A 144,179-nucleotide genomic window follows, 5' to 3' on the forward strand; every position below is an offset into this window, starting at 1 on the left:
GCTATAGAAATGAGGGCTATAATTATCACAAATTTTGTTACATTTAATTTTTCCATATAGAAACCATTTATCCCAGATGCCTACTTTATTATGAAAAGATTTTATTTTGTTATGTATAATATACATATAATATATGTATATATGCATATATTACACAGATATCTTTGTTTTCTTTCCACTTGTATTCCCTTCATCATGTAACATAAGATATGCAATAAGTTCCCAACCTATGAATGAGTTCCATTCTAAGAGTGCATTTGTAAGTCCAATTTGTTCATAAGTCCAACAAAGTTAGCCAACAAATACCCAACTAACACAACCGGTTATATAGTACTGTACTGTAATAGGTTTGTAATACTTTTCACACAAATAATATATTTAAAAAAACACACAAAAAATAAAGAAAACAATTTTAATCTTACAGTACAGTACCTGGAAAAGTGCAACAGTACAGTACAACAATTGGCATCCAAGGACAGGCATCGAGTGAACAGGCAAGAAGAGTTACTGACGGGAGGAGGGAGAGGAGGTAGGAGATGGTAGAGCTGAACAGTCTTCAACCGTAGGAGCTGGACGGCAAGCTGCAATTTCACTCACACCTGACGTTGATGGCACAGCTTCTGGTTCCTTGCTGGCACCTGCACATTTGCATCTTTGAAAGTTCACAACTTGAAGGTTCATACGTAGAGGACTTACTGTATTAACTTTACATCAGTCAGTCAGTCAGTTCAGTCGCTCCCACTCTTTGTGACCCCATGAACCGCAGCACGCCAGGCCTCCCTGTCCATCACCAACTCCCGGAGTTTACTCAAACTCATCGCCATTGAGTCGATGATGCCATCCAATCATCTAATTCTCTGTCCCCTTCTCCTCCTGCCCTCAATCTTTCCCAGTATCAGGGTCTTTTCAAATGAGTCAGCGATTTGCATCAGGTGGCCAGTATTATTAATTTACATCACAGTATTTGAATCATAGGTTATCATGAGAAGAATAAACATCACTGAAGGATTTTATTTCCACTTCTGGGGAAGAAATGAGTGTGTTTTCAGTTGCACGTAGAATAGTTTTATCATGTTGGCAGATTTATGATCTCATTGTTTGTATTTAGAGATTAAATATAGTTTAAGGAGATGTATAGGGGTGTCAAGCTTACAAGGAGTGGACTTGTGATGGTCAATTTTATGTGTCAACTCTACTAGGATAAGGGATGCTCAGATAGCTGACCACATATTATTTCTGGATATGTCTGTGGGGGTGTCTCTGGAAGAGATTAGTATCTGAATCTGTAGATTGAGTAAAGAAGATCACCTTCATCAATGAGGGTTCCATCATCCAATTCAGTTAGGACTGGAAAGGAACAGAAAGGTGGAGAAAGGATGAATTCCCCATCTTCTTCTGCCTTTCTGACTGTTTTAGCTCTCCTGGTTCTCAGGCTTTAGCCTGGGATTTAAATTACACTATTGCCCCACTCCTTTCTTGGGCCTTTGGATTCAGAGTGAATTTCACCGCAGGCTTTCTTGGGTCACCAGCTTGCAGAGAGCAGATCCTGGTACTTCTGAGCCTCCATAATCATGTGAACCAATTCCCAAAATAAATCTCCTCTTATCTCTCCCCTCTCTCTTTCTCTCTCTCTCTATATATATATATAATTTTGGGGGGCTCTAAAATCACTGCAGATGGTGATTGCAGCCATGAAATTAAAAGATGCTTACTCCTTGGAAGGAAACTTATGACCAACCTAGATAGCATATTCAAAAGCAGAGACATTACTTTGCCAACAAAGGTCTGTCTAGTCAAGGCTATGGTTTTTCCAGTGGTCATGTATGGATGTGAGAGTTGGACTGTGAAGAAGGCTGAGCGCTGAACAATTGATGCTTTTGAACTGTGGTGCTGGAGAAAACTCTTGAGTCCCTTGGACTGCAAGGAGATCCAACCAGTCCATCCTAAAGGAGATCAGTCCTGGGTGGTCATTGGAAGGACTGATGCTGAAGCTGAAACTCCAATACTTTGGCCACCTCATGCGAAGAGTTGACTCAATGAAAAAGACTCTGATGGTGGGAGGGATTGGGGGCAGGAGGAGAAGGGGATGACAGAGGATGAGACAGCTGGATGGCATCATCGACTTGATGGACATGAGTTTGGGTAAACTCCAGGAGTTGGTGATGGACAGGGAGGCCTGGCGTGCCACAATTCATGGGGTCACAAAGAATCAGACATGACTGAGTGACTGAACTGATTGAACTGAACTGATATATATATATTTACTTATTTATTGCTATTTATATCCTATTGGTTCTGTTTCTCTGGAGAACCCTAATACAGATGGATTAAGGGTCTAACTCTTTTGCGGGTACAAAAGCATAAAAAAATACACAAAAATTATTCATTGTGGGGTTTTTCTTAAGCAAGACACAAAAGTAGAAGCCATAAAAGAATACATTGTGAGAGTTATCTAAAATTAAAAATAAAAAATTTAAATCAAGTAAAAGACATCATAAGCAAATTTAAATGACAAGGGATACAGTAAAAGAAAATATGTACAAGTCAACAAAAAAAAGGAAAATCACCCACTAGAAAAACAGGCCAAAGCTGTAAACTGAATGGTCAACAAATACCTATGAGATGATGCTCAGCCTCACTGGTAATGAGGGAAACCCAGAGTAAAGGAGTTATTTTTTCTTTCACCAGCCTGTCAAAAGCAAAACAGGACTTCCTTGATGGCACAGTGGATAAGAACTGGCCTGCCAGTGCAGGGGATACAGGTTTAATCCGTGATCGGGGGAGATTCCACGTGCCTCAGGGCAGCTCAGCCGGTGCACCACAAGTACTGAGCCTGCATGTTGCAACTACTGGGGCTCATGTGCCTTGAGACAGTGCTCCACAAGAGAAGCCACCGCAATGAGAAGCCCACATGGCACAAGGAAGAGTGGCACCTGCTCCCCGCAACTACAGAAAGCCATTGCAAAGTGACAAAGACCCAGGAAGCCAAAAAGAAACAAACTAATAAATAAATTATAAAAATTCTTTGTTGATCTTGAATAAACTCATTTAAAAAAAAAACTGACATATTGTGTTTTCTGTTTCATTTATGCTACTGGTGGAAGTATACCCTGATAAAGCCTTTTGGAGGGCAATTCAGTGGAATCTATCAACAATAAAAGGTAACTCTCCTTTAACTCAGCACATCCACTTCTGAGACTCTTCCCTTCCGAATATGTGCACAGAGTTGCACATAAAAGGATATATGGTCCATCACCAGAGCTACAAAATCTAGCATGGTCCATCGCATGCTAGATTGCATTCATGGATGGCATCACCAATGCAATGGACATGAACTTGGGCAAACTCCTGCAGATGGTGAGGGACACAGAGGCCTGGCATGCTGCAGCCCACGGGGTCACAAAGAATCAGACACAAATGGGCAACTGAACAACGACAACCACTGCAACTAAAATGCTTCTGTGTCCTGTCAAGCAAGCACCCTCAAGACCTCAGTCCATCTTGAGCAGGGAAAAAAGCAAATAGTGTCAACAATACTCCATTTCTGTAAAACTGAAAGAAATCACACACACATATAGTTGTGTGTCTAATATATGTAGCTAAGTGTCTAGAGAAAGGGCTCTAAGAACATACACCAAACTGGGAGGTGATGGAGAGAGGTGATGACTTTTGTGTCAAGGAGGATGTTCGTATTTCCCTCTGAGGACCTCAGTGCCACATGACTTACTCACACGGAAATGGAGGGAGAAGGTTTAAGAAGCCAACTGCTCCACAGTAGGACAGAGCAGCGCTCCCAGCTGCTGATGAGATGTATATACCACTTCCTTCTGTGTTGCTACCCTCTGAAGTTGTTTCTTCAGTTAGTTTGGGGTGGGGCGGAGGGATGAGCACTTTCCCTAGGTCCCAAATGGAAACTACTGGTTTAGGAACCACACTTTGACAACCACTAGCTTTTTCTTCCTTGCGCTGATGAAAATGTGTAATAAATGTTTATCATATTAGGTTGGTGCAAAAGTAATTGGGGTTTTGCATTGCTGAATTTGCCATTTGATACTGGAACACATTCTTAAATAAATGTGGGCTATGTGATACAACATTTTAATGTGCATTTCTCATTTTATGTTTTTTGCTAATGACATCACTTGCTGTTTATTTAATATTTATTTTAGATTATAAAAATGATGTTAAACAAAAAGCAAACTGGACTGCTTTTTTTCATTCAAGTGCAAAATGTGTCATAAGGCAGTGGAGACAACTCACAACATCAACAATGCATTTGGCCTAGGAACTGTTAATGAACTTACAGTACAGTGGTTCAGGAAGTTTTGCAAAGGAGACAAGAGCCTTGAGATTGACCAGCCATCCAAAGTTGACAAAGACTAATTGAGAGCCATCATGGAAGCTGATACTCTTACAACTACAAAGAAGTTGCTGAAAACTCAATGTCGACCATTCTATGGTTATTTGGCATTAGAAGCAAATTGGAAAGCTGAAAAAGCTCCATAAGTGGGTACCTCAGGAGCTGACCCCCTGCCCCCCCAAAAATCATTGTTTTGAAGTGTTGTTTTCTCTTATCCTATTCAACAACAATGAACCATTTCTCAGTTGGATTGTGATATGTGATGAAAAGTGGATTTTATATGACAACCAGTTATACCAGCTCAGTGGCTGGATTGAGACGAAGCTCCAGAGTACTTCCCAAAGCCTAATTTGCACTGAGAAAAGGTCATGGTCACTGTTTGGTGGTCTGCTGCCCATATCTGACCCACTACAGCTTTCTGAATCCTGGTGAAACCATTACATCTGAGAAATATGCCCAGCAAATCGATGTGATGTACCAAAAACTGCAATGCCTGCAACTGATATTGGTCAAAAGAAAGGGCCCAATTCTTTGCCAGGACAACACCCAACCACGTGTTGCACAGCCAACACTTCAAAAGTTGAACAAACTGGGCTGTGAAGTTTTGCCTCATCTGCCATATTCATCTGACCTCTTGTCATCTGACTACCACTTCTTAAAGAAACTCAGAAACTTTTTGCAGGAAAAATGCTTCCACAACCAGTATGAGGCAGAAAATGCTTTGCAAGAGTTCATCGAATCCTGAAGCACAGATTTTTTACACTGCTGCTGCTGCTGCTGCTAAATTGCTTCAGTCGTGTCCAACTCTGTGCGACCCCATAGACAGCAGCCCACCAGGCTCCCCCGTCCCTGGGATTCTCAAGGCAAGAACACTGGAGTGGGTTGCCATTTCAAGAGATCAAATTGCCAACATCCGATGGATCATCGAAAAAGCAAGAGAGTTTCAGAAAAACATCTATTTCTGCTTTATTGATTATGCCAAAGCCTTTGACTGTGTGGATCATAATAAACTGTGGAAAATTCTGAAAGCGATGGCCATACCAGACCACCTGACCTGCCTCTTGAGAAACCTGTATGCAGGTCAGGAAGCAACAGTTAGAACTGGACATGGTACAACAGAATGGTTCCAAATAGAAAAAGGAGTACATCAAGGTTGTATACTGTCACCCTACTTATTTAACTTATATGAAGAGTACATCATGAGAAACGCTGGGCTGGAGGAAGCACAAGCTGGAATCAAGATTGCCAGGAGAAATATCAATAACCTCAGATATGCAGATGACACCACCCTTATGGCAGAAAGTGAAGAAGAACTAAAGAGCCTCTTGATGAAAGTGAAAGAAGACAGTGAAAAAGTTGGCTTAAAGCTCAACATTCAGAAAATTAAGATCACGGCATCCAGTCCCATTACTTCATGGCACATAGATGGGGAAACAATGGAAACAGTGGCGGAATTTATTATTTTGGGCTCCAAAATCACTGCGGATGGTGATTGTAGTCATGAAGTTAAAAGATGCTTACTCCTTCGAAGGCAAGTTATGACCAACCTAGATAGCATATTGAAAAGCAGAGACATTACTTTGCCAACAAAGGTCCGTCTAGTCAAGGCTATGGTTTTTCCAGTGGTCATGTATGGATGTGAGAGTTGGACTATAAAGAAAGCTGAGTGCCAAAGAATTGATGCTTTTGAACTGTGGTGTTGGAGAAGACTCTTGAGAGTCCCTTGGACAGCAAGGAGATCCAACCAGTCCATCCTAAAGGAGATCAGTCCTGGGTGTTTGTTGGAAGGACTGATGCTGAAGCTGAAAGTCCACTACTTTGGCCACCTGATGGGAAGAGCTGACTCATTGGAAAAGACCCTGATGCTGAGAAAGATTGAGGGCAGGAGGAGAAGGGGACGACAGAGGATGAGATGGTTAGATGGCATCACTGACTAAATGGACATGGCTTTGAGTGAACTCTGGGAGTTGGTGATGGACAGGGAGGCCTGGCGTGCTTTGGTTCATGGGGTTGCAAAGAGTCGGACACAACTGACTGAACCGAACTGAACTGAGGAATAAAAAACTTATTTCTCATTGGCAATAATGTGTTGATTGTGATGGTTCCTGTTTTGATTAATAAAGCTATGCTTGAGTCTAGTAATAATGATTTAAAATTCACCATCCAAAACCACAACTACTTTTGCATCAGCCTAATACATCCTCAAGGAAGCTCCTTCTCACCCTGGTGTCCTAGGGCCAAGCGTGATGCCTGGCATTAATGTCTTGAACTTGGCTCTGGGGTAGGTGTGGTGTTACACTGAATGGTCTTGAGGATCCCTGGTTTGAATAGCTGAAGGTAACTGTTGATGAAACTTTCCAGGAAGTGGTCATTAGAGCAAAGAGATTAATTATAATAACACTAACAATGGATGTGACACCCACCGACTCCAGTGTCTGCTTAAGTGTTTTATTGACATCTTGGCCAATTAAATCGTGTAAAAGCCCTGTGAGTGTGGCATTATCACTTCTATTTTATGAATGAGGAAACCAGAGGCTCAGCGAATTTAAGTAATTTTCCCAAGGTCAAGTACCAGAATCCAACCAAGCCTGACTGCCAGAGAGTTCTGTGCTTTGTTTACATCACACCCTACCTCAAGAAGTCACTGATAAGAGGAGTCTGTTTTGAGAACTGGAGCTTCCTTACTTGGGGACTGTGAATCATTTTCAAAAATGCTGGGAAGACGCCATCCTTTAAGAAAACTTTGCCTATCTGATTTGAGAGCCTGTTCACACAAAACATTCCCAGCCCCAAACCATTCTTGACACAGCCCTGGTGCCTTAACAGGTAGCGGTGGCTGCCCCAAGAGAAGTATTTTTTCTGACCTTTGTGGCTTTATTGTTTCCTGGTGGAGCGCTCTTCCTCAACCCCCACCCTCTGCCCAGCCTCCTCGGGCACAGTATTCTGTGCTGGGGAGCTGAGGCTCGACAAATTGAGGCCACGCGTGTACGTGCGTGCTAAAGTCACTTGAGTGGTGCCCAACTCTGTGCGACTCCATGGACTGTAGCCTGCACAGCTCCTCTGTCCATGGGATTCTCCAGGAAAGAGTATTGGAGGGAGTTGCCATGCCCTCTTCCAGGGGACCTTCCCAACCCAGGAATTGAACCTATGTCTCTCCCATCTCCTGCATTGGTAGGTGGGTTCTTTACCACTAGGGCCATCTGGGAAACCCTTTATCAAGGCCAGTTTAATTGGAATCCATCCCTCTCCATAGAGAAGAATACCAAGTTCCAGGACTTCCCCCACCCTCCCCAGAGGATAAAAATAGCAGCTTCTCAGGGGTCACCACTGGTGCAGCAACTGCTCATTGAAGCTGGGCCTGGCAGGGAGCAGCTGTTTGTTAGGGGCACAGGCCTGGTGGGAAGCATGAGGGGTCAAGGCAGAGACCTGCCTACAAGGACTAGGTGACCCAGACCGGCATGTATGCTTGGAAGCCTCCAGAAGAGAGGCAGCATGTGGAGCAGATTTCACTGCGACATGTCAGTACATCACAAGGTGCACCAGCTCGCTGGATCGCCTTTAAAAAGAGACCAGGTGTATCTGTGATTCTTAACCTCTTTGAGGGACAGGGACTCCCTACAACAATTGAGATGTCCCTATCACTTCTGTGTATGCTCAAGTCTACACGCAGAACACACTTTTGCACACAATTTCATACGGGGCGGTGGGGGCGGGGGGGTGGGGGGGAGGCGGGCGGAGAGCTGTCAAAGTCCAGCATGGACCATATATTAACGACCCCAAATGCACGTTGATTATAGAGATGCAGAACGATTATAAAAAATAAAAATTTGTCACATGTAGAAATAAGGTTAAAAAGTTTGCTGAACAAGATCTCGGAAAATAAAAGTATATAGTATATACCCATGAAGACAGACACAGAAATGTTAATGTTGACCTCTGTTGGTAGGATAAAAGGTGATTTCTATTTGTCTCCATCTTCTCTCCAAACGAAAAGCATGTTTCTCTTTTGCAATTCGCGGCTGCATCCACGCAATTCCCTGGATTTGGGAGCCCGGTCTGCTGCAGGCGCGGCCTGGGCCTGCCTGCCACGACCCTCCATCCTGGGCGGGTGTGTGTGTGTTACAGACAATAGGCAAGCAAACATCAGGCTGGTAACAACGTGGGACGACGGCTGGCTCCTTTAGAGGGTGACCGGAGAGTCCTAGGCCAGCAATGCTACTCGAAAAGCAAAGGGCTCCTCGCGAGGTTCGGGGTCCGCACAGAGGAGGCGGTGCGTGCGTGCGCGCTCTCAGGGCGGCGGCGGCGGCGCGCGCGCGCGCTACCGCGACCCGCTCCCCGCAGCGGACGATGCCGCCGAGGAGGAGGCGGCGGCGGCGGCGGCGCGCTCCGGCGGTCTGAAGCGGCGGCCGGCTGCCACGGGCCGGCGGCGCGATGAGCTGGGCGGCCGCCCCCGGCTCGGGGCTGTGAGGGGCTCGGGGCCGGGGGTGGGCGGCGGCGGCGCAGCGGGCGGCCCACGCTTCTCTTCAGCGGCGGCGGCGGTGGCCATGCGCGGGACGGCGGGACCGGGGCCGCCGGGCCAGGGCCGCCTCCCGGGGACCCGCGGCCTGAAGGCCCCGCCGCCGCCGCTGCTGCTCCTGCTCGCGCTATTGCCGCTGCTGCCCACGCCTGGCGCCGCTGCCGCCCCGGCCTCGCGGCCCCCGGCGCTGCCGCCCGCGGCCGCGGGGCCCAGCGTGAGCCTCTACCTGAGCGAGGATGAGGTGCGCCGGCTCATCGGTGAGTGGGGACGCCTGCGCCAGGGCGGGCAGGTCGGCCCGGGCCCGGGTGCTTCCGGCCCAGTCCGCGCGCGCTGGACCGCCGGCGGGTCGGTCCCAGCTCCAGGGTCGCCTCCGGGCCCCGGCGTTTGCTTGCTGTGTTGGCCGGGAGGTGTGGTCCCTGCCCGCCTCCCCCCAACGCCGGGCCAGCCTTCCGGCCTACTCCCCAAGCCGCCTAAAGACCCGGGGACCCCTCGGCCGCCGGCGAGCTTCTCCATTCCGGCTTGCTTACAGCCTCTTCGGCCTTTCGCCTTATTCCCTAGGGGCACTCTTCCCCGCCGCTCCAAGTTTCTTTGACCCTTCCTCTATACGTGTCGCTCTAGGGCCCTGGACTTCGGGTACTCGAAATCCACGTTTTATTTAGGAACTGCAGTGAGTCTGATGCCCTGGTAGAGGCAACACTACTGCTATCATAGGTTTATATTTTCTTTAAATGAAAGAAGTTGGTTATAAGGGCGCTACGTGTTCGAGGCAGTCTCCAGATCAGGGACGATAAGCGTATTTTATAATAGTGAATGAATCTCCAGGTACCAGACCTTTTAGCTTCTTCAGTACCTTGGTTTTTGTCTTGGATATGTTGGAGTTTGGACTGGTCCGTATTTCAGGGCCCCTCTTCTACGTTGATACCTTCTAAGGAAAGGAGAACTTGGCTTGGGGTCAGCTGGTGGTTCTGTTCTACCTAATTAGTTTTGTTATTGGGGAATTAATTTGAAAAATAGGACTTTGTGGATTCTGGAAGTAACCCCTTAGAGGAAGGTCTAATTTCTATTAGAAGTGGCCCCAAATAGGAAGTCTTTGGTACTTGGAGATACCTAGACATTCGCTTTCTGTTGTGTATTATGGGCCAAAGAGCCACAGTTTGTTTTTCCGTCTTTATTTCATCTCAGATTTGTGGTACATCTGAGTGTTTGATGGGAAAAATTACTTTTATCTATCATTTTATCCTGTTCTTTAAAAGTCATAAGACTTTCTTGAAGCCTGTTGAAGTCGACTTAGTGTTAAAGCGGAATTGCTTTTAAGCAGACTATTTAGACATTGTTACATATATGGGCTTGTAGTTTTTAACCAAAGAAGAATGCTGTGTTTTTGTAATGTCCTGCCATTCTAAATCCTCTTTGCAGTCTAGCAGAATTAGCGGAATTTAGTTTAGCTGAATGAAAATTGCAAATTGGATTAGTGCTTGAAACAAGACTAAAGTTTAGGAAAAATATTGTTTATGAATTAACCCATCACATTAATTAAATAATATTTTAAAAATAGTAATTTACTCATTTTAAAAATACTATGTATTGTGCATGATTTTGTAAAGATTTTTTGGTTAAAAATGTGTATATAATTTGTGGCTTTGTTTATATGTAAGAAATCATCTCCAGGAGAAGGACAGGGAAGCTTGGCATGCTGCAGTCATGGGGACCCAAAGAGTTGGACTCGACTGAGCAACTGAACTGGATTGAGGGAAGGGACAGGGGACAACCAGAGGCTGACATGGAGTGCCTGCCATATACTTGCTCCTCCATGTTTTATACATGTTATTTTCTTTAATTTTCTTGTGACCCAGTGAGGTGAATATTATTATTCCCATTTTAAAGATGAAGAAAGTGAGACTTCTAAGTAACTTGTTCAAGGCTACACATTTAATAATCTTTTTTAAAAAATCAAACGTAGTGTTGACATAGACCACAAAGTTTCATTGAATGAAATGAAGATATTTATAATAGAAGTTTGATTATGGTGTGGTGGAAAAGAATAATTGCTATTTAATACTTGAAATGTTGTATTTGTTACCTGACTGATAAACATCCAATATATGCCCAGGAATGAGCCATTGGGAAGAAGGGAGAGAGAATTTCCTTGCTGATCAAAACCTCAGTCACCTCTGGGACAGGGGAGACCTGTAGTATTTTCTTTAATACAGAAAGAGTTGACCTGTTAGAGTGGGTCTCTTGACTCTCCATCCTGCACAGATCCAGGCCCTCTTCTTCCTTTATCTATTCTTCTAACTTGAAAGTATTCCTTGGCTACTCCTGGCTGGGAAAGAGCAAGTGGGTGGGGCTGATGTGTACCAGGCGTACTGGGTTCTCAGAATGCAGTTTCCCATAGGAACTCTTATTAAGACTGCTTGTGTCGTGTTTTTGTATCTTTATGGTTTTTTAAGTGCCTTCTAAAAGCTAATTTGAGAAACTAACCATCACTATAATATTTCTAAGACAACGAATTTGCATTGCCAAGTGCAAAACTTATAAGTGAAGTTGGTAGTGACTTCATAAATTGAACTAATTGTTTTTGACATGAGAATAATTTTTTTTAATGCAGTTCATACATGCACATATTTTTAAAAAATCAATAACGCTAAAAGACTTAAAAAGCAATAGTCTTCTGCTTTTGGCCTTTCATCTTCCAGGCCCTACTTTCCAGTGGAAGCTGCTTTCCCAAGCTAGCTCTTTTTTTCCTCCCTGTTTTTTAACTTTTCATATTTTGAAATCAGTGTAGATATCCTAGTATAATAACTGAGCAGTTGCCCTCTTCTCATGCCCAAACCCCCCTGTTTAGTTACATCATTTTTAGTAAAACCAGCAGTCTGTATTTACATTATTGTGCATATATTTATATTATAAATTTTTATTATACATTATTGTATGTATACAGACACACACATAAATATAAATTCACTTCTGAGTTAAATGGTGACCCATAAATGGTTATGTTTTCTTTTCCAAAACGCTTTTGTTTTTCCTGGAGCAAATAAGAGACTTAAACTTTTTGATAAGTCTATTCTGTATCTATGGCTACATTCTCTCATACACTCCAAGAAATATATTAAATGCCTTTTGATTTTTTTTTTCAAGTAACACATCAAATCATCTATCAGTTCCACTTGTTTTCCTCTTAGAGCCTCCTTGTTTTGGAGGGAGAAAACGGTAGGCTTGTTTTCTCTGCAGATTCTGTACCCTTCTCTTCTGTCTTCTGTCCCCTTTTCCTCTGATCCTGGATCTCCTGCCTTCTTTTTTTTGGTTTGCGTCATGTTACTGAAGTGTATCCTCAGTAGCCTCCTGAGAAGAGTTGCATGGGAGGTAAATTATTTCAGGCCTTGTATGTCTGGAGATGTCTATCCTATCCTCATGCTTTTAGGTGATTTGACAGAATTTACATATTAGAAAAAAATACATATATTTTTGCTACTTTTGGTGGCATTTTTCACAGTTACCTGGCTTTAAGGGTTTCTGATGAAAAATCCAAAGGCATTCTGATGCTTTTTTTCCTTGTTGTTTGAGCTTAAGGTCTTTGTCTTTAAGAAATCTGTAATTTTATAAGCTGCTCTGTGGCCCCTTCTCCTGTCTGTGGTTCCTCTTGTCTTAGTGAGGCCTTTCAATCTAGAGACTCATATCCTTCAGTTTTAAAGAACGCCTGTTACTTCTGATAATTTCCTGTCCATCACTTTTTGTTTGCTTCCAAAATGTCTATTGGTTTGGTTGTTGAATCTCCTGTAATTGATCTTCAGATACCCTTAACTTATGTTGCCTCTTATTTATATCTTCATATTTGGAGGTGGAAGGAGGGGGAAATTTTCTCAATTTTGTCTTCTAAGCTCTTGTATTTTTAAAATTTTAATGATTATTTTAAATTTTAGAACTCCTTCTGTTCCCTGTTTAAATTTCATTTTATTCTAATTTTATGGATATATTATCTTCATTTATCTTTCAGGCGTATGTTGTTTTAATTTTTTCTGTATGTTTAATATTTTAAAAATACTTCTTCTGCTTCCTTCAATGTGCCTGTTTATTTCAGAGTTCTTTTTCTGTTCATTTAAATTATATCTGTTGATCCTCCCGTGTCTGTAATTAATTAAGAATGAGATTCTGAAAAGTTGATTAGGGGAGAGCAAGCCTGTGTGTATGTGTGTGAGAGGTCTCCTGGCCTCGCGTGGGGTGCGAGTGGACTTTTCATTGGGAGCCTCCTCCCATATATCAGCGCCTTCACCTCTTCTTTAGGACTGGTCAGCATCTGTGGAGAAGACACCTCCACTCTGCTGCCTCAGATGTGCTTGGTGATACATCAGCTGCCTGGGTTTGAATTATCTGGTTGGGGAGAGATGCAGGGTGCCGTTATTCAGGCTGTAGACTTTGGCTTCTGTTTACAACTCTCTTGTTTTTGTGGTTCAGTTTCTTCAGAGAAAAACTTGGGGTTAACTGCCAGACCTGGGGGCCCAACAGCTCTGAATGCCCCTCACCAGTGGCTCCCCCTTTGGCAGGCTAGAGCCTCAGGCTGGTGGCTCTTGGTGCATCCAGGGCTGAGTCCCTCCAGGGGTCCTGAGAAGCACTGACCACTCCTTCAGCCGTGTCCCGTCTTGCATATAGAGTCACAAAGAGTTGGACACGACTAAGCACACACGAGCACATCATGCAAAAGTTTGTTGAAATATCTGATGTGTTGTTGTCTACTTTCCCTTTGTTTGTAGTTTAGTATCTTTGTGATTTCATTACTGTCATTTTAGAGGAGTCCTAGGAAGATGGGGTTAAAGGCTAGTGATCACTTCACAGTGTGTAAATGGCACACTGTAAAGTGGGTTGGGCTTTGACTGTTGAAGAGCTGGTGACGTGTAGTTTTTTGGTAATAACAATATTAGGAAGAGTAGTGGTGGTGGTCACAGTAATCGTTGACACTTTATAGAGTGCTGCTGACATGTTGCAATCTTTTCCCTATGTCAGGTACAAAATAATCCCTGTTTTGGGTGCATATTGTTATAGATTTGAAGGAAGTATGTAACCAGCTCCTTCCCTGGTAGTAGGGCATGCAGTCTTGATTTAAGTCTATTGGTATAGAGACTCCAAAAGCCTCAGAAGCTTTATGTGGAATCCGTTTGTTTGCTCCAGGCCCTGCTTAGGCTGCAGTGTTGGCATTCGATTCCCCATTTTACTAATGAGGACTCTGATTTGGGGCCCTTTGGGCAGTGAGTAGAGGGCCAGGTCTTAACTCAGTCCAGAATCCATATTGCCTCTATGTCAGCTCTGGGGGAGCTGTGATTAACTGAAATTCTTAAGGAGTAGAATTGACAAGCGTGCTGCCACATGTGCTCATCTGTCTTCACTATTATCCACGTTCTCTCCTGTTCACTGTCTAATTGGTAATTCTGATAGTTGAGTTCCCTGGAAGTCCAGAGCTGGTGAAAATTGTCTGTGGCTGGGGCAGAGCTAGGGTGTGGGGAAAAGTTGCTGATGGACGGTGGGTATGGTATGAACTGTTTATGATAGCAGAGTTGCTGGCGCTAGGGCATCTGTAGGAGTCTAGGGAACTTCCGAGAATAGACTCCGCCTCCCACCAATTAGGAATTCACTCTGGATAACCGCCTCTCCATTAAAACAAAGTACTCTCTGGAAGAGTTAAGCATTGTTAACATCTTATTTAAAATCAGTTTAACACTAGTTGAGATCATTGCTTCTCGAATTAGTCCAGTAAAAATTTTTGAAGCCCAACCAAGTACCACATACTGTGGTAGAAAATGGCAATTCAAAGTTACTAAAGTCCTTCTCTTAAGGAACTCAAAATTTCATAAGAGAGACTAACAGTTGTAGCTACAACTCTCACATTAAGATAAGAGTTATACTTATGATTGATGTAAGTTATCGTGGGAATGATTGCTTTTGACTGTAGAAGGGTGGAGAGTCTTGGGTTTAGGGAAGGTTTTTCTAGGAAAGGGGACATTTGAGTCTCATCTCCAAAGGTGAGCTTGAAAGACAGTAAAGAGGAGCGTTTCATGTTAGGCAAAATAAATAGTACAAAGCCATAGGCGTATGGAAGCAGGTATGTGTGAAATCAAGGAGTAGGAACAATGTAATGTGGCTAAGATGAGAAAATTTGGCAAAACCAGGGAGTGGCAGAATATAAAGCTGAGAGGTAGGTTGAAATTAGATTAGGAATTTGAATTTTATTTTATAGGTAATGCGAAACTGTTGAATTTAGGAAAGGAGAGTACACAGAGGGGTTATAGAGAAGACAGCTTCGGCTCCAGTGAAAGGGTGGCTTGCAGACTGGAAAGATGGATTGGGGAATGGAAGAGAGTTAGCCTTGTTGTGCTGTGCTTAGTCGCTCAGTCGTGTCTGACTCTGCCACCCCGTGGACTGTAGCCTGCCAGGCTCCTCAGTCCATGGGGATTCTCCAGGCAAGAATACTGGAGTGGGTTGCCATGCCCTCCTCCAGGGGATCTTCCCAACCTAGGGATTGAACCCAGGTTTCCCATGTTGGAGGCAAATTCTTTACCATCTCAGCCACTAGGGGATCAGCTAGGGCAGTTGAGGGTGTGGCATGGGTTTATGAGGAATTTGCAGGGAGTTTGGAGAAGACTTAGTGGGGAGAACCGAGGGCTAAAGAAAAGGGAGGAGGCAGAGAGGAATCAAAGTTTCAGATTTGAGCAGCTTTTTCTTATTGAAAATGGTTGAAGGAAAAGAAAAATGAGATGAGCCATTTTTCTCCCAGCACCTCTCTTCCTTTTCAACCTCAAGCCAAGTGTTTGGGGGTGGGGGAGCAGTGAGCGTGTTCTTTCTGCTGCTGCGGGGCCTGTCCTCCCGCTGCTCAGACTCTGAGGAGGTGGTGCTGGTGGAGGTGGGTTAGCACGCTGCAGCATGCTCCGAAGCCTGGATGTTTTGGGTGGGGTTGGTGGTATTGATACAATGTTAATTTGAATCCATGTGTTCTTCATTGAGAGAGCTAGACTGAGACATTGTGCAGTTGTGGGTTTTGAAATTTTTTTTTTTCCGGTCTTCATTCTACACACGTGGGAGAACTGTCCAGTTATGGCTAAACCTGTCTCCTATGAGTCACATCCTGAGTGACTCGTCTGTTCTGAAGGTGCTGCCTGAAATACTGTTTGGACTTTAAGGGTCACTTTAGAAACAAATGAAATGTGGGTTTTTTTTTTTTTTTTTTTTTTGAGCATCCTGAATTGAGAAATTCCACATGACTACTTTTGGGGTTTTAACACAATTATGCCAGTGTTCTGAAAAGACTTGCCAGCTATATATACTAAAACAAAACAAAAACTTGACATGAAATAGAGCCATTACCTACTCTGAAATTGTATTATGCTTAAAAGTATGTTTTTTCCTGTGTTATTGTTGATGTATATCAAGTATAATATTTTCTAATCAAGATGTTATTAAACAACTTTGATTTATGTAGGACCTCTAAAAATGTGATGTGCCAAAACAAATGTGTGTATTGCTGAATTACATAATAAACCATTTACTGAAAATTCTCAATTGTGTTCAGCAAGTAATAGTGCCGAGTGGCAGACTATTTTTGAAAAGAAATTTCAGACGTCCCATTCTTGTTCTTAAGACGAATATGTTGTATCTTGTTCATAAATAATGAACATGTTCTTTTATAAATATGTCTTGCTCTAGGTCATCAGTTTCACTTAATTTCTTTTATTTATCAACCGTTGGCAGTAGATGGCATTGGCATTTTTTAATAGATAAAGCTGAGACTCTGGGAAATTACACAGTTTGCTGGAGGTCACAGAGATGTCTGGGGCTGTATGACTCTAAAGTGCGTGCTTTCTCTACTGTGCTGCCTCTGAAAGTTAACAGTTTACATAGTCTTTATCTAACCAGAGTCATCTGAGGGGCTTAAACAAAATACAGATTCAAAGACCTACTCTGAGCAATTTGTTTAGGAGATCTGAGATGGGGTCCAGCCAATGGGGTTTTTGAACAGTATGTCTCATGAATTATCAGATGTAAGGCTTTTTCACATTTGAACATCTCTGAAATTGGAATCATTTTACAATCAGTGGTGAGTCATCAGGTAATTGACAGCCTTTTTTCTTTCTTAATGGCACAAGAAATAACGGTGCATTTAGACTAAATGAAATACAGTATTTTAACAAGATGAAATTGTAAAGGAGACTTAGACATAATTTGCCACCTTTCTTGTTTTTTGGGTATCTGTCACAACTTTCTTTCAGAATTGTAAAATTCACTGGTGATAACGTATTTGTGGTAATGGCTGTGTAGTAATGTCCTTGCAGGGAAGGCCAAAATGGCATTAGATTTAAAAACAATGGAAACGTGCTTTTTGGCTAGGAAGTTGCTGTCAAGAGAATTATCAGTGGTTCTCAACTTATTTTGTGAAAGCCTTAGAGCCTTTCCCTAGACAAGGGTATGGATCCCACATATACTAAGTTTTGTGTACTCTGATGGGGGTTCTTAGACTTTGAGGGTTTTGCAGGGTCTCTTGATGAAAGCTTATGGGTACATCTGAACCCCTTAAAAGCTGCTTCTGGAAGGGAGCATCTATTACATTCCGTATATCATCAGGTCAGATTCTCTGACCTCCTACGTGATTTTTTTTCTTCCAGTTTTATTCAGATATAATTGACATACAGCACTGTGTAAGTTTAACATGGCCAGCATAATGATTTGACTTACATACATCATGAAATAACTACCATAGTAGGTTTAGTGAACACTATTATCTCATGTAGATGCAATATTAAAGAAATAGAAAAAAAGTTCTTTTCCTTGTGGTGAGAATTCTTCGATTTACTCACTTAACAGCATTCATATATAGCATATAGCAGTGTTAATTATCGTGTTATACATTATACCCCTAGTACTTATTTGTCTTATAACTGCAAGTTTGTGCTTTTTGACTACCTTCATCAACTCCTCCTGCCCCCTGAATTTGTAAAAAGTTTGCAGACATTAAGGCTTATTCTGTTGTAATTACGTGGCTTTTGACAAATGCATCCACTGTAGTATCACACAGAATAATTTTGCAGCCCTGAAAATTCCCCTGTGAAGGGGGCATTTATGTTTATTAATACCATTACTTATATTTTAAGTAAGTTTGCTTTTAAAAAATGTATTTATTATGGAGAATTTCAAACATTCAGGAGTAGACAGACTAGTATAGTGAAATTCTATGTATCCATTATCCAGTTTCAACAGTTATCATCTCAGAGTCAGTTTTGTTTGGTCTGTACCTCTCCACTCGCAATCCACTCCCTTGTTATCACTTCCCCCCGTCTTCTGCTTGGATTATTTTGAAGCAAACTCAGAAAATTGCATAAAATATTTTTTGGTGTGTGTGTCTAAGAGATAAGGACTCTTAAAAATTTATAATAACCAAGATCACACCTAAGAAATTAACAGTGATTCATAAATATCATGTATCTAGGCTTCCGTCGTCCTGCTTTATAAATTAATGTTTATATGGAGACTCTTGCCTGCCACCTGTTTCTTCTCTTGTCGCTGCTCCCCACCACACCACCGTTTAGTTCCTTTGGTGCCAAGCTCTTCTCACCCTAGGGTCTGCAGTCAACTCTTGCTCTGCCTTATGTACTTATCGCAGATCTTTTCGGGGCTGGAGCCTTCTGTATCTCAGCTTAGTGTTCCTTCCTCAGAGAGCTTTGCCTCTCTAGGGCTGACCCTCAGTGCCACTCGGTTCTGTCACTTTGTTTTCTTTTAGGTGGGATTCTCTGGTGGCTCAGATGGTGAAGAGTCTGCTTGCAGTGCCAGAGACCTGGGTTGAATCCCTGGGTCAGGAAGATCCTCTAGAGAAGGGACTACCCATTCCAATATTCTTGCCTGGAGAATTCCATGGACAGAGGAGCCTGCGAGCTACAGCCCAGGGGGTCCCAAAGACTCAGACACGACTGAGAGGCTAACACTTTGACTTTTGTTGTTTCTATCTCCCTCTGTAGGAAACTTAATTCTGTTTGAATAGCTGCTGCTGCCTCTGCTGAGTCGCTTCAGTCGTATCCGACTCTGTGCGACCCCATAGACGGCAGCCCACCAGGCGACCCTTTTATACTGTTTTACTCTATATCCCCAGCACCTGAAACAGTACCTGGCACATAGTCAGGTACTGTTCAGTTAAAATTCAGTGAATGAGTTAGTGAATGAATCATACTTTTTTTTTTTACTTCACCATCTTGTGCCTTACTGGAGTTCTCATTCTTTTGATCATTTCCCTTTGCCCACTTAGTTATTATCCAAAAGGATATTGGAGTCAACTTGCAAATGGACGTTTAAATAAATTAGTTATAATGGCTTCCTTTGAAGTCGCCTAATTTTCCCAACTCTCTCCCCTGAACCCTGCTCCCTGGGTGAGATGTCCCCGTCTTGGCTTCCATAGCTCTATGCCATGTATAAACCATGTGGTCACTGTGCCCATCACATTCTCTAGTGCCCTGCTTCACTAAGGCTACCTTGTGGCTTGGCACGCAGCTGTCTCTCAGCAGACTGCTGGTCCACACTACAGCTGAAGGATATAAAATATTCAACAGAGATTCTGGCAAAATAATTAAAAGCTGGAAAACAGATTTCTAATCTTCTGAAATGCTAATCTGCTGTTAACCCTAGCCAGTGTATTTTTTCATCTCTAGAAATTTGATTTGGGTCTTTTCATGTCTTCCATGTCTCTTCTTGACTTTTTGTGGGGGCACAGTTACAGTCGTTTTCATGTCAGCTGATTCTAACATCTGCCAGTTCTGCGTTGGTTTCAGTTGATCTATTTTGCTTTTTTGCATGCCTGATAGTTTATGAATAGACACAGGCATTATGAATTTTATCCTGTTGGGTCCTGGATATTTTTATATTTCTGTAAATATTTTTAGGTTTTATTCTGGTACTCAGTTAAGTTACTTGGAAACAGTTTGATCTTTTCAGGTCTAGGTATTTAGACTTGTTAGATAGGACAGGAGCAGGCTCAGTGTAGGTCTAAGTATTTCTGAGTCAAGACCTTTCTTTGTACTTGCTCCTGTGACTCTGGCAGATGTGAGTAGGTGATATTCCAGAACCTGTGAAGTGTTACCCTCTGTTAACCTTTTATTTTTGCTCTGTTCTGTGTAGCTTCTTTATGCATGCTCTGAGCAGTACTCAGCCAAAGGCTGGAGGGGCAGCCCTCTGCAGATCTTGGAAGTTCTCTCTCCATGCAGCTCTCTCTTCTCTGGAAATTTGTCCTACATACTGTAGCTGTCTTTGCCTTTCTGAACTCATGTATTTTGTCTGGTTTTGGTTATTTCAGACAAGAGAGTTTATCTGGTCCTGTTACTTGGTCTCGCCCAGAAGTGGAAATGTCCGAGGATTATCTTTTTGATTGTTTGCGTTTTTTCAAAAATTGTTTAACTCCTTAGATTATTTGTTAAGATAATTCAGTCCAATTTCAAGAAAAATTCTAAAGTTTGTGTATGTGTGCATGTATGCACATGTGCAAAAATGTGGGTTTATAGTAGATAATATGGTGTGGGATAATATTGGATTTGAAATCTGCATATTTGAGTTTTAAATCTATCTCCTCCTTCTGTTATATGTGGGCAGGCAAGTAATTAATGTTTCTGAGTGTTGGTTTCCTCATATATGAGATGCTTTTCAGTGTATAACAGGATGTCTGTTGCATAGTTGCTGTATATGAAAGTGCCATATAATCCTCAGAATAATTTATTTTGGTTATTGGTGGGGGATTTGTATGTTTTTGGATAAAAACTCAAATCATAGAATGTTAAAGGGGTTATTTAGATATCACCTGCTTGATTGATTGCCTTCGGTAGCAACATTTATCACTCATTGAATAATTACTGAGTTTACACTAGACGTTATTTTAGAAGCTTGACATGTTTTGGTGAAATAAAACAGCTAAAGATCCCTGTCCTCATACAACTAACTTTTAGCAGAGAGACGAGTGACTTGCCTGGGGCAAAAAAAATTCAGGCAACTTTGGGACAGGGCTCCAAATTTGCACTTGGAGTTGCTTGCAGGGAGGAATAATGTTTGTGAATTCTCTGTTGTGTCTTTGATTTCCTGGCTGTAACAGCCAACTCTGAGCTACTAATGGCTGCACAGCTGACTGAAAGAGTGTGTGTGCTCCTGTTAGGGATTGGCTTGAAAGAGAGTGAAAGGTGGTTATGTCAAGACTGTGAGTGAATTACTTCACCTCTACTGTAGAGCTGTGCTCGCAATACATGCATGAGCTTGGTAAGATAATTTTCTTCTTTAAATAGTGCAGGAGTCAATGATAAATTGTTTTTCAGAGTATCATTTTACCAGATAGAACGTTCTGGCACTATGGCAGGGCATGCTTCGTATTTTATGTTACAGTGCTAGAGATTATGGGTTATGTTTTTGTTACTCACTATCCTTAGATAGGAGCTGAAGAAAAGATGCCCCTTTCCTACAGTGTAACATTGTAAATTCTCTTCTTATGATGTAGTTAAATATTAGGCCTCAGCTAATTTTCTAGGTATAATTTGACTATAGCTAGATTTATGAGCTTCTGGTGGACAAATTATTACTTTATTGTATCCATTTCAGTTTGTTAGTTTCCATAAACTGGGAAAATTTGAAACAAGAGCTCTGTATTTATTTAATTTGAACATTGATTAAAATACAGACTATTTAGTGGCTTCAGACATAGTAAACGATTTAGCCTTTTTTTCCTCTGGCTCGCATACCATACTGTCCTCAGAACCTAGAAGGGTATCTTGACTAAATTTTCAACTTTAGTTTGACTAACATTTGGAAACCATGGATGATATCATAGAATAATAGAGTTTTGGCTGACTTTTTGAAACCATCATGATATAATAGAATAATAGAATTTTGTGGCTGAGGAGGGACTTTAACTTTGTCTGGTTTAACTCCCTTGTTTTATAGTTGAGGAAATTGATGCCTGGAGAAGGTGGTTAAGTAATGGATTGCCAAAGGTCACTCAGCTACTCATTAGCAAAAACTCCACTTTAGTTCTGTTCCTACATTACTTTTGCTTTTTGCCTTAACTGATTCCTCATGTTCGTCTTTGATGTAGTTGATTTCTATCAATAGGCAGCCATTCATGCATCTAACATTTGAGTGCCTACAAGCACACTAACACTCCGGCCTTGCTTGAGAGGTGTGCGAGGTAGCAGGGAAGACAGATGGTTTGGTCACTGGCACTAATGTTCGACCATTGTTGTGGTCTTAGGAAACCAGTAGTTAACTTTTAAAATCATTTAGAATAATTTTTAAACTGTTATGTTATTTGAACTTAAGCTGCACAGGCCAGGTCATGTAGAACATAAGCCTTGAATTAAGCTTGAGCTTAAAATTGTTTAGGGGAAAGTGAATTTTCCTTGATGGATGTTGAGCGTTTTGCAGAAATAACTTTGGTTTTTCAGCTTGGAATTTGGGTTATCTAAAAATAACTTATGAATAAATGTCATATTTTCTAACAAGAGAGTAACATTCCTAGTGTGCTAGAATTGGCGGTGAGAAATTTAAGTCTGGTTATGATAGTTGAAGAACTGAAATGTTCTTCAGCTTAGAGGAGAACAGTCCTGTACATTTTAAGAATAGCATGCTCCCTGTTCAGTCCATGACTGTCCCCCCTTGTTCCTGTCAGCCTTCCGGCAGTCTCTTTCCACTTTCCATCTGCTTGTTGCCCTGCTCTGTCCTCTTTTCTGTTGGCCCTTTCATTTTTACCTTGTGGAACTCAAGTTTTGTTTTGAGGTCTCCTCTGACTCTTTCATAGTGCTGCTTTTTCTCTTCAGCCTAACTGAAACCTAATTGTGAGTGAAATTTTCCTCAGAATCCTTTCCAGTTGCTGGAAAACAGTTTTAGTACATTCCCTTTGCATTTATGGGGTAAGGGTCAGCTTTTTTTCTTTTCTTTTTTAAAAATAATAATTTATTGGGTGACGTTCACATGACATAAAATTCACCTTTGTAAAGTGAAGAAAGAATTCAGTGACATTTAGTTTATATGTCATATTGTGCAGCCACCAACCCTGTCTAGTTTCTAAACATTCCCATTGCTCCAGAGTAAAATTCCTTACCCATTAAGCAGTCTTTTCCCATCTTCCTCTCTCTTCAGCCTCTTGCAGCCACCAATTTGTGTTCCATTTATCTATGTGGATTTATCTATGCTGGGTGTTTCATATAAATGGACTAATAAAATACGAGGCATTTTCTCTCTGGCTTCTTTTTGGCACTGTGTTTTGGGAGTTCATTCACATTGTAGCATGTGTGAGTCCTTCATTCGTTTCCACGACCAAATAGTATCCCATTCTGTGTCTATACCAAAATTTGTTTATTCATTCATATTTTGATGGACATTTGGGCTGTCGCCACATCTTTACTTTTGTGAACAGTGCTGCTATGAACGTGTGTGTTAAGTACTTGATTATCTGTTTTCAATTTTGGGTGTATACCTGAGAGTGGGTCATGTGGTAATTCTGTTTTAACTTTTGGAAGAACCACCAAACTTTTTTTTTTTACAGTGACTGAGCCTTTTTGTGGTCCAATCACAGTGTACAAAAGTTCCAACTTCTCCATATCCTTGCTAACGCTTGCAGTTTTCTGTTTGTTTTGTAATTAAAGCTATCCTAGTGAGTGTAAAGGGATACCTCATTGTAGTTTTGATCTGTATTTCCCTCATGACAAATGATATTCATATGTTTGTTGGCTGTTTGTGTGTTTTCTTTGGAGAAATGTCTATTCAGGTCCTCTGCCCATTTAAAAAAAATATTTATTTATTTGGCTTCATGGAGTCTCAGTTGCAGCACACAGGATCTGTGTTGCGGGGCACGGGATCTTCGTTGTGGCATGCAGGCTTCTCTCTAGTTGTGGTGTGTGGGCTTAGTTGTCCCACCCCATGAATTGAAGTTGCTCAGTCGTGTCCGACTCTTTGCGACCCCGTGGACTGTAGCCTACCAGGCTTCTCAGTCTATGGGATTTTCCAGGCAAGAGTACTGGAGTGGGGTGCCATCTCCTTCTCCAGGGGATCTTCCCAACCCAGGGATTGAGCGTGGTTCTCCTGCATTGTAGGCAGACGCTTCACCCTCTGAGCCACCAGGGAAGCCTGTTCCACCCTATGTGGGATCTTAATTCACCGACTGGGAATCGACCCAGCGTCCTCTGGTTAGAAGGTGGATTCTCAACCACTGGACTACCAGGGAAGTCCCCCTTGCCCATTTTTAAATTGTCTTTTTGTTGTTGGGTTGTAAGAGTTCTTTATATATTGTGGACACTAGACCCTTATCAGATATATGATTTGCAACATTTTCCTCCATTTTCTAGGTTGTCTTCACCTTGATAATGGCTTTGGATGTACAGAGGGTTTTATGAAGTCCAATTTATCTATTTTTCTTCTGTTAGTCTTGCTTTTAGTGCCATATTTAAGAATCCATTGCTAAATCCAAGGTCATAAAATTTTATCCCTATATTTTTTTCTAAGAGTTTTATAGTTTTCAGTTCAGTTCAGTTCAGTCACTCAGTCATGTCCGAGACTCTTTGCGACCCCATGAATCACAGCACACCAGGCCTCCCTATCCATCACCAATTCCTGGAATTCACTCAGACTCACGTCCATCGAGTCTGTGGTGCCATCTAGCCATCTCATCCTCTGTCGTCCCCTTCTCCTCCTGCCCCCAATCCCTCCCAGCATCAGAGTCTTTTCCAGTGAGTCAACTCTTCACATGAGGTGGCCAAAGTACTGGAGTTTCAGCTTTAGCATCATTCCTTCCAAAGAAATCCCAGGGCTGATCTCCTTCAGAATGGACTGGTTGGATCTCCTTGCAGTCCAAGGGACTCTCAAGAGGCTTCTCCAACACCACAGTTCAAAAGCATCAATTCTTCGGCGCTCAGCCTTCTTCACAGTCCAACTCACATCCATACATGACCACAGGAAAAACCATAGCCTTCACTAGACGAACCTTTGTTGGCAAAGTAATGTGTCTGCTTTTGAATATGCTATCTAGGTTGGTCATAACTTTCCTTCCAAGGAGTAAGTGTCTTTTAATTTCATGGCTGCAGTCACCATCTGCAGTGATTTTGGAGCCCAGAAAAATAAAGTCTGACACTGTTTCCACTGTTTCCCCATCTATTTCCCATGAAGTGATGGGACCGGATGCCATGATCTTCTTTTTCTGAATGTTGAGCTTTAAGCCAACTTGTTCACTCTCCACTTTCACTTTCATCAAGAGGCTTTTGAGTTCCTCTTCACTTTCTGCCATAAGGGTGGTGTCATCTGCATATCTGAGGTTATTGATATTTCTCCTGGCAATCTTGATTCCAGCTTGTGCTTCTTCCAGTCCAGTGTTTCTCATGATGTACTCTGTATATAAGTTAAATAAGCAGGGTGACAGTATACAGCCTTGACGTACTCCTTTTCCTATTTGGAACCAGTCTGTTGTTCCATGTCCAGTTCTAACTGTTGCTTCCTGACCTGCATACAGACCTCAAGAGGCAGGTCAGGTGGTCTGGTAGTCCCATCTCTTGAAGAATTTTCCACAATTTATTGTGATCCACACAGTCAAAGGCTTTGGCATAGTCAATAAAGCAGAAATAGATGTTTTTCTGGAACTCTCTTGCTTTTTCCATGATCCAGCGGTTAGGTGTTATATTTAGGTTGTTGATTTATTTTGAGTTAGTCTTTATATATGGATGAGGTAATTTCATTCTTTTTGCATATGGATATCCAGTTGTCGCAGCAGCATCTGTTAAAGAGGCTCTTCTTTCCCCATTAAGTGGTCTTGGCACACTTAACAATAATCAGTAGGCTAGATGTCTACTTGGACATCAGGTGGATGTTGAGGTCATGAACAGCCTTGGCCTTGCAAGGTTTCCCAGGTCTGCCCTTGTGCCCCACTCCCTCCTGTCTGTTGTTTCTTTGCCATGCATCATAACACATCCTTTACCATATAGTTCCTGAGGAACTGAGTACCACTTTTGATGATGGTTAAAATAACTATGGGTTTTGTTCTGTTCTAGTACTAGCTAATGGAGCCAATGTTTATACATGATTGAAACACTGCGCCAAGAAACCTAAATTTACCCTACAGAACACATTTTCCCTTTTAAAAGTTGCATAGAGAAACATTGCCAATTTCATTGGAAGATATTTTTGTAGTTTGTTTAAAATTAGTGTTTTACTGGTTCCTTAAATTCTACATTAATTGGCTAAGTCTTTTATGCTGATTGGGAAGAAGCAATAACTGCTAAGTGACCGATATCTCTGGTTGCACAATATTTTGTATCAAAGGCCTGATTATACCTGCATCAATTGTGTAAAACTTTAAAACTTTATTTATTTATTTATTTTTTCTCCAACTACAATTTTATTTTATTTTTAAACTTTACAAAATTGTATTAGTTTTGCCAAATATCAAAATGAATCCGCCACAGGTATATATGTGTTCCCCATCCTGAACCCTCTTCCCTCCTCCCTCCCCATACCATCCCTCTGGGTCGTCCCAGTGCACTGGCCCCAAGCATCCAGTATCGTGCATTGAACCTGGACTGGAAACTCGTTTCATACATGATATTTTACATGTTTCAATGCCATTCTCCCAAATCTTCCCAGCCTCTCCCTCTCCCACAGACTCCATAAGACTGTTCTATACATCAGTGTCTCTTTTGCTGTCTCGTACACAGGGTTATTGTTACCATCTTTCTAAATTCCATACATATGCCTTAGTATACTGTTTTGGTGTTTTTCCTTCTGGCTCACTTCACTCTGTATAATAGGCTCCAGTTTCATCCACCTCATTAGAACTGATTCAAATGTATTCTTTTTAATGGCTGAGTAGTACTCCATTGTGTAAAACTTTAAACATTTTAACTATTGCACTTAAGCTGTGTAAAAATTAATCAAAAAGATAGATAAGCAACAAGGACCTACTGTATAGCACAGGGAATTCTACTCAATATTCTCAGATAATCTATATGAGAAAAGAATCTAAAAAAGAATGAATGTATAACTGAATTACTGCCATATACCTGAAACTAACAAAGCATTGTAAGTCAACTATAATCCATTAAAAAAAAAAAAAACTAAGGAAAAAAGTCAATTGGCTAGAAATATATAGGCTTATTTCTGGACTCTCAGTTTTCTTCCATCAGTCTAGATATCTGTCATTACGTTATTACCACACTGTTTAGGTTTCTCTGGCTTTGTTGTAAGTTTTGCAGTTGGAAAACGTAACTCAACTGTGTTCTTTTTCAAGACTCTTTTGGCTGTTTGAGGCCACTTACATTTCCATATTAATTTGAGAATCTGCTTTTCTGTTTTCTGCAAAAAGGGCAGTTACAACTTTGATAGGGATTGCACTGATATATCCCTTTGGGTAGTATTGCTACCTTAAAAATAGTAATAATAAGTCTTTCAGTGCATGAAGATGGGATGTCTTTCCATTTATTTAGGTCTTCTTTAATTTCAGTAGTTTTGTAGTTTTCAGTGTATAAAACTTTCATCTCCTAATTTAATTGATTGGAGTTGTTTTCTTAATTTCCTTTCTGGGTTGTTCATTAGGGGACCAGCTTTTATCATGCATTATATCCTTCATTTGTTACTTTGATTTTTGATTGTTTTGCCCTGGGACAGTGACTCAGCATCCTCTTCTCTTTTTATATCAATGAGATTTACTTATAGGACCTTTGACCCGTTAGGGTTGTTGGAGTCACTGAGTTGTAAGATGATCCTCAGTGACTTGTTTTCATTACTTCCCTCCCTTTATCCCAGAGGATATTAACATTACTATGATTTTTTTTTTCCCTCACTTATTACTTGTGACTGTGCTGGTGCTTTTCTAAATAGGCACTCATTGAAATGGCCAATTTGGACTTGGTTCTTTTCTCAGCCCTTGGAGCATCCTTGCTGTGATCAGGGTGTTGAAGGGATTGCTGTAGTCAATCCCTTCTACTGGAACCAAGCTGTTTCCTGGTCTCTTAAAGTTGCCCTTTCCCTGGCTTGTGCACAGCTGGCTGAGTAAAGCATCACTGAATAAATGGTTTCCTTCACTGCCTCTCTAACCATTCTTCACTGCCCACTTCTCTGCAGAACCTACAGCACCACTCCCAGATAATGATAAATCCTGCCATCTGCTGGCCCTGCTTTGAGACTGCATTTAATTGTTATGTCATACTTGAAACACTAGCGATTAGCAGTAGCAATTAGAAAGGAGTAGATTATCTAGATCCTGTCTTCAATTGTCTATTACTTTTCTCTTTCTTAAAAATTGTTTTGAGCATGATGGGGAAGGAAGGAATAAAGATTACATTCAGGAATACATGTATGATAGTCTTTACAGATTTCATCTTTTTCTAAAAATCAGTTTGTTTAAAATTCTTTTTATTTTTCTAACTATTGCCTGATTATCTGAATAAAAACATACGCCATTTGGAAAGTATACAGAACTATAAAAAAGAAGAAAAGTACACATTATTTAACTATGCATTGGGAGTCTTTGGTAAATATCTTTCCAGCATTTTTCCATGTTCTCATTTTTCTTTATGCAGTTGAAATCTTAGAATATAGGTAACTCTTTGAGATAGATGGTACATCAGAATCTATAATGTTATATTTTCCCTCCCTCTCTGTGTCCTTGCCTGTAGTCAGGTTGTGGACTATATGTTTTCTACTTTACAAACTGTGCTTTTCCTTATAGCTGATCACTTTTTTCTAAATCTCCTATGGTTGCTTTGGAAGAATTGAATTTCCTTTAAAAGTATGGTCTTGATGTGTCTATGTGTCCACTCCCCCATATTAATTGTGGATGGAGATACACATATCTACATGCTAAGATCAGTCATAGGCTGATAGTTTCGTAACATGATTAAACATATATTGGATTCTCCTCATATTTCTGTTATTTTGGGGAAATTGATTACATTGGGTTCTTTTTGAATTTCTAATATTTAGGGATTTTTTGGATTCTACATTTTGATTTAGAGCTATATTCATAATTATTATACTAGAATTATTACTCATGATAAACCTTTTCTCAGTATAAAATGATTATCTTATGTTAAAAATAAAAGTGTTATTAACTTTTCAGTATGTTTTGGAGTGACTTTTATGGAGAAGGATACGTAATTGGTATTTTTTTGAGAATCTGTTGTCTTTGCACATGATGAGAATTTCTCTGGGAATATAATTCTTGGCGCATTTCTGATTCCCCTGAAACCTATCATCTTGGGATTTCCTGGGTTACCCTTATTCAGACAGTGAGCCTGGGTGGTTCAAGGATTTTCTTCTCATTTCAGCCTCATTGTCACTGTTGAATGGTGAAATTCTGAGCTTTGATATTTTTCAGTTTGTAATGCTTTTCCAAATTTTACCTTTTGGTTGGGGCTTCGCTGGTGGCTCAATGGTAAAGAATCTGCCTGCCAATGCAGGAGATGTGGGTTTGATCCCTGAGTTGGGAGATCCCTTGGAGAAGGAAATGGCAACCCACTTCAGTATTCTTGCCTGGGAAATCCCATGGACAGGGGAGCCTGGTGGGCTACAGTCTATGGGTCACAAAGAGTTAGACACGACTTAGTGACTAAACAACAACAATGACAACCTTTTGGTTGGCTATTTTAAGGGAAAGTTGACGGAAAGGTGTTTTAGTCATTAGTAATTTGTTATTGGAGAAGGCAATGGCAACCCACTCCAGTACTCTTGCCTGGAGAATCCCATGGATGGAGGAGCCTGGTGGGCTGCAGTCCATGGGGTCATGAAGAGTGGGACATGACTGAGCGACTTCACTTTGACTTTTCACTTTCATGCATTGGAGAAGGAAATGGCAACCCACTCCAGTGTTCTTGCCTGGAGAATCCCAGGGACGGGGGAGCCTGGTGGGCTGCCGTCTCTGGGGTCGCACAGAGTCGGACACGACTGAAGTGACTTAGCAGCAGCAGCAGCAATTTGTTATTACTGTGTTAATCTTAATATATCAAAGATATTATCTCTACCAATGTGATTTTTTAATTGAATTTTGTCGTTTGAGGGCTTTTTCCTCTAGCTTTTACTGGCCTTCATATATTATTTTAGACAGTAATTGGGTTTTTGTTTAGTGAATTGCTGCAGCTGAATGAATATTTCTTTAAACCTGATTTTGAAAACTAATTTTTAATTTTCCCAGTTTAACTCTTATGAAAAATAAAAGAAAAAGGATAAAAGCATAACCCATAATTTACCATTTAAAATCAATTACTGTTCATATTTTTTGGTATTTATTTTCTTTTTTGAGAAAATGGAACACACATAATGGAGACCCATTATAAATGACAGACATATTTAAAATTTACTATGTATAGTAAATCATAGTCCTGTCCTTATTTAATGTGATTATAAGCAAAACTCAATTTGTTAAAATTTATTTATATAGTCTTATTGATGCCTTCATAGTCCTTTCCAGTAATTTTTTTAGTCGTTAAAACCTGTCTTCAAAGGGGAATTTCAGTATGTCTCGTGGGTGAGCAGGGAGAGATTTGACTAAAGGGTACTGTGGCTTGGAACACCATCTCTCTCCTCCAAAGAAAGAGAAATTGTTGAAAACTTGTTCTCTGTTAGGGATGGATTATAGTTTATTGATCATTGCTCTGTTAGTGGTAATTTATATTGTTACTTTTCTTCAGTTTTAAATATAATTTTGATTAATATATGTGCATAAATGTTTGTGTCTATATTTGGTCTTCTAAGGATGAGTTTTTAGAATTGGATTTACTGGGTTAAAGTATAAACATTTATAAATCATTGATAAATGTTCACAAATTGCTTGCTTGCACACCCTATCTAACATTCAGTATTGTATTGAAAGAATATAAGCATTTCTCTTCCAACATCAAATGCATTCCTAACAAACAAACAAAAACCTTTAAGATTTTGAAATCATTAAAAATAACAGGAATTATGGGAAAAATAAGGTTAAGGGTAAACCATTCAAGACCTCTGCAATTTTCAAACCAAGTACTAATAAAAGCATAATTGGTACCTTATGGGATAACTTGAACAGCTTGGTCAGACCACTTAGGGTGGCTGAGGCAGTTTCAGAAGAGAGTTAAAGATGATAAAAAATAATAGGATGGAAATCACTGGCTTGCATGGTTTTGAGGTAGTGCAGATGAGAGCTGCTTTCTAAGCTGGTGGTGCTGCCATCAAGTTGGGCCTAAGGGAGCGTGCAGCTTCCTGGGCCTAGGAACCACACAGAGACTGCTGGTGCTCCTCTGAGGAGAGAACCTTTTGTGCGGATGCTTATTTTTAGTTCCCTTTTTCACTGTTTTAGCTTTCTTAAAATAGGGCCGAGCGGGACTCCTGCCTGGCAGTAGCTGAACTGAGTGAGGGTCTTTTCCTTTTCCACTGAAAGTTATAGTTCTTTACCTGCTATTCTAGTTCCCCATGTCTGGGAAGATACAAATGTTAACTGACACAGTTTCTATTAATATGTTGTACTGGTATTTTAATTTCCTAACCACTGATATGCTAATTGATGTTTAGGAATATGTTTTATGACAGAATTAGATTTACTAATTTGATGGGTGAAAATTTGAACTTCATTTTAATGGCTTCTTTGAAGAAATTCAAATCCTTTCAAACTAGGAATAACTGCCTTAGTAAAGAATGGCTATTTCAAAACAAATTGTCAAAATCGAATCAGGAAACAGCAACTCTGTTTGCAGTTGTATTACAGTTTTACAGTATTAGTGTATTACAGTTTCAGTACCTAAATCTAGGGTAGTGAATTTTAACATTTCAGTTTTTATTTTGATGGCCATTGTTTATAGATATGGATCACAGGGCTCCAAACTGTCAACAGCTTATAAATATTTATTTGTTGAACATAGAAGCATGGTTTTATAGTGACTCTCATTGGTGGGCATTCCTTCATCCAGGATTATGCAGCATTCAGTTATAGCACCAGAGAAGACAAGGGACAGGGGAGTCAAAACAGTTCAGGATTGGGTGTTTGCAGGATGGGGTATGCATGTCTTAGCTGTGGGAGAAAGTTGAGGGTACTGGTAAGAAAGTAATGGCAGTAATTGGGGTTGAGGTCAGTAAGAAAAAAACAAGGAAATGATTGCTATAATCAAGTGGGAGAAACAAGAGGATTATGGACCCTGGAGGTATTATGAGCCCAGAGAACAGCTGTTGTAACAATAAAGGGAAGGAACTGAAGAGCTACTGAAGTATTGAGATAATTACAGTTCAAGATTTTGGAGGTAAAGCAATTTATATATTTCCACTGTCCATAGAGATGGGTTACTTTGGTATGGATAAAGGTTATTGGAGTTGGGGAATAAAAGGAACATTGAAGAACACGTTGAGAGTGGGTTAGTCTCACGTACATTGGGAGTCTGGCATTATAAGTCACAGGAGAAGGGTGTTTAGAAATTTCATTAACTGGTTCCAGTATCTCAGTGAATGAGGTAGCTAAGATACTGGGAAGGAGCTTTGTGTGGAGTTGAATTTACTAGATGCTCTTAACATTTTAAACTGTGTCTGGAAAACGCAAATATTTACGCATCATTGTTATTATTACCAGTAATTATAACTGTTATTTGTTAGGAACAGATTTCTTTATTTCCCTGTGAATGATGTTTGGAATTTAAATTTGGAAGTTGTTGATCACTTATGATTATTTTTTTCTAAAACTTTATGTTGGTGCTAGTAACTTTCTGTGGTATGAAGACTTTTTGAGATTAGGAAAGAGAGGTAAAAACTATTGTTGAGTCTTTTTTTCTCCGTCTTTAAAAAAGTTTAGATGAACTTTATATATAATGAAACATGCAGATCTTAAATGTACCGTTGGTTGAGTTTTGAAAAATACATACACCTATGTAATCATAACCCTAGTTAGATACAGAACATTTCCATCACCCCAGGAAATTCCCTTAATAACACAGTGATTTGATTTCTATCATCACAAATTAGTTTTGCCTGCTCCTAAATGGCACCCCACTCCAGTACTCTTGCCTGGAAAATCCCATGGACAGAGGAGCTTGGTAGGCTGCAGTCCATGGGGTCACTGAGGGTCGGACACAACTGAGCGACTTCACTTTCACTTTTCACTTACATGCGTTGGAGAAGGAAATGGCAACGCACTCCAGTGTTCTTGCCTGGAGAATCCCAGGGACGGAGGAGCCTGGTGGCCTGCCGTCTCTGGGGTCGCACAGAGTCGGACACGACTGAAGCGATTTAGCAGCAGCAACAGAACGTTTTATAGTAATAATTAATATAGGATGTACAGCTTCTTTGATTCGTGGTCTGTTAGAGTCACCCCTTGTTACAAAGTCTCAACAGTTTGTTCTCATTGCTGAGTAGTATTCCATTGTGTGAATGAATATAACACAATTGGTTATTTATCTATCTGCCGAGGGATATTTCTGTTGTTTTCAGTTTTTGCTATTCTGAATAAGAGTGCTCTCAATGTTAACATATGAGTTTTTTTGTGGAATCATATGTTTTAATTTCTTTTGGTTAATTATCTAGGAGTGGAATGACTGAATCTGAGTAGACGTACACTTTGCTTTATAAGAAAACTGCCAGTTTTCCAAAGTTGTCCCATTCTTAGCCATGTGTGAGAGCTGCATTTGCTCCACATCCTTGCCAACATTTAGTCATTCTTCTGAGTGGAAATGATATCTCATTGTGGTTTTAATGTGTATTTCACTGATGACTAATAATGTTAGCACCTTTTTATACGCATATAAAAAGGTACGCACCTTTTTATATGCGTATCGTCTATTTACATATCTTTTCTTACAAAATGTATGTTCACATCTTTTCCCTTTTTATTTAATTGTGTTGTCTTTTAATTTTTGGTTCATAAGAGATCTTGACATATTCTAAAAATAAGTCCTTTTGGTAGATGTGTTGTGAATATTTTCTCCCAGTTTGTGACTTGAATTTTATTTTCTTAATATCTTTTGAGGAGCAAAGTTTTTAATTTTAATGATGACCACTTCATCAGTTTTTCTCTTTGGATTCATGGTTTGCATGGCCAGTCCAAGAGATGTTTGTTTAACCTAGGTTGTGAAAAGTGAAAGTGTTGCTCAGTCATGTCAGACTCTTTGACCGCATGGACTGTAGCTGCCAGGCTTCTTTGTCCATGGGGTTTCCCAGGCAAGAATCCGGAGTGGGTATCTTAGGAGGTATGAGAGCCCCACCTGGACCTCTCTGCACACCACAAGGTGTTGTAAACTCATGGTATGAGGCCCAGTCAATAGGGAACTTACATTCCGGTTGGCCTTCCCTGTAGGAGGCCATGGGATTTTCCTCCCATGTGTGGGCTCTGTGTCGTCCGTTACTGGAGGGACACCTAGCCACAACTATAAATAATAGTAAATCAACTGAGAGCTCTGATTCCCTGCTTTTATTCTTTCAGTTCTTTTGGATTATATTGTGGAGAAAACTTCTAATATTTTTACCCCTCTCAAGCACTTGCTGTTACCCTCTTCTTCCCTTTTTGTAAACAGTGAGCTGCGCTTAGGCTCACTGCCTTGGTGTAGGCAATAGTGTTTAGCTAGCATTTAGTAGGTAGGTTTTTTCCCCTTTTAATTGATTTTTTTTTTTGGTTACGTTGTATTTTGTTCTCAGTAATTACTGGGTTTCTACTTAAGATGGTGATTAAATCTTCATTTTAAATTTTTATTTAAAAGTTGAATTAATTTTAAAGAAAATATTTAATACAAGTAGAATGAAGGGGTTATCACAAAATTGAGTAATGTGATATATGTTAGAGGTTGGATGTAACCTTGGCCAAGAAAGTGGTGTGGAAATGATTGAAATTTGAAATCTTTAGCATTTCTTAGGCATCTTGATATTTTCTCCTTTTATCTGTGGTGCTAACTTGTCTAACAGGAGTTTACCGAGCATCTGCTTTGTGTAGAGGACTGTCCTGAGAATATGAAAAGTGTAGTGTTCTCTGCTTTGCAGTTTAGATTTGGAAGAGGATGTGTGTCTGTGTGGCAGTGGGGTGAGTGTACCTTGGTAACATGCTGTTCAAGTGGCCAGCACGTCATACTGAAGGAAGCCAAGATCATCTCTGGCTAGGGCCTTGACTCACACTCATGTTTCCCCCCAGGTGCCTGTCTCTTTTCCTAAATCCTCATCAGTTTTGCAGGGTAAAGGGGCTTTTGTCTGTAGGCACTTATCTGAGAAGTCTTTGTCCAAAAGGAAATGTGTTGCATTGGTGGTTCTCAGAACCAGGGTTCTGGCTCCAGCACCCCTGTGCTTAATTGTCCCGAGTCTCAGTTTCTTCATCTTTGTTGGCAATGATAAAATCCAGTCTTCTTCCTGCTTCATAAGGCAGCACAGGTGGGATGTGCTTTTACTCTGTTATGATCAGTATTTCAAGTATTGATGGTTAATGCTTTTGAGGGTATTTGGGGCATTTAATTTTTTCTTTTTTTTTTTCCCTAGGTCTTGATGCAGAACTTTATTATGTGAGAAATGACCTTATTAGTCACTACGCTCTATCCTTTAACCTGTTAGTACCCAGCGAGACAAATTTCCTGCACTTCACTTGGCATGCAAAGTCCAAGGTAAGAGAGCGGTCCACCAAAGAGGCCAAGACAGGACCACCCAGGCCCAGAGGCTGAGGCAGAGGCTGGATCTGAGGGGTGGGCTGCCAGCTGCACAAGAGGGTCAGTGGCGGGTGGGCTGTAGCAGTACTGGGTCTTTTCAGATTGTGTTTTAAATCTTGAGCCCATTCCTCTAGACTTTCAAATCCTTGAAAATGAAAGTAGCCTTTCATTTGAAAATGAAAAGAAAGCTAGTCATATATGTGACTAGCTTACGACCGAACACTTATTTTCAGGCTTTTCAAACAAGGATGTAGCTCTAGCTGGAAGAGGGGACAGGTGGACCTGCTAATGACTGTGCTGTTATGATGAAGAGAGATGAATGAGGGGTTGGGAATTGGTAAGATAGGTGGTTTAGACATGTTTGAGGTCTTGGATACAGTTCTCCCAGTTATGGAGAAGCAGTGAAAGTAAAGTGCAGGAGGTGTAAGCACTCGTGTTGGCGCTGGCTAAGCTTCTTTAACTGTAACAAACTTCTTGCCTGGTTTACATGTTGCTGAATTCTTTAGATTTCCTCTGTTTGGGCTCCTCTATCATGGTAAGTTTTCTCTTAAGTCAAAGAATGAGAGGCTGAGTGTAGAGTCCACCTTCCCTGGTCAACTTCAGTTTCTTTTGTCAGCCTCATGTATAAGCTTCTGAGTAGGATTTTATTTGGGAAAGAAAAATAGTTTTTGCTATACTAAAATAAGAATACCTATTGTAGAGTTTATTTTTTAAAAAGTATTACAAAGAGGTGTTCGTTCTTAAGCAAGTCATTTAAATCTGACCCCTTTAATATAGATCTTTTTATCTTCTTAGAAAACAATAATGGTTATTGGGAAAATTCAACTATTACAGAGTTGTTTTAAGAACTCTTCAGACTTTGTACATCTGAACCAAGAAAAATAATTATTGTTTATAATTTGGTATACTTGAAACCATACTTCTTTTTCCTTTTTAAACAAAAAGGGGATTATCTGATACATGTGTTGTACAGTATTTTTTCCCTACCTGATACTATGTCTTGGCAACTTTACACTTCTCTAATTACAGATTTAACTCAGTCTCTTTAATGGCTTTATAATATGATATTGTATGGATGTATGATGTATGGTTAAGTGCTTCATTGACGTATGGATTTTTAGTAACATTTCTCTTCCCTGTTACAAATAGTTTCATTCATTTGGCAGAAAAATTTTATGGTAAAGGGATGGTAAAAACAATTGGTAGTCATCTTTTGTTGCTGTTTCTAGCATTATTATTAATGAATATAGAATCATAGAAAAAATATGTGTGTGAATGTGTATGTATGTATATAGGTATATGTGTGTGTGTATATATATTAAGAATGTCTAAATTTGTTCAGAAATTTTTGTGTACTTTTGGCATTATTTCTGAATGGTACGTTGTGATCAGAAAGTGAAATGACTGGGTCAGAGAATGTTCATGATTAAAATTTTGACTGCTGTTGCCAAATTCTTTCTCCCATCCCTCTCCCAAGATGGTACCAATAAGCCAACACTCCTTACAAAGTGAATAAGGTGCTTATTTCAGTTCACTGCTTAATGCTAAATATTTTAAGTATATTTGTTTGTCAGTTAGGTAAGTAGAAATGATTATGTAAATATGCATATATCCACATTTTTATATATGCTCACACGTATATTAGAGAAATGTACACATATACGTGCATTAAAATACGCCTGCAGGAATGTTTGGATTAAAGTTCAATTAGCTTGGATCCTGGGTAAAGTGTATGTGCCTTGCTGTCTAGAACACCCAAGTCCAACATTATTGCCTTGGGGTATCCAAATGGGGGATGTTCTTTTAGGAGTGGTTAGATCTCTTTAGGATGAAATCTGCAAAAACAGAGGGAGAAGATTCATGTGATCTAACAACATTTAGTAGATGATAACTTGGATATGCTGAAGTGCCAGCATAAATGACATAGGTCACTCAGAATAGGTTCACTTGAGACATTTTAATCTGAGGTCTTGTTAGTTTGAATGAGTAGGCACCTGGACTCTTCAAGGAGACAAACCTAATCCATTTTTCAGTAATGTGTGACTTTATTATTACTTGGGTGACCTTATCATTATTTGGGGGAGTAACCTTTAATTTTTATGTAATTTCAGACAGAAAATTACAAAAACAGTGCAAAGACTTCTCATTTATCCTTCACCCAGATTCACAAATTGTTACTGTTCTGCCCCATTTATTTTATGATTCATTCTCTCATTCTCCCTACTCTCATGCACACAGACTTTTTTCCTCTTGAACTGTGTGCAAGTGATGGCATGTTTCATGCCCTTTTACCCCTGAGTACATCGGTGTATATTTTCTAAGGATAGGAGTATTCTTTATATAACCAAAGTACAGCGGTCAAAATCAGGAAACTTAACACTGACACAAGACTGTTATCTAATCTCCAGAACTCAGTTAATCACAATCATGTTTTTTGTGGCTCTTTTTCCCCCTCCTGTGGCCTTTCTCTGTGTTTCTTGACTTTGACATTTAGGAACATAGGCCGGTGGACTGCCGCCTCAGTTTGAGTCGCCTGAGGCTTCCTCGTGACTGGGCTCACGAGTGTCTCGGTGGTGGTAGCACCGCAGCAGAGCTGTCCTCCCCTCTGCACGTGATGTCAGCTTGTCCTTTTACTGTGGATGTTACTGTGATCGCTCAGTTCACCAGGTTTCTCCACTGTAAGGTTCTCTCCTTTATAATGAACAAGTAATTGTGGGGACATAATTTGAAATTAGGGCTTCCTAGGTGGTGCCAGTGGTAAAAAAAAAACTCACCTGCTAATGCAGGAGACATAAGAGATGCAGATTTGATCCCTGGGTTGGGAAGATCCCCTGTAGGAGGGCATGGCAACCCACTCCAGTATTCTTGCCTGGAGAATCCCTGGGACAGAGGAGCCTGGTGGGCAATAGTCCATAGGGTTGCAAAGAGTCAGACATGACTGAAGTGACTTAGCATGCACAATTTGAAGTTATATATTAAAATTCTGTATCAACAGCCTTTCAAACACTAGTTTTTGCACCTGTGTTTAAAACTCGGTTTCAGTTTTAGCCATTGTGATTGTTCCTCTCACTGAAAGAGGTCAGATCTGCACTGGGTAACCATTTGGTGGGCATGTTGTAGAAGGAATTTAAACATTTGTGGAATGGTGGTCTTGAATTTTAGGTTCCCTTGCAACTCTGAGATCCATTGTTTCAAGTAGAGAAGCTTTTTATATTCTCCAAAAAATTGACAGTTAGTCCTTTGTTACTTTTCCCATCTGTAATGTTGATGAATATAAAAACAAATAATACATATATTTTAAAGTTGTGAAAAATCTAATGAAATAGACATTCTATTCTGAGTGAACTACTGACTTTGAACAGGATGTGATTGTTTTGGGGCCCACTTGGGAAAAAAGATGTATATGTATATATCCACCGTGAGAATATTTCCCAGGCAAGAGTATGGATAGTGATTTAGGAATAAAAAGGCAATGTAGGATGTGACAGTTAGAATTGAACAGAATTAAACCTCTTATTCATTTGTTTTTAAAAATATACATACACTAATTTTTTTTTTTTTTTTGAGTGAGTTTCAGGGATCTGGCTGCTTATGGGTACCTGAGGAGTTTTAGAAACCTGTAGACAAGGAGGAAATTGGAGTGGGAGAGAATAGATAGAAGGGGCTCAGGTGAATGTATATGTTTGAATGGGAAGCAGTGTTGGTCTGGGTACATGTTGGGTGAGGAGGAGCCTTGGTATAGCTCTGCTGTACTTCTGCATTCTTCACATTATCTTGTAGAGCATAATTTCTAAGATACTTCTGTGGCAGGTGTTAAACACCATCCTTAGTGTACATTTGGGCTGCCCTTACTGGTGTGATGGTCATTGTAAGTCAGAAGTTCCCTGACTTGCCGGAGGCCATCACCATTTATTTACTCGTCTCAGGCAGAAGCCTAGAAAGGATCCTAGACGCCTCCTACACCTTCCAGGTCCAGATGATACAGATGATTCTCTCTTATAACTATACCTTAAATTCGTTTCTTATCTCTCTTGAGATCTAATGCCTCCTCCTTAACTTAGGCTTTCATGTTTCTTAACTCGATTATGGAAAAATAGCAGCCTTCTAACTGGTGGGCTGCTGTCTGTGGGTCGCACAGAATCGGACGCGACTGAAGCGACTTAGTAGTAGTAGTAGTAACTGGTCTCCTGGCCTCTGGACTGACTTCTTGCTGCACCCCCTGCAAAACTGCTCTAAGGCTCTCGGTTGCCACCAGAATAAAATTCTATTTCATAGGGAGCCTTCATAATCTCGTCCTCGTTTTCTGCCCGCCCTCCAGCTAATTGTTTAATGTCTTTTTTTATTTCTTGAATGCCCTGGACTCTGTTACTATGCTGGCTGTGCTAGAAATACCCTTTCCCCATTCTTTACTTCATTAACTCTTGTTTAATCTAATGAAACTTAGACCTGGTGTCACCTCTTTTTCATCTGTGTCAGGTGCCCTTTCCTTTCACACCCTTATCATGCTCTTAAGGATATTTTTGTAGTTGATCTTCTTCTCTCTCCCTTTGAGGCGCTGAGCATGTCAAGGGTAGGGACCTCTTTTCATCTTTCTCTGGGTCCCTCATGCCTGGTATAGCACCTGCTACTTAGATACAGGTGTGCTCCTTAACTGACTATGGAAGAGAGGCACAAGGCACAGCTCCGCAAGGGGGCAACTTCTGAGCAGTTGGAGCTTTTCAGAGTTCGGATGTGCTGCTTTAGAGGCAGTGGATTCCTGTATCTAGAAGTGTGAAAACATGGGTTGGCTATACTTGACAAACTGTTTGGCAAACTAGTTGCACACCTGGGATGTTGCAGATATTTTACTGTGAATAAAGTAAATTTGAAAAAATACAGTTTTAAATTTGAAAAAAATGAATGTAACTCATTCATTTTTGAATGAGTTGAATTCAGTTTGAACATATAGCTAAGCCTATTTCACAGTTCATCTGTAGAAGGTATAAGAGTTTAGAGGAAAGTACTAGTCATGCTATGTCTTAAAATGTTTTATAGTAAAAAAGTGAAGGAATGTGTATATGTTAAATCTAATGTCAGGTTTGACCTCCATTGCAACTCCTAGTTCCAGTTTTAGGTCATAATTTCTTTTGTGATTTTAGCACAGTTGTTTAATTGAAGTTTGTCTATTTTAAAAGTTAATCTTTTGAGTATTTTGTTTATGCATATGGTACAAAATGCGAAAGGCATAGGGGTATATAGTGAAAAATAAATCCCCTAGCCCTTTCTAGTATCATCCCCAAGCAATCTAGCCACCTAACTCCCCTTCCATTGGCAACCACTGTTACCTGATTCTGATCTCCCCTTCTAAAGATAGTCTGTACATGGATAAGCATCTAGATATGTGAATGTATGTGTGTGTGTGTGTGTGTGTGTGTATATATATATATATATATATATATATATATATATTTGAAATGATAGTCATCAAGGGGGCAGGAGAGACATGATGAAGAGTTCTTCACCTGATCTTGTTAGCTCTGGGATGCAGTTAGGAACTTTCAGAAGGAGGGTCATGGCTCCTCGGCTCCAACACTTTGCAATTATTGCTTTTTAAGAATTACCAGAGGATGAGATACTTGCTTCCAAAGATCTTCAGTCTTCTTGGTATGTCACTTCATTGTAGGTATTTTAACATTATCAAAGCTTCTGATAATAGTGTTCTGCAGTGACTGTGTTTTATCTTGCCAAATAGGTTTGTGGTCTTCTCAGAGACTGGAGCTGTGTCTTACTCTTGACATTGTATCACACTGCCTTAGACAGTGGTTGGTAAATATAATGGGTTAATTGCATTTCCAGATGGGGTAAGAACTCTGGTGTTGCTTTTCTTTCACAGTCCCCTTACTGGTGGTTTTAACAGATAATAAGTTTCTTCTGCATTCCAGAACGTTCTCCAGTATCCAGGAAAAAACTTGCAGTTGCATCTGTTAAGTGTCAGATATTTTAGATAGCTGAAAGGCAAAAATATACCAAAAGGTAGCAGAATACTTACACTACTCAGTCCCATCCTATAAGCTGTTCTCTGGTTTCAGGAATTCATCATTGTCAGGAGGATCTGCAGGGAACTTGTCCAGAGTTCCTACAGCAGCCCTGGGGGCCAGCCTGCTGTATCCCCTGCAGGGTGGGATTTCTGTGAGAAAGGCAGCACTTCTGATAATTTCAGAGAAATTGAAAGGCTGTTGGGCTTCAGGCAAAGTGCACTCACTTAAAATCTGTACTGGGTTCCAAGAGGAAGTGGCTTTACTCAGCAGCTGCCTATATGCAATTACCATTTGTTTCCAAGTAAGGGAAGATTACCAAAAATGTTTATTTCTTAGCTTATTCAAATATTTATATTTTTTTCTCATTTCTTTTATGAAGTATTTTGGCTCATTCTTTGTTCTGATAAACAACTGATTTTCAGATTTTCTTTGTTCCAGTAGATTATAAATGTTAGCTTTAGAGCAGATCTGTTTCTTCAAAGGATTATTGGCTAGTGAGAGTCCATATAGATTGATGGCATGCCAAAATACAAAAAACTGCCCTTTAATAATAAGCAGTTTCTAACCCCAGAAACTACAATTTAAAATTTTATATTCTGAAGATTCCTGAGGGAGAAGAGAACTGCTTTGGAATGCCTTTCATGTTTAGGCAGTACCTCAAAAAGGGAGGCAGCAGAGGGCAGGCGTCGTGCCTTCACACTTTTTAGTGTTCCAGGCTGCTGCTGGCCAAAGGGTTGGGCTTCTCAGAAATCCTGCTCAACCCCTTCACCACATGCCTCTGATGCTACCCAGCTCCATTCACAAGCCCATTTCTCTACCTTCTGCCCTCACCCCCTGCCACACTGAGGCTCTCCAGTGCTGGTCTGGTCCCTGCCCTCAGACTACAGTTAGGGCCGTTAACCTTATTTGCAGTTCGCTCTGTATACTGCCCCAGGGGTTCTGGTCCCTGGCTGGCTGTGCCTCTGCTTGCAATTATTGAGACCTAGAGTAAAGGAGACAGCAAGTTTGGGGAAGCATAGTAAATTTGGCTTTGAATCTGCTGTGTTTGAGAGCTGTAAGATTATTAGGCACATATGTCTAGTAAGTTATTGGGCATATGGGAGAGAATGAAGATGTAGGAGAGTGAGAGAGACGAGTTGATGATACAGGATCCCATTAGTGGTCTAGTGGGCTAAGACTAGTATGCTGAGAGAAGGGTTTATCATTTGGAGAGGAGAATAAATCTCTCCTTGGGAGTGGAGTGCAAAGGAAGAGCGCTCTAACAGATCTGCCTGGAAAGTGAAAAGTGAAGTCGCTCAGTCGTGTCTGATGTTTTTCGACCCCATGGACTGTGGCCTACCAGGTTCCTCCGTCCATGGGATTTTCCAGGCAAGACTACTGGAGTGGGTTGCCAATGCCTTCTCCAGGAGATCTTCCTACATTGTAGGCAGACGCTTTACCATCTGAGCCACCAAATCTGCCTGGAGCTGAAAAGAAAGGGAGAAATTTGGGGGGGGGGCAGGTTCTTGTGTGCCAGGTGAAGGGGACAGGAGCATTGTCTGAGAGTAGGAAAGTGGGGTGGGCAGCAGGTGGTGAAGCTGTGAATCCCATGAGGTTTGGAGTGAGAAGACTAGGGAGAAGGGGCTGAGTAGGGAAGGGACTGCTGACCAGGATTAACGGCTTACCCTGAACATGGGGATCATCATTGTGTAAGAGCAGCTTTCTCTTCTGGTCTGTGGTTTCCCCCGGTTGTGCTGGGCAGCAGGGGTGGCGTGAGAGGTGGTCAGCGTTCTGATGGCAAAAAGACGGTGTTGGTAGCTAGTCTTCTCTGGGGCACAGTGTGGAAAGTGAAACCAGGTCCCTGGATGGATAGGCTGGAGAGAATGGAAATAGCGTCACTGGCCATTACATCCCAGCTATGAGCACAGCCCTTGGTTTACAAATGTGCTTCATAAATGGTGGTTGAATCAAAGTGTTGGAAACAAAGAACTGGTTTTGTAGGAATCAGAGGTGGTAATGGGATCTTTGATAGAGTGGGATTTTTACATTTGTTTTGGTTATGAAGTAATTCTTCAGTACATAGGAATGCTGAATATTAATATCAAAGCCACCAGGAAGATGGCAGGAGACAAAGTGAGCCGAGTGCCACCGGCTCTGTAAAGTCCTTGTGTGACACTGATGATGACGGCGTGAGAAATAGCCATTGTGAGTAGAAGCAGTGAGCTTCAGAGTACAGGGGCTTTTGCATGAGGAGGGGAAGAAGAGAAAGGACCTGAAGATCCTGAAGGAATGCTGACCCTGCTGTGCCCTGAGGGTTGAGGGTTACAGGGACCAAATGATAGAAAAGCCGGGCTGGAGGAAAAGGCAGGGAAGACACTTGGGAAGAGGCCGACAGTGTGAGAGTCTATTTAGTCTAGTGGGGTTCCCAATAGGGGACAATAGAGAGGGCTGCAGGATTGTCTTGGCAGGGCACAGGAAGGCTTGTGTCAGAATCTTGGAGGTCAGGAGCAGGCTGGCCAGTATGGGGAAGTGCAGTGGGGCATAGTGTGGCGACCCTGGAATGACTGCTGATGCTACTGGGGTCCGGCGTTTATCAGAGGGGACCTGTACCCGACTGACAGTTAGGTGTGTCAGTTAATTATTTTACTTGATCCTCAGCAGTAGCAGCATTTTATAAAAACTGAAACTTGGGAAAAGTTAGTAAATTATCTGATGGTCACACAGTCTCATGGTTCCAATCCAGTTCTTGCTGACTGTGCTGAATTTTTTTTTCAGGCAGTTGCCTTTCATGTATTGCTTTGTTTAGAGATAGCATGGATATAGGAATATAGTCAATGCATTTTCTTAATATTAGTAAGTATTGCTGGAAAGCCTGCTCATTCTTGGCCCACAGTTGCTGGGCTGTGGCTCTCTCACACCCCCTGGTGGCAGTGACTAAGTATTGCAGCATGCTAAGGTGAGAGGGAACACTTCTAGCCAAGGAACCACCAAGTCACTGATGTGCAGCAGCGAGAGCATTTCCTTTGTTATGAACATGGCACTTAACAAATGCAACTTTTAACAATTGTTTGTATATCTATCTTAACTGTAAAGCAGTGCTTTAATACTTGCATATCCCTATAGCGTTCGGGGTACACCTGAATGGCCCAGTACCCTGATGCTGGGAAAGAAGGCAGGAGGAGAAGGGGACAGCAGAGGACAAGGTGGTTGGATGGCATCACTAACTCAGTGGACATGAGTTTGAGCAAGCTCTGGGAGATGGTGAAGGACAGGGAAGCTTGGCATGCTGCAGTCCATGGGGTCACAAAGAGCTGGACACGACTGAGCAACTGAACAACAGCAACAATAGTGTTCTGGAACTTTCAAGTAAAGTGTGAAAAGGGGAACCGAGAGAGGGAGCTATAGTCATTGGATTGATCCCTTCTCATCTGTGGGTTAAACACCTCCTGACTCAGTCAGTGCCCAGGTGTCCACCCTTTCTCTTACACTCTGGGATGCTCCTCTGTCCCTGTTTTCTTTCATCTTTGTTGTGTCCTATTTGTTGGTTTTTTCCATTAGCGTGTACCACATTTGAGTATCTCCCATTGAAAAAAGAAGAAAGATAGGCTTTGAAGTCTATTCTGCCATTACCTAGTTACATTCTTTCTAGTTAAGTTTCTTGAAGAATGGTTTCTTGAACCTCTTTCCCACTACTGTTTTCCTAACCCTCTGCCCTTTGGCTTCTGCCAATCCCAGCCTTCGCTGGAAGGCCTTGTGACCACTGAATGGGAGAGGGGTGCCCTTCTCATTGAGTCCCAAGGACAGGACAAAGAATACCGGGAAATATAAGGCCTTGTTGAGGGTCTTGAAGATGGCATCCATTCTGAATTTCAGATATTACTTTGCAGGTTGAGCTGTTTCTTTCATGAACATCTTGCTAGCAAAAGGGGTGTGTTTGATGTTTGATATTGATTGATGCTGATTGGTTCTATTAAGCCACCTATAGAGGCCAGGTATTGATAGAGAATATTGGTGTTCCAGGGACATTTTTCTAGTCATCTTTCTTCCTTTCTGGATTCTGAATCACTTGAGATCCAGAGGTTAGATGGACATCCAAACATTAACTCTGTTAGTGGTGAAAGCCGGACCAGAGAATGTAGCATAGATATTTTATGAGAAATTTGTACTTTGGAATCTACATGTGAGGTGAGTGGATCTGATGTAGATCAGACCTTCATCTGCCAGCACATACAGGCCCTCAGAGCTTGGCTTTTATCAGCTAGAGAAGACATTGGTGACTAGTCATGGTCTGTAAATTATACATCTCAACTCCTTGGCTCTTCATATCTATCTGCCTCTCTAGGGCTTCTCTGTCAGTGACTGTGATCCTCAGCAGAATTCTGAATCCTAGATGGCAGGTTGTATAGGAGAGTGGTGGTACTGTTCTGGGCATGAAATAGAGGGTGGCTCACCGGACTGAATGTTTATTCAATTGAAAATTCCCAGGAACAAATGAACAAGCATAACAAAACAGAAACAGAGTCATAAATATAGAGAACAAGTAGATGCATACCAGAGGAGGGGTTGGGGAAAGAGATAGGTGAGGGAAATTAAGAGGTGCAAACTTTAGTAGCAAAATTAAAGAGTCAAGGGTATGAAATTTACAGGGTGGAGAGTATAATCAATAACTAAATAATATGATCTTTGTGATGACATATCATAACTACTTATTGTGATCATTTTGAAATGTATAGAAAAAAATCACTGTTGTATAACAGGAACTAACATAGTGTTGTAGGTCAGTTATACTTCAAAAACAAACAAACGTACAAACAAACTCATAGAAAAAGAGATGAGATCAGATTTGGTTACCAGAGGAGGGGGAGGAGGGGAATTGGATGAAAATAATGAAAAGATACTACAGATTTCCAGTTATAAGATAGGAATACAATGTACAAGCTGATAAATATAATCAACTGCTGTATGCTATGTATGAATGTTGTTAAGAGAGTAAATCCTGAGTTCTCATCACAAGGAAAAATTTTTTTCTCTTTCTTTAATTTTGTATCTATATGAGATGATAGATATTCACTAAACCTGAGTCATTATGCTGAAACCATTTTATACAGTGATATATGTCAATTATATCTCAATAAAACTGGAATAAACAAATAAAACACATCCCCTCGGCAGTCATCTAATAAGTCATTTAAGAAGCAGCACAGTTTGGTGGGGAAAAGTCTTAGACCCAGCAGATCTGGATTCTCACTCTGGCTGCTTTGTGTATATTAGACTTCCCTGGCTTGGTGTCTTTGACTGTTAAAATAAAGGAACATTCCTAAGACTGTTTCTGACAACTTGGACTTTTAAAAATATAGCTAGATTATTTGTTAATGACCAAAATCAGTGTGGTCAAGCTATACTAAGCCCTGTCTGTTATCACAGGTCCAGTTTGTTTATTTCTCCATATTATAGGTTGAATATAAGCTGGGATTCCAAGTAGACAATTTTGTGGCTATGGACATGCCCCAGGTCAACATTTCTGCTCAGGGGGAAGTTCCACGCACTTTATCAGGTGAGTCTCAGTGACAGAGTTTAATATGCTGTTTTTAACTGTATCCCCTGTACCTGGAGAAGGGCGTGGCAATCCACTCCAGCATTCTTGCTTGGAGAATGTCATGAACAGAGGAGCCTAGCAGGCTACAGTCCATGGGGTCACACAAGAATTGGATACGACTGAAGCAACCTAGCACGAACGCACACACCCATACCTTTAAAGAACATAGGTATAAGATGCAGAAGTTCTTTAACAAGTGATTTTTGTAAATAAGGATTATTTGGACTTTTTAAACAGTTTCTTCTTTTCCATCCCCTCTAGAATGATGTGCACTCAGCTCTTTTGTCTCCTTTTATGCATTGTTGGCCCTGACTCGAGTCCCTTTGTCTGATCCTGTTTTTCTTCCATTAGTTCCCACACTGCAGCCTGGATGATCACTTCCTCAGTGCCCCACCTTCATCTGTTGAGTACCTTCCGGGTTCTCCAGCTGGTGTGCTGTGTTTAGCGTCTGCCCCTGCCTATCTGTCTAGCCTGTTGCTAGATCTGCCCCTGTGCTCCAGCAGTGCCAGGCTGCATGTGATTCTGAGCCAAGCCTTGCCCATGCTGATCTCTGTGTTTAAACCATCTTTTCATCTTTCCTGCATCTGAATTTCTGTTCATATTAAATATTCTGCAAGACTCAAAGTCTTTACTCTTTTTTTTCTGCCTCCTCTCCCTCCATGTGTTATCTCTTTCTATTCTTCCTGCCCTGTAAGATCTTTTATTTAACCGTTTAAAATTGATCACATTATTTTGTAATTCTTTGTCCTTGTCTGTACTGCTAGCCTGTGGCCACCTGAGGGCAGGAGCTGTCTGTTTCAGCTGTCTACCCTTGGTGCCTAGTAACGTCTGAATAGGATGGGCTCTCAGGACACGTCTGAGTAAATGATATGTATCATGTTTATACCAGTTTGTTTTGAGCCAGTCTTTTGAGAAGGCCTCCTGAAGATGTGAGATATAAAGCAAGTGAAAAGTTTTAAAACTTGAAAGTATAAGCCCCAGTGTTATGAAACTTTCTTAACTCACTGTTACTAGTAGCATATGTTAATCTAAGCTTTAAGAAAATATGAGAAGGCTGATTACTTTTTATGGGCTAGTAAAGAAATTCAGAAATGCCCATATTGTTCATACGCTGATACCGATGGTAGAATGATGCATTCTAAATTTGTAGAAAGAGTCTTAAACTGAAAGATTGAAAAAAAAAATGCATGAAAGTCTGTTATCCCATTGCTGCAGTAATTAATTAAAACAGTTTTTGCTTGGAAAGGTTTTTTTTTTTTTAATGCATAGGTGAGAATTTATCAGTTTCCTTTACAGCTTTATATTTAATCTCTTCCTTAACAACAATACACAATTGCTTTTTGATGGTGAAATTGTCTTTCCTTTTTATCAAGTAATTTTTGTTGTTACTGTTGGTGATTGTGCCTGGTAAGATAGTGGAGTTTGCCTTATGGTTTTGTATCTTTACTGTATGGTAATAAGAGAATTTAGGAGACAGATTGGTGTATTAAAAATCATGAGCAAATTTGAAAATAATTCTCTTTGTCTTGATTTGTTCTTTAATGCTGACTTTTATAGTACTTTATATTTAAAGCTGTGTAGTCTAAAAATAAAGTCTCTGAAAGTTTTTGCTTAGTATTTTATGTAAATGTATTATTTTTTAGTTTTATTGCAATAGAAATAAATTCTAAATTATGGGACATTAATGTTGATTTTTAGAACATTTAAATATTTTTTCTTATTTATTTTTTTTTAACAGTGTTTCGGGTCGAGCTTTCCTGTACTGGCAAAGTAGATTCTGAGGTTATGATACTCATGCAGCTCAACTTGACAGTAAATTCTTCAAAAAACTTTACAGTCTTAAATTTTAAACGAAGGAAAATGTGCTATAAAAGTAAGAAATTTATTTACTAAAGTATGTATTTTATATAGATGTGAGAAGATCAAAAATAGATTTTGTCATCTTTTTACAGATTTGTGTTCCAGTCTTGACTATAGTTGCAAGTATGAAAAGAGCACTAACTGATGAAATTCTGAAATAATCACCATGATAGCTTCTAGCTAGGAATCTTATTTAGGCCCCACTCAGTCCCTGCTTTCTCAAAATTTTTGTCAGAATTGGTAAGAATGTTTTCCCTTAGAATGTGAAATAGCACTGATGGCCGATCAGGCCGAAGAGGTAAAGAAATCACAGACTTTAGATAGGGGCCCCTGAGTAATGGGGTGTTAACTATGTTTCCTTTATGAATTACTTTTATATAGAAACGTTGCCCTGGGCCCAGAAAAATGTGTTATAACTCTACTCTTGGTGGAGTATTGGAATAGGTTTCCTTTTATTAACCTAAGTTTCAGGTGTTTTTTGTTTTTTGTTTTTTTTCATCTATAAAATGGTCTAATAACCTGTTTTAAGAGGTAGGTGGGTTGATTTTAGATTAATCTACTATCATGAAACTTAAAATACTATATGTGGATACTTATATTTGGTAGTTTTGGCTTTGAATAATCTGTTACTCAAGAAATTGCAGCAGATGTGAAAGAGCTTCAGCACACGAGTTCATAGAGCAAGAATTTTAGAATTCTTCTTAAAGGTTATCTAATCCAACCCACTCACTTTAAGTTCCATAGAGATTAAAGTGGCCGGAATTTACCCATCACAGTGGTGGAGCTGGTTAGTATGTAAGGTAGAAAAAAAAAATACTAAAGAAAACTTGCTGAGTTTGGGTTTTGCTGAGTGACAGCCATGTTCCAAGTGCTTTACAAACACATTTAAACCCATTTAATGCTTATAGCAGCCTGAGGCAGTAGCTTCTCTCATTATCTCCAGTTTCTAAGGAGAAAGCTGAGGCTCAGAGAGTTCAACCAACATGCCAAGGCCGGATAACTAAGTGGTGGAGCTGGGTTGCAAACCTGTGCTTTTGCTTCATTGTCAAACTGTCTCTTAACACATTTCCTAGTCAGGGTTACTGCTGAGTGTTATGAGAACACCTGAGGCCAGCATTAAAATGGCTAATGTCCAGATATGTGCCAGCAAAAAAGTGGTACTGCATTAGAATGGGCATTTTTTTTAGCTCTCATTTAATCTTTTAATTAAGAGTAAACAATTGCTCTCTCTATATATTTTCCCCAGTTTTATTGAGATATAAATGACACATATCACTGTATAAGTTTAAGGTGACAGTGTAATGGTTTGATTTTCATACATTGTGAAATGATTATCACAATAAGTTTACTTAGCAGCCATCATTTCATGTGGGCTTCCCCAGTGGCTCAGATGGTAAAGAATCTGCCTGCAATACAGGAGACCCAGGTTCGATCCCTGGGTCAGGAGGATCCTTGGAGAAGGAAATGGCAACCCACTCCAGTATCCTTGCTTGGAAAATCCCATGGACGGAGGAACCTGGCAGGCTATAGTCCATGGGGTTGCAAACACAACTGAGCGACTTTACTTCATCATTTCATGTAGTTAACAACAGACAGAGAAAGCAAAAAAAGAAATTTTTTCCATGAGATGAGAATTTAATAAATTAGGATTTACTCTCTCAACAACTCTCACATAATCATACAGTTAACATATAGTGTTGAATAACACATAATGTATGCCATGCATACATTATATCTGTAGTAATTATCTTGTAACTGGAAGTTTGTACCATTTGACTACCTCCTCTGGGTCCTCCTCTTTCCTCATACCCGGCCTCTGATAATATCAAATCTAATCTCTTCTCTTATGATTAAAAAAGAAATTAATTCTTGGATTCTGAAAACATAAGTGAGATCATGGAGTATCTCATAGTCTTTCTCTGTCTGACGTATTTCACTTAGCATAAGGCCCCAAAGTCTACCTGGTTGCTACAAATGGTAGGATTTTCTTATTTTTTTATTTTATTGTGTGTGTGTGTGTATTTTCACCACTTCTTTATCCAGAATAGACGTTTTTGTAATGAAAAGTTAGCCCCATTTTAGCTTTAGTGTTTTGGTACATTTGTCAGTTCTTGCATATCCAGTTACACACTTACTTTCATGTAATTTTAAAGCCAAAGTGGACTTTAGATACAGAGTGCAGAGCAGGTGGCTCCTGGTCCCTAAGGAGGTGGCGCTGCCTGTACAATGGCGCTTCAACTGTTAGTGCTTAAAGGCGGAATGACGGCCAAGTGTGATGGAGTCTGCGGAGCACACCAATGCTAGTGCCCACTGAGGTTTAATGCTCAGCTGATGTTCAGAATGATCTCATACCCTCTCCATTTGCTTTATTATGTACATGAAAACTGACCGTTGATGTAGTTTTCTATTGTTTTAGACTTAATATTGAACCAGTCTCTTTTTTTGGTGGTTGTACTTCTGGCCACCCTAATCTTCCAGTTCACATTCATGATTCTTTAGTATGTGATCTTAATATATTTATTTATATGGTTTTCAAGCTTAGTACTGTATGAAAAGTGTCTGCAACAGAAAACATGCATGTACTGTATTGAATATTAATTGGTGGTACGGGCAAGAAAAGTGTCCTTTATCATACGAGGATGGAAACTATTGGTTCAGTCAAGTTTCATCAGTCTGAAACTCCTCAGTGCCTTTATACTCTGCTAATGTGTACTGTTAGCCTCCACAGAGGTTATAGTATGTAGGTTTTCCTAGACTTCTTGACCACAGAAACCCTTTTTGAGTGAGTAACTGTAATTGGCTAATATAGGCATAGACTGTTGATTGATGAGTATAGTGATGATTATCAGAATAGTAATGTAGCATTTACCATTTTGCAACACATACCTTGTTACTTAGTTTAGGCAGTGTTCTTTTAGAATATAAAACTGTTAGAAAAAATTCAGAAAATTTAATTACAATATATAAGGATTTTCATGGAAAATAATTTTTAAAGCATCTTTTATCTCCTTTTAAATTCAGAACTTGAAGAAGTAAAAACTTCAGCCTTGGACAAAAACACTAGCAGAACTATTTGTAAGTGTTACTGTATTATCTTTTTCCATCATTAGGGATGAAAAATAATTGATTGCAAATAGACTTGATTTCATGAAGCTTAGAGGTTTTGTGGTTTCCAATTTTCCAAAAGATTAAGTGATGCCATGCTACTTATTTAACCGATGTTTTGTAGAATGGTATATTTAGATGAAACTATTTGAATATTGAAAATTTTGTAAAGTAAAATTCTAAAAAACTTTTATAAGCAAGAATTTATATTATCATTTCAAGTGGCCATAATTAAAGTATAAATGTGAAATATGTGTAAGATCTTCATCTGTTTAACAGAAAGTTAGAAAATCTAATTCATGGCCTGGATGCAGCTCTTGGCTAGTTTCATTCAGCTGAAAATACAAGCTGAAAGATCCACAGCTTTGTTGTTTTCTGTTGTTTAAACCTACAGAGCAGAAACTCAACATAGGTTTTTATTTTTTGGTAATGGTTCTGTAAGATTGTATAACTTAGACTTCTTTTTCCTTTTCTGATACGGATGCATCATTAAGTCTTACTCTTCCTGAAGCCGTTTTAATGGCAGCATCTTAAAATGTTATTAGATTCTCTTTATGGAAGTAAACTAAAAAAAAATTGGGGAAGAGAAATTCAAAAATAGAGAAATCAAGGGAATGTTTTGATCAACCCCCATGTGACCATCACCCTCCTTAGGAATCATCAACATTTACCAGTCCTGTACTGTTGATGCCTTCCTCTTTCAGACAGGTGGTAGGTAGGGAAGGGTAGAATTTTTTAAAGCACATCCTAGGCATCATGCCATTTCACCTATAAATGTTTCAGTGTAAAGAACTTTTTAGAAGTCATTAGTAAACAAGCCACAATCATCCAACACCTCTTTACTTGTATTTGATTTATCACATGTAACAAAACTAACTCCTTAATGTCTTCTAATAGCGAATCCATGTTCCCATTAACCTGATTGTCTCAAAGCTGTCTGTGTATAGTTTCTTCCCTGAATCAGGATCCAAATGAAGCAAACTTACACTGTATGTGGTTGGCATGTATTAATCAGAAACCACCCCTTTCCCTTCACTGTCATTTATTTGTTGAAGAAATTGACTCATTTGTCTCATAGAATTTTCCACATCTGCATTTTAATGGTGCCATTTAACATGTTTTTCTCTCTTCTAAACTGGTAGTTAGATTTTGTACTTGGTTAAATTGAATAGTTCTGGGTATTTCAAAGTATACCTTTTTTAAAGAGAAAATAATATGAGATTTATCTGCCTTTTAAAAATATTTCATTTGAATTTGTCTTTGAGAAGAAATTAAACTATTTTTTAAAATATCACTGCTCCCCAAGCTTACTTTTAAAATTCTGGTGATTTTATCCATTCCTTTTATGCTTAGGATTATTATTTCTGACAAGGAGAATAGAGTGTTGATTATCCTTGGTCTCTTCCTTGCTCCCTCTCTCCTCCCTTCCCTTTCTTTGTTTTCACCTACCTAACATTTACACTATGACACGCGAGGTGGTATGATTGAGGCAGAAGATTAAACCTTGAATGAAACAGACTTTGTAAGCCCCCTGGGGCTTCTAATGCACCAGAGGAAATGGATAGGCATAAGCAGTGATAACAATATCCTGTGGCAAGCTGTGGCATGGTAAGCCCAGGTGCTTTGGGACCCTGAGGAGAAGGGTATGTAACCTCCTGTGAGGAAATGCGGGGCAGCTTCCTGAGGAAAAGTGGCATCTCATCTGAGACCGAAGGGTGACCAGGTGGTAGCAGGTGACATGTCAATGAGGGAATGGGAACAGTGCATACACTAGTCTGGAATTAAAGGTAATCAGGCAGGGTGCATCTGGGCATGTGCCCAGCAGAATGGTGTCCTCTCCTCTGCCCTGGAATGTGCTGAGATGGATGCTGCCAACATCAACCTTTGGGATCTTCCTTTCCCAGCCCTTGAAGTTGAATGACCCCTAGCATTCTTAAGGAAAGTCCTGCTTTCATTCAGGCTGCAGGTCAAGTATAGCTGTTCTAGAAGCCATTTGGTCTCTCTACATCAGTCTGTGCTGGTTCATTATTTGTTGATTCAAAGTTTAAATTTTAGAAAGCAATCTTAAAAAAAGTTTTTGAAAGCTGTCGCTTTTATATCTTTTGTCCTGATGTATTCCCATAACTCTGCATTTGCATATCTGTCAGTTTGACATCTCCACATAGACATGTACAGGTGCTCTTGGACAAAACAAAACTCTTAATTCTCTCTTTCCCCAACCTGCTTCTTTTTCCTCTTTATAAAGGTACCTTTTCCACCTAATTCTTTAAGCCAAAGCTTTGATTCCTCTTTTTCTTCCTATTCTGGCATAATCCCTTTAGCAAACTCTGTTGACTCTGCTTCCCAGTCCATGAACTTCTTACCTTCCCCATAACATCCTTGTCCAAGCCATGGCTGTTTCTTTCTTGGCGTGTTCTTACTTCTGCTCTTGCTCCTCCCCACAGTGTTCTTTATAGCATGCAGAGTCATCTTTGGTGTTTTTTTTTTCGAGTATTGTTATGTGTGCCATTCCTTTGCTTGAAGGCTTGCAGTGACTTCCCGTATCATTAGGATAAAACTCAGATTCTTCAGTAGAATGCTGATGTGAGTACTCATTAATCTTCAGTTACACCAGTTCCAGTTACATCGTTTGTATTTCTGTTTCTCTGTCTTCCATTCTGCTTGCTCTTATCGTGTGGATCTTTGGTTCTGTGTCTTTCTCTGTTGCTCCTGTGTGTATGTGTGCACATGTATCTCTGTGTCTTTAAATTATTTCTCTGTTGCTGAGGCTTTCTTTTTGAGTAACATTAAGATGAATATTATTTCATGAGTAGAGTCTTGTTTTCCTGCTTTTATTTTTAAAAACAGATAAGCAAAATAATTTCTTTTAACTCTCAAGAGAAAACGATGAAAAATGTTTGTTTTACCTCATGGGTTGCTCTGCTGTATATTCCTCCCCCTTTGGGGAGTGGTGATTGGCAAAATAGATGTCTTATCTCTCACACCAGAAGCCACTGTTGAGGAAGGGTCTGTAGAGCTTGCTGTCCAGTATGGTAATTACTAGCCATATGTGACTATTTAAATTAATGAAAATGAAATAGAATTAAAACTTCAGTACTTTCATTGTACTAGCTACGTTTCAAGTGCTTAATAGCCACAGGTGGCCAGTGGCTACTGTACTGCATGGCATGCTGCAGAGCATTTCCCTGTTGGACAGCATGACTATAGATAGATGGTTTATTATGTGTATGCCACTTGTGAATTGTACTAATTAACCAAAAGTTCTATTTAAAGACACTTTTTTAAACTACACAAAAACCCTTCTTAAATTGTATGAATTTATAGCAACACACTACTGGTAACCGATCTTATCAAAAAAAGGACACGTGAAATGAAGATCTCTTTTACAAAGAACAGGATACTCATTGTGTATATTGGGTTACAAAGCAATTGATGACATTTGTTTCAAAAGCTTAATGTGCTATTCATTTTTATTTCAGATGATCCTGTACATGCAGCTCCAACCACTTCTACGCGTGTGTTTTATATCAGCGTAGGGGTTTGCTGTGCAGTAATATTTCTTGTAGCAATAATATTAGCTGTTTTGCACCTTCATAGTATGAAAAGGATTGAACTGGATGACAGGTATCGTACATCTTTGGGGAAAGGAAAAAAATAAAAGCAGTTATTTGCATATACATGGGAGCCTACCCACACCCATGCTCGGCGGTGCACAGTGGTGCAGGGGAAGAAGGGGAGAGTGATTAAACCCTGGCCAAATGAAAAACACCATCTTTGTGTTTCTCTGTAGTTTTATTTTTAAAAAATTTGTGAAGTCATAAATTACAGTTTTATTATTTGGTGAAAAAGTAGAGATCAGTTTTTTTTATATCCCCTTTGACATGACTGTCTTCTAGACTTCTAGTGCCTTTTTGAAATAGCCCTGCTTTTTCCTCCTCGCTTGTCCCTCCATCGTTATCGGTCCATTCATCAATCCAGTTTATTAACATTTATTGAGAACCTGCTATGATTTAAATAATTAGTTCTCAACCTGGTTGCCTATTAGAGTCATGGGTAAACTTTTAAAATATATCAATACCCCTTCCAAAAATTCTGATGTTATTGGTCTAGGGTGGTGTTTGGGCATTCAGTATTTTTTTTTATTAAAGCTTCCATGGTGACTCTAATGTGTAGCCTTTGAGATACACTGGTAGATATTATGCTAAGTGCTAGGAATAAAAAAATAATGATGTACTATCATAGCTTCGTATTTAATCTTTGACATTTACCATATTTATAAAAGTTTATAAATTTGATGATATGTATTATAGTGTGGGAATATAGCAGCTTGTCCCAGCCTGGGTGAGTCAGGATGACTAGAAGTACATTGTAGACAGGATAGGGTGAGAGGTGGAGATGAAGTGATAGATGAGTTTATTTTCCTAGCCCACAGTTCTCGTTTCCCTCCTTAGTGATTCCCGCTTGCTGACTGAAGACATTCTCAGCTTCGTGACTTGGCTTTCAAGGTGTCTTCCTTTAAAGTGTAGAGATAAGCACCCCTTCCTCTTTGAACTTGCCTCTTATCCTCCAGTCAAATAATTACTTGTTCCTCACCTTTGCTCTACTCTTTGCCCTCCAGGACTTTTGTTCATGCCTTCTTTTGTTCCCTATATTTGCCATGGATTCAAACCCTCTCCATTCTTCACATCTCAACTCCGTTGCCATCTCTTTCATGAAGTCTTTTTTAAGCCCCCCAGCCATCAGTTTCTCCCTCCTCTTTTTGTCTCTCTCTCCTTCCCTGTCTCTTTTCTCTCTGTTTGGTAGCAATTACTGTACCTTTTCTTATGTACTTGTCTTTCCTGCTCGAATGTAAGCTTTTTCCAGTTGGGAAGCATTGCATCTTACTGCTGACTGCCCAGTCCTATGTGGTGTCACACATATAGTGGGTAAGCATATGTCCGGCAGAAACAGCACAAGGGAATGAGGGAGGCTGGTTGGATTAATTCCTGCCCCTAAGTATTCTCTGTCCCCTCTGTTACACTTTTTTTATCTGAGCAGAGAAAGAAGAGAAAGGAGGTCAGAGTAAGAAAAGAAACACATGGGTGAGGTGTTTCAGAATATGTTTTGTGTGTAGGATTGTGTTCATTAGATTTGGGTTTTGTAGAGAAGAGCTAAGGAGGTCGTGAGGTAACAGGAACATTTTGATGGAACTCTCTCGAGAGGATATGGCAGAGTTAAAGGTGACTGGGAGGCATAGCATTTCAGAGTTAGTCTTGACAAACACATTGTTTTTGAGGGTTTGCTTGTGTGTGAGGGCTCTGAACCATGTACAATCAGGTCAGAGTTGTACAAAAACTTAAGAATTTGTGGGGCTTATACCTTTGCTGCTGAAATAATTCGTTACCACCCATTAATTGGTGTTCCAGTTCTCTCTAGTTTTTTGACAAAGATTTCCAAACGATGCCTGATGAGAAGCATCTTTCATCATCACTTGTTTTCAGGGTATAGCCTAGTGGTTAAGAGCACGGACTGGAGCTAGCACACCTCTGAATTCTGGTTGTGCTGCTTGCTAACTTTGTGGCCCAGAGGAGGTTTTGTAGCCTCTTTATGTCTTGGTTCTCCTTATCTCTAAAGCAGAGATGATCATGGCACATACTTAGTAAGCATGTTGTTAAGTTCTAGTGAAATAAAACTGTAGGCTCTTAGAACAAGCCCTGCATTATGGTAAGTGCCATTATTAGGCTTTTTCTTTTCAGAAAGTTGCAGTGCTGGTAGTAATGGATTGATTTCTTCTTCAACTCTTGCCTGTTCTACTGCTGCTGCTAAGTTGCTTCAGTCGTGTCCGACTCTGTGCGACCCCATAGACGGCAGCCCACCAGGCTCCCCCGTCCCTGGGATTCTCCAGGCAAGAATACTGGAGTGGGTTGCCATTTCCTTCTCCAATGCATGAAAGTGAAGTTGCTCAGTCGTGTCCAACTCCTAGCGACCCCATGGACTGCGGCCTACCAGGCTCCTCCATCCATGGGATTTTCCAGGCAAGAGTACTGGAGTGGGGTGCCATTGCCTTCTCTGCCTTTTCTACTAGCTTTTACTTACTACTTGACAGCAAGCTAATAGTGGGGACTAGAAAGTTCCCATGTAATAATCTAATAGTGTTTGAGGCGCTTGCTTCTTCTCTTTGCACTGGGGCCTGTGAGATAACAGTGACTACCGCTTCATCAGGGGCTGTCTGCTAGTACTGCACCAGGCTCTGTATGTGTAGTATTTTATTTGATGCTCACAGCCACTTAATGGATATGATGCTGTCCTTGTTTTAAAGATGAAGAAACAGACTTGAAGAGATTAAATAACTTCTTCAGGGTTGTGCTGCTAGAACCAGAGCAGAGCAACAGGAAGGACTCGTTGTCGTAATGAAAGTGAAAGTGTTAGTCGCTCAGCCGTGTCTGAGTCTTTGCGACCCCATGGCTGCAGCCCTCCAGGCTCCTCTGTCCATGGAATTCTCCAGGCAAGAATACTGGAGTGAGTTGCCATTTCCTCCTCCAGGGGATCTTCCCAACCTGGGGATCAAACTCTGGTCTCCTGCATTGCAGGCAGATTCTTTACTGTCTGAGCCATAAGGGAAGGCCAATTGTTGTAATAGATGTATTGTAATAACTCAGTATTGTAATTGTATAAAGCACTTATATTTGGTTTCCCTGATGGCTCAGATGGTAAAGAAACTGCCTGCAATGCAGGAGATCCGGGTTCAATCCCCGGGTTGGGAAGATTCCCTGGAGAAGGGAATGGCTACCCACTCCAGTATTCTTGCCTGGAGAACTGCATGAACAGAGGAGCCTGGCAGACTACAGTCTGTGGGATCACAAAGGGTCAGACACAACTGAGCAATTAACACTTTCACTTCTTTTTTCACTTGTTACATGCCAGGCACTGTTCCACGTGCTTTATATCCATTAATTCCCTTAGTCTTGACAACAGCCTGGTGAGGTTTGATGGAACCCATGGCTCCACAGAATTCCTTGCACAGAGATGATAGGGAGTTCTTCCATTCCTGACACTCAGGAGCCAGAGTCCTGTTCTACACAGCTTCTTTAGAGGCAGCGACCAAAACTGCCTAAGGGGGTGCTCATGCCAGGGACAGTTGGAGCCCACGTGTGTGACTTGCCCTGTCGTGACAGTACAGGCTCATCTTTTCTGTCTCTGCTGTGCTGGGGGAGTGTGTTCTGGAAAATCAGAGCTTCTGTGAAGTCTTTGCACAGAGGGACTGGCCTCTGCCCTGTCTGCCCCATAGTCTGTCTCTGTTGGCTCTTGAATATAGGAGAACTCATTCCTTTGTGGGGTGCTTGAACTTGTTTGACAATATCTTCATTTTCCATTGTCTCATTACTGGCGACAAGGCCGTTTTATTTCCCTGTATTCATTTCTGTGTCTGGTGTCTAATAGCTATCGTTGAATGAATATTGCATGAAGAATTTCTTGAAGAAAGAATGACTGGAGAGAGGCAGGAAGCCATTCTGTTAGAGCAGTAGTTCTTTGCCTCTTTTGATACATATCAATAGCTCATATCAGAAGCAACCATTCTGTGTGCTTTATATAGCCTTCTATATGAAGAAAGTGTGTTTTTCTCTGTTTATTTATTGACTGATCCAATAAGTGTTAATTGAGCTCTCACTGAGGCTCAGTTGGGCCCACTTGAGGCCTCTTGGGCCAGGCCCTGGCTTTAGTGTTGGGGAGGAAGGAGTGGTGGGAGGCTCTCATAAAAAATATATAAAAAAACATGTATTTTTCCTGCTTTCGTGGAGTTTATAGTCTGCTGTAACAGATATTAAACCAGATATTAAACCAGAAACCCCTGCTAGAATGTAGGCTTCATGAAAGTAGGGACCTTTGTTTATTGTGTTCACTGCTGTATCGCTAGCACTTGGCACAGTATCTGGCATATAATATACGCTTAGTAAATAGTGTTGAATGAATAAATGAATTAGATATATAAATATAAATTATAACAAGTGCTCTGAAGGAAAATGATGATCTTTGCCCTAAATTCTAACTTTAACTCTATAGCAGAGTTAATATCTGCTAATCTTACTTGCTTATGAAAGTTAAATGAGATAATTAATTTAGACTGGTATTAAACTATTAAGTGCAAGCAAGTGTACAATTTTTATCTCACTTTTTACCTCATGTGCTATAGCTATGTAAATATTGATTTTAATAGGTAACAAGGGTTGATCCTCAAATGCTCTATCTTTCTCTCATAAATCTGGGATTTCAAAGGTTTGTTCTGACCCCTTGACATAGTGCTTTGCTCATTATTCAGTTCAGTTCAGTCGCTCAGTCGTGTCCGACTCTTTGCGACCCCGTGAATCGCAGCACGCCAGGCCTCCCTGTCCATCACCATCTCCCAGAGTTCACTCAAACTCATGTCCATCGAGTCAGTGATGCCATCCATCCATCTCATCCTCTGTCGTCCCCTTGTCCTCCTGCCCCCAATCCCTCCCAGCATCAGAGTCTTTACAATGAGTCAGCTCTTCGCATGAGGTGGTCAAAGTACTGGAGTTTCAGCTTTAGCATCATTCCTTCCAAAAAACACCCAGGACTGATCTTCAGAATGGACTGGTTGGATCTCCTTGCAGTCCAAGGGACTCTCAAGAGTCTTCTCCAACACCACAGTTCAAAAGCATCAATTCTTCAGTGCTCAGCTTTCTTTACAGTCCAACTCTCACATCCATACGTGACCACTGGAAAAACCATAGCCTTGACTAGACCGACCTTTGTGGGCAAAGTAATGTCTCTGCTTTTGAATATGCTATCTAGGTTGGTCATAACTTTCAGCCACTAAATACGTACATGCTCATAATGTTGCATGCCCAGGCTTTTCAAGAATTCTGAGGTGGTACAAGAGTGCCACCTACTGTTGAATTGCTGAAGAGAAACAGGAACTAGTAAATACTTTGGGATCTGTGCATATTTATTCAGTCATCAGTGCTGGTTGCAGGGAATATTTAAATTGTACTTTCCACATATATTATGTAACTTGAGCCTCCCCTAGATCCTGGGATGTGGGTTTTCTTAATCCCATTTTATGGGTAAGTATTTGTATTCTATTATTTTCTCCATCTTTGAGAATGATAATGCTTCTCTTCCCTCCCCATTATTGAATCCTGGACTTCTACAGTTTTAATTTCTGATGTGATCTTTGAGTCGTGCTCAGAACTCCAAAAACGGGTGCTCTGTGGTTCTAAGGATTAGGGATGGTAATATTAGTAATAATGAACATAAATAGTAATAATAATTTATAAATGTATATTTGAGGGCAGGGCACTGACCTAAAAGGATTATATTTTTCATGTAATTATTTTAGCAACCTTTTCAGGAGGTAGTATTATAGTCATTTTATCCATCAGGAATTTGAGGCTCCAAAAGCACTATTTTGCCTAAGGTCGTGCAGCTAGTTAATAAATGGTTGTGCTGGCAGTTTGGATTTCAGGGTTATACTTTCCATCTCTTCACTGTGCTATCCTGTACCTACTATACATGTAGACCTATATAGATCAATGTTTGAGTAGCAGCTTTTTGTCATTATGTGTATTTTTAATCACTGGGCTTTGAAAATACAGAACTATTGTGTGGGGTGTGGTCATTCAAAAGATTTTCATATTTAGGAAAGTTTGGAGTCTCTGATTGGACTCTGCTGATTCTGCAGCTAAGGGAGACATGGAAGGTAGCCCTTTCTTCTTGAGGGTATGACATCTTGCCTTTGATTTCACACTTCATGCTGAATTTCTATGCTTTACTTTTCCACTGCTTCAGAATTACTAGACTTGAGGCAGTGTAATTAGAATGTGGTCGAGGGTGACCTGGGATAAGGTGGTTGTGCACTGACAAAATGAAAGGACATTGACTTGTAGTTATCTTGAGTATGAAGTTATTTGAGCCTAGCATCTTCTGGGTCTCTTGATTACTTAAAAAATGTGGGATAATAAAATGCTTCAAGTGCTAACAATTTCTAATAAATTCTATAAATTCCCAAAAGGTGGGATTAGGGATGTAGAAGAAGCAAAATGTATTCGATTAAACAGACTTGAACCAGGTAGGATATCCCTTCCCAAGCTTTGAGCATGTTTGATTTGCTTTCATATGCCGTCATCTGTAGGCCATGTGGTTATGGACCATCATTAAAAGAATCCTGTCTTTATACTCCTTTTCTTAAAAGCAATCTAAATTGAGTGGCATGAGTTCTTGACTAAGTGTTGGTCCACAGTTCCCTAACATATTGTATGAGGTTCAAGACTGCTATCTATGGTATTTGAAGAATGCTACATTTTGTGAGTGACTTTGATATGATGAATCACCTGATAATTGTGGAGATAGGAAAGAAAAAGAATAGAGCTCTGCATTATGAGATAGAGTAAAATTTCGGTATGAAACATTTGTGATGGAGATCCATGCATTATTGTGATCTCTCTTAAGGTTTTAAGCTGGTTATAATGGCTCCATGCATTTTGTAGGTATTGAAAAAGGAAATTTCTCATTGAAGCTGACTTGCCAAGTATTTCTCTTTTAAAAATTATTTGCAGCATCAGTGCCAGCAGTAGTTCCCAAGGGCTGTCTCAGCCATCTACCCAGACGACTCAGTATCTGAGAGCCGACACACCCAACAATGCAACTCCTATTACCAGTAAGAGTTAATTTAATTCTAAAAGTTAAAGATGATTTACTAAAATTGTTTATGGTCTGTCTGTCCTTGGTCCTGTCTGTCTTGTCCTTGGTTAATTACGTATGGGACATATGCCACGCTATATTGATAGAATCTAACATGTACGAATTAGGCTTAAACTTTTATTTTCTAGAACATTGAATGAAACATTCCAAAATTATAGTATTAAAATTTTAGGTTTAGTTGTTAGAATTAGTTTTAGGGAGGTTTCTATAGATTATGTTAAAAAGGCTACTGAATCACTTCTATACAAATTCAAAAGGAGGATTTTCAAGTAGTTAGAATAAGCTCCTGAGCTGTATGAAGACAGAGACTTGGATTTTAATGAATTATTTGATGGTCTCATGGGCTGTGGTAAGGACTTTACATTGTTTTCTGATCATGATGGTAAACTAGCTGCCATTGGAGATCTAATTTCCTTTATTTTGAACAGGATTTTAATTAAAGTTTTTATACTGTAGCTGTTCAGGGGAAAATAAACATTTTTGGAGTATAATTTAGACATAATGAGGATTGAGAAACATCATTCACCAAACAAGAAACAACACAATCATCAGGATACACAGTGGGCCACAAGTCAGGACTCAACTCATTGGTGCCATTGATTAATTAGGTTCTTGTAGGCAAGATACCTTTATCTCCCTTGGACTGACATTTACTTTCTAATAAACTAAAGTTAAGAATATCTGTTTTTGGACTTCCCTTGTGGTCCAGTGGTTAAGAATCTGCCTGCCAGTACAGGGGACACAGGTTAGATCCCTGGACTGGGAAGATCCTACAGGCTACAAAGCGACTAAGCCGGTGGACCACAGCTACTGAATCTGCATGCTGCAAAATACTGAAGCCCCCGTGCCTTAGAGCCTGTGCTCCGCAACCAGAGAAGCCCCCACAGTGAGAAGCCATGCACTGCATCTAGAGAGCAGCTCCCACACACCACAACTAGAGACAAGGCCAGGCACAGCAATCAAGACCCAGCACAGCCCCCAAATAAACACATGATCCTAGGAGGGAATGCAAAATGTACAGTCAATTAAAAAAAATGATAAACAACATTATTTAAAAAATAAGAATATCTGTTCTTCACCCAGTGCCCTCCTATGGTCTTTCAGTATTGTTTCTCATTAAGAAGAATCAGGATTCTTTGGAGAAATGGATGATATCAGGACTGGGTCAGGAATAAGTAAGATAACCTGGGACATTTGTTGAGCCAAAAATCAAGGAAACTACTAAAGACAAGAGCTTTCCAAATTGGAACCATTGAGCATCAAAAAGAATAATGACTGCAATAGATTGAAATGATATAAAAGTGAAATGTAGAAATGTGTAAAAATCCACAAATTTGTAGTGATAGTTTTTTTAAAAAAAGTTTATTATGGGAGTTAACTGAGGCACCAATAATACCTTACTGTGACAGCTGAGCATGAACTATTTTGCAGTAACCAGATAGTGCTGGCTTACGAAGGGAACTTTTTTTTTTTTTTAACAGAAAAATCCCAGCTAATAAATGCAGAAGGAATAGTAGAATCAGAATATCATACTTGTATCCCCTAATAAAATACTTGATTCAGGAAAGGATTGTCCATGTTTTAAACTATACGAACAAAGGGAGGTAGGGAGCTTTACCATTTGAGGGATCATAGTGTTACTGCCTGAATCCACTCCTGGAACTTAGCATCATTAAAAGTAGGATAGCTAGGTAGTTTGTATTCCCAGGTGGAATATTCTTGTCTTCTTCCCCCACAGAGAGTTAACTTGGATCTAATTGAGGCTATAAGGCTGACTTTCAGTTTACAGGGATAGAGGAATGAGTTAGATGACACTGGAAGAGTCAGATGCTGGACTTTCTCCAGGATAGTTGATCTAGTTTCTTTAGTACGATGTGGCAAGAAAAACGAAAGGGGAAAGAAGTGGGCATTGTAGCTTAATCTGAGAGAAATCTGAGAGAAATCATAGCAGCAGTTAACATCTCCACCAAGGAAAGAAAGATGTATGTCCCTCAGGATATAAAATGATAGATGTGAGGGTAGTTCAGACTATTCCTAAGAAACACATCATTGCTTTAAATGTTTAGCTTTGCTCATTAGAGTCATTCTTGATTGTGGATATAACCTTAAAGAGGTAGATAAGCAAATTATTATATATGCTAAAAGCAAAATGCATTTTAAAAAGTCAGTGGAAGTACAATTATTTTTTGACAGATTTATAAGTTTACCACCAATAAGTTTACTTGTTTTTGTAGACATTACCTTAAGGAGATAGATACTTCGTATGATACAAAATAAATAGTGTTTTTTAAAAAAACCAACAGAAATATATTTGCCTGTAAATAAAAAAAAGTGAAAGGAGCAGAAAAAAACACTTGAAGATAAAGGAGTCAAGAGTTTTCAAAAATAACAAAACACAATAGTATACAAATGGAAGAAACTCAGAGAACTCCAGGAAGGATTAAACACTCATATATACTAGACATACACACACACCTAGACATATCATGGTCAAATTGCTGATCAGTGGGATCAGGTTTTGTCATCCTAATGCATCCTTTTATAATAAAGTTTTTCAAAGCTTTTCATGTAGTTCTTCCAGCAGCCACCAATAATCATTGTCTGAGTCCACCCTTTCTTTCGGGATTTTTCTCCCCTAAAATACCATTCCAATTTCTGCTTGCTAATAACACTAGATCTTCCTTTTATTCTAACTTTTTTTTTGTTGCAATGAGAATTTTAATTTATGGCCAGAAATTTTGTTTTGCTATCATCATATTAAGAATGAATATGAATCAAGGGAACTGAAAAATGAATATGAATCTCACAAAGATATGGCTGGCTGTATGGATGCTAGAATGATTAAACCAATTATATATATATATATATATATTTTTTTTTTTTTTTTTTAAGAAAAGCTATTTTTACAAACATCTCTTCATTTGAAGTTTTTTTGTTAGGAGACTATATTAGAAAATCTTTGGAGAAAAAAGCAGTTCATTCAAGGGATTAGATTAATTCCATGAGTCAAAGCTTGTTTCATTTGGCAGAAAAGCAATTGAAGTGGTATTAATAAAATATTATTTTTAGTATTTCTTGTTTTAATTCTGCATTTAAAGGTTTTGGGGTAGGTGGGAAAGTGTTTCTTTAAAATTTAGTATGGCCTTCATAAATAATTCTCCCTGTATGTGCCTTTTTCCTTTTTGATTCTTACCTTCATTTGTTCCTGTGACTTGACTCCTGGGGTTCTAACTGAACTAGTTGATCCTGATGCCATAAGAAGGTATTTATATTTCTTGGTTTGGCTTTGTTGGCTCCTCAGGTTATCCTACCTTGCGGATAGAGAAGAATGACCTGAGAAGTGTCACTCTTTTGGAGGCGAAAGCTAAGGTGAAGGATATCGCAATATCCAGGGAGAGGATAACTCTAAAAGATGTACTCCAAGAAGGTACCTATTCTCTCAAAATCAGGTTTTCAAGGAAGATTTACTGTTAGTATAAATATTTTTTTGTTTCACATTTTAAGAATTTCATCTCATTTCATCCCTAAGGATAGAAAGCAGTTCAGTTCAGTTCAGTTCAGTTCAGTCGCTTAGTCATGTCCGACTCTTAGAGACCCCATGAACTTCAGCATTCCAGGCCTCCCTGTCCATCACCAACTCCCGGAGTCTACCCAAACCCATGTCCATCGAGTCAGTGATGCTATCCAACCATTTCATCCTCTGTCATCCCCTTCTCTTCCTGCCCTCAATCTTTCCCAGCATCAGGGTCTTTTCAAATGAGTCAGCTCTTCACATCAGATGGCCAAAGTATTGGAGTTTCAGCTTCAACATCAGACCCTCCGATGAACACCCAGGACTGATCTCCTTTAGGATGGACTGGTTGGATCTCCTTGCAGTCCAAGGGACTCTCGAGAGTCTTCTACAACACCACAGTTCAAAAGTATCAATTCTTTGGCACTCAGCTTTCTTTATAGTCCAACTCTCACATCCATACATGACCACTGGAAAAACCATAGCCTCGACGAGACGGACCTTTGTTGGCAAAGTAATGTCTCTGCTTTTTAATATGCTGTCTAGGTTGGTCATAACTTTCCTTCCAAGGAGAAAGTGTCTTTTAATTTCATGGCTGCAGTCACCATCTGCAGGGATTTTGGAGCCCCCCAAAATAAAGTCAGCCACTGTTTCCCCATCTATTTCCCATGAAGTGATGGGACCAGATGCCATGATCTTAGTTTTCTGAATGTTGAGTTGTAAGCCAGCTTTTTCACTCTCCTTTCACTTTCATCAAGAAGCTCTTTAGTCCTTCTTTACTTTCTGCCATAAGGATGGTGTCATCTGCATATCTTAGGTTATTGATATTTCTCCCGGCAATCTTGATTCCAGCTTGTGCTTCTTCCAGCCCAGCGTTTCTTAGGATGTACTCTGCATATAAGTTAAATAAGCAGCCTTGACGTACTCCTTTTCCTATTTGGAACCAGTCTGTTGTTCCATGTCCAGTTCTAACTGTTGCTTCCTGACCTGCATACAGGTTTCTCAAGGGACAGGTCAGGTAGAAAGCAGTGCACAATTTATTTCCTGTATAAAACTGATCTTTATTTTCCCTTTCTTTAGATTTTTAACTTGCCTTATTAAGCTTTGAAACGATTTTGATATTCAAGTATATTAAAGCATGATTATTAGTGTTTATCACCTTTAAAAGGATATTTCCTGTTTAGTTCTTGTCCAAAGATGATCACTTGCTCACAGGCCTTTTTGAAACAGTCTAAGTAATTTTCTCTGTGATGGAAAGTACAGGGGTTCCAGCAGAAGGAGATGCATCGGTATTGGAGTTATGCCCAAATTCCAGTCTCAGTCCCACAGTTTATTACCTAGATGACCTTAGAGAAATCATTTCCTGTCTTCCATAGCCAGTTTCCTTGTCTGTAAATATGGGCTTATGTTTTCTACTTTAGACACGAAGATTAGATGAACTGATGTACATTACATGAAGTAACACATGATAAGTGTTTGAGAGATAAGACCCTTCCCTGTTTGCTGGTCCTTGCTTTCTTTTTTGAGTTTCAGGGTATTGACTGGGGACAATGCTGAAAGAAGAGGACAGAAATTAATAATAAAATGCTTTACTGAACTCTTCAAGTTGTTCAATAGACAGTAACTTTCCCCTTCCATAACTCAGTTTGAAGTGTTTTAGATGCCTGTGAGTCATTGTGAATTCATCTGTCAGTTAGAGATGCTTGTTTGTCAGTCACAGCTAAGGGAGGGGCTTGAACTGTCCCAGAGGCAAATAGTCATTAAGCAGGTTTTTATTGTGTGTTTTTGAATGTATAAGGAGAGTCCATTTTTCTCCTTTGTCATTGCTCTGAGGCTCAAAACTCATAAATGTCTCTGTGGATAGCCCATTACTGAGCTCTAGTGCTCCTAGCTGTATCGTTAGTTTGTTTAGGCTATTTCAGAATGAATTCTCATAGACAGTAAATACATCTTTTCTAAAAGCAAGTTAAGATGTTTTGTAGTTTAAAAAGAAGAAAAATAAAGATTTGAGTCTTTCTCTGCTAGGGCTGGAGTAATGTTGATCACATTTGGCCTTGTTATATTTAAGTTGTATTGTGCCAGAAAATTTTGTACTTATAATTTTATAAGCATTATCATATGATCTCAGTAATTATTGTTTTTCCTTCTAGGTACTTTTGGGCGTATTTTCCATGGGATTTTAGTAGATGAAAAAGATCCAAATAAAGAAAAACAAGCATTTGTGAAAACAGTTAAAGGTAGGATTTGTTCCCATCCTGTCTCCATAATACTTTCCTGTCTAAGGTGGCTTATGCCAGTGAAATTGTTTCAGATTTTCAAAGTGTGACATACCTTTCAATCAGTCCATGTTAATTTAGCTCATACAGGCTAACTTTTAGGAGATTTGTGTTGTTCTTATTAAGGTATAGAAAATAGAAGCTAATAGTTGAGACATTATGCATTTGTTAGATGGTACTCAGAAGTAAAAGTCATTCAGTCATGTCCGACTCTTTGAGACCCCATGGACTATAGAGTCCATGGAATTCTCCAGGCCAGAATACTGGAGTGGGTAGCCTTTCCCTTCTCCAGGGGATCTTCCCAATCCCGGGATCTAACCCAGGTCTCCCGCATTGCAGGCGGATTCTTTACCAGCTGAATCACTAGGGGAACCCCAGATAGTACTCAGGCTTCCAGTTAAACTGCATCCAATTAACTTCTTTTTTCCTATATCTAATATTATGTTTTTCCTAGGTTCCAATTATTTGGTTTTTCCTTCTTAAAAAACATCTCAGCACCCCCTATCCTCAGTACTGAGGAATTGTAAAGAAAAAGATGAACCACTGTACCTTATGTGAATAGCTGTTATTTGCCTTCCTCTCACTCCTGGTACCCCCTTTTTTTGCTCTTACATATAATTTGCAAAAAGTATACATTTGTGTGTGTTCTTTCTTGGTAGAGTTTTACAGATACAGCCATAGTTAGAATTGCTGCCCCATGAGGTATTTACATTGAAAATTTTGATAGTTGCCAGATTGTTTTCTAAAAGGTAGTGCTTAGTTTATATTTTCATAAACAGAATACCTATTTTCATATGTTCACCTTTTGGAGAAATATATTGCTTAGATTTTCACTTACTGATTTATATAAAATTTTCAGTTAGAGATTCCCTATAAAAATGTACTAGAATATTTTTAATATGGTTTATTGCCTAATACTGGTAAATTAGCAAACCTTTTTATGATATTAAAATTTTAATGCTTTATGATTGGTATTTATAAAAGCTTAAAAGTCCCTTGGACTGCAAGGAGATCCAACCAGTCCATCCTAAAGGAGATCAGTCCTGGGTGTTCATTGGAAGGACTGACGTTGAAGCTGAAACTCCAGTACTTTGGCCACCTGATGCAAAGAGCTGACTCATTTGAAAAGACCCTGATGCTGGGAAAGATTGAGGGCAGGAGAAGAAGGGGACGACAGAGGATGAGATGGTTGGATGGCATCACCGACTTGCTGGACATGAGTTTGGGTAAACTCGAGTTGGTGATGGACAGGGCGGCCTGGCGTGCTGCAGTCCATGTGGTCTCAAAGAGTCAGACACGACTGAGCAACTGAACTGAACTAAAATAATGCTTAGTTGAGTCTATTTGTTAATTTTAAGAGAAGGAAAAAATGTGGTAATTTAAAGAGTGCTTAATGCCTGACAGTGTCTGATCTAAGGTGAGATAACTAGAATATTTTAGAAAAACAAATTTAGCATTTCAAATGCATAAATTGAAGGTAAAACTAAATTCAGTTTCATGAGTAGGAAGTGACAATTTTATGAAGTTGACAACGTTAACTTATAAGAACTTAGGTTTAATGTTAATTTATAAGAATTTATGTTTCTAAATTTACTTAAAGGAATTCTTGGAAAGTATGAAGGGTTTATTATGTTTATCATTTCTAAAAAGTTGGATTGTACTAATCTAACCAAAAAAATCTTAGGAATTTACTTTCTTTTAATTTAGCAAAATTGTTTAAGGATGCTACAAGCACAAACTTACGCTTTTCTTTTCTAAATAAATGATTTAACTTACTGCGTTCGATATTTATTCATTCACTTCTCCTAACCGAAAAACACTTTTAAAAATGGATATTTAAATTTGGTCCCACTAGGTTTTCTGACTAGTGTTGAAGGATACTTTACATATTACTCTTTGTAAATGTAAAATTTGAGCCCTAATTTTAATAACATCTGTCTTTTGTTACACTTTCTCCACTTTTTAAAGGAAACATTTCCCCTTAATTCTAATATTTCTTCTGAGGTTTGTAAATATTCTATGGATAATTTAGAACTGAGCTAATATTAATTTGTTCTGAATAAATGTAAAATTAACTAAAGAGGTTTCTATATAGAATTGGGTTGATTTAGGATTGGAATAGGGGAGAGAAGGAAATAATAGTGATAAGAAAACACAATGCAGATACTGGGACTGTTTCACAAGATAAGATTTCTCTGTCTGTATACATTTGCATTGTAGTCACTTGCTTGTTTCTGTATCTTACCACTGTAATTATAATGTTCTCTCTGAGTTATACGGAAACCAGAGAAAGCACAGTGAGTCCTTAGCCAAGATACGGTCATGGTTTGTGTGGGAAACACAGAGGAAGTGTACTGACGACAGTATTTGCTTTAAAATTGTTTTATAGCTCCACATGATTGTCTCTGAGATTTATTCTTTTGGAATGTTATTATTTTTTAATTGAAGCCGCATAGAGCTGACAAAGTTCTCTCACAAATCTGTGTGCTTTGTTACATGCTGTATAATTAGAAGTACAGCTAAAAATACAAAAATAAGTTTTTAAAAGATCAGTGACCTTTCCTTTAGGCATAAGCACAAAATTGGAGTTTGGCTTCTTAAAAAGTTCATAGTTTTTCACAGAAACTTAATGGATATGCTAATATAAATTTCCAGAGATTGAAATTAGGAATCTGAATTTCACACATTGAATATTGTGAAATTGAATTCCATAAAATAAATTAATTAATTTGAGGTTAATTAAGTTCTTATTTTCTTTTGTAACTTCTTAGAAATAAGTAGGCTTTTTAAAAATCATTTTGTTCTTTCTTGAAACTTTTAGAATGTAAATTATTGTGTAGTCTTCTTTTCAAATACATTCATTTTGAGTTAGACCTTTCAGTATTTAAAGTTAAAAGGCTAGGGCCAAACTAGGTAAAGAATCCAGGAAAGTGGTTTTTCCTTACTAAATGTATAAAATTATTTTCCCTCAAAGTTTTCTTAGCTCATTATCCAGCTCAAGTGTCCCTTGCTTAATAGAATGCTTATCAAAGTTAAGAACTTGAAAAATTATGCAAAACATGACACTGTGAAATTTACTTCTTATTTTACTTGGATCTCTGTACTAGCTGGCAGGAAGATAAACTCTTACCAATTAGGTGCAGACCTCCAACTATTACTAGTTTTAAATTCTAAAAAATCCTTCCAGCCCCCAAATACTGATAGTTCTGACCATAATTTCATTAAAAATTATTTATATTACAAAAAGAGTAAAAAAGACATATCCTGCCATTTACTGAATGATCCTAAATTTTAAACAGTTTCTAAACAACTAAAATTTATTTCAACAGACATTGGGGTAAAGTGATTTTTCCAAAGTAGCAAGTGTTTCAAGTCCTTGGGTTTGTGTCTACCCATTTTGTATACCTACAGAAGTTTTAAGTGAAGCCATCTGGAGTGATTCCATGGGTTAGTCTTGGAAGTAAGTGAAATTAATAATTTCTCAGCTTTGCCAGCTCCACTTTTAAGGAATGTGTATGTAATCACGGTGCTTGTGTTTAGTGGTCTGGATTTTACTGATGGTTCAACATTTTCCTAGGTAGGACTGGGAGCTGGATGTTGGCTTTTCCAGTCTTTGTATCTTCTTCTCCCTCCTACTGGATTGATCATAAGATGTGTAAATTATTTTTTTTTTTTTACTGTTGACATACATTATTGGTTTCTTTGAAAATATTTTTAAAGATATACTCTTGACTTTGTTTTTAGTATCTAAAAACCATTTTAAAAAATTAAAATTCATTTTCAGTTACATAATGAAAATATACTATTCACTTAATGGAAATGTTCTTTTCAAACAGGAAAGAACATCCTCTATTCTATTAAGATAGAGGAATCCTTATAGATTTGTACAAATATTTGATGGCTTTGGATTCTTTTGAAGGTGAAAGGTATTAATAAATTGCATTATTATGTTTTATTTCTAAAACATTGAACTAAAAGCCAATTTTAGTTCTTTTTGTTACCTGGAGAGAAAACCATGAGTTCAGAAGCTAAAAATAAAATGGAATAATCCTACTAATTTTGACTAGTATATGAAAATTAAATCTTTTTCTACTAATGTAGTGGTAGTTCTTTTTGTTTGTCTAGCTACATAGAGGTAAGAAGGAAACAATAAAATGCACCACAGTCTCTTGTGGGCATTCTTTTCTAGTTTGTTTGTAAAGTTAGAAAATTTAAACGGGACAGAAAAGTACAAAATATAGCTCTCCTACCTCTAAAAGTAGCCACCCTAAAGAATTTCTTATGACTCTTTACCAGTAAGAAGAAAAACATCCAAATATATCTAATTTTCAAAAACCATTTTTTACAATAATTTTTATTGGAGTATAGATGATTCACAGTGTTGTGTTAGTTTTTGCTGTGTAGCAGAGTGAGTTAGTTATACATACACATATGTCCACCGTTTTCACTTCTTTTCCCATATATGTAGGTCATTACACAGTACTGATTTGAGTTCCCTGTGCTATACAGTAAGTTTCTGTTAGTTATTTTATATATAATAGTGTGTGTAAGTCAATGGTTTATCCCTCTTTCCCTTCCCCCCTTAGTAACCATAAGTTTGTTTTCTACGTCTGTGACTCTATTTCTGTTTTGTAAAGAGGTTTATTTGTATGATTTTTTTTAGATTCCACCTTATCATGTGATATTAGCCTTTCTCTGTCTGACTTAATTCACTCTGTATGACTGACTCTAGGTCCATCTTCATTGCTGCAAATGGTGTTATTTCATACTTTTTTATGGCTGAGTAATATTCCATGTATATATGTACCACATCTTTATCCATTCCTCTGTTGATGGACATCCAAATAAATTTGATTTTGTAATATAGCTGATCCCATAAACATAGTTTTTTACCTTGCTTTTAAAATTTAATGTATCTTGTAAATATTCCTGTGTCAGTGCATATAAGTCTGATTTTTAAAATTAAGATATCTGCCTAATGTTCTTGCATGCTAACATGTAACTAGGTCTCTGTTGATGGGCACTTTGGTTTTTGGTTGTTTTGAGTTTTTTGCTGTTACAACTGAACAGTATTCTTGTTAAGTTATGTATAGATGAGTTTTTGTGAGTAGACTTTTAGCAGTGGGATTGATGATGGTACATAGTATATGTATTTAAAAATTTTGTTAAGATGTTGCTTCCTCTACCTAACCAAGATGCTGTTCATCTTGTGCCTGTTTCCTTACACTCTTGCCCAAACTGGCAGGTAGCTGACTTTTTTGTCTCTTCCAATCTTAAGAGGAAAATGGCATCTCCTAGTTTAATTTGCTGATGACTCAGACCGTAAAGAATCCCCCTGCAATACAGGAGACCCGGGTTCAATCCCTAGGTTGGGCAGATCCCCTGGAGAAGGGAATGGCTACCCACTCCCTTGAGAATTCTTGCCTTGAGAATTTCCATGGACAGAGGAGCCTGGCGGGCTACAGTCTGTGGGATCGCAAAGAGTCACACAACTGAGTGACTTTCACAGTTTAATTTGCATTTCTTTATTTAGGAATGAGGCACAAAATCCTTTTTTAATTTTGCTGATTCTTTATGTTTCTTTTTTAAGTAAACTGTTTATATCCTTTGCCTATTTTTCAATTTTTTTTTTCCTGTTGTATGAACTCTAAGGGGAGGAAATTGGCACAGAGTCAGACACGACTGGAGTGACTTAGCAGCAGCAGCAGCAGCAGCATGCCTTATGTGTTACAGATATTTATCCAGCCTATTACTTTCTCTACTTTGTTTGTGAAACCTTATTTAATTTCAGCTTTATGTAGTCAAGCTTATCCTTACTGGCATTTGTAAATATTAACCTTGTCAGTGAGATTCTATGTACTACAATAGAATTTTAGGCTAGACCTGTTTAGATTTACCTAAAACTTTTAATGGAAATTTACCATATAGTCTGTTATTCAGTCAGTAAGTCACATCTGACTTTTTGTGACCCCATGGACTATAGCGCTCCAGGCTCCTCTGTGTACCACTCTCTCCTGGAGTTGGCTCAAATTCATCTTGATCAAAATTCCAGCAGGTTTTTCTCATAGAAATAGAAAAACTGATGCTAAAATTAATGTGGAAATGTTAAAGATAAAAAAACAGCCAGAATAATCTTGAAAGAAAACAAATTTGGAGAATTTACACTATATTTGATTTTCAGATATAGTAGAAAGCTACAGTAATCAAGAGAAGTGTTATATAGACAAGATCGATGGAACAGATTCAGTTCAGTTCAGTTGCTCTGTTGTGTCTGACACTCTGCAACACCATGAAATGCAGCACGACAGGCTTCCCTGTCCTTCATTATCTTCCAGAGTTTGCTCAAATTCATGTCCATTGGGTCAGTGATGCCATCCAACCGTCTCATCTTCTGCAGCCCCCTTCTTCTCTTGCCTTTAATCTTTCCCAGCATCAAGATCTTTTCCAGTCAGTCAGCTCTTCATATCAGGTGGCCAAAGTATTGGAGCTTCAGCTTCAGCAACAGTCCTTCCAGTGATTATTCAGAGTTAATTTCCTTTAGGATTGACTGGTTTGATCTCCTTGAAGTCCAAGGGACTCTCAAGAGTCCTCTTTAGCACCACAATTCAAAAGCATCAGTTCTTTGGCTCTCAGCCTTCTTTGAGATAGTTCCTTATTAATATCAGAAAATATTGGTGTCATAAGTGTAATATTATCATACCATATATGACAATATTTTTTTCTTTATATACAGATCAAGCTTCTGAAATTCAGGTGACAATGATGCTCACCGAAAGTTGTAAGCTCCGAGGTCTTCATCACAGGTGAGAGGAGAAACCACTCAGCATTTAAGTATTAAATACACTTAATATATTATAACATAGTATGCTACGTTTTTAAAAAATGTTGTAATGTTTTCTTAATTGAAAGCCTTTTTGGAATAGCTTAATTTTATTCCTAAATATAAAAATGAAATGCATGCTCATTGCACAAAATTTAAAAACATAATAAAATGTAAAGAAAAGTATATAAGCCCACATCTAGATAATTATAGCTGAGCTTTCAGGAAAAGGCTTATATTTATGTGTATATCTCCCTTTAAAAAGTAGGCTAATGATATACGTACGCTAAAAACATATTTGTTAGGAAATTTTGCGCATATAGAGCAGGGGTCCCCAGGCCTGTTAGGAACTGGGCTGCACAGCAGGAAGTGAATGGTGGGTGATCTAGCAAAGCTTCATCTCCCGCTCCCCGTTGCTCGGTTTACCACCTGAATCCCCCCGCCCCTGCCGCATCTGTGGATAAATTGTCTTTTACAAACCCAGTCCCTGGTACCAAACAGGTTGGGGACCTCCAATGTAGAGTACCAAAGACCAGAATATAAACACCAGTAAGCCCGCAGCTTACATTCATTGATAGTTTACATTTTGCCGTTTGTGCTGTGCATGTGTATGTATCATTCATTTATTTAGATACATATAACTAGATAGGTAGTTGTGATTGTGGAAATATTTTAAACTAAATTGGATATCTCAGCACTTCTAATGCATTTCCAGCATGCATTTTTCCAAAACGTTGAGAATATTTTCCTACAAAATCACAACACTATTATCTTTAATAAGGTTAGCATCCTTCTTTATAGCAAAACAATGTGTCTAACTTTTCATGTAAGTAACTATAGATTCATATCCATATTTAAAAAGACTACTTATAGTTCATTAAATGGTGCATCAAATTTTATTTAACCAGACTCTTATCATTAGTTTTCAGTATGATTTTTTTAAAAGATACATATAGTTCTATTATATGAAGAACTTTTTTAAAAAGCTTGATAGCAGTCCTTTTCAAGAGCTATAACAAGATATTCTAACTTCTGAGCCAAAAAGGGCATAATTATAGTATCACATTATGTAGCGGTATCAGTGTTTGGGCAAGGTGTTTGTTGTTTTAAAGCACTGTACAGAGTCAGTTTAATTTGTGTGCCTACTGGAAGTTTGGTCACATATGTTTGAAAAATGGGAGGGTGACCATCCTTATTGGAAGATATTTATAGACTTCTAGGAAAAAATAAAGTAATATATGCAAAAGGCATTATACAGTGTAATTTTTGTGTACTTTGAGCAGTTACTTGAGTTCTGCAAAAAAAATGACTGTGCAGTTTTATTTTTGAATTTTATTTATACTTCAATTCATATTCAAAAGAATTTGAGGACCTAAAAAGGCAGCTATAGTAAGATCAAAAAAATGGTAATGAAAACGAAACTGAGGTTTTTGGCATTGTGATGCTGGAAAAGCCAACAATAAGGAGACAAAGCAACTCTTAGCTTCTGGGCAAGCAAGGCTGAAGGAAGTATTAAAATTTGTTAAATCTCAGTATTAGAAGAGAAGGAAATGTATATGTTTCCTGGTGGAGAAAAGATTTTCTGGCTTCATACTCTGAGACAAATGTCTCATTAGGTTTATCATATATTTTGGACATTGATTAAGTTAATGAACATTGAAAATAAAGCAGCCAGAGACTTTTGAAAAAAATTGACCACACAGTAATGGAGGGCTAAAAATGTCCTTTTGAAGGATTAAAAGTCGTGTACTTTTAAGAATATTAACTTCCATTGGCCTGATTCACTGATTTAGTCTAAGAATAGAACTCATTTGAAGAGGAATGGATAGATAACTCATTCCTTAGATTATATTTTCTGAAAAAAGCTACATTTTATTTCCTCTGAGTAACAAGATAAGAACTGGGTAATGATGACCTGGGAAATGTTCTTGTTGACAGTGTTGGGAGTACTTGATTTATCATGCTGACCCTCGGAGGAAGAAGCAAAATGTTAAATACTAGTGTATAATATTAACCTAATACTTAGGTGCTTAGCTAGTATTCTTACCCTGATGAAAGATCTACACCACATCAGCACAAAAGTGGGTGGCAGGGATAAAAATAGACAAAGCTAGAATTTTCTCATGAAGCAGTTTTATATCCATGGTAGCCCAAAGATGCTTTGGCTGAAAAATGTTCAGAGCAAGCATTCGTAGCATTTTCTCAGGCAGCTTTAAGCTACAGGATTTTCCAGCATCCAACTAGGATGAATTAGTAGCCACAAGATACCCTCTGGAGAAGGAAGTGGCACCCCATTCCAGTATTCTTGCCTGGAGAATCCTGTGGACAGAGGAGCCTGGTGGGCTGCTGTTCATGGGGTCACACAGAGTCGGACACGATTGAAGTGACTTACCAAGATACCCTTAGATGGTGGAATGGGATGACTTACTGAATTAGTGATATTTGTTACTGAACATTCAGTGATTAGGAACAGTTTTCTAAAGATAGGTTATGGTTTGATCCTGATTAATTTTTCTTTCCAGTCATAAAGTGATACCAGGACTCCTAGGTTTTAAATTAGCAAAACTCATTGTTAATATGTAGAATGTATATGGATCTTTCTACTCATTGTAGGAATTTATTTCATTTATAAGGGGACTAGGGTCTACATTTCTTTTTGACCCCTAAATTAGAGGTACCAAGGGAACATTTCATGCAAAGATGGGCACAATAAAGGACAGAAATGTCATGGACCTAACAGAAGCAGAAGATATTAAGAGGTGGCAAGAATACATAGAAGAACTATACAAAAAAGATCTTCATGACTCAGATAACCACAAAGGTGTGATCACTCACCTAGAGCCAGACATCTTGGAATGTGAAGTCAAATGCTGAGAATGCTGAGAAAACTCAGCAGTGGCCACAGGACTGGGTAAGGTCAGTTTTCATTCTGGTCACAAAGAACGGCAATGCCAAAGAATGTTCAAACTACTGCACGATTGCACTCATCTCACATGCTAGCAAAGTGATGCTCAAAATTCTCCAAGCCAGTCATCAACAGTACATGAACCGTAAACTTCCAGATGTTCAGGCTGGATTTAGAAAAGTCAGAGGAACTAGAGATCAAATTGCCAAGATCCATTGGATCATCGAAAAAGCAAGAGAGTTCCAGAAAAACATCTACTTTTGCTTCATTGATTAAACCAAAGCCTTTGACTGTGTAGATCACAACAAGCTTGGGAGAATTCTTCAAGAGATGGGAATACCAGACCACCTGACCTGCCTCCTGAGAAATCTGTATGCAGGTCAGGAAGCAACAGTTAGAACCAGACATGGAACAATAGACTGGTTCCAAATAGGAAAAGGAGTACGTCAAGGCTGTATATTGTCACCCTGCTTATTTAACTTATACGCAGAGTACATCATACGAAATGCTGGGCTGAATGAAGCACAAGCTGGAATCAAGATTGCTGGGAGAAATATCAATAACCTCAGATATAGAAATGACACCACCCTTATGGCAGAAAGTGAAGAAGAACTAAAGAGCCTCTTGATGAAAGTGAAAGAGGAGAGTGGAAAAGCTGGCTTGAAACTCAACATTCAGAAAACGAAGATCATGGCATCTAGTCCCATCACTTCATGGCAAATAGATGGAGAAACAATGGAAACAGTGGCAGACTTTATTTTCTTGGGCTCCAATATCACTGCAGATGGTGACTGCAGCCATGAAATTAAAAGACTTGCTCCTTGGGAGAAGCTATCACCAACTTAGACAGCATATTAAAAAGCAGAGACATTACCTTGCTGACAAAGGTCTGTCTAGCAAAGCTATGGTTTTTCTAGCAGTCATGTATGGATGTGAGAGTTGGACTATAAAGAAAGCTGAGCACCGAAGAATTGTTGCTTTTAAACTATGGTGTTGTAGAAGACTCTTGAGAGTCCCTTGGACTGCAAGAAGATCAAACCAGTCCATCCTGAAGGAGATCAGTCCTGTCCATCCTGAAGAAGATCAGTCCTGGTTGTTCATTGGAAGGACTGATGCTAAGGCTGAAGCTCCAATACTTTGGCCACCTGATGTGAAGGACTGACTCATTGGAAAAGACCCTGATGCTGGGAAAGGTTGAAGGCAGGAGGAGAAGGGGATGACAGAGGATGAGATGGTTGGATGGCATCACCAACTTGATGGACATGAGTTTGAGCACTCCAGGAGTTGGTGATGGACAGGGAATCTTGGTGTGCTGCAGTCCATAGCGTTGCAAAGAGTCACACACAACTGAGCGACTGAACTGAACTGTCTAGACTGCTCGTGGCTATGTGTGTGCGTTTGTTTATTCATTGTTTTGTTCTCCTTTATTAAGTGCCCATTTTGCACTTGGAACACTGCCAGGCATGAGGGTTAAAAATGAGATAATGATCTTCAGTAATCAGATTATAGAATTTATCAAGCAAATTCAATATACTCAGCAACAAATGACGCCTGGTTTCTGATTTTACCTTTTTTAAAAAACTAGATGTGTAATTCATCATATTTACTTCATTATTTACCTTCTATGATTAAGAGTTGTAAAGGACTGAAATATTTTAAAGCATTTTGAAATTCTGTTCACTCCTTTTTCCAGTGGAATTTTTGAGAATAATTTTTATTGTAAGTTAAAATAGCTGTATAAATAAAAGATAGCTATCAGTTTACTTAAATTCCATTAGGACTGCTTCATAAAAACTACTTGAGCTATTTTTCTTGTGGTTTGACCCTCCATTGGCCCAAGAGTGCCTGATGGTAGGCACTTTGCTGAATGCCTCTCGACTCTCATGCTGCAGGCCCACTCGGCAAGACGGAGAATTGTACTAGTTCTTGTCTCTACTCCCCCCGGAACCTACCTTTCCGTTATACACCTGCTTCTGCTCCCATCCACTCTTTTTATAGATCCCAGACCTTCCTCTTTATCATCCTTCCCTTTATAAACTGGGAAAAATGAAGAGCAGCCATCTGTTCTTTGAAAGAATTTTGTGCAGCGTGTTATTTCTCCTGGAGGGCTTTTAAATAAAGAATAAATGCTTTGATCTCATCCAGCAAACTTACTGTGCTTGAGTCAGATTCCTTTAACTCTGCTTAGTGAATTTCAGTCATGAGGAAAGGAGCAGAAAAATAATTTGGAAAGTTAAAGAGATTGAACAGCTCTTCACTTACCTCTGAAGTCATAGTAGGTTCACTTAAACCTGAGTGCACACCTGTTCATCATTTTTTCCACTTTTATTGATAAATAATTGACATATCACTGTATAAGTTTCAAACATAAAGCATGATGGTTTGATTTATATATATTGTGAAATGATTACTGCAGTACATTCAGCTAACATTATCTTCTTATATAGATACAATAAAAGGGAAAGTAAGAATAAAGGAAAAAAGTTTCCTCCTTGTGATGAGAGCTCTTAGGTTTACTCTCTTAACCACTTTCCTGTACATTTCTACAGCAGTGTTAGCTGTAGTCATCAGGTTGGCTCAGAGGGTAAAGTGTCTGCCTGCAATGCAGGAGACCCGAGTTCAATCCCTGGGTTGGGAAGATCCCCTGGAGAAGGAAATGGTAACCCACTCCAGTATTCTTGCCTGGAGAATCCCATGGACAGAGGAGCCTAGTGGGATACAGTCCACGGGGTCGCAAAGAGTCGGACACGACTGAGTGACTTCACTTCAGTACTTATAATGAGAAGTCCTTGCCTTTGGATCACCTCTCTCCAATCCTCCTGCTGCAGTTATTTTAGGATGTATGGGACTTGGTGTGAAAAGAATCTCTGTCTTGCTTCCCTGGTAGGGAATATCCAGTGATCCAGGGGAAAACAGGGTTTTAGAATCAGATGAAGACTTGACTTTTTCCTTCATGTGCTTGCAGTTGTTCTTGGCAGATAACCTTATCACTTACCCCTGCATGGATTACCTCCTCTGTGAAGTGGAACTAATCATCGCTGCCACTCCCAGGCTGTAATACAAGCAGAAGCCTTACAGAGAGGTTACCACATACAAGTTTACTGATCTAGTCTTCATTTTCCTGGTTCCTCAGGATCAGTGCTTTCCGTCTTAGTAGCTCCTGCACAGCAGAAGGGGGGCCCATAGCTTTCACTTGTGCACTGTTAGGCCAAAATTGTGTGACTGCGGTTTTAATAAATATATACTCAATTGAAACAACTTAGGAAATACAGAAAAGCAAGGTAGGAATAATCTAAAGTCCCACAACTCAGACAACAACTCTTGGCACATTTCTGTGCAGAGTTTTGTTATTTCTCTACTATATTTGTAATTATCCTGCAAACGTGTGAATTTTGTATCTTGCTTTCCTATAATGTAAGCTTTTACTCATATTCTCATAGCATCTCTTTGTGACTACTTGTTTTGTATACTAGCCTATTATTTGGCTGTACTTTCTTACTTTTGGACAGTCATGTTGTTTGCAACTTTTTAGTAATAATCCTGCATTAACAATCCTTGTTCATATAGCTTTATGTTAAATAATGTTTCCTTATTTATATGCTTAGAGACAATTTTCTAAGTTAAGGAGGAGAAGTGTTTTTAGGTTGTCATTTGGTGTTATTTTTTAGATATTTATTAAATGCTTATTTCTGTGACACAGAATACAAAGCATTGGGTATTTTAAAAAATTCACTTTAGTTTTTGCCATCTAGGAATTTTCAGCTTAGTGGGGGAAATGAAGTATTAATAATTATGTAAAAAGTTATGTAACTTTGGGAAAAATTATTTCCAGTACCAGTGGAAGAGATGTCACTAGGCATAGGATGTATGTATTTATGTCTGCCCTGGAGATTTTAAAAGGAACAAGTTTTTTGTTTTTTTTTTTTAATTACCTGCTTGGCTTTTTGCATATCACAGCAACTTTGTATGGTTGGGGGTGTCCCTATGTTAGAGATGTGGAAACTAAGGCCAAGAAAGATGATCACACAGACAGTAAATGGTAAATTTAGGATTTAGAAATCTCATGTGAACTGCTAAGAACTCTTTGGCTTTGTGAGATAGTTTTAGGCTCTTGATTATCATTCTTTTCTGTAGACTGCATTGGGGCCCTTTTTTTTTTAAGTGTTGCTAATGAACCAACTAAGCTATTACCATATGCTCATGATCAAGTCATTTTTTGGGTCTCTCTCTGATTACCCTTTAGAATAACGATTTAGTCTGGCTAGAGTAGTATCTTAGAAGAATCTAGTCCACAGGAAATAGCTTTTGAGTTTTTTCCCTATCAAGAAAGTGGATACATGGGAAGCATTAAAGTCTATTCCAAAAGAGCTTTATAATTTTACAATTTAAATGGTTATATATTTTTAAATAAGTTTGAGATTTTCTTGTTTTCTTTTAGGTTATCTTTATTTTACTACTTTTAATTAAAAATAGCCCCCTGAAGTTTCAGATTTCACTTGTGTTCTCCTGATTTCTTATTATTTTATAGAAATCTTCTTCCTATTACCAATGTGTGTATAGAAGAAGGAGAAAAGCCCATGGTGATATTGCCTTACATGAATTGGGGGAATCTTAAATTGTTTTTACGGCAGTGCAAATTAGTAGAGGCCAATAATCCGCAGGTGAGAAAAATTTGCCCAAATACCAATTATTTGCCAGTAGCTTCTAAATAATATCTTTGAAAGTAGATGTTAACATACAAACTGTTTAGAAGACTGCAAAAAGAAACTCACACTGAACCAGAAGGTGTTGCTAACCTGTTGATTTAGAGGAAGATGGTTTGTGATTCTTGTCTTGAGGCTGGTGCTGAAGGTTTCCCATTGTGTGTTATTCATAACCACCTCAGACCCTCTGTAACACCATCTCAGTCATTTTCCTGATAATTCTTTGAAGGTACTTGCACTAGATCTTCCTTTTAGAAATGAAAATAGACCTTACAGAGGTCGTACTCCCCCCAAAATCTGGTGATAGCCAGAGGTATACATTGTGGGGAATAAGGTGATAACCAGGATTTCCAACAAGTTGTTGGAGGCTGTGTCCCTCAGCATCATCTGGGGAAAAATTTCATTCCTTAACCTACAATTCAGGCACACTGGCTTCAGAGAGCACATCAGAGTTAGCTGTAAACTTGCATTAGTTTGAAAATGGTCTCTAGGGGATAACCTCCTATAAAATAACAAATTATTGAATTATAAACATTAGAAATATGGAGAATTCAGCATTCATTGATCAGTTGTTTATTGAGCCACTACTGTATATTCTGGATTTTGGGGTGATATGCCTAACAAATGAGAGATAGTAAACTAAATGGTCAACTATAAGGACTATAGTAGATATAAGAAGCTATGGGGACATATTCTTAGTCAAGAAGTAGCTTTTTAAAACTCAGTGTGCAGGTATAAAGAAAGTATTTGGGGATGGAGTAAGATGTGGGATAAAATAAACAACTACCATTAATGTTTTTGTGCTAACCACAAGCATTGTCATTTTCTGTTACCTCAGGCAATTTCTCAACAAGACCTGGTCCACATGGCTATTCAGATTGCCTGTGGAATGAGCTATCTGGCCAGAAGGGAAGTCATCCACAAAGACCTGGCTGCTAGGAACTGCGTGTAGGTGCCATGACTTGTCACTGTGGTTTGATGTTCAGCGCTCCCTGGATTTGGGGTTCTCTCGAGGAGTCACAGTGGGGATTGTGTTGTATTTAAGAGTGACTGTGCTCCTTATTTTTTTTCAATATGCTGATTGTATTTGATGTTCATGTCTTTCCTTTTCAGCATTGATGACACACTTCAAGTTAAGATCACAGACAATGCCCTCTCTAGAGACTTGTTCCCCATGGACTATCATTGTTTGGGAGACAATGAAAACAGGCCGGTTAGGTGGATGGCTCTTGAAAGTCTGGTTAATAATGAGTTCTCCAGCGCTAGTGATGTGGTAAGTGCTATGACGCCCATATAGCAACAAAATGTAGAAGAGGCTCCGAACACTTTGAGTGTTTTCCACTTTTTGTAATCTAGTATCTGTTCCCCGAAATTTTTTACTCAGAAACAAGTGTAGTTAGCTCCCTGTCAGCTAATTTGTGGAGACGAGCTGCAACCCAAACCATGGACCATCACTGTGTGTAATCTCATTCCATCCTCACAATAACCTGTGAGAGAGAGGTAGACACCATCCCAGTTTTAAAGGTAATGATATTGAAGATAGGCTATTTAAGTCTCAGAGTGAGCAAGTGGCTGTCAGATAGTAAAGATTTATTGTTTTCTTTTTTTTTCAAATGACCTCTTCCAGGTTTTATGGCCTGTATAATTTATAATTCCCCAGATGTCACTCTCTTCCCCCTTGTCAGTGTCTAGGTGGTTCTGTTTATTCAAGGAGATCATATAGTGGGATCCTTTAAACTTAGCAATGTATAGTTTCAGAAGCCACATTTATTGGTGTGTATTTTGCAGATATTTTAATTGTTTTTAATTTCTGTCACATTTTAGTTTGATTTAGAAAATTATTTTTCTGTCTCTCCCTTACTGTGCTTTATTATTATAGCTGAATATTTAGAGATTAGGTAAAACTTCTGCTTCCAAGTCCCCTGTATCAACCAGGATCTGTTAGTGTTGCATGTAAAATTTTGTAGGGTAATTTGCTTCAAAGTTTCAGCTGTACAAATCGGACTTACCATATCATTGTATCCTGGGTCTCAGCGATTTATTTATAATATAGGGTTACCCTTTTACTAAGTTTGTGTCGTTTAAGGACTTCTCATTTAATACACACTTTTTTTCAGTGTATTAGTGTCCTGTGCTTGCTGTTGTTTACACCCTTGGTGGTAAAACAGCAGAGATTTATTCTTTCACAATTGAATTCCGGAAGTCACATGTTTGAAATCAGGGTGTAGGCAGGACCATGCTCCCTCCAGAGCTCCTAAGGGAGAAACTTTCCTTGCCTCTTCCAGCTTCTGGTGGCTGTTGGCATTCCTTGGCTTGTGGTTACATCTCTCTGCTCCATGTTCATATCATCTTATCCTCCATGTGCTTGTCTCTCAAAACTCCCTCTACCTCTCTTACAGTGATATGTATGATTGCATTTAGGACTTACCTCAAAATCCAGAAGTTACTACTCTCAAGGTCCTTAATTTAATCACATCTTTTGTCATATAAGGTGATATTTATAGATTTCAGGGATTAGAATGTGGACATATCTTTGTTGCCACCATTCAATCCACCCCTCAGTAATTGAAGTTATTTAATATTTCCTTGTTGAAAGCAGGTATTCCAGTTTAAACCCTTTGAAATGAGAATAATTTATTTGGGGAGAAACCTTCTCTTGTTATTATAATCTTTTACTTAAAATTTGTTTTTTCTTTGTCAGAAATTAGGTTGGCTATTTGATATATTGTGCCTTTCTGCAAACCAGGTGTCTTGATAAAATGTACTCACTTGATGTGAATGAACAATTACATATGTACTTTTTAAAGGTTTTTTTTTTTTTTCCTGTAAATGAAGGTCTTTCATTATGCGTATCTACAAAATTCTGTTTTAATTCAATTTAAAGTCAGCTACTCTCTGGAAAAATAAAGTAAAACAGCTTATCTGACACTTGTCAGATGGGCAGAGTAAATACTGATGATGGGGACTTCCCTGGTTGTCCAGTGGCTAAGACTCTGTGCTCCCAATGCAGGGGCCCAGTTTCGATCCCTGGTCAGGGAGCTAGATCCCACATGGCGAAACTAACAGTTCGCAGGCTACAACTCAAGATCCCACATGATGCAACTAAGACCCAGTGCAGCCAAATAAAAATGAATATTAAAAAAATATATGGATGATGATAAGAAGGATGTTTTCTGCTTCTTGGAGCAGCTGCTAAGGTTAATAGTGGATAGAAACTAGCTTCATGTTGCGACAGTCTTTGCCTGCCAGAGGCGTGGGTTCTGCTGGAGAATGGGTGGAAGTGGGAGAAATAAATGTTGATTCTTAGATACAGAGCCCTGAGGGTTCAGCTTGTATGCAGCGGGGAACTAGGTCTAGTCTGTTCTTCCAGAGCTGTGATAATAAAACTTCTCTAACAGTAATGTCACAGAGTTAAAATTCCAAGTAAAGCAGTACAGATACACAAAGCAGCTTACATAATTCCATAGTTACGTAAAGAGAACCTGGACTTCTTTGCAGGGAAGGAGGGGTGGCTTTTTTGTTTTTTATGTTTATGTTTCTCAAATGATATTTTTAAAAAGGAAGGTAGAATTTAGGCCAGCACACAGCTGCTACCTTGAATGACAGTAAAGACCAGTTATATTCAAGTGCTTGTTTTTCAGGTTGCAAAACCCATGTTCAGAAGTTCTGAATAGTAGATGAAATACCAGTTTCTACACCAAGCAAAACTGTTCTCATGGGGGTGAAAATTGAGTTTAACTTTGGTATTAGAACATAATTCTAAAACATAATATCGGTTGAATTACAGCTGTATGGTTTTCAAATTCACCCCTGTAGTAGGAAAGCCTACATATGAACACTTTGAATGTAGAAAAGTAAAAGAAACTTTCCTTACATTTTATTTGAAAATATCATTCCATAGTTGATTTAAAAGATTAATTTATTCATCTCTTTCGGATGTTAATATTCTTTTCAGTGGTTGATGTTAAAATTTTATGATTTTATTACTCATTGAAATATAGCATAGTTGCCTTAGCAGACATGAGGTGGCAGTCATGGTGAACTCAAAACTGGTCTAACAGGCAGGAAACCTGGACATATTTCTGAGATTACAGTCTTCAGGAATGCCATATAACTTCAAGGGATTGGGGATTGTTTGATTATTCTCTTAGAAAAATTTTCAGAGGGTATGCATGATGGTACTGTTTGGTTGTACAATGAAAATCCCCAAATATGCATGCTTAACTTAATGCATCTGCTTATTTCTGTTTAAGTATTCCATTGTATATTTAAGCCGTATTAGGAAAATTTTTTAAGGAGATATTTTTAGTAACACTTATCACATATTTCACAGGAACTCCAGAGCAAAAATTAGATGATACACTTCCACTAATGAGGTTTCAGTTAATAATATATTTCTAAGCAATATGATCTACATCTCTTCAGCTTGGTAGACTGTGCTGTATTAGCTGGCAGAGTCCATGTAGAGCATACATTGCTTAGTTAAGCAAATATTTCAAAATCATAGTTCAGTTAAGTTCAGTTCAGTTCAGTCACTCAGTCGTGTCCAATTCTTTGCGACCCCATGAATCGCAGCACGCTAGGCCTCCCTGTCCATCACCAACTCCCAGAGTTCACTCAGACTCACGTCCATCGAGTCATTGATGCCATCCAGCCATCTCATCCTCTGTCGTCCCCTTCTCCTCCTGCCCCCAATCCCTCCCAGCATCAGAGTCTTTTCCAATGAGTCAGCTCTTTGCATGAGGTAGCCAAAGTGCTGGAGTTTCAGCTTCAGCATCATTCCCTCCAAAGAAATCCCAGGGCTGATCTCCTTCAGAATGGACTGGTTGGATCTCCTTGCAGTCATAGTTAGGATCAGTTATTCTTACTGTTACTATATTTTACAAATTTTACAAGAGTTCATGTATAAGAACTTGCCTTCCGTCAGGATATAGTCATACCAAATACCCTGTTACTTGATCACTTGATGGCTTTATTTTTAAAAATCACCACAATCTTACTGGTAAGAAGCTTAACAGGAAGATTACTTTAAAATCATCTCTACTTTGAGTGTGTCAGCATAAACTTGAAATATCTGTGTGACCCAAGTTCTTCGGAGCAGTATTTAGAACATGATAGTGAACATACCCGTCGATTTACATTTAACATGGTCAGATCCTAAAAGGTTCAGATTTGTCTTCTTTAGATTCTTATAATGTCATTTCTTTTAAGATAGATATATTTTCCCTTAAGTATCTTTTGTCTTGGATAATTGAGATTGAAAGGAATGAAAATACCTTTCCGTTTCCTGTGACTCTGATGGGACTTATTTAGTGTAAAAATCCCGCCTTTCAGTTTGGTGAGATTGAATATTTTTTGAATTCTTATATTAAAGCACACGTATTAAATTGCCTTTTAACTTTGGTATTGAAAATGTATAATCATGTATTCTGATCCCACCTATCCTTTAAGGACGGAGTTGGTTTTTTTTTTTTTTTAATTTTGAAATTTTTTATTTTATATTGGCATATAGCCATTTAATAATGTTGTGATAATTTCAGGTGGACAGCAAAAGGACTCAGCCATACATATACATGTGTCCATTTTCCTGGAGTTGGGATTTTAAAAAACTACATTTAACAGTCTACTTTTGGGCTGTAAAACTTCATTCAGAGTCAAATGCAAAATAAGTAGTGTAACCTCCATTCCCACCAGAATATCTATGCGTGTAAAATACCTGTTTTAGCTATTAATGTAACATCAAACAAATGATATTACTGCCTTGGAAGGGACATTTTCTCTGCCCTTTAAAAGACCCTTAATATTTTTGCGTTCCTTTATATTTAAAAGTTCTCCTTGTAAATACATTAATGTTTTCCATCTTAAAAATAATACATTGCATTTCTGGCTTGTGTTTTAACAGTTTTTACTGGAAGGATTCAATATTTCACTATGTCGACATTCTTAGAATGTTAATATAAGCTTTTAACTGTTGAATGTAGGAAATATGCACAATTAGATTTGACTAGTTATAAATCTCTAATATTATTCTAAGATATGATGTCATCCTAACCATTCTTAAGAATTTCTGGATATTGTTTTTATTCTGTTTTCATCAGATGTGGTACTGCCATAGTTTTTTTTTTTTTTTTTGGTGACTTTCTTTTCCTTTATTTGAAAACAGATTTCTTGATTTATATCTTCTTTGAATTATTTAGCTAATTATAGTAGCTAACATAATTCTTCTAAGAGGCTACCTTCTATTAAGAGACAAATGCAATTAGGAATGCACAATTAAGAGTTTTTCATGGTAGTTTTCTTGTCTTTGTGGTATTACATAGTGTTTAAAAAGCATTTTCTTGGAAAAAAACAAATCAAGGAAATGATTTCCTTGCTAGTCTTAGCAGTGTAGTTTGTGGCAATGAGGAGATCCTTTAAGGTATTTGAACAGTTTTTAGGGTGCAGGGCATATGAAAAGTGGGCTTCCCTGGTGGCTCAGATGGTAAATAATCTGCCTGCAGTATGAGAGACCTGACTTTGATCCCTGGGTTGGGAAGATCCTCTGGAAAAGGGAACAGTATTCTTGCCAGGAAAATCCCATGGCCAGAGGAGCCTGGCAGACTACAGTCCATGGGGTTGCAAAGAGCTGGACACAACTGAGTGACTAACACTTTCACTTTTTACACATGAAAATGTATTCATTGACATAATTTTTTTTGTGAACGTTAGAGATTATTTCTAGAAGAAGAAGAGAAATCTGTTAAGTTATCCAGATATTCTGTTTGGTGCAGAGTGCTTCTTATTACTCCTATTTGCCCAGTGCCATGGAAAGTCACTGCCACAATCCTGAACAGACTCAAGCAGGAGAAACTCATGTTTGTAATATGCCCAGGAAGAGTGGTCTTCTGAACTGCTGTGATACTGTGGTATCAGAGAGAGAGCTGTAGTTTTCAGAGAAGGCTTATTATTTTTAAAAGAACAGAAAATGTTCCATTTTATGCTATTCCTTCATTATTAATTTTCAAATAATACTTAAGAGTCCCATTACTTATTTTGTTTCCATTATGGTTGACATTTTCTACATCAACAATCTTACAGACGTGTTTTTCATTTATTTTTGGTTGCACTGGATCTTCGTTGCTCTGCACAGGTTTTCTTTAGTTGCAGTGAGCGGGGGCTGTTCTCTAGTCACACCGTGTAAGCTTCTCACCGAGATGGCTCTTCTTGTTGCAGACAACAGGCTCTAGGATGCATGGTCTTTAGCAGTTGCAGCACACGGGCTCAGTAGTTGTGGCGCACGAGTTTAGTTGCTCTGTGGCATGTGAAATCTTTCCAGACCAGGGATGGCAGCTGTGTCCTCTGCTTTGGCAGGTGGATTCTTAACCACTGTACCACCAGGGAAATCCTGGACTTATTATTTAAATATTAAATTTATATTAAGATGAATTGGTTAAAAGATGTTAGGAAAAAGCTGGAGAAATGAAAAGATCTTTGAGACAGTAGGAAATAAGGATTTGAAGTTTAATATTAACATTAAGAAAAATATTGTTTAGTTTTATGAAATAGTTCTGATATTTCCTGAGAAAGAGGAATAAGTGGATTTACTTTTGGAACAGTTAATATAGTTTTAAAGCGACCAGTTCTTGTCTTGTGATCAAGTAGTTACCCTCGATACATTTTTTGTATTTGGTTCTCCTTGAGACTAGATTTGATTTAGGTCATACCTGAATGGTTTAGTGGTTTTCCCCACTTTCTTCAATTTAAGGCTGAATTTGGCAATAAGGAGTTCATGATCTGATTCACAGTCAGCTCCTGGTCTTGTTTTTGCTGACTGTATAGAGCTTCTCCATCTTTGGCTGAAAAGAATATAATCAGTCTGATTTCGATGTTGGCCATCTGGTGATGTCCATGTGTAGAGTCTTCTCTTGTGTTGTTGGAGGAGGGTGTTTGCTATGATAAGTGCATTCTCTTGGCAAAACTCTATTAGCCTTTGCCCTGCTTCATTCTGTACTCCAAGGCCGAATTTGCCTTTTACTCCAGGTGTTTCCTGACTTCCTACTTTGGCATTCCAGTCCCCTATAATGAAAAGGACATCTTTTTTGGGTGTTAGTTCTAAAAGGTTTTGTAGGTCTTCATAGAACCATTCAACTTCAGCTTCTTCAGCATTACTGGTCAGGGCATAGACTTGGATTACTGTGATATTGAATGGTTTGCCTTGGAAACGAATAGAGATCATTCTGTCATTTTTGAGATTGCATCCAAGTACTGCATTTCAGACTCTTTTGTTGACTATAATGGCTACTCTATTTCTTCTAAGGGATTCCTGCCCACAATAGTAGATAAAATGGTCATCTGAGTTAAATTCACCCATTCCAGTCCATTTTAGTTTGCTGATTCCTAGAATGTCCACTTTCACTCTTGCCATTACCTGTTTGACCACTTCCAATTTGCCTTGATTCATGGACCTAACATTCCAGGTTCCTATGCAATATTGCTCTTTACAGCATCGGACCTTGCTTCTATCACCAGTCACATCCACAATCGGGTGTTGTTTTTGCTTTGGCACCATCCCTTCATTCTTTCTTAAGTTATTTCTCCACTGATCCATTCAGGTATGACCTAAATCAAATCCCTTATGATTATACAGTGAAAGTGACAAATAGATTTAAAGGACTAGATCTGATAGACGGAGTGCCTGATGAACTATGGACAGAGGTTCGTGACATTGTACAGGAGACAGGGATCAAAACCATCCCCAGGAAAAAGAAATACAAAAAAGCAAAATGGCTGTCTGGGGAGGCCTTACAAATAGCTGTGAAAAGAAGAGAAGTGAAAAGCAAAGGAGAAAAGGAAAGGTATAAGCATCTGAATGCAGAGTTCCAAAGAATAGCAAGGAGAGATAAGAAAGCCTATCTCAGCGATCAATGCAAAGAAATCGAGGAAAACAATAGAATGGAAAAGACTGGATCTCTCTTCAAGAAAATTAGAGATACCGAGGGAACATTTCATGCAAAGATGGGCTCGATAAAGGACAGAAATGATATGGACCTAACAGAAGCAGAAGATATTAAGAAGAGGTGGCAAGAAAACACAAAAGAACTATACAAAAAAGATCTTCACGACCCAGTTAATCACGATGGTGTGATCATCACCTAGAGCCAGACATCCTGGAATGTGAAGTCAAGTGGGCCTTAGGAAGCATCTCTATGAACAAAGCTAGTGGAGGTGATGGAATTCCAGGTGAGCTATTTCAAATCCTGAAAGATGATGCTGTGAAAGTGCTGCACTCAATATGCCAGCAAATTTGGAAAACTCAGCAGTGGCCACAGGACTGGAAAAGGTCTGTTTTCATTCCAATCCCAAAGAAAGGCAATGCCAAAGAATGCTCAAACTACCGCACAATTGCACTCATCTCACATGCTAGTCAAGTAATGCTCATAATTCTCCAAGCCAGGCTTCAGCAATATGTGAACCATGAACTCCAGGTGTTCAAGCTGGTTTTAGAAAAGGCAGAGGAACCAGAGATCAAATTGCCAACATCCGCTGGATCAAGGAAAAAGCAAGAGAGTTCCAGAAGAACATCTATTTCTGCTTTATTGACTATGCCAAAGCCTTCAACTGTGTGGATCACAATAAACTGTGGAAAATTCTGAAAGAGATGGGAATACCAGACCACCTGACCTGCCTCTTGAGAAATCTGTATGCAGGTCAGGAAGCAACAGTTAGAACTGGACATGGAACAACAGACTGGTTCCAAATAGGAAAAGGAGTACATCAAGGCTGTATATTGTCACCCTGTTTATTTAACTTACTTGCAGAGTACATCATGAGAAACTCTGGGCTGGAGGAAGCACAAGCTGGAATCAAAATTGCTGGGAGAAATATCAATAAGCTCAGATATGTAGATGACACCACCCTTATGGCAGAAAGTGAAGAGGAACTAAAGAGCCTCTTGATGAAAGTGAAAGAGGAGAGTGAAAAAGTTGGCTTAAAGCTCAATATTCAGTAAACTAAGATCATGGCATCTGGTCCCATCACCTCATGGGAAATAGATGGGGAAACAGTGGAAACAGTGAGAGACTTTATTTTTATGGGCTCCAAAATCACTGCAGATGGTGATTGCAGCCATGAAATTAAAAGATGCTTACTCCTTGGAAGGCAAGTTATGACCAACCTAGACAGCATATTAGAAAGCAGAGACATTACTTTGCCAACAAAGGTCAATCTAGTCAATGCTGTGGTTTTTCCAGTGGTTATATATGAATGTGAGAGTTGGACTGTGAAGAAAGCTGAGCGCCAAAGAATTGATGCTTTTGAACTGTGGTGTTGGAGAAGACTCTTGAGAGTCTCTTGGACTGCAAGGAGATCCAACCAGTCCATCCTGAAGTAGATCAGTCCTGGGTGTTCATTGGAGGGTCTGATGTTGAAGCTGAAACTCCAGTACTTTGGCCACCTCATGTGAAGAGCTGACTCATTGGAAAAGACTCTGATGCTGGGAAAGATTGAGGGCAGGAGGAGAAGGGGACGACAGAGGATGAGATGGTTGGATGGCATCACGGACTTGATGGACATGAGTTTGGGTAGGCTCTGGGAGTAGGTGTTGGGCAGGGCGGCCTAGCGTGCTGCAGCTCATGGGGTCACAAGAGTCAGACATGACTGAGCGACTGAACTGAGCTGAGAATAGATATTTTCCTTAAGAGATCTTGTGAACGTCTGTTTCCTCTCCTGCCTTATCCTTATTGTTCTATTTAATATTCCCTTCAAATGGCCCCATTGTTCTGATGGAGCAATGTCAAAGCATCTGATACCATGGAGGAAAGTACTGTCTATAGCAGATATATGTGATGGCTTGGTAGGCATCCAATATTAGATCTGAGGACAGATTTATGGTAGACTTGGTCTCTTTTCAGTCATGTGTGACACTGTGTGCCCAAAGATTGCTGACTTGTGAAGCTGAGTTAACGACATGTACTAAATGTGATTTGTTGCAGTCAGTGTGTATTTTTTGTCAATGCATTTTATATACGGTCATTGTACACTTGGGGACATTTTTTTTTAACTGTGGTAGAATAATATTGCCATAATATAAAATATTGTGGCATTAATATAAAGATTATTAAAATTTTTAGGTGATAGTTTACACTGAAGAGTTATTAAAAAGATCCCTTTAAAGCTCACTTGTATAAATTTATTAATCAGATCCCTGCCTCTGTCCTTTGCCTCTCTCTCTCTGTTCAACATGCCACCACTGTGCATCCAGTAAAGCTTTTTTATTTTATTTTTTGTTTTAACAGTGATGGATGTGATTTATTGATAAACTGATCACTAATAAAAGTAAGTTTTATACTAACTTCCTTACAATTCAAGTAGGTCACAGAATGAAGAAAGCAAAGCAAAGCAAAGCAAATCCCCAGTACTTAACCTCTAAATGTTACATTTCCTTCCAGCTTCCTGAATATACAAATATACGAATGACTGTGTATGGAGCTGTACCATTAAATTTACTTGAGTAGTTTTATTTTTTTCTTACTTAAATGTTTACTTATCTAATTAGAAAAAATTAAAGAACCATCAGTTTGAATTAGAGCAGTTAACACAGAGGGGCAACAAACTAAAAAAAAAATCAAATGGCTAAAAATAACTCAGTTATAAAAGTACAATTTACAGTATCATTTATCTCAGTACAAGAAACAAAACCACTAAATGTCTTCTAGATAAGACTGTTTTCTCTGCAGAAAGGAAAAAAAAAAAGCAACTAATGATTTGCAACTATAATCCAATATAACTATTATTTACCCCAGCAGCATCTAAAAATACATGAACCACACAGCACAAAAATCTCCCTTTAGAAAATTATTGTATTAGTTAAGCTGTTTATTCTTGCTGTGAAGTTAGTTTCATTTGTATAGGCCACAAAAGTTTAATTGGCACATTTTATGTAAGAATAAGACAAAGTAAGTCATTCTTCTTTTTAAAAATTATGGGATATTCCATTTTCAAAGAACAATCCCAGATACTTTGTTCATTATATTAGTGTTCTACCATAAGCAGCCAGGCTTTTTAAATGATCACTAAGTATTCAAATACCTGAAGTTTATCAATGCTGTGTAAGCTGTTAACTTCTTTTGAAGATTTGTGTACATTTTTAATATGATACAATTTTGTACTGAAGAATTTTTTTAAAAAAGATAACCTACAGTACATATAGTTAATTTGCCTCACAGAATTTAGAGATACAGTATAAACATTTAAGAACCACAACAGAGTCCACTGTGGTTCAAACTTGAATGGAGATTTTCTTGAACCTAGTAGAGAGGTTACTGGTTCAAGACCATATTCCAGAGTGACATCAGCACAAGATTCTGGTGTAAGACTCTACTTCTTTAAAAAAGAGCACACTTGGTTATGTTGTTACTCAGTTGCTAACTCATGTCCAACTCTTCTGCGACCCTTTGGACTGTTGCCCACCAGGCTTCTCTGTCCATGGGATTTCCCAGGCAAGAATACTGGAGTGGGTTATCGTTTCCTTCTCCAACAGATCTGCCCAACCCGGGAATTGAAAGTGCATCTCTTGCAATGGCAGGTGGATTCCTTACCACTGAGCCACCAGGGAAGCCCTACACTTGGTTATACATGGCTTTTAGCCTTGAGCTACAGTTATGCTACAAATCCTTCCTACCCTCCCAATTGAAGCTAGTCATGTGGAGATGTGTACCTTCTCTGAGCACTGTTCCCCAATCAGAGTTAGTCATGTGGAGATGTGTACGTTCTGTGAGCACTTTTCCCCAATCAGAGTTAGTCATGTGGAGATGTGTACATTCTGTGAGCACTGTTCCCCAATCAGAGTTAGTCATGTGGAGATGTGTACATTCTCTGAGCACTGTTCCCCAGTCAAAGTGAGTCACGTAGAGATGTGTACCTTCTCTGAGCACTGTTCCCCAATCAGAGTTAGTCATGTGGAGATGTGTACATTCTCTGAGAACTGTTTCCCAGTCAAAGTTGGTCATGTGGAGATGTGTACATTCTCTGAGAACTGTTTCCCAGTCAAAGTTGGTCATGTGGAGATGTGTACCTTCTCTGAGCACTGTTCCCCAATCAAAGTTAATCATGTGGAGATGTGTACATTCTCTGAGCACTGTTTCACAAAGTTAGTCATGTGGAAATGTGTACATTCTCTGAGCAGTTTCCCAATCAAAGTTAGTCATGTGGAGATGTGTACATTCTCTGAGCAATTTCCCAATCAAAGTTAGTCAAGTGGAGATGTGTACATTCTCTGAGCACTGTTCAGACAGTCCTTGGTTTTCTAGCTCTGATGGAGATCTCAAAGGCGCTCAGAAGTCCGTGTGCTTACATTCAGACCAGGATGAACTTTATGAATGCCACTTTCCTCCATTAGTGACAGGCCACAGATTCCAAAGTGTACATGCAAAGCATCTAAATGATTATCTGGCCACTTGACAAATCCCCCTATGAGTCAATCTTGAGTTGATGAGATGTAATTTTTGTTTACCTCAAAGTTAGAATACTGGAAATTTAGAGTTGAGTTGCTCCCACTCAAAAAAAAATAGGTATCTTTTGGCTTATTAGGTCTTTCATGATAACCATTTTGTTGTCTCATTATACACCACCTCTTCATCCTGTTCAGTGCTATTTCTGGAAAAGCTTCTAGTTTACCCATCAGGCACAGTGATGCAATGCCACAAAAAGTTGACCCTCCATGAGATTTAAGTCCGGCTCCCTGTGCAAACTCATTGCATAGGACATACTTTCAGTATAGTTGATGGCTTTTTTCATATCCATGCCAGACCAGTTGTTGAGTATATGGCAAATACAAGAAGCACAGTTAAGTTCAGTTACTCAGTTGTGTCTGACACTTTGTGACCTCATGGACTACAGCACACCAGGCCTCCCTGTCCATCACCATCTTCTGGAGTTTGCTCAAACTCATGTCCATCGAGTCAGTGATGCCATCCAACCATGTCATCCTCTGTTGTCTCCTTCTTCTCCTGCCTTCAGTCTTTCCCAGCATCAGAGTCTTTACCAGTGAGTCAGTTCTTCGTATCAGGTAGCAGTTCTTCCAATGAATATTAAGGTGTGATTTCTTTTAGAATTGACTGATTTGATCTCCTTGCAGTCCAAGAAACTTGCAAGAGCCTTCAACAGTCCAAAAGCATCAATGCTTTGGTACTCAGCTTTCTTTATAGTCCAATTCTCATATCTGTACATAACTACTGGAAAAACCATACCTTTGACTTATACAGACCTTTGTCAGCAAAGAAATGTCTCTGCTTTTCAATATACTGTCTAGGCTTGTCATACCTTTTCTTCCAAAGAGCAAGTGTCTTTTAATTTCATGGCTGCAGTCACCATCTGCAGTGATTTTGGAGCCCAAGAAAATAAAGTCTCTCACTGTTTCCATTGTTTCCCCATGTATTTGCCATGAAGTGATAGGACCAGAAACCATGATTTTAGTTTTTTGAATGTTGAGTTTTAAGCCAGCTTTTTCACTCTCCTCTTTCACTTTCATCAAGAGGCTTTTTAGTTCCTCTTCACTTTCTGCCATTAGCGTGGCATCATCTGCGTATCTGAGGTTATTGATATTTCTTCCTGCAATCTTGATTCCACCTTCTGCTTCATCCAGCCTGGCATTTCGCATGGTATACTCTGCATATAAGTTAAATAAGCAGGATGACAATATTCAGCCTTGATGTACTCCTTTCACAATTTTGAACCAGTGCATTGTTCCATGTCTGGTTCTAACTGTTGCTTCTTGACCTGCATACAGATTTCTCAGGAGGCAGGTAAGGTGGTCTGGTATTCCCTTCTCTTTAATAATTTTCCACAGTTTGTGGTGGTCCACACAGTCAAAGGCTTTGGTGTAGTCAGTGAAGCAGATATAGATGTTTTTCTGGAACTCTCTTGCTTTTTCTATGATTCAACAGATGTTGACAATTTGATCTCTGGTTTCTCTGCCTTTTCTAAATCCAGCTTGAACACCTGGAAGTTTTCGGTTCACGTATTGTTGAAGCCTGGGTATACAAATTACATGTCATTTTTACTGCCTTCAGGTAAAAACTTTCATCTTTTAGCTGAAGTTCTCTAACCTGCTAAGCAAGCATCTTTATTTACTTGGCTTAAGTCAGTCTCCAAGAGTAACTAGGAATGAAAGATCAATGTAGGTCATTGCTATGTGGCCACTATCATGAGGGTGAACTGTTCAAGGATTCTTTGATGGATTGAATGAATACCCAGATACGAAGAGCCTCAGAAACCACAGTGATTTAGATTTGATGTGTCTTCTGTGGGAAAGACCTGCAGGGAGTAAATCCAGTCAATTATATCATCCCTGTTCACCACATGCAAGGAGTCCAACGTTTCAAGCATGGAGAGCAAAAATGCAATATTTTTGCATTTTTACAACAACAAAATGCAAACTATTGCAAAAAATGCAATAGTCAGTTGCTCACCTCAGCCCTTGCACCTTACCTCATAGGAACGTGGGTGACCACAGGCTGGCAGGGAGTAGAGACAGTGCCAGGTGGGTGGCTGTGCAGCCCCCCTGAGGGTGCTGCCTGGCTCCACAGCACCTTTCCACAGGACCAGCCTATGTTGCACACTCACTGTGGCCACCAGTTACCTCCTGCAGGCAACGCTGGAAGAACTGCACGTGTTGGTCCCTTAGGAGATCCAGCCGCTCATCCTCCATGGCTGCCATGCTGCTGCCAGTAAAGCTTTTTTAAAGTAACACAATGCTATAGATACATATTTCAGCTGTGGTTAGTTGGAAAGGGGTTAAAAATATGTCTGAAAAATTAAACTTGGTAGAATATTATAACTTCAAAAATTGGATATTCAAAAAGGTATATATTAATAAAACCTATACCTTGAAAACAGCAGAGTGTTAGTTTTGGAAATTTGTGAAAATTGTTTAGTTAATGTCTATGAAAATTGAGTTAACTCAAGCCTCCACTTCCAGGAATGTTACTTCATGTTATTTTGATCTTCAGAGTGAACTCTTAAAAGAACTGGTAAAGCGAGATCCAAACTCCTTTCCTGTGGTTTTCAGAACTTCCTGTCTCTTATCTTCTTGTTTTATCTGTTGTTGTTGTTCAGTCCCCCAGTTGTGTCCCACTCTTTGTAACCCCATGAATTGCAGCATGCCAGGCTTCCCTGTCCTCTACCTCCCAGAGTTTGCTCAAACTTGTGTCTATTGAGTCGATGAGGCCATCCAGTCATCTCATTTTCTGTCAGCCCTTCTCCTTCTGCCCTCAGTCTTCCCCAGCATCAAGGTCTTTGCCCGTGAGTCTGCTCTTTGCATCAGGTGGCCATAGTATCGAAGGTTCAGCTTCAGCATCAGTCCTTCCAATGAATGTTCAGGGTTGACCTTTTTTAGGATTGACCAGTTTGATCTTGTTGCTGTCCAAGGGACTCTCAAGAGTCTTCTCCAGCACCACAGTTTGAAAACATCAATTCTTTGGCACTCAGCCTTCTTTATGGTCCAACTCTCACATCTGTACATGACTACTAGAAAAACCATAGGTTTGACTATATGCACCTTTGTTGGCAAAATGATATCTCTCTTTTTAAATATGCTGTTTAGGTTTGTTGTACTTTTTCTTCCCAGGAGCAAGTGTCTTTTAATTTCTTGGCTGTAGTCACCATCCACAGTGATTTGGAGCCCAAGAAAGTAAAGTCTGTCACTGTTTCTATTTTTTCCCCATCTATTTGCTATGAAATGATGGGACCAGAGGCCGTGATCTTCATTTTTTGAATGTTGACTTTTAAGCCAGCTTTTCCATTCTGCTCTTTCACCCTTATCCAGAGGCTCTTTAGTTCCTCTTCACTTTCTGCCATTAGGCTGATGTCATCTGCATATCTGAAGGTGAAGGTGAAAGTTGCTCAGTCATGTGTGACCCCATGGACTGTAGCCTGCCTATCTCCTCTGTCCATGGAATTCTCCAGGCCAGAATACTGGAGGTGGTAGCCATTCCCTTCTCCAGGGGATCTTCCCAACCCAGGGATGGAACCCAGGTCTCCCACATCACAGGTGAACTCTTTCCTCTTTACCATCTGAGCCACCAGGGAAGGCCAGCATATCTGAGGTTATTGATATTTCTCCTGGCAGTCTTGATTCCAGCTTGTGATTCATCTAACCTGGCATTTCTCATGATGTATTCTGCATATAAGTTAAATAAGCAGGGTGACAGTATATAGCCTTGACGTACTCCTTTCCCAACTTGGAACCAGTCTGTTATTCCATGTCTGGTTCTAACTGTTGCTTCTTGACTTGCATACGGGTTTCTCAGGAGGCAGGTAAGGTGGTCTGGTATTCCCATCTGTTCAGAATTTTCCACAGTTTTTTGTGATCCACACAAAGTTGTTAGTCAATGAAACACAAGTAGATATTTTTCTGGAATTCCCTTGTTTTTCCAATGATCCAACAGATGTTGGCAATTTGATTTCTGGTTCCTCTACCTTTTCTAAATCCAGCTTATACATCTGGAAGGTCTCAGTTCATATACTGATGAAGCTTGGCTTGAATGATTTTGAGCATTACCTTGCTAGCCTGTGAAACGAGCCCTATAATGTGGAAGTTTGAACATTCTTTGACATTGTCCTTCGTTGGGATTGTAGTGAAAACTGAACTTTTCCAGGTTGTCACTGCTGAGTTTTCCAAATCTGCTGGCATATTGATCTTTGAACAGTACTTCTGTGTATTCTTTCCATCTCTTCTTGATCTCTTCTACTTCTATTAGGTCTTTACTGTTGCTGTCCTTTATTGTGCCCATCTTTGGATGAAATGTTCCTGTGATATTTCCAATTTTCTTGAAGAGATCCGTTGTTTTCCTCTATTTCTTTGCATTGTTCACTGAAGAAGGCCTTCTTGTCTTTCCTTGCTATTCTCTGGAACTCTGCCTTTAGTTGTGTATACCTTACCCTTTCTCCCTTGCTTTCAGTTCTCTCCTTTCTTCAGCTATTTGTAAAGCCTCCTTTGAAAGGCTTTCCAAATTTGGAAAACCCAGTAGTGGCCACAGAACTGAAAAGGTCCATCCTCATCCCAGTTCCCAAGAAGGGCAGTACTAAAGAATGTTTAAACCTCTGGACGGTTTCACTCATCTCCCATGCCAGTAAGGTTATGCTCAGAATGCTGCATGCTAGGCTTCAGCATTATGTGAACTGAGAACTTCCAGATGTCTAAGTTGGGTTTAGATAAGGCAGAGGGACCAGGTGTCAAGATTGCCTACATTGGCTGAATCATAGAGAAAGCAAGGGAATTCCTGAATAACATCTACTTCTTGTTTCATCAACTACGCTAAAAGCCTTTGACTGTGTGGATCATAGCAAACTGTAGAAAACTCTTAAAGAGATAGGAATACCAGATCATCTTACCTTTCTCCTGAGAAACCTGTATGCCAGACAAGAAGCAACAGTTAGAGAACCTTGTATGGGACAACTGGTTGAGGATTGAGAAAGGAGTACAAGACTGTTTATTGTTACCCTGTTTATTTAACTTGTACACAGAGCACATTCTGAGAAATGCCAGACTGGATGAGTTACAAACTGGAATCAAGTTTGCCAGGAGAAATACCAACAACCTCAGATATACCGATTCTAATGGTTAGAAAGCAAAGAGGATCTGAAGAGCCTCTTGGTGAAAGTGAAAGAGGAGAGTGAAAGAGCTGGCTTAAACCTCAGTATTAAAAAGCTAAGATCACGGCATCCAGTCCCATCACTCATGGCAAATAGAAGGGGGAAAAGGCAGAATTGGTGACAGATTTCCTCTTCTTGGGCTTTAAAATCACTGCACATGGTGAGTGAAGTGAAGTTCAGTTGTTCAGTCGTGTCTGACTCTTGGCAACCCCGTGGACTGTCGCCTGCTAGGTTCCTCCGTCCATGGAATTTTCCAGGCAAGAATACTGGAGTGGGCTGCCATTTCCTTCTCCGGGGGATCTTCTCAACCCAGGGATCAAACCTGGGTCTCCCGCGTATGGTGAACGCAGTCATGAAATTAGATGATGACTGCTTCTTGGCAGGAAAGCTATGACAAGCCTAGACAGCATGTTAAAAAGCAAAGACATCACTTTGCCGAAAACATCCATATAGTCAAGGCTCTGGTCTTTCTAGTAGTCACGTACAGTTGTGAGAGCTGGACCATAAAGAAGGCTCAGCACCGAAGAATTGATGCTTTCAAACTGTGGTGCGGTAGAAGACTCTTGAGAGTCCCTTGAACTGCAAGGAGATCAAACCAGTCAATCCTAAAGGAAATCAGCCCTGAATGTTCATTAGAAGGACTGATGCTGAAGCTGAAGCTCCAATACTTTGGCCACCTGATGCGAAGAGCTGACTCATTGGAAAAGACCCTGATGCTGGGAAAGATTGAAGGCAGAAGGACAAGAGGGCGACAGTGGATGAGATGGCTGGATGGCATCACCAATGCAATGGACATGAACTGGGGCAAACTCCAGAAGATGGTGAGGGATAAGGAAGCCTGGCATGCTGCAGTCTTTGGGGACATGACTTGACAGCTGAATAACATTCGGATTATCTACTTCTTGACTGAGCTTTGAGAATCTTATCTTCCAAAGAATTTGTCCATTTCATCCAAGTGTCTAAACTTACTGAGAAAAAGTTCATAATATTCTCTTACTGCTTAACACCTGTAAGAACCTTTAATGATATCACCTTTCTCATTCATTATATTGTTAATTTATAACATTTATTTCCTTTAATCTGGCAAAAGATTTATCATTAATGATATTCTCAGAGTTAAGAATTGTTTTCACTAATTTTTCTGTTTCATGTTTCATTGACTTCCATCTAATCTTCATTATTTCCTTTCACCAACTTACTTGGAGTTTAATTTTTTCTTTTTCTAGTTTCTTAAGGTGAAAATGAAAGTCACTAATTTAAGACTTTTCTTCTTTTCTAATATTTATGTTTAATAGTATACATGCAGCATCCCACAAATTTTGAAATGTGTTTTTATTTTCATTCAGTTCTAAGTACTTTGTAATTTTCCTTTTGATTACTTCTTTGACATGTGAGCTATTTGGATGACATGTATTATTTAGTTTCTAAATATTTGAAGATTTTCTAGATTTCTGTTTTTGATTTCTAAATTTAATTCCATTGTGTTCACAAAACCCTACTTTGCATGAATTAAATCCTTTAAATTTATTGACTTCATCATGGTCAAGAAAATGGTCCACCTTAGTAGTAAATATTCCATGTGGACCTGAAAATACACATTCTTTTGTTGTTGGATGGAATGTTCTATAATTGTTAGTTAGATCGAGATGGTCGATACTGTCTTTCAAATCTATACTGATTTTCTGTTTTATCAATTACTGCAAAAAGGGCATGGGGATATGTTCAATGATCCTTTTAAAGGATTTAAGCAATGAAAAAAAAAGTTGCACATATTTACCCATGCAGTTACCATGTCTGGTACTCTTTGTTCCTCTGTTAGAGCCATATTTCCATTTGACATTATTGGTTCCTATCGGACTTCCTTTACCATTTCTTACAGTGTGTATCTGCTTGTGATAAATTCTTTCAGCTTTTTTATTTCTGGAAAAGTCTTTATTTCTCCATTTTTTGAAAGATATTTTAGCTGGGTATTTTTCATACAGTAGATGTTGAAGATTTTTAAAGATGTTGCTTCACTGTCTTCCCCCTTGAATGACTTCCTTTGAGAAAGTATCTTGGTTCCTCTGTATATTAGCATTGTTTTTTCTGGCAGCTTTTAAGATTTTCTGTTTATCAGTAGTTTTGAACAATTTGATATATTCCGTAAATTTATTCATGCTTATAGTGTTTGAGGTTTGTTGAGCTCTTAGATCTGTTGCTTTATAATTTTAATCAAATTTGGAAACATTTCAGTTGCTATTTCTTCATCATTCTTTCTGTCCACTGTCCCCTGCCCCATATCTCCACTGCATGCTTTTAAGGACCCCACTTACAAATATATTCAGCAACCTAAAGTTGTCCCACAGGTCAATGAGAGATCCTTCTTTAAGAATTTTCCGTATCTTCTCTGTCCTATCTCTTGCTCTAATCCCATCTCAGACGAGGTATACCTCCTCCTATGCCAAACTATACCTTTACCTGGACTTCTGGGCCCATTCACCTATCATTGCTTGGACCTCTCTTCAAGTAATCATATGTCCAGTTTCTTTGTCTCTATTGCTTCCATGCCTAAAACCAGAACAAAGTCAATAAAAGAAAACACAATAAAACCTCTCTTTCTCTTACCAGCCCATTAAGGTACAATCCTTCCACCCTTCCTCATAACTGAACTTCTTCAAAGTGTAATCTACTTATTGTCGCCACTTTCTCATCCCCACAGGGCCATGACAATCGTATCTATCTTTATTGATTTATTAAACCTGCTTGTTTAAAAGCCCCCAATGATTTCTTCATCCTTTCTGACCATTGCAGGTATGTTTAGAGACTAGAATCTCCTTGAAATTATTTCCCTCCTTGGTTTCTGAGACACAGCATTCTCTGGATTCTCTTCTTAATTTTCTGCTTTATTTCACTGTTCATCTTTCCTTTCTCACTAACTAAAAGTCAACATTCCCTATGTTCTTCTCTTGGCTTTCTTCTCTTTCTATTTGCTTCTTTATACCTCTGAGAACCATAAGCTCTCTGTTTATTCAATCACCACTTTCATGAAGCTGATGTCCAATTCATAATATCCTGCTTCTGTGTCTTTCTAGAAGTCCAGACCTACACTCCACCCATCAGTATCTTGAACTCAACATGCCCCATAGCAAATCAATCATGTTTTCTCCCAAAACCAGACAGTCTACTTGTTGTCCTCAATTGAGTTGCATCTTCACAATACAAATATTATACTGACATTTTCAGAAACATGGGCCCTGGGTACAAAAACACAGTAGATATCTATGCAATGTATCTAATAGTTAAGAGGGACACCTTAGGCCACAAAGGTCAATTAATAAATCATTTACTCATAAATAACAACTGTAGTCGAGGGAGCAGATGGGATCTCTGAAGGGAAGTCTGACAAAGGGAGTGATACAAAGAGAAAGAGGAAGATTCAACATGGAAATAGAGGGTAGAAGAGGACAGTGTGAGGCCCTCTGAGATCCTTTTATAGAGTCAACTATGTGGCTCTCCAAGGATAAGACTAACACTGCTGGGTGTGAGTGATCTTAAAATAAATGCCCCAGAAGGCACATGCCCATGTGTGTGCACAAACACATGTTATCAACTTCAATCCTGTAAATATGGAATACCTGCTAAAGGAGAATAATTAAAACAGAGTTCCCCCACTGCCAGTGTAGGTGATGGAATTCCAGCAGAGCTATTTAAAATCCTAAAAGATGATAATCTGAATACCCCATATCTATTTAAAAGTTGATTTTTTTTTTTTTTTTTAGGCCACACCATGTGGCTTGCACTGTCTTGAACCTAGGCCCTCAACAGTGAAAGCTCAAGAGTCCTACCCACTAGATTGCTAGGGAATTTCCCCAAAATTTAATTTTTAGCTAAAAGCCTGCCCCAAAAGAAAACTTTAGGTTTGTATTAAACTGGGGCAGTGGTGAATGCCTTGAAATGTTTAAGGAAGAAATAATACAAATTCTATACAATTTCCTTCAGAAAGTTGAGAGAATACTTACTATTCATGCTGGGGCTTCCCTTGTCACTCAGCTGGTAAAGAATCCACCTGCACTGCGGGAGACCTGGGTTTGATCCTTGGGTTGGGAACATCCCCTGGAGAAGGGAAAGGGTACCCACTCCAGTATTCTGGCCTGGAGAATTCCATGGACTGTATAGTCCATGAGGTCACAAAGAGTTGGACACAACTGAGCAACACTAATAACTCATTCTCTGACTTCAGCAATACCTTGAAACATCACCGAAGAAGACTACATATCATTATCATGGTCACAAATGTAAAAAATTGAAAGTTTAGACTCCATAAGTATATTTTAAAATAATATTATGACCACATAGACTTTATCCCAAGAATACAAGCTTTTTTATCGTTTGAAAAATCAAGCAGTGCAATATACCATATTAACATACTAAAAAAGAAAAACACATGATCATCTCAGTAGATGCAGAAAAAGTATTAGAAAAAAAACCCAAAATTCATTTCTAATAAAAATTTCTAGCAGTCTAGGAATAGACACAGAAATTCCTCAGTCTGGTAAAGGGCATCTACGCAAAACAAAACACTATAGCTATTACTGTACTTAATGCTTAAAGGCTGAATTCGTTTTACCTAATACCAGGAACAAGACAAGGACACCTACTCTCATCAGTATTGTTCTCAAGGTTCTAGCCGGTGTACTGAGGCAAGAAAAGGAAACGAAAGGCAAGAAAAGACTGGATAGAAAAAGTAACTTTATTTGTGGACAACTTAATTGTCTATGAAGAAAATTGAGTAATGAGTTTAGAAAAGTTTAGAAAAATGAGTTTAGAAAAATACAAGATCAGTGTTCAAAAATCAGTTGTATTTCTATATACTAATAAAAATCAGATATTAGAGTTTTTTGGGAAAAAAAATAGCATAATGTATGAAATTCTTAGAAATATGACAAAAATTGGGAAAGATTTTTATGATGAACACTAGGAAACATTGTTGAGAGAAATTAACACCCTACATAAATGGAATGCTGTACCTTGTTTTTTGGCCAGAAAACTCAATATTGAGATGTTCTCCAAGTTGATCTATAGATTCAACACATTTTCAAAGAAAATATTTGCAGACTTTAAATGTTTTCTGTAGAAGTTGATAAGATTGATATGAAAAGATAACTTTTCACTTCACAAAACACTTTGAAAAAAGGACATTATGGGTTTGATTTCAAATTACAGTAATCAGAACAGTTGTATTGGCACTAAGATAGGTAGTTCAGTGGAGTAGAATAGAGTGTCTAAAACTTGACCTACATATGTATGGACAGTTAATTTGCAACAGAAGTGCTAAGGCAAGTCAGTGAAGAAAGGATTATCTTTTAAGTAAATGGTCCTAGAGCAACTGGATATCCAGCTACCAGGAAAAAAAAAATGAACGTCAATGAATAACTTGTTCCATGTTCGAAAGTTACCCCAAAGTAAATCACAGACCTAAGTGCATGACCTAAAACTATAAAACTCCTAGAAGAGAACAGTAGAAGAAAATCTTTGGGGCTTTGCATTAAGCAAAGATTTCTTAGATAAGACACCAAGTAAAGATCTGTAAAAGAACAAATTAGACTTTATAAAAATTTGAAACTTGTTCTCTTGAAATTGTGTTGAGAGAATGAGAAGACAAGTCACACTTAGAATATATTTGCAAATCGTATATCTATGGTAAAGGACAAATTTGTAGAATATATAAAGAACTCTAGAAATTCAGTACAGGCATTCCCTACTTTTCAGAAGTTTGCTTTATGTGACTTTGCTTTTACAAAAGACCTTTGTTAGTATACTGATTTTCACAAACCAAGAGAAATCCAAAGAGGATTTTGGTTTTACAAAAAAAGGTAAAAATCAAAGTAGCTTTCAAGTGTTTTGCAGCAGTGATTATAGAGGCATCTCTCACCCTAACTACCGTAACCAAGAGTGGCCTTGCCAAGCTTCTTACCCAGGCACTACACTTAGCATATCAGCATCTAGCCACCATAGCTTTTAACTGTGTTTGTGAACATCTGTGATTTATCTTGATTTATATTGTGTATGTGCCAGTGGTTAAGATTCTGTGCTTCCAGTGCAGGGGTTTTGGGTTTGATCCCTGATTGGGGAACTAAGATCTCACATGCTGGCTGGAGGACCAAATAAGTAAATATAAAAGGAAAAAAAAGCAACTCAATGTAAAAAAAAAAGGGAGGGGAGCAAAATATCTCAGATGCTTCACCGGTGAAGATACATAGATGACAAATAAGCATACGAAAATATGATTAACATCATTAGTCATTAGGAAAATGCAAACTAAAACTACAATGAAATACTATTATACACCCGTTAACTGTGGCTAGCATTGAAGACCAAAGTGTTTGCAAAGATATGGAAAAATGGTAGCTCTCTTACACTGCTGATGGGAATGTAATATGGTCCATTCACTTTGGAAGGCAGTTTGGCAGTTACTTAAAAAATTAAACATATACATACCACATCTAGTCATTTTGCTCCTAGGTAAATGAAAGCATGTGTCCTTGCCAATACTTGTACATAGATGTCCATAGCAGCTTTGTTTTTGTAGCTAAACCAGGAAATAATCCAAATGTCTATCAACAGGTAAAAACAGCTTTATTCATATCCTATTCAACAATGAAAAGTTGATACATGCAACATCATGAATGAATCTCAGAATTGTTATTCTGAGTGAAAGAAGCTAGGAAAGGTGTACAGTTTGAATAATTCCATTTATGTAAAATTCTGTAGTCCTTGGGTCAAGAAGATCACCTGGAGGAGGGCATGACAACCGACTCCAGTATTCTTGCCTGAAGAATCCCATGGACAGAGGAGCCTGGCAGGCTACAGTCCATAGGGTTGCAAAGAGTTGGACACTACTAAAGTGACTTAGCATGCACGCAGTAGAAAATGCAAACAAATATTAATGACAGGAAGCAGATTAATTGTTATTTGGAAATAGTAGGGGTGGTGGTAGAGAGGACTAGGGGAAAAGGATTAGACCTGTAAGAATCTTTTGGAAGTGATGGATTTGTTTATTGTCTTGATTATGGGACTTGTTTCAGAGGTATATACATGTGGGAGACTATAGCAAATCAGTTTATTATATGTTGGCCATACTACAGTAAAAATAAAAACTGTCATCTGTCTTTGCTGTCTGACCATCACTGCTATCTCATCTGAGACTATTTCCTAAATTTGCAGGATCTTTAGACCCAGCTAGGTCTAAAGATAGATGGGTCTAAATATCTGTTAAAAATGTTGACTTCTAGGCCTCCAAACTATTAAGATGGGGCTGGGGAATCTGTATTTTTAACAAACACTCCAGGTGACTCTTCTTATTACTCAAGCTTGGAAAGCACTTGTCCCAGATTAAATTAATGCTACTTTGGTCATCTGAACCTATTTCCATATATGAAAAAAGGATGTTAAGTTTCTAGTGTTAACAGATTTTTTAGCCATAGAACACTTGATGATGCTCTACTGTGGTCAGATGAGATCATTCAGAATTGGACAAATTTTTTTTCTCATCATATATAATATATTGAGATCAGCCTTGCATTATAAATACCTGAAGTAACAAAGTGAAAATCTCTGAATAGTCCCAGCATTAGTAAACATTCCATCAAAGAGTAAAAAAGAATTTTATTTATATACCTGTTGACAGGTCACATCAGTGTGTTAGTGAACATCACATGTTATTAGTGAAAAAAGGTATTTTATATCTTTTGTGTATTAAGCTATAAAATAACACAAGTTGGAGAAGAGGATTAAGAGAAATAGAAGAACATTGTTGCTCTCTACATGTTCCTTAAATGGACATAGCAATACATTTTACATAAAACTCTGGGAAAAACAGCCTGACCTTCTTACTGTGCCCTTTCCAACAACATCAAACAAGTGAAAATTATAGAATGTCTGTCTAAATTTAAAATAGTTCAGTTGTCAGAAGACTTGAGAGAACAAGTTTTCCACAAATCGTCCTTGTGCTATTTGCTCTTGATTTTTTTTTAAAAGAGGGTTGGTGAGCCAACATGTAATTAATCAGTTTTTGTGTTGTTGTTAGCTTCTAAGGAAATGAAACTGCAACTTTCCATTTGGCTTTATTGTTCTTTTTTGGTGTTTATTAGTGCTGCAATTTGTAATACAGGAACCGTAGATGGTGCTTAGTGATAATGTGGACAAAACAATGTGAAAGAAGTACTTTTTAAAAGTCAGCTTATACATGTTATACTGTTATGATACTTGTGTACACTCCAGGTCACAGATACCACCAGCATTACTGTTTTAGAGTCAGAAGTTGTTAGAACTTCTTTTGTCAGTGGATGGGGTTACTGAAGTGGCAGCATCCACTTCTTACCAATTCTCATTGTTTCTTCCTCCAAGATTGTTTGGATTGATTATTCCTTCCCCACAGCTGCTGCCCCAATTAGTGAATAACAGATCCGTCTCATCTTGTAAAGGCTCTGCTCCATCTGTGTAGTGAACTACTTTCCCTGTGGAAATAGGACACTACTTTAAAAATTAATCATTGCATTGACTAATTACTGTCATTATTAAGAGTTTATATAAAGTTTCAGTTCAGTTCAGTTCAGTTGCTCAGTCGTGTCTGACTCTTTGCCACCCCATGAACCACAGCACACAGGCCTCCCTGTCCATCACCAACTCCCGGAGTTCACTCAAACTCATGTCCATCGAGTCGGTGATGCCATCCAACCATCTCATCCTCCGTCGTCCCCTTTTCCTCCTGCCGTCAATCTTTCCCAGCATCAGAGTCTTTTCCAATGAGTCAGCTCTTCGCATCAGGTGGCCAAAGTATTGGAGTTTCAGCTTCAACGTCAGTCCTTCCAATGAACACCCAGGACTGATCTCCTTTAAGATGGACTGGTTGGATCTCCTTGCAGTGCAAGGGACTCTCAAGAGTCTTCTCCAACACCACAGTTCAAAAGCATCAATTCTTCGGCGCTCAGCTTTCTTCACAGTCCAACTTTCACATCCATACATGACCACTGGAAAAACCATAGTGTTGACTAGATGGACCTTTGTTGGCAAAGTAATGTCTCTGCTTTTTAATATGCTGTCTAGGTTGGTCATAACTTGCCTTCCAAGGAGTAAGCATCTTTTAATTTCATGGCTGCAATCACCATCTGCAGTGAATTTGGAGCCCAGAAAAATAAAGTCAGCCATTGTTTCCACTGTTTCCCCATGTATTTGCCATATAAAGTTTAAAGGTAGAAAATACCTGTGTGTAAGCAGGTACTTTCTTTTAACTTTATTAATTTGAAATCATTTTTCCATTTTTAAGCAGAATAGAATATTACTCTTAAACTGGTAAGTTTATGGAAATTTCAATAGACTCTGTCTCTGTGGAGATTTTAAAAATACAGACCCATCTGCATCTGATCCTGTTCTTTTCCCTCCTCCCAAAGTATAGACCTCAAGGATGGCCATGCTCTACCTAGTGGTAATAATTAATGAAAAAGATATTAAGTTCCGAAAAGTTTAACACTTTGGTTTGGTTATTTAGGATAACTCTGGTCTAAAAAAGAATTGAGAAGTGTTTCATCCTCCCCTGTTTTCTGAAAGAGTTTGTATATGATGGTGCTGTGGTTTCTGTTGTGTTCCCCCAAAAGATACATGGAAGCTCTTAACCCCTTTATCTCAAAAAGTGACTTTTTGGAATTGTTAGAGATAAAATGTTGAAATGAAGTCATAATTAAGGTAAACCTTAATCCAGTATGACTGATGTTATTATAAGAAGAGACACTGGCCTGCAAAGGGAGAATGATATGTGAAATAGAGGTAGAAATTGAAGTACTACAGCAGCAAACTGAGGAACACTTAAGGATTGCTGGCAAACCACCAGATGCGAGGAAGAGGCAAGGAAGGATTCACCCCTACAGGCTTCAGAGGGAGAATAGCCCTGCTGACACCCTGATTTTGGACTTCTAGCCTCCAGAGCTGTGAGATAAATACCATTGTTCAAGTTACCTGGTTTGTGGTGCTTTTTATGGCATCCCTAGCAAACGACTTCACTTTCACTTCTCACTTTCATGCATTGGAGAAGGAAATGGCAACCCACTCCGGTGTTCTTGCCTGGACAATCCCAGGGATGGGGGAGCCTGTTGGGCTGCCGTCTATGGGGTCACACAGAGTCAGACATGACTGAAGCGACTTAGCAGCAGTAGCAGCAGCAGCAAACGAATAATAGGCTTGTATTATTTTTCTTTCAAGCTTAATAGAACTCACCCAGTGAAATTGTTTGGATATAGAGTTTTCTTTGTGGAAACATTTTAAATTGTGAATTCAGTTTCTCTAAAAAACATTACTGAGCTATATATATTTTCTTTTTTGGTGTCTGTTTTGGTAATTTGTGTATATCAAGGAATTTGTTCATTTAATCTAAGTTGTTGAATTTATTGGCATAAAGTTGAGCTACTTGTAATATTTTTTGATGTCTGTAGGGTCTGTAATGATGTTTCCTTTTTTATTCCTGATTTTGGTTGTCTTTTTGTTTTCTTTGGTCAGTCTAGCTTAGGGTTTCCTCACTTGGGGGCAGTTTTGTACCCTCTGTCCTGGGGGTTTGGGCATTTGGCAGTCTCTGGAGGCATTTTCAGTTATCACTACTTGGGGCATCTAGTGGCTGAAGGCCAGGGATGCTGCTGAACTAAACATCCTGCCATGCACAAGGCAGCCTCTAGCAACAGAAATTCAGTCACTCCATAACGTCAGTAGTGCTGAGGTTAAGAAACCTGTTCTAGGATTTACAGTGTACACATCCTGCTTTCAAATATTATGCCACTTCATATTTAATATAAGCAGCTTACAATACATTGTTTACACTCATCCCTACCCATCCTTTATGCTGTTCTCGACATACATTTTATTAGGTTGATGCAAACATAATTGTGGTTTTGGACCATGAATTTTAAATCATTATAACTAGACTCAAACACATCTTATTAATCAAAATAGGAAGCATTACAATCAACACATTTTTGCCAGTGAGAAATAAGTTTGTATATTCCTGTAATGTAAAAATCCATTCTTTGGGATTCAGCAAACTCTCAGGAAAGCATTTTCTGCCTCCTCCTGGTTATGGAAGCATTTTCCCTGCAAAAAGTTGTAGAGATGCTTGAAGAAGTGGTAGTTGGTTGGTGAGAGGTCAGGTGAATATGGCAAATGAGGCAAAACTTTGTAGCCTAATTTGTTCAACTTTTGAAGCATTGATGGTATGACGTGAGGTCTGGCGTTGTCATGGAGAAGAATTGGGCCCTTTGTGTTGACCAATGCCAGCAGCAGGCATTGCAGTTTTTGGTGCATCTCATTGATTTGCTGAGCATGCTTCTCAGATGTAATGGTTTTGCTGGGATTCAGAAAGCTGTAGTGGATCAAACAGGCAGCAGACCAGCAAACAATGTCTGTGACCTTTTGGTGCAAGTTTGGCTTTGAGAAGTGCTTTGGAGCTTCTTAGTCCAACCACTGAGTTGATCGTCGCTGGTTCTTGTCTAAAATCCACTTTATATTGCATGTCACAATCTAATCGAGAAATAGTTCATTGTTGCATAGAGGAAGAGAAGATGACACTTCAAAATGACAGTTATTTTGATTTTTGGTCAGCTCACAAGGTACCCACTTAACAAGTTTTCCACCTTTCCAATTTACTTCAAATACCAAATAACTGTAGAATGGTCCATGTTGAGTTCTTCAGCAGCTTCTCATGTAGTTGTCAACTGACGATGACCGGCCACTACACTTCTCATTTTCAAGCCTCTCATCTCCTTTGCAAAACTTCTTGAACCACTTCTTCACTGCACATTTGTTAGCAGTTCCTGGGCCAATTGTGTTGTTGATGTTGCGAGTTATCTCTACTGCTCTACCCACTTTACAACCCATTTTGAACTTGGATAAGAAAACTACTCGAATTTGCTTTTTATCTAACATCATTTCCCTAGTCTAAAATAAAAATGAAACAGCAAGTAATAAGTCATTAGCAAAAAAAAAATAAATGTACATTAAAATGATGTATAACATAACGACATTTATTTAACAGTGTATTCCAGTATCAAATGGTAAATTTCAACAATGCAAAAACCGCAGTTACTTTTGCATCAACCTAAAACTTCCATTTATATTATAAACCCCACAGTACATGAGATTTTGCTTTAAACAGTCTATTAAGGAAATTTTTAAATGAGGAAAAAATACCTAGTTCATATGTTTTCGGCATTCTTCATGCTTTGACTAGATCCAAATTCCCATTGGTGTTTTTTCTTTCCACATGAAGAACTATTCTCATGTGTCTCACAGTGTAGTTCTGCCAGTGACATATTCTCTCAGCTTTTTTTTGAAAACCTGTATTCTGTCTTCATGTTTCAAGTATATTTTTGCTTAGTATAGAATTCTTCGACAATTTAAAAATAATCTAAAAGATACCATTCTACTGTTTTCTTGTTTGTCTAGATTATAATAAAAAATAAAGCTATTGTTCACTAATACATCTTTAAAAAATCTGTATACTTTAGAATATTTCTAGATTTTATTATTTTTTAAAAAATAGCTTAAAATTTAATGCATTGTGCTTAAATGTTTTAAACAGATCAGTTCTTGTGTTTTCCTCTCCTCTTTTTTCCTTTCCTTTTTTCCCCCCATCACTTATAAAAAGTGTATTTTGTGGCAAGTTATTTCTTTGAGCCTGTTTCCTCATCTGTAATGTCAGGCTACCAATGATGCTTATAGGTTTGTTGTGAAGGAAAAATGAAAAAATGAGAAAAAATGAAAAAAAGAAAGTCTAGAACTTGAAGGGATTCATAAACATGATAGCATGGTACACAGATATCATCCTCCTTATGCAGCTTCAGCTCCCCTGACCTCAAGGCTCACGCGTAGTAGCAGATGAGTGGGTATCCCAGTCTGAGTCCTTCCCTGCCTCATGGCAGCAGCTGCATGTAGACATATTCCTGCCAGCACTCCCCACATTCCTGCCATCCTCCCCAGAAGCCGCAGCTGAACTGAGGAGCCCGGTTGGACCATGACTAAGCACTGTTGCCACTGCTTATGATTTCTGCTCCTACCAATAGTTTACGTGTTGATTTTAAATGAATCTGGTCTTTTACGCAAGCAAGGTTGAAAGATATTCTTTCCGGATACTAAAATTTCCTGAATTTCTGTTAATTTAAATTATTTGAATAGAGTAAAAATCCATGACATTGTATTTTACATGATTTACATTTCCACTTATCAACTATGCAGGCTAGCCATGGTATTTAAAGTAACACATTTAAATATTAGGAAAATTTTAAAAATAATTAATGATTTTGAGTGGTGGGGCTTGTAATCAACAATAATTCTTTCCAGTGGTTCTAATTACTTTAGAATATACAATAATAATATATTCATATTAAAGGATGCATTCATTGAAGTGTTCTTTTCTGTTCAACAAGAGAATCTAACTGGATGTGTCAAGAGTTGATTGGTATTTTTTATCCGTACCTGGCCACAAGTAGCAGCATTCTGACAACTGTATTAAATACCCCCTCATGGTGTTGCTGCCCTTCTTCTCAGTGGGCCTTTGGAGTGACGCTGTGGGAACTCATGACTCTGGGCCAGACACCCTACGTGGACATCGACCCGTTTGAGATGGCCGCATACTTGAAAGATGGTTACCGGATAGCCCAGCCAATCAACTGTCCTGATGAACTGTAAGTTTCTTTCTGGGCTTGAAGACATGGGTTAGATTCCATTTACAATGATTGGATGAAAGCAATAAGAACAGGTATCCATACTAATACAGAGACTACTCTTCTGAGAATCATGCCTATTTGGACTTGAATTATACTCCTGTAGAGAAACCGTAAGCTTTCCTGATGGCTCAGTGGTAAAGAATCCATCTGCAATGCAGGAGATGCGGGTTCAATCCTTCAGTGAGGAAGAGGAGGACATGATAACCCACTCCAGTATTCTTGCCTGAAAAATCCCGTAGACAGAGGAGCCTGGTGGGCTCCAGTCCAAAGGGTCAGAAAGAGTTGGACACAACTGAGTGAGCATACACACAGAGAAACCACAAAGTCAGCCAGACTCATTCACTCTTGAGTGCGTTTGACATTAGGACTTTTTTGTCTCATATTTGTAGTGATTAATCCAAGATACTCATTTGCATAGTGAGAAAACACTGAACATGCTGTTAGTTATTCAGACGCCTGGTCATGTCCAACTCTTTGCAACCCCATGGACTGCAGCGTGCCAGAACTCTTTGTCCTTCACCATCTCCTGAAGTTTGCCCAAGTTCACGTCCTTTGCATTGGTGATGCTGTCCCACCATCTCATCATCTGACGCCCTCTTCTGCTTCTATATAGAGCCTTTCCCTTTGCCATCTGGCCTTGACAGCTGGTGTGAATTGATATACGTGTAAGGAAGAAATTCTGGTCTAGTGCGTGAAATACCTCCTGTCTCCCGCTTTTACCACATAGCTAGTCTTCCCATATAATGGGATCAGAGTGGGCAGGAGGCTCTTCAGGGGTGATGCAGTGCACACTGATTAAGTCTCAGTTCCAGAATCCCCTGAGGTTTTTATACTGTGGTGAGGGGGCAGCTTTGTACAGATTTTACTATAGATCCAGGATTCTTACAGCTTAGTTACAGCTTCCTCTTCCTCCAAGTTTTTTCTCTCACAACTTACGTACAGTTGACCCTTGAACAGTGTGGGTTTGAGCTCTGCAGGTCCACTTCCATGTAGATCTTTTTTTCAGTGATAAATGTTGCAGTGTCACACAGCCTCTGGCTGGTTGAGTCTGTGGATGTGGAGGAACTGGGGATATGAGGCTGACTATAGTTATATGCAGATTTTTGACTTGTGCAGAGGGTCAGCTCCCCTCACCCCTGTGTTCTTCAAGAATCAACTGTGCAGGATAAAGCAGATTATTATTTTGACTGTGTTTTAAATAGTTACATAAAATCTCTACTTGCTAGTATATTTTGACATGTTTCAGAATTGAAATCCACATGTAATGTCCAGATAACTCATTTTTGCTCTGCAAAGAGATTGATTTTTAATATGTCTTCCTCTCCACACCCACATTTAGACTGAAAACGTAGCTGGTATCATATTGATCAAAAGGTTAAGAGTAACACCTTGTGGAAAAACCCAAACTTTTTGGCCAACCCAGTATATCGTCAATAGGCAAATTTTCTGGTTTTGTCACTGCAGATTTGCCGTGATGGCTTGTTGCTGGGCCTTAGATCCGGAGGAGAGGCCCAAGTTCCAGCAGCTGGTCCAGTGTCTCACAGAGTTCCATGCAGCCCTGGGGGCCTATGTCTGACTCTGCTGTCACAGTCTCACAGCGTCAGGAGGAAGGTGCCTGCCGGGCCTGCTTGGAGCCAATCTTGGATGCCACATACGTCACGCAGCGCCACAGAAGCACATTTGTCTTCCAGAACACCGTGCCTTAGGAATGCTTTAGAATTTGAACTTTATAAGACAGACTTAATGATACGGAATATTTTCTAGATATCACTTTTATTAGATTGAACTGAAAATGTTTGTGTAAATTTTTTGGCCAAATTTTTTTTTAAACATAGTTAACTTTGGACTAGGGTACATTGTTACAAAATAAATAAACAGTTTTTAAAATTGTTTAAACATGGATATTTGGAATAGCTATCTTAGTGCCAACTGCTTTTTATTTTTTTACTTCATCAATGTAGGTGATTCACCTTTAAAGTTTTTTGTTTGTTTGTTTTAATATCACCAGTCTTGGGAATGGTTTGTCTTCAAGATGCAGTACTTTTTCTTAGGAAAAGAAAAACACAAAAAGATGTTGGTTTGCCTTGTACAGGAAAAGCTAATGTTGGAGGAAGAAGACTTAAAGAAAAGCTAGAGAGGAAAAAAGAACAATACTTACTAGAAATAGTAACTGGCCTTTCATGGAAAATTGTTTCTTTTTTAATTTTTTTTTTTAATGAAAAAGGGTTCTGCTTTCTTATTTTGGGGGAAGTAGGAACTGAGTTCATTGAAACATCTTAAATTTGGCAGAACCTAGCATTTCTGAGAACCAAGAGTGGGCTTGGGGGCAGGTCAACAGTAAACAGTGGTGATTTTATTTATTTTTACTCTTTGGAAAAGGAGATAACAAAATTCCAGAAAGTGAAATCCTGTTTCTATAGTTAAGACTCCCTTTTCTTGCACCTAGAATAGTGCTATGCACAGAATGGGTGCTTGAGATGTTGTGAGTTAAAAAATGTAAACAGGTAGATTTTGTGCTTATTTTCAAGGCTGACTTAAGTATAAATTTTTTTTTTTTTTTTAAAGAAAACACTTGAAAAATTAAAATATTTGTTTTATATTATGACAGTATTGAAAATGTTCTTCATAATGAATGATTGTTTGTGTCTGATAAGTCTCTGAACACACAACAGCTGGATACCCTGTTTCGTTTCATGCATGTCTCACTCAGGCTCCCAACACAAGTGCAGTTGACTGTACTCAGCCACCAGGTTCTAATAAAAAGTTGAGATTATTATTACAGGACAGTATTAAAATGCTAAAGCTTTTCTCCAGAGCCATTAAATTCAGGGTATATGTGTTTATGCTTGGCTATAGTTGGCCTAAGGCAGAGGTGAATGGGCCTCTTAAATGTTAATAGCTAGGCCTGCAGGTGCCTGCCTCTGCTCCCATCCTCACGAAAGAGAGTAGAGAGAGTATGTAGCAGGTGAAGGCTTTTGCTGTTGTTAAAAGGAGCTTTATGAATCAGCAGTTCATTTGGGAAAATAGCTCACATGATTTGTGCTCTGCTATAAGCAGCCAAAATCATGGTCTCTCCGTGTGCTTCTTTTTAATACTGGTTCTTCGGTTTTACGAAATACTCAGTCCCCTAAAGGGCCAGCTCTTTTAAAGCTCTTTGAACTTTGTAAGTCATAGAAGTTTGGGTTCACAACCTGCAATCTTAGAAGGCAGTCAGTCAACAAATATTTACAGCATTTACTGTATATTATTATGCACATGAAGTGAGTGGTTAAGCTCTGGCATCACTTCTAACATTCAGTGCATGTTTTTAAGTGTTCGGGATAGTATGTTGTTTAGATATCACAGTTCGGTACACAAGATCAGTTCAGAGAAAAAAGTGCTGTCATTGACTTCTACCCTAAGTTGGCATGTAGTAAGAGGTGCTCTCAGTTTGCTTGGATGTGCAGTGCCTTTAACCGTATCTCTGTTTATAGGTTATTTTATGTATGTATATTTGTTTTAGAGGTGGTTTAAGACTTAGATAGGTTTTTCTTGCTGAACTGCTTGGAGTCATTGGCTTCAACGCAAACAGCAGTTATAAGATTTCCATGGCTGGTCTCGTTCCAGTGGTTTGTGGATATTACTGAATAGATTTTGTAGAAAATGTAATTTTTATAGGAAAGAAGCAAATTGGCAAAGCGCTGATGTGGTATAAGCTGACTCTAGTGACCAAGAGCGCTGTTACATTCTCTCCTTTCTTGTAACAACCCCATTGTAAGAAAATTTTCTTTCTAAAAGTAAGGAAGTTTGGGTTATTCATTCAGTTTATATTTATTGAGAGCCCACTATACATCTGGCCTTCAAGATATGCAGGGAATAAGACTTTGATGTCCCTCCCATTTTAGGTATCACATTCTATTTAGAAGACTCAGATAATGAACATAAGCAAGTGCTGGGGTCCAGCCCCGGTGGATCCAGGGAATTCGAAGCGGGGACGGCGTCGGCGAGGATCAGGAAACAATTGCTTAATTAAATGTTAATTAAGGATATAAAGAGTGGTTAAATAAGGATAGCTCAGCAGGAAAATTCAGTGGAGAAAAGAGGCTGAATAATTCAGCCAGAAGGTGAGGGAAAGAATGACATGGGGAGACCAAGCTTTGGTGAACAAGGCCTGCACTTTATTTTTCAAAGTAGTTTTTATACCTTAAGTTATGCATAGAGGATAATTGGCGAAGGGGTAGAGTCATGCAGTAAACCAGGCTTTCTTCCTGCAAACTTATCATATGCAAAAGTTTAGGTGATTTGCATCATCTTCTGGCCCAGAGGCCTGTTAACATTTTAAGACCCTTTCTTCAGAAAACTTATTTTTCTCTAAAGGTGGTTATTCAGGGGCCACCCTCCAAAAGCATTAGATAAATTTGCATTCCTATAGGGCAAAGGTGTGGTGGGCTATAACAAGAAAAAGAATTAACTCAAGGGTCCAAGGTTACAAACATTAAAGCTACTACTTACACCAATTATATTATACACTGCCAGGGACACAGCAGGTAAGGGATATGGAAACTTAGCAGCAAACGTTGGCCCAACAAGTGAAAAACCCTTCACCAATACAATTTCTAATCTATCTTTTAACTGCTCAAAGGAATCTGTATTTAGACAGTTTAGAACATCTCATCCCTCTCATGGTTGAGAGGCTCTGAACAATCACATGTGGCCGGAAGAACCTTTTCAGGAGAGAGATGGTGGTGGGGGACAGCCCCACGTAAAGTCAGAGGTGTAGGTGAGAGCACAAAGCAGAAAATAGGCAGACTCTGGTTTTGGGGGTAGATGCTCGAGAATTTCCAGGGGGACTCCTGAGGCTCGATCCCGCCTTTGCATATGCCGGACCTCCTTCCTCATGAGCTTTGCCACGGGCGGAGTTCCTCACGCTGGCTTCCGGCATCTCCCCCTTTTTTATTTCTTAAAACAGACAGATGCAGCTCAGTTGTGAGCTTCTGAATGTTCTGTCGAAGAATCCTGACAATACAAGGAAGAATGATTATGAGAAGATTAGACAGAATGTTTTTTCCAGAAATAAAGTTAGAGAAGGTGTGAAAAAAGTCATTAGCTGCTCCAGCTGCGGTAAAATCCAGTCGAGAGTGTTCCAAGGTCTGTATTTGATTATGAAGTTTCCCTAAGTCCAGGCCAATGTCAGAGCTGTTCCAAACACCTGAGATATGATTTTTTATTTTTTTCCCATTCATAATCTGTCTCATTTACCTTTAAAGATGTCACGCATATCCACCGGTAATCAGCGTGGCATGACAGAGCCATTTTCACTTTTAAAGCCTGTAACTCAGTCCCAATATGCATTATTGCCTCTTCTAAGGCATCTACTCTCATCTCCAGTTTTCTATCTAAAACTTCCTGTGTTGCTAGAGTTAAAGAAATATTTTTAGACATGGTATCAACATATTGGGCAGTATGCACTTGTTGAGTCAATGATATTGCTGCCACAGTAACAGAAGCAATTGCTGCTATTAAAGCTGCTATTCCCAGGATAAGCAAGCCCACAAACCATCACGATCACATTAAATCCTGTAGTTGTCAATAAGTGGTTACATCATAAGATAAGGTGGACATTGTAACACTACAAAGGAGCAAACATTATATTGAGGGTTTAAACAAGATGAGAGCATACATTGTTCACAAGTCACTACATTGGGTCCACCAGTGAAAGTCATATGTATACTAAGTTTTCCAGAATCGTTGGTAAAGAGGAAAACATAAGGAGAGGGTAGAGAAGCCAAAAAAGAATAAGTAGAATTATTTTCTGGTTGGAGTTCGCGCTGCAGCAGCCCCGTCAGTCTCGCCAGGATCTCGATGTTTATCTTGCCTACCCTTCCGGTGGGCTCCTCTTTTGTGATCGAAGCAATGGGGGAACCATATGTCTGGGGGACTGCAATATGGTGAATCAGCCTGTCGGGGATCTAAATTGGAGAATCTGCGTCCTGTGGAAAAGTACAAGCACATCCTCGACCGCTAGTTAATAATGGATCAAGACCCTTCCACTGTCCGGAAAGGAGGTCCTTCCATTTGACTAATGGTTTTGCATTCAATTGCTCCGGGCACCAGTGGCGAAGCATTGCAGTAGTTCCGGCTGAATCAGTATTTAAAATATTTATTACGAAAAGAGCATGTTCCAAGATTTGATGGGGAGAACTATACTTAAATTCCCCTTCCTTTAATTTTTTGAATTTGGATTTTTAATGTTTGATGTGCTCTTTCCACAATGGCTTGTCCCTGGGGATTATAAGGGATGCCTGTATTATGTTTAATTTGAAACTTTATACAAAATTCCTGAAAAGACTTAGAAATGTAAGCAGAAGCATTATCAGTTTTCAGAACTTTTGGCAGGTCCAAATATGAAAAACAAGTAAAGAGATGTTGTATCACATCTTTAACTGCCTCTCCGGTATGAGCAGTTGCAATAATAACGTGAGAAAAGGTATCTACAGTTACATGAACAAAGGACAGTTTTCCAAATGAGACATGAGTTACATCCATTTGCCAGAGTACGTTAGGTTTGAGACCGCAAGGGTTAACTCCCATAGGTAGACTATTATAAACAGTGGGGCAGTGAAAGCAAGAATGCACAATCTCTCAAGCAGTCTCTCTGGGAACTCTGGGTGAACCCCGCGCAGGTTCACCGAAAAAAAGAAAAAAAAAGTGAAAAAGAAAAAGGAAAAAGAAAAAAGGAAAGAAAAATCGTAATAGAAAAGGATTCTACAAAAAGAAAATGTTTCTCTTATGACCAAGCAGAACAGTAAGGGGATTTAGCAACACTATTAACCCCTGACTCCACCGGGGCTGGACCCTGGCAAGTGGCGCCTGAACAGGCTTTTCAAAGGTAGGTCCCTCGGAGCAATTAGGGTCGTCAGCCCTATTGCTCCCCCCTCAGAGCAATTAGGGTCATCAGCCCTGTTGCTCCCTGCTCGGAACAATTAGGGTCATCAGCCCTAGTGTTCCCCCAGTGTTGAGTTTTCGGGACGGCTAGGACCCCACTCAGGGTGCCACGGACCCCCCTGTAGGATAGACAGGGCGAGTAGGAGTGGAAAGTATTGAAAGTGTTAACGGGTTAGAGAGAAAACCCGGTTTCTAGAGTTAAAAGGTTGAAGGAAAACCTGATCTTTGAAAACTAAAACTATATCTTCTGCTATACTTAATTTTCTGACATGGGTAACACTGAATCAAATGAAAGACAGCTCTTTATAGGAGTAATTTTGCAGTTATTAAGTAAGAGAGGAATCAAAGTTAAAAAATCTACCATTCAATCATTTTTTTCATTTGTACAAGAATAGTGTCCTTGGTTTCCAGAAGAGGGTACTGTTAATTTAGATACTTGGGTGAAGGTAAAAAAAAAAAAAAAAAAACCACAACAACTAAAAACTTATCCTACAAATATGATTAAAAATGTTCTGGACCCCTGTCATGAGGCTGTTGGATAGCCTATGGGAGAGGCTATAGCGGTTAATGGTAGTGGGTCTCCACTTTCTGCACAGATCATATTTTCTGCCATTCATGAAGGAAAGGAGGGAGACTGTGCTCTACCTCCCGAGGAAGGAGAGGGCTTACAGGACGCTGCGCCTGGGCGCCCTGACGAGCCCCCTCCCCCTCTACACAAACCTTTAAAAATTTATCCAACAATTTCTGATTTAAGGCGACTACCCCACCTCCACTTGCACCTCCCAGGGCCTAGGAATTCCCCAGTTTACATCCAAAGCCTCCCAGAGCATTGCCTAAGGCTAAAAAAGATAAAGTTTTCTTTTAAAGTAGCTTTTAAAGAATACACAATATACAGAGCCTGCTCCTTGCAGAAAACCCCCTGGGGGGAGGGTGGGGCTCACCCAAGCAAAAAAAAAGGAGAGAGAAAAATAAAAAGAAAAAAGAAAAAAAAAGTGAAAAAAAGAAAAAAGAAAAAAAAAGTGAAAAAAAGGAAAAAGAAAAAAAGGAAAGAAAAATAATGGTAATAGAAAATGATTCTACAAATAAAAAATGTTTCTCTTATGTCCAAGCAGAATGGTAAGGGGATTTAGCAACAATATTAACCCCTGACTCCACCAGGGCTGGACCTTGGCAAGCAAGATTTTGTTAAGTGTTATAAAAGAAAAAAATACAGGGTGGTATCATAGAGAGTAACTTTAAATGTCTTTAGTCAGGCCTCTCTGGGCAGCTGGCATTTGAGTTGAGATCTGAATGACAAAAAGCCAGCTATGAGACAATCCAGACAGAAGGGACATCCTTAGAAGCCTTAAAGCAGGAACGAGCTGACCGCCAGTGTCAGCCATCCCTGTTCATTCTCCAGCTGCTGCCACTGGAAGAAGAGAGTAAAGGCCAGTGTGGCCAGAATGTTGTTAGGGAAGAGGGCTGCAGAGGAGATGCAGAGACAGACCTGTGTGGGGAGGGTAGATTGTAAGCCGGGCGACACATTTATATTCTAATACAATGGAATTTCATTCAAGGAGTGTTTAAATAAGGGTGTGACATGGTCTGCTTGGCTTTTACAGAATATTATGCCAACTTTTTGTGAAGATTAGACTGTAGGGAGGCAAGGGTGAAGGTAATGAGACTGTAAGAAACTGTTGCATAGTTTAGGAGAGACAAGATAGTGGTTTGGGACTAATCTGAGTAGTGCAGGAAATCAGGAGGGAAAGACTGGACCTGATTTGTTGGATGTTGGAGGGTGGGGTGAAGAAAGAAAGAGCATAATCAGGAATGATAATTTGACACTTGAATGTATAGTTGAATCTGTATGGCCAAACTATACACTGAGATGGAGAAAAACACCAAAACCTCAGAACAGGATTATGCTTTGGCAGGGGAAATCAGTAACTTTGTGTAAGCCGTGTTTGAGAGGCCGATTGGTAATCTAAGTGGAGATTGTTAAGGAGTTAGAGAACCTGCAGCTCCGGGAGGAGGTCTTAGCGAACATGTAAATGTAGCAGTGTAACATGTGCATCATAGTTAAAGCCACGGCATTGGATGAACTTGCTTTGGGAGCAGTTACAGATGGAGGGAAGATCCTGGGACTGAGTCCTGAGCACTCCAACTTGTAATGGTCTAGCGAAAGAAGAAAAAATAACAAAAGACTGAGAAGAAACCACTGTACTTGGAAAAAGCAACAACAACAACAAAAGGAAAAAGGAGAGAAAGTGTTTCAAAATGGAGGAAGAAACCTGTGTGGGATTTGGCATTATGGAATTACTGGCAGAAGCAGTAGGGCTTGGAGCAAGTTGAAGTGTAAATACTAGGAGGGAAAGTGGAGACCTTACTTGAATGTTTTGCTGTGAAGGGAAATGGCGCTGTAATTAGAGGAGATCAGAGGAGTATTGGGGTAAGGGGATGCGGGGAGTGGCACGGGCATGTTTGTTTTCCAGGTGAAGATACAGTATCAGGAAACGTTTCCCTGTTCATGGGAATGACTAAGCAGAGGGAGGAAAAATCCCTTGGGTGTGGAGTCCTCTTCATTCTTATTGTTTGATCTGCAAGCATGAAAACCTCTCTAGCCACCAATCTCTTTCCTTATGGTAAAGGTTATGTTTTTACTGGGGGGCAGGGGGGCAGCAAGAATGTGAGGGTGAAGGGAAGTGGTGCACAGAACTTTAACATTTCCATCACGTGAAAACCTGAGCCCACATGCCCTAGAGCCTGTGTTCTGCAACAAGAGGAGCCACTGCATTGAGAAGCCTGCACACAACAGCTGGAGAGGAGCCCCGCTCACTGCAACTGGAGAAAAGTCCTTGCAGCAATGAAGACCCAGTACAGCCAAAATAATAAGTAAAATTATTTTTTTTTTAAAAGATGGAAATTGATTATATTTGAAATTATTCCTCTAAGCAAATAGTAGTATGCCATTTGTTCATATTTGGTTTATCAATTATATTTCAAAACTAAAACATTTTTTAGCAATTTGTTTTTGGAGAGGGATAAACACCTAACCCTAACCCTAACCCTAACCCTTTTCTTTATGGGGATATATAAAACTGGGAAAAACACATATAGTTTGAAAATAAAATAGCTATTTACCCTTTTAAAAGAAATTAAGGCCCACTGCATGGCATCTGAACGTTCCATTTGGAATCCACTTTTTTGTGTCTTTCTGAACTTTTTTTTTTTTCCTTGCCTTCTTGGCTCCACGAATCAGTCCTGCTGATGTTAGCTAGCATGCATCATTAGGAATAGTATTTGGCTGCAAGTGATCGAAACACGATTATAATCACTTAACGAAATACAGGCTTATTTCTCTCACATAACAACTAGAGAGAGAAGCCAGAGCTGGTGCAGGGATCCCAGGATATCACCCGTTACCCACTACCTCCGTTTTGGCTACTCTGTCAGCTTCAACATGTTTTTGTTGTGAGAGACCCCCGAGGCCTAGATTTGTAGTAGGCAGAAAGATGAGAGAAGGATGAAAGGCAAAAGGCATGAGTTAGTTGAGTCTTTTTCTTGAGGAGACAACTTACCCGTAGTATACTTCGACCAGCATCTTACTGGCCAGAGCTGTAGCACATGGGCACCCCAGCAGTCCACCATCTTGGGAAATAAAGTTTTGTTGGATTTTTTTCAAAGATTTATTGAGATTTAATTCACATATCACCCTTCCAGTGTACAACCCTGATTTTCAGTATATTCATAGACTTGTGTGATCACCACAATTGAATTCATTTTTACCAATGTGAAAAGAAAGAAACCACATACCCATCAGCAGTTACTCCTAATTCCATTCCTACCCTGCCCTCGGCAACCATAAGTGTGTTTTCCGTCTCTTTAGATTTGCCTGTCCTAGACCTCTGATGGAAATGGTATCATATAACATTTAACTTTTTACGTCTAACTTCTTTCATGTAGCATAACATTTTGGGGTTCATGCATATGTTAGCATATTCACTTCCTTTTTATGCAAAGTTTTATGCAAAATTTTTCATTGTAATGAATATATATGTATGTATATGTGTGTATGTATGCGTGCATGTATGTAAACATATACTATTCATCAATTTATGCACATTTGAGCACATATATTGAACAAGATTTACCTTCCATTGGTAAGAAAGTAGGGATGGCTGTTGGTGGGCAGCTAGCAATGTCTGCCCCTGTGCAGAAATGGGGTAAGGGGCTGGTCCCTGGGCTCCTTTAGCAGCAGTATCACTGCTTCAGAGTTCTGTCAGTATGAGAGGAAGTACAGTGGTTGTAAAGCCTTGCCCAGTGTAAGGACGGCCCAGTCAGCTTGTTTTTGGGTTGGTGAGTGCTGCTGTTATTTGAGAAAGCCAGATCCGGACAACTGCCTAACATTTGAGCCTCTATATACAGAAAACCCTACTATTCCATCATGACTGCTGTTCCTTTGGCCTCAGCCCTACTATTTTCCACCAGTCCATAATTCTGCCGCCACTTTATAGGTTTGGCCTTGCAGGGATATTTTTGTTCTCAGTGTTTGGCCTGCAGTATTTCCCACCAGGTGCCTTTCCTCTAGCTTCAGTCTCACTACCTAGAGCCTTTGGGATTAGCTGTCTGTCCATAAAAATTCTTAGTAAAAGAGCTTAAACATTTGTTTATTCATTTAATGAAATATCATGTGAATTTATTGGACTATATTTTATATGCTTTTTAAAGACTATTTGCATTCATGTAAGGTTTGTTAATTTTGAATTGAAAGTATTTGGTGACAGTGTTACTTAATATACATCTAAAGAACATCTTAGATGTTGTCTGCATAACTCAGAGAACAGGACATTCTGGACACTGGTGGACTCGAGGAGGAATTGGTCATAGGCCCTGGCCCCAGAAAAGTGCTGGACTTCATATTCTGAATGAAGCTCATCTAACTCTTACCTGCTCAGGCCAAAATAGGTTTGACTTGACCGTAATCTCTTCATCAGCAAGTGCAGTGTCTTGATAAAACTGTGTTTTAAGTTTTGTGTTGGAATCTCTAGGCAGTGTCCCTCTGGCCTTTGATCTTTCCCCGCCTCTTAGATACCCACAAGATGACCTGACTGAAAGGAGGGCAGCTTTATTTGACCTGCCAGGCATTCTTGGTCAGTTCATCAGACTCTTGTCTCGGGATAAGTACTCCCTAGGGGGTCCTTCCAGCCTCTTCTGGGAAGGCAGGAAGAGGAAGAGACAGAAGGCTGCAGCCAGGCACCGCTGGGCTTTGTGGAAACCTGGGGCTGGCTCTGCCCTGAGGGCCTGCCCCGTCCCCACAGCGCTTGCTGGCCACCTTGGCCATCTTACTGCCAGCCTCAACATCAGATGCATGTGTCATGTCCCTCTGAAAGGAACATCCTTCCCTTTCCACAGGAGGCAACATTTCAAATGTATGTAAACAATAGAATAAGATTTAAAAGTAGATGGAAAGATTGCTTCCCCTCCCCAAGTCATCTTAGCGTAGAGCTGATGATATCATCACACTTTAGAGCTGAAAAATGAATATCCTAACTTCTATTTTAGGAAACTGAATTCAGTATCACTTCCCAGACACAGGATAAAAAAATAGGCTTTTTCTCATGGTGATTTTTAGGGATTGGGTGGTTTTTTTTTTCCAGCAAGGGGAGTAGACACTAATATTGGAGTAGTCACTAATATTCCAAAAGTGGGCATTTTAATATCTGTCTGTCTAGTTAGTGAATGTTTTATTTTTTTAGATCTGTGGGCAGTTTTGGTATTTTTGGAACATAACATTCAAGGAAAAATGGCAAGAAAGATTTCTGGGGTAAATGGCCACTGTGTCATGAAGGACTTCATTTATTGCAAGGTTTAGACTGAGTTTTGTAGGTGATGGAGATTCAGTGAAAGGCCTCCATCAAAGGTGGTGTGGTCACATTTGTTTTAGTGGCTGGTGGCCATTGCTGACTAACACGGGGCATTATCTCAGTTATCTCCTATTAAGTAGTACCGTCATCTCCATTTTGCAGTGGAGGAAAGGAATGCTGAGGTGGGTTGCACAAGTAGTATGTGGTGGAGCTGTGAATTCCATCCAGGGAGTCTGATCGGAGCCCAGGGAAAAGGACTCCACCCACTGGGATAGAGGAGAATATTGCATGGGTGCTTGGGACATGGTGGACCCTGCTTGCTCATCTCCACATTTGTCGTGCATAAGGGACAGGATTGTTGAGAGTGAAAGTCAGATGGGGGCCTGATAAACATGAGAGCTGGAAGCTTTTACTACGGGAAATTCGCAAGGGAGCCGATCAGAATCAAGTGAAGGTGGATCTTAGCTGAGGCCTGGAGACAGGACTGCCCTGATCGGTTACAGCATTGTTCTGCACACTTTTGACTGTACTTGAATCTGTATAACAAGGAGTGGGTTAAATACGATAAACATTGATTTTCTCTCATGTTGCAATCCAAAGGGAGGAGAGTGGAGTGACTCATTTTCCAGAACCTCTCAGGGTCCTCAGTCCTTCTGTCTTGTTCCACCATTCCATCGACTGCTAGTGTAGCCACAGCCAGGTCTCGGCCACATCAGTGTTCCAGCTCCTGAGAGCAGAAGTGGAAAGCAAATAGTTTCCTTTCAGGTAAGAGAGAGGGAAGTTGTGCACATCACTTCTGTTTACATTCCATTGGTGGGACCTTAGACACCCGGCTGCAAGGAATTCTGGGAAATGGGTCTAGTTAAACTAAACTCCACCATTCCCAAATGAAACTCCACTATTGTGGGAGAAGAGAATAGATTTAGGGGCCAGCTCGGAGCCCACCACAGGAATGAAGGCTGAATGTGGGGTTGATGAAGGATTGTAGTTTTTCTGGACAGGCGTAAGGGCAGCAGTGTGAGAAAGCTTCAGGTGTTGGTGAGATCTATTTCACATGGTCAGCTGAGTCCCAGCTGGGCAAAGTAGTTAGGCCAGGATATTAAGGGCCTGGAGGCTTGCATCAAAGAGGCTGCAGAGTAGATGTGAGATTAAGTAGTAAGTGGTTGGAATAGGAGTTGGTGTTTTGTGGGTTGAGTAGGCTTGATGTTGGGTCTAGAAGTGGCTTAGTTCTGGGGGATGGGGGAGCCATGGCTTTGGGAGGGGGACATGGTGACATGGTGGTGCCCAGAGGTGAGGCCACCCAGAGCATATTCAACCCTGCACAGCAACCAGCACACAGGACCCTCCACCATCTGGGCTTGCCCTCTGCTCACATGCACCTTCTTCCCTTCCCTTGCTTTCTACCCACCACACGAAGCCAGTTGTTCTGACACATACACCCTTTATGTGACTTCTCCCATTCTCTCCCTTCCTGTAAATGTGCACCGCACCATACTTCCCTTCCATCTAGGTAAAGCCTCACCTGCAGAAACCACCACACATTTCATCTCTCCCAAGAGACTGTCCTTTTAAAATTTAATTAAAAAAAATTTTCTTTAGTTTTGTTGACAAAAGTTGTATATGATTAAGGTATACATGTGATGGTGTCATATAAATATACATTTTGAAATGATCACCACAGTCAAGCGGCTTAACATGCATTATTTCAGTCACCTTTTTTTTTCACCACTCCCACTGCCCACCCCTCTGGCAACCATCTGTTTGTCCTCTGTATCTGTAGTTTGTTTCTCTTGTTCGTTTGTTTGTTTTTCAGGTTCCACATGTAAGTGAATTCACATAGTATTTATCTTTTTCTGACTTTTTTCACATAGTATAATCCATGTTGCTGCAATGGCAAGATATTCTTTTTTATGTCTGGACAATATTCGTGTGTGTGTGTATGCACCACATCTTTATTCATCTATGGATGGACATTTCAGTTGCGTCCATATCTTGGCTATTGTGAATAATGCTGCAGTGAACACAGGGATGCATATATGTTTTCAAATTAGTGTTTCTGTTTCCTTTGGAAAAATACCAGAAGTAGAATGGCTGGGTTGTATGGTAGTTCAATTTTAATTTTTTGAGGAACCTCTGTACTCTTTTCCGTAGTAGCTGCTGCACCAATTTACATTCCCACCAGCAGTGCATGAAGGGTCCCTTTTTTCTGCATCCTTGCCGACACTTGTTATTTGTGATCTTTTTTATTATAGCCATTCTGACAGATGTGAGGTACTATCTCATTGTAGTTTTGGTTTGCATCTCCCTGACAGTTAATGATGCTGAGCATCTTTTCTTGTCTCTGTTGACCATTTCTATGTCTTTGGAAAAATGTCTATTCAGGTTCTCTGCCCATTTTGTAATTGGGTTGTTTTTTGGATGTTGACTTGTATGAGTTCTTTTTATATTTTGGATATTAACCCCTTATCATACTTATGGTTTACAAATATCCTCTCCCATTCACAGGCTGCCTTTTTGTTTTGTTAATCATAATCTTTGCTGTGCAAAAGCTTTTAGTTCGACGTAGTCCAATTTCTTTATTTTTGCTTTTGTTTCCCTTATCCAAGAGGCTGTTCTTGAACCCTAGAATTTTAAAGCCTCCTCTTGGCTTCTGTCTGGGTACCAGCTAGCTTCCTCCTCTCTTATTTATAGTTTATAACTGAAGCTTGCATATGGCCAGTTTGGCCATTCCAGCCCTCTGTGTACACACCGCACATCTGTAACTAACTGGCAGTTTCTTTGCTTATGTTCATGTCAAATTTCGAAGACAGGCCATCTGCTTGGCCCTGCCCATCTCATCTTTGCATGCCACAGCATAGCTAACTTGTGTGCTACCTGCCATCAGCCAACCAGTCATGTGCAGGAGAACAGAAGGAGACCCACAGCTAGCCCGGCTGCTTCTCGTGCTGGGCTCAGTGCTGCGGCTGTGGCCATGGGCACAGTAATGGGAAGAAAGGCAAGCTCCTCATTGCCTTGTTGTCTTGCCAGGCCTTGGGTGTAAGAGGGGCTTTTAGGGAGATACAAGTTGTTTGTCCTCACCTTAGGAATAAAGTTTTTATTGTACCAAAGGGATGGGATGAGCTGGCTGAGTATTGGGTTGTTGGTCTGTTCCTTCCACAAGAACACTGAGGAGCTCTGCCAGTCCCTGGGAATGGAGAAAGCTAGGAAGACATCTTGTTCTCACAGTCTGGTGTGGGTGGCAGGGGAGGACAGAAGAGGGGGTGCAGGGCAGATAACCAGCCAGTTATGGTACAGTGTATATGAGAGGAAAGGCTCTGAAGCTGAGGCACCCCCAGGTTTCCAGCCCCACAGAGCCTTACCCCAGGGCCCAGTAAAACCAGTAAAGCCTGAACTCTAGGGGAGGGCATCGCCAGCATCTCCAGAGTTGTGGGGTGATCCCTGGAGGGGCAGTGGCTCCTGTTCTAAGAGAGAACTGCTCAAGCCACTCCTGTGGGATTGGAATGCTGCTAAGGGCTAGTGTGTGGGTTACATGGACATGCATGGCCCTTGTCCGTCTGAGTGGCCATCAGTTCTGTCCTGGAGTTTGGTTTTCTGACTGGTGTGAGGAGAGCCTATATTCTAAACCCAGTAGCTCAGACCACTGAGGTCCCAGAGTCTGACTGCAGTTTTGCACACACACCCTGAGGCTGAGCCTCATCCTCACGGTAAGGAGATCATTTATGGCATCAGCTAGAAATGGTCTGGCTGACCTCCTCCCCCACTCCCCCCATTTTTATTAAAACTTTTATTTGCAAATCCAGTTCTTTCTATACAAAAATCTGTTTGTTGCGAAACAAATGTTCCATTTCCCAGAGATAAAAACCAAAAATGTCCATCTTGTAGGAAGCTGTATCACGTTAGGTCAGTTCTCTTCCTAGGATGGTGAGCGGAGTCTAGCCTGGCCTCCCAGCCCACACAGCATGTTTGCACCCAGGGCAGGAACTGGGAGAAGTTGAGGGCACAGGCCTGAGGTGGTCCCACGAGGCTGGACCTCCCCCAGCCTCCCCAGAGTTGGCTCAGAAACTTTGATCCTGAACCTTTCAGGGAAGTCCCTGCATGACTGTGCAGGAGAAGTGGCCCCTCTCAAGCCCTCAGCGATGGGCCCTGCCCACCCTCTGGCCCTCTCAGGAAAACAGACCCCTGCTCTTTTGTGGAAAACCCTCTGGGCTGCCATGCAGTCGTTAGTACCTTTCTTGCTAGGAAGTCTGCTGGTCAGATGACAACATTCAGTGCCACTTAGTTTGAGAGACCAGCCTTGGTTCCTCTCTTTTTCTCACCCCTGTATTCAATCTACTCCTTCTAAAATGTGCCCCTGCACCCTCCATGCCCACCCCCCACCCCCGACTCTGCCACCACCACTTCTCCACTCCTTCACCAACCTTGTTGTCCGGGCCTCCATTACTCCTGCTGGAACACTTCAACCCCTTCCTAACGAAGCTGCCCTCCAGCCTCCCTTACTTCAGGCCATAGTCCTCCCAGCTGTCTGAGCTGAAGGCCCATTGGATCATCCCAGTGGGCAAGTATGGCACAACTTGATTCTCCAGAACATCTCTGGGCCCCAAAAGCCTGGGTTGGATTTCCAGAAGGAATAGCACAGGAAGTATCACCTCCTTCCCCTGGAAGCTGTGAGTGAAGGGAGGAAACCACAGAAACACAGCAAGGCCAGGTTATACTAGACAGAGGACCTTTGGGCTGGAGTGCTCCCAGAAAAGAAGCCACCACTGTCTGGGTGGTCACCTGGAAGCCTTGAGTTCCCTGGGGCTCAGGAAAAAGGAAGACTGACCATGGCATGACTTTGGGCTCCTTTTCAAAGCTGCAGGCTAGGCCAGGGCACCTCTCAGAAGTCTAGCTCTCCCTCACTTGTCTGGACCCACTTTGTGTATGGTCTGTCCAGCTGGTGTCCCACGACTGTCCTCTCCTTCCCTCTGGCCCTGCTTGTCTTCCCATCTCATCTTACCTTCTCCCTCCTGCTGACCCTTCCCGGCAGCTCCCTGACTTAGCCCTAGGAGAAAATCCTTCTCGTGTTTCTCGGATGCCCCTCCCCTTTCTCAGAAGAGCTTTCTCATCTCTCGCTCTTCCCAACACTACTGTCCCCTCCCGCCCTGGGTCCTCTCTCAGGGTGGTCTTCATCCCCTGTGATTCTCCCGTCTCTAATGGCCCCTCCTCTGTCCAGACGTCCCTCTGCTCTCCGTTCAGTGCCCCCTGCTGGGTAGCATCACAGGAAGAGGCGGCTCAAGCACCCCTGGGCCATCTCTTGGCTTGCTCAGGTGTCAGCACCCCAACCTGTGACCAGTGTCTATTCTCTGGGATGCCTCCCTCAGCAGGTTCCAATGCTCCTGAAGCAGCAAGACTCAGTGTCCTCCTCCTGACCCCTCAGCCACATCACCCTGCTCAAAACACTGTTCCCTCAGTGCTTCTCTCTTGGGCCCTTTCTTCCTCTTTCTCTAGCCTTCTACTCAGGCTCCTTTCTCTCCCATTCACTTAAATGTGGAACTTCCTGAGGCTCCTAGCCCAGCCTTCTCTCTCCATTGTCTTACTCTGTGGTTCCATCTATCCTCAGATAACTGCTCCATGCCAAGCTACCCCCTGCCCCCACCTGGAGCTCTGGTCTAGGCCTTTTTGAATATCTCTTCCTGGGCATTCCCACCTGGATGTTACTCAACTACCTCAAACCAACACAGACAACACAAAACTCATCCTCATTTTCGGTCCTCCATCAGGGCATGACCAGGGAGCCACTTTCACTCCTTCTCTTGTGGTTCTTACTGAGTCAACCAGGGGCAGAATTTTGGATCTCTCTGACCAAGCCTGCTCCAGCCCCCATCCTCCTAAGAGTGTCTTGTCTGTAGGCCAACCTCTCCTGTACCTTCTGCTCCCTCCCCCTCCATTTCCTTCCCACTGTTACCTTGGCTGCCAGAGTTAACCTTCTTTTTCTTTTTTTTGAAAATCACTCAAGCATTTATTTCAAGCATTCTGAAAAACTGGTATGAGAAATGTTTTCCGATAACAAATATGGATGCATAGCAAAGATATATATTTTGGAGTCTGTTACATTGTAAGCTTCCTAAGTGATGAAGGATCACTCCACCCTCTTGTCTGCAACTTCTTCTAGCACTTAGGGCTTATGAAATATAATGATTTATTGGAGCAAAGAGTAAATTTTTACTGACCAAATAAAGGTAATCTTCCCACTGAGAAATATGCACATATGGAATTCATTATTCTAAGAGTTCCTACTGGCAGAAAAAAATCTAAATGTATTCAAAAGCCTTGGAGGAAGGTATGTGAGAGACAAGGTTGTTTTCTAAGACACACCCTCCTGAAAGAAACAGAAGAATGGAATGCACTTAGTGCAATCTACTGGGCGAGATGGTCATGTGTACGAAGTTTTTGCATGAGACCCACTGATGGGGTCCCTTTTCCACTGCATAGCATCGTGCTGGCTCATATGTTTATGCATTCACTCAACCTATATTTAAGCATGTGCGCAGTCCAGGTAGAGTCCCTGGAGCTGCTTTTCTAGTAGTGATAGCAACCTCGGCCCAATGGCCCTGACTTCTGGACCCAGACTTGAGACCACAAGGTGCCTACTGGGGTTGGGCTGCTGCCTGTGGTAGTGAGCCACTAAGGAAATGACCCATGACCTAGACATCGTCACTCTCTGCTCTAATTCACCAGCACAAACATCACTTAGAATGTCATCCTGAAGAGTTGACATGGTTGGCTGACCTACCATGGAAGAGAGGCACCAGCAATCACCATGGTGACTTCATGACAAATGCCTTCCCTCACTCCTTCATACCCAGGAATTAGATTCCTTGATCTATTTTTTTATTTTTTAAAAATTTATGCAGCAAAATTAGAAAGCACACAGTACCTTTGTTACAAATATACTTTCTCATCTAGGCACAGGATACCAGGAAGCAGCCTTGAAATTGTTTTAGAAGATCTAAGGAAAATATGTTTGTGTGTAAATGCACTTGCTACAGTAAGCATTTGATTAACTTCCTGTTATCTGGGAGGAAATGCCAAGTTGTGGATACAGGACTAGAGTATAGTGTTAGATTAATCCTTAACAATAAGAGGGGAAAAAAATATCTTGAAGTCTAATTTTGTCTTTTCCTATTGCCCTTTCCTGGTGGCTTAGTCAATGAAGAGTCTGCCTGCAATGCAGGAGACCCAGGTTCAATCTCTGGGTTGGGAAGATCCCCTGGAGAAGGAAAAGGCAACCCACTCCAGTATTCTTGCCTGGAGACTCCCATGGACAGAGGAGCTGCTGGGCAGTCTACAGTCCATGGGGTCACAAGAGTCGGACATGACTGAGCTACCAAACCTGCCTACCTACCCATTCCCCTTTTCATGTCTCTTAACCTCTCTTTAAAATTTTTCCTCGTTTTAATTTTCTGCACTGCATTCTGGGTAGATTTTTGTAACCTAGCTTCTGATTTACCAGTTTTTTTTCAATTATAGTTGTTCTGCTCTCTAATGGAATTTGAGTTTTAAAGTTCAGTGTCTCTTTTTTTTCATTTCCCAAAGTTATCCTTTTTTTTTTTTGAAAAAAAAAAAATCTCTTTTTACGTAAGTAGTTGCTTATGTTTTTCACTACACCTTTTGTTTCTTTAATCATTTTACACATTCCTTTTTAATAATCTGGATCTATTAATTCCATTTCTTACATTTCTTAGTCTCAAGCTGCTCATGTTTTTGCTGACTTTCATTTGTGGTGGTTTCTTTTCTCATGTGGTCCATAAATTTGGATTGTGACTTCATGTTCTTGCAGGCCTTATTTGTCAAAATCTCATGATACAGTAAGACATGAATAAGAAATAATATAGGAAGGCAGGTGGTGGTGCAGGAAGGGTGACAAAAATCATCACCAGGTTTTTTCATCAAGTAGCTAGAAAATGCAGGAGACTCAGCTGACAATTAGAACTAATAAAGCTATTAGACAAACTATTAGAAGTAAGAAAAAAAGCAAAAACAACCCCCCCCCCAAAAAAAAGGCCTAGTAAAGAATAGCTTACTAAAACCATTAACAGGGTACTTGACTTTTTAAAAAGAGTTTTATAAAAATAGCTTTATAAACAATTATACAAAATAGGAACAAGCAAGTCTTAAAATGTGCAAGACTTATATAAAAATCTATCAAGAATTATAGAAGTTACTGAACTTTTTAAAAAGCAACCCTGAATAAAAGGAGATGTTAAACATGTTCCTGGGTACAGAGATGCAGAATTATAAACATGTCAATTCTTCCCAAATTAACTAATAGGTTCAATGCAGTTATAAACAAGGGCTTTTTAAATGAATTGGGCAGGGGTGGGGGGGCACTTCTAGTGGGACAGAATGGGTAGAGGGGGCTGGAGTTTGGAATTTCCCTTCTCCCTTGTGGAAGACTAGAGCTGACCAGAGTTGGATATTTCAAGAGAAACATTATAAGAAACATTACTAAACATTACTAAAAGACAAAAAACAGCTTGAAATGACAGAACAAACATCAGAACTGGACATGGAGTGGGGAGGATATTAGAATTATGAGACCATAAATTCAGAGCAACAAATATGCTAAGGAAACTAATGGATAGATTATCAACATGCAAAAACAGATGAGCAATGTAAGCAGAGGAACCAATTCTAGAGATAAGAAGCATGACAGAAATAAAGAATTCCTTTGGTGTACTTATTAGTAGACTGGAGCAACTGAGGAAAGAATCTGAGCTAGAGAATATCTCAATAGAAACCTCCAAAACTGAAAAGCAAAGAGAACGAAGACTAAAAGACAAAGCAAACAATCAAAAATGAGCAGAGTATTCAAGATCTGCGAGACAACAATAATGTGTAGTATACGTGTAATGGGAGGACCAGCGGAGGAGAAAGTAAGGAACAGAAGAAATACTTGAAGCAATAATTACTGAAAAATTTTGTTTGTGTTACAAAAATTTTTGTTTGTAAGTTACTGTCAGACACTAAACCACAGAACTGGGAAGAAGCTCAGAGAACATCAAGCAGGATAAATGCTAAAAAAAGAAAGAAGGAAAGGAAGGAAGGAAAAACAGAAGAAAAACTAGGCATATCATTTCAAAAGTACTGAAAATCAAAAATAAAAAAATTCTGAAAGAAGACAGAAGAAACACCTTACCTACGGAGGAACAAAGGTAAAAATTAACATCGGACTTCAACAAAAAGGCAGTGGAGTGAAATTAAGGTATCAAGAGAAAAAACAAACAAACTCACCAACCTAGAATTCCCTACCTTGCAAAATTTCCTTCAAAAGTGAAAGAGAAGTAGAGACTTTCTCTGACAAAAATTCGGGAAATTTGTTGCCAGTAGACCTTTTTAAACAAGAAATATTTGAGGAAGTTCTTCTAGAGGGAAGGAAAATAATATAGGTCCAAAACTTGGATCTACACAGAGGGAGAATGTTGAAAAAGTAGTAAGTGAGTGTAAAATAAAATGAACTTGGCATGCTTATTCTAAAATTTGGGAGAAAAATGTTCAAGAAGAGATAAGAATATTTTGGAAAAGATACAGAATAATGGTGATTGGTAGTAGTGATGGTGGTTAGGGTGGGGAAGATACCTAAGGATTTGAAAAATGTATCACTGAAACAGAATAGAGAGCCCTGAAATGGGCATATTTACATGTGAAAACAGGGGAATGATTTAAACAACATTTTCTCAGGATAAGAAAACTATTCAAATGCTAGTTTTCAAAAATTATCTATATGAAAAAAAATAAAATTAGAAAGTTATCACCTCAAAAATTAATATTAACCTTGTGCTGTAAATTTAAATATGTTACATGAAGTGAAAGTAAAAGTCACTCAGTTGTGTCCAACTCTTTGCAACCCCATGGAATATACAGTCCATGGAATCTCCAGGCCAGAATACTGGAATGGGTAGCTTTTCCCTTCTCCAGGGAGTCTTCCCAAACCAGGGATCAAACCCGGGTCTCCCGCATTGCAGGTGGATTCTTTATCAGCTGAGCCTCAAGGGAAGCCCAAGAATACTGAAGTGGGTAGCCTATCCCTTCTCCAGCAGATCTTCCCAACCCAGGAATTGAACCGGGGTCTCCTGCATTGCAGGCGGATTCTTTACCAACTGAGAAGAAAAAGTTAATTTTCCTACTATATGAAACAATAAATACAAGAATTTGATATGAAAAAAAACTAGATGAATAATATGAACATAAAGTTTATAGAAGAGAAAACATAAATGTTCAACAAACACAAGAAAGAGGTCACCCCCTCTGAAGTCAAGGAGATGCAGTGAAATGCAGCAGGAGGATTTTTTCTTTTTAATAACATGTGTCAAGAATTAAACTCATTTTTAATATCAAGTGTTGATGAAGGAAACTGGTACCTTCACTGAAAGACCTGAAACTTAGTACAGCATTATTTATAACTGTAAAAAAGTAGACATAAACTTATCAACAAGAGGCAGGTGGAGTGTGGATACTGCCTAGTCATTGAAGTAAATCTGGAGGAGCTGACCTTGGAGAACATCTTGTTTGTTAAATACAATTTGTATGCAGGTCAGGAAGCAACAGTTAGAACTGGACATGGAACAACAGACTGGTTCCAAATAGGAAAAAGAGTTCATCAAGGCTGTATATTGTCACCCTGTTTATTTAACTTCTATGCAGAATACATCATGAAAAATGCTGGGCTGGAAGAAACACAAACTGGAATCAAGATTGCCGGGAGAAATATCAATAACCTCAGATATGCAGATGACACCACCCTTATGGCAGAAAGTGAAGAGGAACTCAAAAGCCTCTTGATGAATGTGAAAGTGGAGAGTGAAAAAGTTGGCTTAAAGCTCAACATTCAGAAAACGAAGATCATGGCATCCGGTCCCATCACTTCATGGGAAATAGATGGGGAAACAGTGGAAACAGTGTCAGACTTTATTTTTCTGGGCTCCAAAATCACTACAGATGGTGACTGCAGCCATGAAATTAAAAGATGCTTACTCCTTGGAAGGAAAGTTATGACCAACCTAGATAGCATATTCAAAAGCAGAGACATTACTTTGCCAACAAAGGTCCGTCTAGTCAAGGCTATGGTTTTTCCTGTGGTCATGTATGGATGTGAGAGTTGGACTGTGAAGAAGGCTGAGCGCCCAAGAATTGATGCTTTTGAACTGTGGTGTTGGAGAAGACTCTTGAGAGTCCCTTGGACTGCAAGGAGATCCAACCAGTCCATTCTGAAGGAGATCAGCCCTGGGATTTCTTTGGAAGGAATAATGCTAAAGCTGAAACTCCAGTACTTTGGCCACCTCATGGGAAGAGTTGACTCATTGGAAAAGACTCTGATGCTGGGAGGGATTGGGGGCAGGAGGAGAAGGGGACGACAGAGGATGAGATGGCTGGATGGCATCACTGACTCAATGGACATGAGTTTGAGTGAACTCTGGGAGTTGTTGATGGACAGGGAGGCCTGGTGTGCTGCGATTCATGGGGTCGCAAAGAGTCGGACACGACTGAGTGACTGATCTGATCTGATGTACAGTAAGATGAACCTATGAAAAAAATAAACTACAAGCAGGACTCTATAAAGGTGTAGAGAGAGGTCTGGAAGAGCACATAGCAAGTAACCAAGGAACAAGAAGGGAATAATAGCTACTGAGTGCTTGCTTTGTGCTGTGAGATGTTACACATTCTTTACATGTACTAGCTCTAATCTTCCCAGCAATTCTGAGAAGATACAACTCTGAAGACTCTCAAATTTAAAGTTCTACATCTTTATTCGGTTTAAGGACATTCTCTGAAATTATGTATTTGATTGTGTACTCCCCAGAAATCTGTTTTCTTTTTCGATGACTCTTCCTCCATTCATTCTCTAGATCTTTTGATTTTTCTCTCATGTTTCTCACCTCTCTGTTTTTTTTTCCTATGTCTTAGGTCACGGTGATTATCAAACTTGAGGTGTACCCCAATCTTCTGGAAGGCTTGTGAAAACACACAGATTGCTGGGCCCCACCCCTAGTTTCTGATTTAGTAAGTCTGGACTGGAACTCAGAAACTTTCATGTTAAAAAATTTCCCAGTAATACTGATGCTGCTAGTCGGGTTTCACATTTTGAGACCTACCATTTGCAGGTATTTCTTCTACTTCTTTGCATTTCTTAAGTTTGAAAATTCCAGTTTTAATTTCCAAGAACATTTTCATTGTTTTCTATTTTCTGATGACTTTTTTTCTTTGTCTATAAAAGAAAAACCTCCTAAAAATCTCCCTGAGGATACCAAGTAGATTTTTTAAATTTTCTATTCCCTACACTATCTCTGTTTCTTCTGGGTTCATGGTTCTGTTTGTTTATCTCAGCTCTTTTTTTTATGGGTTGTTGGTTTTACTCAAAGATCTGGGGGTCCTTGGCTATACATTTATACCTGCAAATGAAGGATTTGTGTTTTAATATAGGTGGCTGGTATTTATCTTCTCTACCATCATAGAATCTATTTCTTCAACAGCCCTCTCCTCCAAGTTGGAACCTTTGGCATATCAACTGGGAAGATTCCATTTAAGGGTCATGGCCAGGGCCACTTCTCTCCCAGTCCTCAATAAAATGGGGAAGCCTTTTCCTGGGATGGTAGCACTGGCTGCAGGAGCTCCCAGCCTTCTCCCAAAATTCTAATTTGTTCTATAAGGCACCCTCTGGTTTGGCCTGGGGTGGGTACCATCTTGGCCTACTGTTCTTCCTTCAATACAGAGGGCAAGCATACAGTGGATGTTCTCTTGGACACAACTCTTTCCAGGTGGGCAAAGGACTCACCCTGATTTCTCCTCACTGCTGTCTCCTGACCTCTGTACCTGTACTTCTGACCACTGACTTTTCCCAGGTCCCCATGAGCAGCGGTTCTCACCTCCCAGGCATCTACATCTCTGGCTGCCTCTCTGCTCTGCCCATCAGGATGGTCCCATATGATTTTCTTCAAACTCTTCTGGTGGCCCCTCTCCCATTCTTAGTGCTGTAATTTATATTTCCTTTTGCCATTTTTTAAACTAGTGTAATCAGTGTTAAAACGGGACTCTTCAGTTCATCTGAGTCACCAACGTGATAGACAATCAGATTCCACCGAGTCTGAGACAGATCATCACACACAAAACTTGAAAGAAAATGTCCAAGGAATGTTCTGTTTCAAGAAAACAAAGGAAGAGCAAGGAAGATGGGAGAATTTCTTTGGAGATCATCTTATTCTAAATCCTACCCCCTCCCCCTGCCTACAGGCCACCTGTAGAAGGGCTGGGCTAGAGTGGGGAGCAGGGAAAGGGAAGCAGCCAGCTAATGCTGTTACCTTCTCCTTCCTCCAGCAGCTCAGTAGGAGATGGGGATGAGCTGGCCCCACCCCTTGGCCCCCTGAACTACCTCAGGAAGCCTGTGAGTTGGTAGCTGCTCTGTCTCTGGTCCTCACTCTCCTTTCTCTCCCACCCTGCCTCTTTCTTCTTCCTGCTTTCATCCCTTACCTCTCCTGTCTCTCATTTATTGCTGATTGTGGTGTTGGAGAAGACTCTTGAGAGTCCCTTGAACTGCAAGGAGATCCAACCAGTCCATTCTAAAGGAGATCAGCCCTGGGATTTCTTTGGAAGGAATGATGCTAAAGCTGAAACTCCAGTACTTTGGCCACGTCATGCGAAGAGTTGACTCACTGGAAAAGACTCTGATGCTGGGAGGGATTGGGGGCAAGAGGAGAAGGGGACGACAGAGGATGAGATTGCTGGATGGCATCACTGACTCGATGGACATGAGCCTGAGTGAACTCTGGGAGTTGGTGATGGACAGGGAGGCCTGGCGTGCTGCGATTCATGGGGTCGCAAAGAGTCGGACACGACTGAGTGACTGATCTGATCTGATACCAGCCTCACATTGCTAAGTTCTCATCACCATTAATCAGGGATTTTACACTCCTCTCTTCCCCTCTCTTTCTGTGTATTCAGCAAACACCACTGCAGACTGTGGTGGTGGATCTAAGAGGAGATAAGAAAACACAAGCACAAACAGTGTGATCAAGCTCCAAGAGAGGGCAACATGAAGGAGGAACCCCAAATTCAGCCTGGGTTATCCCAGGATCTAAGGCTTCTCAGGAGCTAAGTCAGGAGGAAGAGTAGAGCTGGCCAGGAAGGGGGATTTAGGAGGAGTCTTCCCAGAGAGAGCATGGTATGCAGAGTTCTAGAGACACCACGGGGTCACTTTATTCTGCTATTGTACACCTCAGCTCTACAAGGTAAGCAGCACAGTGTGAAATATCTCTCACAGATCAGGAAACTGGGGCTCAGAGAATCTATTCCACAAGCACTTACAGACCAGCACTGTTTTCCATGCACTGACAGAGAAGCTGACAGTGAAGAGAAGGATTTGATTATTGCACTGGAGTGGTCATATTTATTATAGGATTCTTGAGACTACAAGCTTTTTATTATTCAAGAGTGATCAGAAAGCCATGGGACCTACTGAAGATTTTACTAGAGGCAGGAATAAAGGTGTTTTCTGCTTCTATTCTCTTTAGTCTCACTTGTTCAAGGTAAGAGGTAAATTCATTATAATACTTAATAAATACCACTGAAAATATGCAATTTTCTGAGGACAAAAACCAAAATGACTCCATCTATGTCAGTACCAAAATGTCTAGGGGTTAAGCTTCCTGGGAAGGCATAACTAGACCTTAAGGGAGGCTGCTGATTGCCTTCTGCCTACCCAGAATTCCCAGCCTCCCCAGAGCCAATGCACCTCACCACCCTGGACCTGAGCCATAGGAGAACCTGGCAATCCCAGTTCCTGATGATAAGAATGTTATCACATCCGCCAGCCATTGAGCCCTGGGACTGAACTTGCTGTTCCTTTCAGCTGCAGCTACATGCTCTGAAGGCAGGCTGGCTCTGTGTGGCCCAGAGAGGTTCATGGGAGCCACATAGGAGCCAATTTCAGTTAATATGAAGGTGTGCTTGCTCAGAGGCCACTGGCCTTGTGGGGCAGGCCCAGTCAAACCCTAGAATCTCCAGGCTTCGGCTCAGATCCTTTGGGCTATGAGGTTTGTAACTCATGGAGAGACCCAGAATAGGCACCAGGTACTATTTCTCCCTCAGCAAGTGCCTTATGACCCCCACGCAAGGAGCCCCTTTCCCTCTCTAGATCTTTCTGTAAGCCTCTGGACTTAAAGAGTTGGGTTTCTGGCTGTGGAAAGCCACAGACTGGAAGACTATAGACTGTGAAGCAGAGGGAATTGGGTGTCATTATGAGCAAGATGGGGCCTGAAGTGAGACGGAGTCATTGGGAAGGCTGGAGGAGGGAGCATCTTCAGGACGTGGGGTTGATTGGACGAAGGAAGAGAGACAGTGTGCATTGGAATAGCCTCTCTTCTTCATCTATTTTTGGCCAGAGAGTTTTCTGAGTAATCCTGAGGACGCTGCGCCTCAATCCACTTCACCAGAATAACTAACTTTACAGTGCACAGCTTGCCCTTTACTTGGAATAAAGCTTCTCATCGTGGATTTGGCTCCCCAGCCCTAGCAGGGTAGTATAAGTCTAACCTGGCTTCTTTGTCCCAGCTGTGTGGCCTTGATGGCCCAGTCACATTCTTCTATGAGGGATCAAAGATTTTCCATCACTATCAAGCCTATTGCACCACCATCATCACCAACCATGCATCCTCGCCAGCCTCCACTGCCTCAACTTGCCCTTCCCCACCATCTTGTTGTCCTCCACTATCATTATTAACCATCACCAATATCAATCCCACCACCACCACCACCCCCTGCCATCCTCAGAACGATCCACACCATCCCAACACCACCACCACCGTTCCCTGAGTGCCCATCACATCCTATGCTGTGGGAAGTCCTCTCCAACCTCAGTTGGCCTTTCTCTGCTCTCTTACCCAAACTATTAATAGAATTCTTTGCCTCCTAATGGTCCAGGTCCTGTCAGGAAGTCCGCATTTATCCCTTGTTTCCAAAAGTAGGAAACCTCCAGCAGAGTTTTAAAACTCCAGCAGAGTTTCAAAACCTCACTTTTAGGAAGAGATAAGAATATACCAGATACA

General features: G+C 39.7%; 1 protein-coding gene and 1 pseudogene across 4 annotated transcripts; one reads left to right on the forward strand and one right to left on the reverse strand.

The window, feature by feature from the left end:
• Nucleotides 1-8,697: 8,697 nt before the first annotated feature.
• On the forward strand, nt 8,698-117,238 carry RYK (receptor like tyrosine kinase). Of its 4 annotated transcripts, none has more exons than XM_024996382.2 (15): nt 8,698-9,133; nt 35,328-35,449; nt 46,942-47,041; nt 48,822-48,956; nt 51,965-52,018; nt 55,528-55,672; nt 62,605-62,705; nt 66,042-66,176; nt 68,411-68,497; nt 75,270-75,339; nt 82,790-82,922; nt 83,803-83,912; nt 84,078-84,237; nt 115,158-115,294; nt 116,801-117,238. In XM_024996382.2, the coding sequence occupies exons 1-15, from the start codon at nt 8,905-8,907 to the stop codon at nt 116,910-116,912; spliced, it is 1,830 nt and encodes a 609-aa protein (XP_024852150.1). In that variant the 5' UTR covers nt 8,698-8,904; the 3' UTR covers nt 116,913-117,238. The 4 variants fall into 4 exon arrangements, with proteins under 4 accessions (XP_024852150.1, XP_010799916.2, XP_024852160.1 ...); XM_010801614.4 differs by having other exon boundaries at nt 66,051-66,176; XM_024996392.2 differs by lacking the exon at nt 8,698-9,133 and adding an exon at nt 12,221-12,242.
• Nucleotides 95,843-98,658, reverse strand: LOC101902360 (geranylgeranyl transferase type-1 subunit beta-like; annotated as a pseudogene).
• Nucleotides 117,239-144,179: the final 26,941 nt, after the last annotated feature.

Source organism: Bos taurus, chromosome 1, assembly GCF_002263795.3.
Source record: "Bos taurus isolate L1 Dominette 01449 registration number 42190680 breed Hereford chromosome 1, ARS-UCD2.0, whole genome shotgun sequence".
Classification (NCBI taxonomy): domain Eukaryota; kingdom Metazoa; phylum Chordata; class Mammalia; order Artiodactyla; family Bovidae; genus Bos; species Bos taurus.

Bases quoted from the DNA above. Each gene is read 5' to 3' on its own strand.
- RYK (XM_024996382.2), top strand. From the start codon at position 8,905: ATGCGCGGGACGGCGGGACCGGGGCCGCCGGGCCAGGGCCGCCTCCCG. The intron at 66,177-68,410 runs GTACCTATTCTC...TTTTCCTTCTAG, and splicing joins AAAAGATGTACTCCAAGAAG to GTACTTTTGGGCGTATTTTC. The intron at 68,498-75,269 runs GTAGGATTTGTT...CTTTATATACAG, and splicing joins ATTTGTGAAAACAGTTAAAG to ATCAAGCTTCTGAAATTCAG.